Genomic DNA, 144,179 nt, shown 5'->3' with positions numbered 1-144,179 from the left:
ACTGTTAAACAATAATAGAATACTAATTTAAATTTATTAAAAATATTTTGGATGTTTTTCTACATTTTCAAATATAGTGATTTGAATTACAACACCGAATACAAAGTGTACAGTGCTCACTTCATATTATTATTTTTTATATTTGCACTGTAAAAAGATAAACAAAAGAAATAGTATATTTCAATTCACCTTACACAAGTCCACTCAGTCCTATTTCTTGTTCAGCCAATCACTAAGACAAATAAGTTTGTCTACATTTATGGGAGATAATGCTGCCCACTTCTTATTTATGTCACCTGAAACTGAAAAGAGGTGTTCTCATGGCACTGTTGTAACCGGCATAGTAAAGGATTTACTTGTCAGATATGCTAAACATTCTTATGCCCTTTCATGCTTTGACTTGTAGGCTCTAAAGTTTTACATTGTTTTGGTTTGGAGTGCAATTATGTAAAAAAAATACTAATTCTACATTTGTTAGTTGCACTTCCAGGATAAAGAGATTACATTACAGTATTGTATGATGTGAATTGAAAAATACTATTTCTTTTGTGTATCCTTTTTACAGTGCAAATATTTGTAATAAATATAATCATATAAAGTGAGCACTTTTCACTTTGTATACTGTGTTATAATTGAAATCAATATATTGAAAAGGTAGCAAAACATTCATAAATATTTATAATAAATTTAAATTGGTATTCTATTTTTGTTTAAACAGTGCGATTAAAACTGCTATTAATCACTTTTTTTACTCTCTCAATTAATTGCAATTATATTTTTAATTGTTTGACAGCCCTAATCAAAACCATTTGTTTCAAAAATGTCAAAATGAGACACTGCAACATTTTTGAAATGTGTTTTCCAATTTTTTTCTACACAAAATTTCACCAAAATCGATGTGACTTTTGTGAAAAAAGTTGGTTTTGTCAAAATGTTTGACAAAAGTTTTCCCCCTGGTTCTACCTGTTTTTTCTTTTTTTGCTAAAGGGAACATGCCATCCTGAACAACCATCAAAGTGAGGGAAAGTAGATAATGCAAATATCATCATAACAAACACAGTTTTAAATATCAGATTTAGCAAAAATCAGTACAAGTGCTGCACAAATACATTATTTATGCAACACTGCACACCATGGTGAGGTAAATGACGGATGAAAAATATTTTGATTTAATATGTTGGACTTTGTCTATCGGAAACTCTGTCGTAGGGAAGAGATATAAACAATTCTGGTAACTATGGACCCAATTCCTGTTCCCAGTGTTATCAGTGGCATAACTCCACTGGGAATTGGATCAGGCCCCATTTCATATAATGTTAAGAAGTATTTTTTATACCTCCAGGGTAATAACAGGGAAGAAAACACAGTAAATGTGAACATGACCTCCAGTCCATCAAAACATTTTCCCTCACAAATCATTATGTACCATTAGTCTTGACATTTAGAGCAAGACTGAGCATTTGATTACTCTCATGATTTCCATTTTCTTATTAACTTGTACACTCTAAGCCCTGAATAAAATAAAATAAAAAAGACAATAATTTGGAATACTTCTGTGCAAAGAATACAAAAAGTAATGAAAAAATCAGTTCAGTTTTCAATACCAAAATAGTACCCACTCAAGGATTCATTTAAAAGTAATATAGTAAGGGCATCATTAATCTGTTAAAAACATTTAACTCTGAAATCAATTAATAATCTACTGCTATTGATATTCTATCTATACATTAATTAGAGCAAACTTCATTAAGTAGCAAAGTGTAAGGCATGATAGAAATGAGTTCTAAATACACATTCTTAATGCGTAACTTTTATTTGAGCATAAGCTTTCGTGGGTAAAAACCCCACTTCTTCAGATACTTATGCTCAAATAAATCTGATAGTCTTTAAGGTGCCACCGGACTCCTTGTTGTTTTTGTGGATACAGACTAACACAGCTACCCCGTGATTCTTAATGTTGTGTAGAGAGCAAAAGACTCATGTTCATATCTGGCATCAATATACAGAGAAAGAGAATTGCTAATGGACAAATTTTCTTTTACTCTCTTTTTTAATAGATTATAAATGGGACTGAATTCACCAAAAGCTAGAATATGCTGTGGGAGGCTGCTTTGAAGTTCTGAATGGTCTAGCTTTAACTAAAGCAAAATAAATAGGTATGATGTAAAGGTCTGTTTTACATTTTGTTTTGAGATATTAACATGAACATTCTACAAAAAATTATTTAAACCAGTTTTTTATTAAGATAGTAAAAAACGTAATGCTTGAAATGTTTTACCTGCTCTTTTGCCAAACTCTATACTAAAAAATGACAATGTGGGAAAACAAAATATGGATCAAATGTTTTAAGGTAAAATTGCAAGTCCAGGTTGTATTTCATTAAGTATACCTAGGTTTTAGTATTATGAATGTAACAAAAGGATTTGTTTCAGAGTAACAGCCGTGTTAGTCTGTATTCGCAAAAAGAAAAGGAGTATTTGTGTTTGTAAAGAAGCAGATATTTATGTTTGTAAATTAAGAACATATGAATTGCCATAGTGGAATAGATTAATTGCCTAGCTAGACTGGAGTCCTGAATCCAATAGCAGCCAATATCAGACGCTTTAGAGAAAGTGGCCTGAATGTATGATATTATAACTTGGGGGCAAATTTCATAGGCCACCTAGGCAAGAGCAGGTTATTGTGGGATGTGTCGTTACATGACAATATTACAATTCTGTTTTCTGTGTATTGCACTTTTAAAAGAAAGATGTTCCCTTGACTGACTGGCTACCTGCTGGGGCAAGGCTGTGACTGAACTCTAGTGTAACAGAGTAGAGAACCAGGCCTCTAGTTTTATGCTAAAAGAAAGAGGAGTACTTGTGGCACTTTAGAGACTAACAAATTTATTTGGGCATAAGCTTTTGTGGGCTAAAACTCACTTCATCACATGCATGAAGTGGAAAATACAGTAGGAAGATATATATACACACACACACACACACACACACACACACTCAGAACATGAAAAGATGAGGGTTGCCATACCAACTCTAATGAGACAAACCAATTAAGGTGGGCTATTATCAGCTGGATTTCAATGGAGTTGCACTGGTATAAAACTGGTATAACTACTGTAATTGTCAATCAGACACCGGTTCAATTTCCAAATTCATATGGAGCCAAAGCCTGTTGCTTGATACTGTTAGCATTTCTGAGATTCCTCATCAACCAGGATTGAAGTTTTTCCCTCGGTGTAGTTTTGGAAAACAAGGCTGTTCTTTCTGCTCATGCTGGTTTGATGATTTTCAATAGCTCCATCATTGTGAAGCTAGTGACAGAGTACTTGGTTTCTACAGTTGTACAGGTTTGAAGCACAAACCTACTTTTGACTAAGAATACAGATGTAGCTTTCACAGAGTCTGGATTCTCTCACTGGAAAAAGAACAGGAGTACTTGTGGCACCTTAGAGGCTAACAAATTTATTAGAGCATAAGCTTTTGTGGGCTACAACCCACTTCATCGGATGCATAGAATGGAACATATAGTAAGAAGATATATCTATATACACACACACACATATACAGAGAAGGTGGAAGTTGCCATACAAACTGTAAGAGGCTAATTAATTAAGATGAGCTATTATCAGCAGGAGAAAAAAAAATACGTTTGTAGTGATAATCAAGATGGCCCATTTAGACAGTTGGCAAGAAGGTGTGAGGATACTTAACATAGGGAAATAGATTCAATGTGTAATGACCCAGACACTCCCAATCTCTATTCAAAGCCAAGTTAATGGTATCTAGTTTGCATATTAATTCAAGCTCAGCAGTTTCTCATTGGAGTCTGTTTTTGAAGCTTTTCTGTTGCAAGATAGCCACCCTTAAATCTTTTACTGAGTGGCCAGAGAGGTTGAAGTGTTCTCCTACCAGTTGTTCAATGTTATGATTCCTGATGTCAGATTTGTGTCCATTTAGTCTTTTGCGTAGAGACTGTGCAGATGTCCACATATTTATTCAAGTGAAACCATCGTAGGTCCAAATCACATTAGCCACACCATCAGGGGCTCGTTCACCTGCACATCTACCAATGTTATATGTGCCAGCAATGCCCCTCTGCCATGTACATTGTCCAAACCGGACAGTCTCTACACAAAAGAATAAATGTACACAAATCTGACATCAGGAATCATAACATTGAACAACCGGTAGGAGAACACTTCAACCTCTCTGGCCACTCAGTAAAAGATTAAAAGCCACGGCCAGGGTCAGGGGAGGCTTAGCCTGCCCTGGCCTTTAATATCCACCACCCATGGAGAGGAGAGGAGACTCTGCTTGCTGGGCCATTTCCTACCCAGGGAAGAAAGGAAACAGAGCCTGCTGCAGGACAAAACTTCAGCCCAGTCCTGGCAACCAAGATGCCAGCTAATGGGAAAAAGAGATGGGTTTAAAGCTGTCAATACCATCAGATGACTGTACCCCTCCTGGGGTGAAGAGAATAAACTGATAGTGTAAAAACTATATTCAACAGCTCTTTTATTATTATTTTTAAATCTAGTCCTCCTCCCGCGCCACCCGCCCCCAAATCAGTTAAAGTTGTCTACATCACTGTTGCTTCAATGCATGTTGAAACATAAGATCTGCATTGCAATTAGTCTTTTGGAACCATTCTGACATAAACCTTTTGACAAAATTTTGGACATTTAGAAGTATTTGCAAATACTCCAATTTATATCTTGAGGTTTTTGTATTATTATTATTTTATTTTGGCATGCTATCTGTGTTTATATGCATTAGTGTAATTTTGGGCATGGTCTTAAGATCTTTCCTTAGGCATAATTACCCACTGATTTTGCTATAACCATATTATAAATATATATTTGGAAATATTATATCATCTAGAAAAGGATGATGCTGAATATTCAACTCTGGGAAGGAAAATTATAAACTGAGATCCTAATCCTGAATTCTTTGGGTAGCCTAAACTCCTTTCAATATGTTTTGCCCAAGTAGGGGCTGCAGGATGGAACTCCAGATGTGCAAATGAGATAGTTATATGACTTGTAGCTAACTGAGGTCAGATAGGGATTAAGTGATGATGTGACTCATATATTGTAAATTGTAAAATGACACACTGAGGAAGTATTACAGTGTTGTTCTTGCATCTGTTCCATATTTGAGGAGAACAACATGTTAAAATAGCATAGAGACAGGTCTGCCTTTTCATTAGGTGGTGAAAATGAATGCTACCCAATGTCTTCTTTTGAAAAGTATAATGAAACATGTATCTTGGACTAAATTCCTCTTTGGGTAACCATGCATGGTAGCACCTCTCAGATACTGTAAAGGCCAGACATAAACCTTAGATTCACATAGCAAATGTATGGCTAAGTGTGGTGAAGATTAAAGCCATTATGTTTTGTAGGTGATAAGTTGATGGTAATATGTATTGACTCAGATGAAAAAAGATTTAGCATGATAGAGAATGCTGAAAAGCTTAGACAATTTTACTGGAAAAAAAATATTTAGACCGATACAAGATGTTGTCTTAATAACACTCAAGTTATCCCAAAAAAGAAAAAGTCACGCAGTAAGGGTGAAGTGACTCTGAATCATGAGGCTAATTTGTTTATGAAGTCATTGGAGCGCTTATGGCTCATCACAGTTATGCTCCTGGCAGATATAACCACAGTGTTGTGTCTTGTCATTACAAAGCTTCCATTTGTTTGATGGCTGCAAACCTTTGACAGTCATTAGAAAGTCACTAGATCCTTGTAGCAGACTATTAACACTGGCTTTCTCAGTAATTCAGCCTCCATTAGCAAAAGAATGGTTTCTTACAAGCTGCATCTGCCCTTAAGGGTGCTTTAAAATGAGCACAGTAGCTCTTTGTTGTTACTCTTTCACACGTTAACAAAGGTTTAATAGAGATAGGAGTGGCCCTTACATGCCTACTGCAATTTGTCTTTTGTCAGTTAATTCAGATCTTTATCATGTCCGACCAGAAGATGGATTAATCAAGATGCAAATATTGCTTCCCTATGAAATAGATAATGCACTCAGAACCAATACATCTCTACTACAGTAAACCTATTATGGATATTCATTGAACAACATTTTGATAAACCAAAATGCTGTTAAATGACTAAAAACAAACCCCAGAGATACTCCCCATCATACATTTTTATCCTGATAGTTTGATAATCATTATTTTTGCCAATTGATGAAGAGGTTTCGTGTAATCACTGTTTTTCCCCCACTGCAAGTCTGAGCAGTGATATTCTTCCTACTGTATTTCTTCATCTCTATCCTTGGCCCCATCTACTCAGCCACTTAAACCTAACTGTAACAGTGCTTTACAATTGTTGATTTTAATTTGAATTCTGTTCAGTCATCTAGCTATTGGGCCAGACCCTCAGCTGGCATAAATTGTCATAGGTCTATTGATATCAGTGAGGCTGATTTACACTAGCTGAGGATCTGTCTCACCAACACTATTTCTGGCATAACAGTATGCCGCCTGTGTCCCATATATATTATACATATATAGAAATTCTGGGTAGCAATTGAGCAGTGTCTCTGTTGTTCGTATTTGGGGCAGGGGATTGTGGATGTTTTGTGTGTGTGACTTAACATTCTGGGAAAATTAATGCTCATCTCAGAATCTGTCAAGTGATGATAACCATGGAAGGGAATTTCAACATGGAAGCCAATGTAGCAATCATGCTACTGTGCAAAACTTCCCAGAGACTTCTTGAACATACTGTTTAATTGCTTTGTAAGTTAACAATCCTAGGAATAATCATGACCAGCTAACAAGTTTGCAAAAGTGATAAATCCTCTCTTACATTAGGTGCCAACACATTTTTAAACACTACTTAATTAAAAAATGGTAGCTAACTCACATTTGTCCTAGTTTAGACAGGACCAAAAAGTGGAGAGTACACAGTTTTTTAATACAAAGGATTGGCTGGATCAGCAGTGTCAATAGGAGCATCCAGTTCATTATAAAATGAACGATGGTTCATTAATTACCAGGGTTTTGGTCATTGTCCAATGGTGAATGACTATTCACCCATCAGTGAATTTCTCTCCTTACAGATACAGTCCTTATAGAAACATTTTATTAGCCTGGAAGATCTTTTCACCCCAGACCCAATGAGAGGCCTCACACCAGCATGGACTGCATCATAGACATGTTCACAGAATGTTTCATGGATGAGAACTCTTACTAACACAACAGTTCAGCCAGAAGCGGCTGTTGGCAGTGAAGCACATAATAGGTATGTCTACACTGCATTCTAACCCCAGGTAGAACCCAGGCTTGTGGACTCCGCGTTTCCAAGCCCATGCTTGAGCATCCACATTGCCTTGTAAACCTGGGCTTACAATTGCTGGACGTCTCAGCCACATTAATGCATCCATACTGCCCTGCACAGACATTCTGACTTGAGTTTGCAGCTTGAGCTGCATCTACATTGTAAAACAACAGGGCTTAGACCCTTGACACATCAGGACTCGAGCACCGACCACCCCCTTAGTGGGGTCCTAGGACCCAGGTCCTGAGTGCTTGCTGATCCAAGTCAGACTGATTTGTGTGTGGAGAGAAGGGAGGCTTGGGGTCAAATTTCAGTCAGAGCCAGGGCTTAGCATGCAGGATATGCATACCCATAGCAGCTAGCTCTAGCTGCAACAAGGAATAGAAAATACAAATTGGCAAAGTCCTATTTGTTTATACAGGCAGAATTCCCTGTGGCATGGCTGACACAGGGGATCGAGTCCTGGGGGAGGACTTGTTTATCAAGCACTCTCCATAAGAAGCATTTCACTGTGCTATGGGATGACCTCTCCTAGAAAGAGAAGGCAATTAGAAAGACCATCTAGCCCTTTTACACAGAAATGGTGTTGCATTCCCATGTACATAGAAGTAATAGAGTACAATAGTAGCACAAAAACTATTGTACAGATCAGAGTTAAAATATTATTTTAATGCATGGAGTGTAACCATAGCAGAACCATGATGTCATAGATTCAACTTATGTTTGTCTGCAACTATGCTCTAACTTGGCTATACCATGGCTAAAGGCTTCTGTGTAGATAAGGCCTGTGATTCCCTTTCTCACATATCTCCAGTCCAATAACTTTTCCACAGCACAATGCCAGCATCTCAACAGTACAACTCCGTTTCTGGAAAACCCACAAATGCATTTTCTTGAATCGCTGACTAAAGTGCAAGTCTCATAAGAAGCAGATTATTTATGTTCAGAAAGTTGCTTTGTATCAACAATACTTTCTATGCTGGAAAAGTACACGCAGGTCAGATTACATCTTTATATTGAACAAAATAAAATGTAATTTTCAATAATCTGGGAAAATGTTGTAGAGTCAGCGAGTATCAACAATATTTTATTGTTACCAATGGTTACAGTTCACATGCAATCGATGTTCATGTGGCTCCCAAGGAGACTCGGATTAGCTGCCTGAGCTCTGGTGCAGAGCGCCACGTGAGCTTGAGAGCCCAAGCTGCTTCCTGAACTGTAACATCCACACTGCTATTGTTAGTGTGCTAGCTAACACCTCGCTACCCAGGCCGGGAGACTCACTCTCAGCTGCACTGTAGACATTCCCATCGAACGCAGCACTGACAATTTGTTAGATGGGGACACAAGTGATCTCAGTCAGCTTTCTCCAGCCAGGAAGCATATGTTTACAAGTTGCAGAGGATATAAGAGATTTATTTTTTTCAGAAACAAAAAAGTTATATTATTCTCCTCTAACTAAAATGAGTTATTTTTTTAAAAATGAAAATAACTGGTCATCTTGTATGCTAACCTCTGTTACCATTTATTTCTATCAACCACCAAACATATAATTACAAATACAGTGAGAGCAGTAAATTACATTGACTAGTCATAATAATCACTTTAAATACAGAAGAAACAACATTTTTTATACAATTGCCTTCTGATATGAACTAAACATATAGGGTCCAGTTTTGCCACCTTGACTCATGCTGAGCAATACCTTACTCCACATGGAGTCTCACTGAACTCCAGGGGATACTCCCTGGGTAAGGTACTATTCAATATGCATATGCGGGGGGGGGGGAGGGGGAGAAGAGACTCATTCCCACAGTGAAAAACAAAAACAAAACTGTGCAAACATGTGCAGTGTTTGTTATAAGACAGTACGTTGAAAAATAAAAACAGGCCTGCATACCAGGCACAGAATGTACAAACCCTGTAGAATATCTAGAGCACACATATGTGTAATAAGAGGATTTCTTAAAATAGGAGTTATTGAGTAAATATTGAGTACCATTTCTGCATCTTGACAATATTTCTGGGTTTTTACCCCCTACATTCAGAATTACACAGTTTCCACTTTTCTGCTCTTCACTTAGTAGCCCTTCTTGAACAGCTTACATAAAAGTTTGTATACACTATTTACATTAAATATATGTATATTTATTTATTTTATTACTACCCCTGCAAGAGTAAACATAATGCAAGCAGAAGTCCAGCAGTAGAGTGGGAGCTATCCAGTTTATTGCATTAAATGCAGCATAGGTATGTTTACCTCATCCGTGTGCATTCGGTGCTTACAACTTGTCAAGATTCCTTCTCCACTCTGAACTCTAGGGTACAGATGTGGGGACCTGCATGAAAACCCCCTAAGCTTATTTTTACCAGCTTAGGTTAAAACTTCCCCAAGGTGCAAACTATTTTACCTTTTACCCTTGGACTTTATTGCTGTCACCACCAAGCGTCTAACAAATATATAACAGGGAAAGAGCCCGCTTGGAAACATCTTTCCACCCAAAATCCTCCCAAACCTTACACCCCCTTTCCTGGGGAAGGCTTGATAAAAATCCTCACCGATTTGCATAGGTGAACACAGACCCAAACCCTTGGATCTTAAGAACAATGAAAAAGCATTCAGATTCTTAAAAGAAGAATTTTAATAGAAGAAAAAAAGTAAAAGAATCACCTCTGTAAAATCAGGATGTTAAATACCTTTCAGGGTAATCAGATTCAAAACATAGAGAATCCCTCTAGGCAAAACCTTAAGTTACAAAAAGACACAAAAACAGGAATATACATTCCATTCAGCACAGCTTATTTTATCAGCCATTTAAACAAAACAGAATCTAATGCATATCTAACTAGATTACTTACTAAGTTCTAAGACTCCATTCCTGTTCTGTTCCCAGCAAAAATATCACACAGACAGAGCTTTTGTTTCTCCCCCCCTCCAGCTTTGAAAGTATCTTGTCTCCTCATTGGTCATTTTGGTCAGGTGCCAGCAAGGTTATCCTAGCTTCTTAACCCTTTACATGTGAAAGGGTTTTTCCTCTGGCCAGGAGGAATTTTAAAGGTGTTTACCCTTCCCTTTATATTTACGACACAACTCATGGTCTTCAGAGACCAAGTAGCGCTCTTAAAACCAGAGTGACTGAACTGGAGAAGTTACAGGAGACAGAGACGGGAACATAGGCGAGACTTTCTGGGACACAGTAGAGGGATCCCACCCACAGTCTGACAGCCTCTGTGCTGTTGAGGAGGAGGAAAGTCTTGGGGAAGGAGAATATCAAGCTGAAGCAGACAGAAATGATCCCATAGTTGGGATCTTCCTTCCAGATGATGTCATGGTTTCCTCTCAAACTGAGGATACCCCTTCAAAAAAGACCCCAAATCCCAGTTATTAGGAAAAGTCAGGTAACAGTAATGGGGGATTCAATTATTAGGAAAATAAATAGTTGGGTTTGTGATGACAAGGAAAATCACATAGTGAATTGCCTGCCAGGTGTGGAGGTTGTGGACCAGTAGAGACATCGAGATAGATTTATGAGCAGTCCTGGGGAAGAGCTGGTGGTCATGGTACATGTAGGTATCAATGGCATACGGATAGGTAGGAGAGAAGTCCTGAAAGCCAAATTTAGGCTCCTAAAAAAGGAGAATAAAGTCCAGGATCTCCATGGCAGCATTCTCTGAAATGCTTCCAGTTCCACATGCAGAGCCAGTTAGACAGTGTCTCAATGAGTGGACGAGACTATGGTGTTTGGAGCAGGGACTTACGTTTACTAAGAACTGGAGAACCTTCTGGGAAAGTAGGAGCCTATAGAGGAAGGATGGGCTCCACTAAACCAAAATAGAACCAGATTGCTGGTATGTAACATTTAAAAGGTCAAAGAGGAGTTTTAAAACTAAGAACTGGGGGAAAGCTGACAGGTGTAGAGGAGCACATGATTTGGACAACATATCCTCTCGATTAAAGGGAATACTCTATATCCTAGAAAAGAGGAGACAATATAAGTTGATAGAGTACAGGTAGGAACTGAAGAGAAGCAGTCAAATGAAAAAGAGTCCTATTCAGTTATATCACTGAAAGGCAGACTAGTAAATATTCACAAATGTTATGAGAGCTTATATACAAATGCAAGAAGTCTAAATACCAAGATGGGTGAACATGAGTGCCTGATATTAAAAGAGGATACTGATGTAATTAGCATCACGGAAACTTGGTGGAATGATGATAATCAATGGGACACAGTGTGACATACCAGGGTACTATTCAGACTAACAAGCAGCTGTGTCACCCCTACCCTGCAACCTTGGGTGCCTTACAATGCCTTGCTGATGTAGCTTCCACTTGGGTTGCTCACAAACAACCTTCCAGCATGCAAGCCACACCCTGAGTGTGTGTGTGCAACTGCAGCCTGCCAGCCATAGTCATGTTAGACTCAGACTCTCTCCAGCTTCACTTATACTTCAACACACCCCCAGTTTTAGATTTCCCCCCAGAAATGTATGTCCTGTACTGCACAGCCTTCTCCAAGACAATACAAGTTATATTAGGCCCATTATTTCTTTAAAAGAAACAAAATGCACACAACTGGTCACCGCAAATGAAGTTTCCCAGTCAGTTACATTTAAATACAGTGGATTAGATAAAACAATACAACAAGTTTATTACTTACAAAGAGAGAGATTTTAAGTGAGCACAAGTAATGAGGCATAAAAGTCAGAAATGGTTACAAGACTGGTGCCTAACTTAAGAAACAAGGTTAAATTAAAAGCAAAGTTTTTTAACCACATGCTTTTAGCAGTCTTACTGAGAAAAATTCTTAGGTCAGGACCTCACCCCCAACCCAACCACTGCTTCCTTTGTCCCTTCAAGTACAGTGAATCGATGGGCAGAAAGAGAGAGAAAATGTCCCTTGGGGTATCTGCCCCTTCTTTTTGTAGTAATTCATAGAATCATAGAATATCAGGGTTGGAAGGGACCTCAGGAGGTCATCTAGTCCAACCCTCTGCTCAAAGCAGGACCGATCCCCAATTAAATCATCCCAGCCAGGGCTTTGTCAAGCCTGACCTTAAAAACTTCTAAGGAAGGAGATTCCACCACCTCCTTAGGTAACGCATTCCAGCATTTCACCACCCTCCTAGTGAAAAAGTTTTTCCTAATATCCAACCTAAACCTCCCCCACTGCAACTTGAGACCATTACTCCTTGTTCTGTCATCTGCTGCCACTGAGAACAGTCTAGATCCATCCTCTTGGGAACCCTCTTTCAGGTAGTTGAAAGCAGCTATCAAATCCCCCCTCATTCTTCTCTTCTGCAGACTAAACATCCCCAGTTCCCTCAGCCTCTTCTCAGAACTCAGTAATTATTATTGATACTGCTCATAATCAATATGAGTAATACAATAATAATCTAGAAACACAAATCCCTTATTACAAGTTAAAGAGCATTTTAAACCATAACAACATACAGCTCAAATGATTCTAAGCTGCACTCTGTCACAGATGGCCAGTCTGTTATAGATCGCTGACAACAATTCTTAAGTATACTTTAAATTTTACATGTATTTTACATTATTTCCCTTTTAACTCATACATCTTTATTAACGCATACATACAAATACTACACTACACTATACCATACTATGCTAGAATTAAAATGATGACTGGCAGGCTTACTCTATCAGCTGACTTCACGTCTATAGCAGGATTCCCTCCGCTGCAGTTCTAGTCTACTGCTGCTGCTTCTCCTCCATCAGCTTCTGTCAGCTCTCTGACCCGGACTCCAACTTCTCATGGTCAGCTCTGCTTCTCTCCCAATCTTTCTCCAGCTCCTCCTTGGCTTCCCCCCGCCCAGCTACCTCTCAACGTCTGCCCTCCTAACTCTATAGGCTGCCCACTGACTGTCTGCCTTTTACAGTGTACTGTCAGAACCTTCGAGACACCTATCTCTACTGCACATGCTACCAAACATTCCACTGGCTACCTATTTTTATCTTCCAATCATAATCCATTAACAATTATCTGTCAATCATTGTTGACCATTTTCATGACCTTTCCCCTACCTGTGATCTGTAGCTTCCAATCATGGTTTACTTCAGTGTTATGATCTGTTTACTGCAATGCCCTTTAGCCTACATTCAGTAACTATGTAACCTTTAGCCTATTTTTGACAGTGTAACCTGCAGCTTCCAATAGGGGTGTGACTCTTGCTTATTCAATACGAAGGTCAGGAATACAAAATGGAGGCTGGGGAATTTCTCTGGTATCAGTCCTGTCCCATCTTGAGAAGCATTTCCAGCTGGAAGCAAGGGGTCAGGCAGTTGGAGGCTTTGTCTACACTAGCACTTTTGTCTGCAAAACTTTTGTTGGTCATGGAATGTGAAAAAAACACCCCCCTGACCAACATAAGTTACACTGAGAGAAGCATGGGTATGGACAGCGCTGTATCACCAGAAGACACTCTTTCACCAACATAGCTACTGCCACTCATTTGGAGTGATTTAATTATACTGTCAGGAAAATGGCTACACAAGAGACCTGACAGGGGCACAGGTGCAGCGGTACAGCTTTGCCACTGTGACATCCATAGTGTAGACATAGCCTGTGTGGCAGGATGTTCCCTGCTGCTTTTTTCTCAACTGTTTGTGCTTTCTTTGTTTCCCATCCTGCTTGAGGACTCTGTTTACTGCTTAAATGCAAATTAAGCAGTGCATACATTCCTTTGTTTAGGACAGACCGGTTTGCGAACTTCTGTTTGGAACATGTGTTATCATCACCACACAGTGAAATCTGATTTCACATAAAATGTTGCCACACATATTTTAGAATGACCAGCAAATTACAAGTTTTAAAATCATACCACACAACACGTATTTTGTATAAAGATTATTACAATAGCGGTAGGGTGCGAATACAGAGATACATTCTGTCACACACAGTACAAAAATATACACAAATGACATAGTAGGTCATGCTGTGGGGACGGGGGGGAGTGGCACTATATCCAAAAGAAAGCACAGAATTATATACAGCAAAAATCTTAAAAGATCTCTATGGATAGAAATTCCATGCTTGAATAATAAGAGTATAGCAATAAGAACAAACTACCAACTACCTGAGCAGGATGGTGACAGTGATTATGAAATGCGCAGTGAGATTACAGAAGCTGTAAAAACAGAAAACCCTATAATAATGGGGGATTTCAACCATCCCAATATTGACTAGGTACATGCCACCTCAGGACAGAATGTAGAGATAAAATTTCTAGACACCATTAATGACAGCTTTTTGGAGCAGCTAGTCCTGGAACTCACAAGGGGAGAGGCAATTCTTGATTTAGACCTAAGTGGAGCACAGGATCTAGTCCTAGAAGTGAATATAGCTGCGCCACTTGATAACAGTGACCACAATGTAATTCAATTTAACATCTTTCTAGGGGGCAAAATACCAAAGAAATCCACCACAGTAATAATTACGTTCAAAAAGGGGAACTACACAAAAATGAGGATGCTAATTAAATGGGAGTTAAAAGGAACAGTCACAAGATTAAAGTGCCTGAAACCTGCATAGAAACTCGTTGATTTGAGCTATATCAGAGCTAGCCAAAAAAAAAAAAAAAGGACAAAACTCAGACGTCTGAATTCCCCAAAGCAGAATTTAAAGGTTTATTCTTTGATCTTCTAAAGCAGATTTAGTGCTTAGGAAAACTGCTGAAAAAATATTGAAAAATGGAATCTTATGTCCATAGAAGAGCTACAGCTACAGCATGCTCAGTGGCAGTGCAATCTCCCCCATGCCACTAATGGGTCTCATTTCTGAGGCGGAAGTACCGTTGGGTGTTGGATTGGTGGTTAGCTCATTCCTGTGTCCATTCAATGTATGTCCAATCTACACAGATTCTGTTTTAGAAGGATGCATTTTAATGCCATTGTTGATCAAGCACCAATCACCATCTCATGTCACATAGGTCACTGAAAGTCTACCAGATGTCTACCAAAATGCTTTTTGATTTCTTACCAGGCTGGGCCAAGCTTAACCAGAGACCAAGAGGTGAAAGCCACTATGTGCCGTTACTATTTCCCTAAATCCAATTCCTTCTACAAATAATGATTTTATATTATGTATTTACTCAGTAAAACAAAAGATAGTCTATTGTTTGTAGTGTTGCATTAGACAAACGTTGGAGTGAGAGAGAGAGGTCATCCACATGGCGGAATGCAGTACATCACTATGGAAATATAGGGCCAGACCCTCAGCTAATGTAAATCAACATAGCTTCATTGAAGTTAATAGAGCTATGCCAGTCTACAACCACTGAGGATCTGGCCCATACTGTTTAAGAGTTCACACATTTCAAGGATGGTTGTGGTTACGGCATGGGGCTGGGAAGTGGGAAATGTTCTGTAGGTTCTATTCCTGGCTCTACCACAGACTTCCTGTATAATAATGGACAAATCGTTATGGACTGCGCTATGTCTCAGTTTCTCCACCTTTAACGTAAGGATAGCAATCTCCTGCATTGCAGAGATGTTGTGAGCTCAGTTCATTAACATTGTGATCACTTTGAGATCCTGTGAGGGTAGGTGCTACATACATGCAAAATATTATTGTTAATGAGAACAGACAACCCTTTGTGGTTTCTCACAATGGTGACTCGTATATTGTTGAACTGGCTCATGTGTCCAGAAGTTTCCAGATGGACCTGTCTTCCTCATCTAACTCTCATTATAGTGTTTTATTATTACTTACTCTTATGTTTCATCATTGTGTTTCCCAGCATCTATTTCCCAAGTGAACTTCTTGCAATGCAATCCAGTCTGATGAGTACCACCTCTACGCAGATTTTTCCCTGCATTTATCATTGCTGATTATTTGGCACACCTCAGATACTACATAGCGAGAGATCTAATCTAATCTTTCTTGAACAAATTTAGTGGATGCGCCTTACTTTAAGTTTCCATTTAGACAGGAAACATGGTGAAATGTTAACAGTTTGTGCTTTTAGAAAACAACGTAAAAGAGCAAGGAAGGTAGAAAGTCAGTCATAAATTGGCAAAGACATATGTTATCCGAAAAGGTTTATATCTAAACCTGGTTGCTAAGTAGATACATAGGTAAAAGCAGATACATAGGTAGCCCAGCTGTCTGTAATAGGACAGCTCCATGACAGTTAAACAGATTGACATAAAAGATGTTTACCTCCTCATCGGCATCCAGGAGCAGCCCATGAGTGGAGTTCACTGTGTCAGCCGGACACACGTCAAATATCTGCTTTTTTTCTAGATTGCAACAAATGTGTGAGAAGAGAGAATATGAACGATATGATGCTACAAAAACATACAGTGTGGAAATATATTTGTAAACATATGGTTTATTTAGCAAAGTCATTTCAGGAGACTTCGAGACATCTGTAATTTCTAGTCTCATATTAAAGGCAAGGAAAATTGTGGGATAACTCAGTCAGTAGCATTTCAGAAAGAAAGCAAGGACCACACACAAACCCTGCCCCATATTCAGGGGGGGAAAAAAATCTCTCTCCCTTTCCTCAAAGTGTGGTGTTCACTACAAGAGGGGCACATGTAAACACAAGATGCTATTGTCCACAATGTCCCTCACAGCCAGTTCTCTGTCTGGAAGAGTTCTTTCACAAGATGCAATTCTATCACAGCATGCAGAAAAGAATCAAGGAAAAAAATGTAATCTATATTACTGCATGGTAATCTAGATACTACAGCAATGGATACTTTAAAGGCTTAAAGATAGCAGGATTCCATCTTTTCATTGTAGTTTACGTTTCTCACATGAGCTCATTTTATTTTCATGTCAGTTAATTTGACAAAGTTACTTTGGGGAACAATACAAAAATGAGTGTCTTCTTTGTATCATTCCCGCATCCTGAAATGAAATGGCTAATTAAACCTCAAATTACATTTGCAAATTACATTGTTCCCAATCTAGTGGGGAAATGGTTGCAATATTTCATTTCTCTCAGTGTTTGGAGATATTAAACACTGCATATATTAACATAAAAGATGTATTTGTTGACTTTCAACTATTTATTTGCCTGACTACATACAAAGATACAGAGAAATGTAGTTCAAAATCTAGGCAAAATTAATGTGTAATTGGTTTATATGTTTAAATGATGAATGAGCTGAGGGAATGTTGTTAATATTATTGGGAGTAATTCCAAAAGACAGTAGTTGAAAGAGTTGAATGTAAAATGAAAAATTCTTTGATTTAAGTAGATAAATTAACCCTTTGTTATTCATTAGGATCGGACAGTAAGCTCCCAGCTGCTGTTAGAGCTGATTGATGTGGGAACTCCAGCAACATGGACTGATGGTCATTCAAGGTTGAAATTAATCTCTTGAAATCAGGAATCAATGTTTTTCAGATAAGTAACATGCAGCTACTAAGACCATATTCCTGGCCTGTCACTCTGAGTTTGTCCCAAGCCCCCATTGATTAATCTACTCGGTTCCATTTTTCACAGTATCAAGCACAAGCTTCTCCCCACCTTCAAGACCTTCCACAACTCTGCCCCTACCTATTCCCCTTCTCTTGTCTCTTATCATTAATGCTATTTATTTATTTAGCTGCTCTCTACACTGGCTTCCCATAGAATTTCAAATCAAGTTCAAGAGCTCAGTCCTGATCTTCAAAGCACTCCATGGCCTGGGCCCAGGTCAGGATACCTAAAAGACAGTCTAAAACTACAGGATGAAGACTAAAAGAAAAGGAGTACTTGTGGCACCTTAGAGACTAACCAATTTATCTGAGCATAAGCTTTCGTGAACTACAGCTCACTTCTGCTCACGAAGGCTTATGCTCAAATAAATTGGTTAGTCTCTAAGGTGCCACAAGTACTCCTTTTCTTTTTGCGAATACAGACTAACACGGCTGTTACTCTGAAAACCTGTCAGGATGAAGACTGTGATCCACAACTCCCCTCCTCTGGCACAATGGAACTTTCAACAATAAGAGTTAAACTCATCTGTGCAGGAGGCAGAACTTGCTTTGGGAAAGGCTGTCATTAACTGTAGAATGACCCGGCCCCGCCCCCCCCCCAAAAAAAACCAACTAAGGCCCATCACTAATCTCACCATTTTCTACTCCAAGCGCAAGGTGCATTTCTTTGACCTTCCTTCTCTAACAAACAAATTCTAACAAAACCTTTCTTCTCTAGCAACAGAATACTTAAACAAAGAAAAACCCTACCAAAACAAGACACTCCACTTCACACACTTCTCCCCTTGGGGAGAAGATGAGAAAACAAACAATCCATAACAGATATGAAGTCACGTTGCTTATTGCACTACCAGAAGGTACTCAGATACTCTGATGATGAGCACAGTGTAACAAACTATATAGAACAGAACAGTGTCTACTATTTGCTAGGCACATTTCAAAACATTTAAGAAGGATGATGTCTGTCCAGAGGTGCTCACAACATTATTGTGTTGCCCCCTTTGCCACCAATGATATCAGCCTTGAATGCCCACTTGTCTAATTCTCCCACAAATATGTCTGCACTTGCTTCACTGCTGTTGAAAGGGTCACCAGAGAAGCACTCCCAACACAAAATCAGAACCCCTTGCTCCTCTCTTTTCTCTCTCTTCACTCATGCTTTGTCCAGGCATGGCTACCCAACTGTGCCCAACCACAGTCTCAGGATGACCCCTCATGCTGGGCATATTTGGTGCAGTTTTCTTGTCCTTTCATTTCCCAATAGGGACAACAGCATTTCATTGCACCCAGACTCACAACTTAACTGTAATTTAACCAAAATACCCAAATTGTCACATAACTGAAATGCGAATGAAGCCTGGCCCATTCAGTCATTTCCCATTGCTCGCCAGCCCCTTCTACTATAGAATCCCGGCCCAACTGGAATGCTCAAGAAACTCTGGGTCACACGTCTCCCATTTCACCAACAGGTGTCAGTAGTGAGCAGAAATCGCTACTCTCTAGGAGGGTTTCAGGTCACAAGATTTACCAAAGTCAATGGAAATCTTTCCATTAATTTCAGTAGGCTTTAAATCATGCCACAGGTATAGAAAAGACAAAAAGCACTCGACTATTACTGCTTTGCAGTCCTCCAGAAGCAGCTGAGATCCAGTAAAGCTCTTACATTATAGATCCAAGTAAAGCAAAAGGGTATCAAATCTGCTAGTCAAAGGCAATGGATATAACTTTCAATATTTCATCAGGTTGTTTTCCCCAGCCAACAAGCATAACCCCAGACTTATTATTTAGATTGATTTTCAGCCATTTTACCCTAATCCAAGCCCCAAACTCAGACAGAACAGGGTTTGAAAAGGATTTGTCTGAAAAGATATTCCCCTCCTTTAAGAAAATGTGATTGATTTCAGTAAGTGGATATGAAAGCATGCAGCTCACATTGGGCCAAATATAACCCTGCTGCATGCTTATTAAAGTTAATGGAATGACACCATGTCCTTTATGTCTAGAAAAGAACTTTTATTTGACATTATGAGTTTCACTAAAACAAAGAGGGGAGGGAATTTATAGTATAAGTATCAAGTTTGAAATATGCTGGCTTGTTGGAACTATAGGTTAAGATCCTGGCACTGCTAACTTGGCCCTTCATCTTTCTAAGATATACTATAAACTACATAGAACTTTCAGTGTATCTGTTTGAGAGAATGTGTGAGGTGTCTTGTGCACGAGACATTAAAAACAAGGTCCTGTCTATTCCAAGTGGACTGTAAAGATCCTGTGACACATTTCACAAAAGTAGAGCTTTGTTCTTTTAAACTTGGCTTGGTAAAATCCTCCCCTTACTGCTCTGCAGCATTGTATACATCAGCTTTGGGATCCTTCAGGATGAAAGTCACTATATAAATGTAAAAAGCATAATGAGGATGAAGAGATTTGGAAGTCTTGCATAAGTTCTCTGGTTTGTGTAAAAAGACAACCATAGCTCAAGTGTAAGCCTGGGAAGCAACTCTGTTTAGAGCAAATCAATTCTAATTAAGAAGCAATACCCAGCTGTTTATATTTTAAGACCATAACAACAAACCTTAGCAGCACAAATACAACAGTAGAAAATGAAGCACTGCAATATCAATGGGTCGTATTTTAGTGTGACAACTCCTGTTTATCTTAACTTTCAGCAGCTTTAAAAATGAAATCTAAAAGGGAGGAAGCAGAAAGACAATTTAGTCATCAAGAGTAACTGGTGTGAAAGGAAGGGAGGTTCCCCTTGCTCTGTGAAAAGATAACTTGCAGTCTTGTTCTCGCTCAAAATGCACTTTAAATCATTGGTGGTAACTTACTAAATACCCTGACCCTGATGTTTTTAAAAAATATATTTATACCAATAAAAAAGTTATGTACAATTTTTTAAGTACCACCACTTTGAATAGCACTGCTGTAGAAGACACTGTCTGTGGGGAGGGAGCTGGAGAATTCCTGGAAGCTGCAGTTCCTGGCACATCCTGGAGGAAGGAGGTGGTGGTGTGCAGGAAACTCCACACAAGCCTGGGACCCAGCATCAGGCTCTTTCTCCCTCTAGCTCCCTGGGGGGTGAGGGGTGCAAGTGTCTGGGCTGGGGGGCAGGCCCGTAGCTGGGCTCTGAGGGGTAGAGGGTGCGAGTGTTTGGGCTTGGGGGGGGGGCCCCGTAGCTGGGCTCTGTGGGGGGAGGAGGGCAGGTGTCTGCCCTCCTCCGCCAACTAGGCTCTGTCAGGGAGGGGGCAGAGAAACACGAACTGGGTTCTCGTAGGGGTTTCTTTAACTCTCTACTCTTGGGGGAATTTTTGTGTGTGCCTGTATTGTTACAGACATAATTTATTTCAAAATACTTGTCAGCAACTATCAAAATAATTGAAACTGGCATGATTATATAGTGTTATTTTGCCAAATAAAATATGCAGAATTTTAAAATATTGTGTGCAAAATTTTTAATTTTTTAGTGCAGAATTCACCAAGGAGTGAGTTCAATCCTTGAGGGGGCCATTTAGGGATCTGGGGCAAAAATTGGGGATTGGTCCTGCTTTGAGCAGGGGGTTGGACTAGATGACCTCCTGAGGTCCCTTCCAACCCTGATAGTCTATGATTCTATGATTCTTTTAAAGAAGGTGTCCCATGACAATGGGCAATGTTATTGTAGATGGTTCATACAAACATGGAGACATTTGATTGAGTCACATGCACATGAATTACTTGGTTGCTTTTCTGTCCATTTTATTCCATCATCTGTTTTGTGTGGAAATTTTCAAAAGCCATAGTTTCTATAAAAAGAAAAGGAGTACTTGTGGCACCTTAGAGACTAACCAATTTATGGTTAATGGTTAGTCTCTAAGGTGCCACAAGTACTCCTTTTCTTTTTGCGAATACAGACTAACACGGCTGTTACTCTGAAACCTGTCATAGTTTCTATAATGCATCATATTTTCAAACAAAGGAGACAGGCTTGTATTTCTACTTCAAGACTCTTGGATTTAAAGTTTATCATCAATATCTTAGGGAGCAGATTTTCAAACAGTGTAGAGAGACAATTCTGCATATGGCCAATTCTGGTTATTTCATGCATAATACCAGTAATTATGAGTGCATTTTAGGCATTCAGTTTACCAATCTCATCAACAATATCTAATTAACTAGTACGTAACAGACTCATACACACACAAGTCAAAAGAGTTATCCAAAGCATCTTTTCCTTCATTGTAGTAAAAAAAATTGGACATTTGTGCTACAGTTCAACTCAAACATTTATTCTCTTATCAGGTCAAAATTAAGCCAACACTTTCATCGCAAACTATTCCTGAAAGAAGATTTGAGGCAACTTTTTAATAGCTTTCCTACAACTTTTCTCAGAGGAGAAGAAACTATTTGGCTACATCAATACCATATTTGTGCCAGAGACACGTTAACATTTCCTGAGAACCTGGCTTTGATTCATGAACAGGAAAACAGGTAGATATTATGCATGCATTTGATCGCAACATATGGTGTGAATACAACTTTTGCAGGACGCAGAGTGCTCAGCACAGAGCTGGGAGTCATAAGACCAGCATTCTGTTCCTCCCTGTCACTGATTCACAGTATGATGCTGGACAAACCACCTCTGCCCCCTATCATAAAATAGTAATAATACCCACCTCTGTCACTCAAATGACTGTTGTACACCTTAATTCATTAATGCTTGTAAAGCATTGTGAGGTCCTTCAATGGCATCGGTAGTTCTTTCTTCGTGATAAAAAAACCTCACCAATCAAGTATCATAGAATCATAGAAATGTAGAACTAGAAGGGACCTCAATAGGTCACCTAGTCCAGTCCCCTGCACTGAAGCAGGTCTAAGTATTATCTAGGCCAGGGATAATCAATTATTTTTTGTCAAGGTCCAAATTTCTTGGTCAAGGTACAGTCACAGTCCAGTCTCCAGAGAAAATAATTTTAAAAAACAATAATAATAATAAGAGTGGTCTAAAACAATTAGCATCAGCACATTGTTCAAATTTCACCCAACAAAACTAGTGTAATATCATCTGTGCCATAAGTAGGCCTAAAAGCAGATTGAAGGATGTCAAGAAAATTTGAGGACTCCACTTATTGGCAGAGTTGCTTTGCCACAACCTTCTCCATAATAATAGCGCCAGTTGTGCTGTTGTTTTTTGTAATTTGGACACCTGCCCATGGAGAATTAGACTGAGCCCATTACATCAGTTCACAGAGTCCACAGAACAGCCATCAGATGGTAGTGGCTCTCAGGATTGTTACCAATGTAGGTAAATGCTCTGTAAATACTGAGTTGAATTCACCACATTCACCAAAATCAGGAATGAAGAACCATAAACAATATTTTAGGTCTCAAAAATTCATTCCCATGGAGCAGTAGAAACAGATTTTGTAGATGAAGAGGTATGTTCTTTAGCATGGTTTCCACTTGGATCATCCCATCTCTAGAGTCATGACAGGGTTGTGCAGCAGTGATAATGGTACCATCAAGAATTGATAGAGGACTTTGTGGAGTTCAGTTAAGGTTCAGGAAGTTGAAACATCAAAATCTGGGCAGAGACACAGACATAGCAAAGAAAATGAGAATTTGGGTTAGGCTAGGTGAGCTCTGAATGCTCAGAAACGAACCATGCCTGCCAATAGTGAGAGGGCAGAGTGAGGGCAGCCAGTTTCAGCAGGTTTATGGCTTCCGTCCATGTGAGCATGCTCAGTACAAGCCAAGCAGCAAAGTGGGGTGGTGGGGGGAAGGAGGAAGACACATGACCTCCCACGCATTGCCTCTGGCTCAGAGACAGGACAATTACATTAGGACTCATTATATTACAGCAGCCACCATTAATTCTTGCTGTGAGCTGAAAATCAGAATTTAGCATATCAATTGACAGTTGCCTGTTTGAATTAGCTAAATATTAACTGACAGTTTACTCATCTAAATTGCAGTTCAGTACCATAACAGCCACTGTGAGTTTTCAACTGAGAACATTTGTCCCCACCATAATTAGTGCTGAAGTCAGAAGACAGCAGTTGTCAGGACTCCTTTGTGCTATTTTTTAAGGCCCATTGAGAAGTGGTAGTGATATGTAGACAGGGCACACTGCTGAGGATAGAAGGCATTAGTGTCTTAGAAGGAAGAGAAAAGTAGAAGAAAGAGCCCTAAAAGGAGAAAAGAATAGCTGGTGGCAGAGACTTCAGAAAAGGGGAGGAGATTAGTAAAATATGAAAATGTGACAAGTGATATTGTGGATATTGAATACTGTGGATCATGAAAGCGAAAGAGAAACCTAAACAAAGGATGCTGACTATTTAGAATAGACAAAATTCCATTGAGAGAGAAAAGGTGGGTGAGGTAATATCTTTTACTGGACCAACTTCTGTTGGGGAAAGAGACAAGCTTTTGAGCTCCACAAAGCTGAGGAAGTGCTCAAAAGCTCCTCTCTTTCAGAAGTTGGGCCAGTAAAAGATATTACCTCACCCACCTTGTCCCTCTAATATCCTGTGACCAACACAGCTACAACAACTCTGCAAACAATAATGAATGTTCCATTGTCGTGCAATGACTAGAGATAGTGGATCTCCCCAGCTGGGATTCCCAAGACATGAGGGAGGCCCCAACTGGCTTCGTAGAATGGGCAACTAGATCACCCCATGTTTTCAGGAGCTTGTAAAGGGGACTCAAGAGAAGGGTTGTTGCTGGAGTACTGTTATGTTCTAGCAATCCTTGGCTGACTGATAGAACTGATAGGCACCCAGGCTACCAGGCCATAGTTTAACCAGGTGGTTAATTGCCCCTTCACTCACCCCAGAATAAGGAATCTGAATAAGGAAGCTTCTTTGCAGCTCCTAACCTGAGCTGTGCCCTGTGAATACTGGATGCAGCTCATGATTGAGCACAAGTCTTTTAAAAGTACTTTTTTTGAAAAGGCAAGGTTTTTCAGATGATTGTATTTGCATTTTTCTATAGCATTTCAATTGTTTACTATACAGTAGAAAGCAACACAGTCATTTGGCATGCAGATTTAAACATAGCAAAATCAGACCATTAATGCTGTTGTTTAAGACTGTTAATTTTTCCTTTTAAGCCCTATCAATCTTCCCCTCAATCACATGTTGGAAGAATAATTACCATTCCTGTAAAAGGATAAGCCATGTTCAGGACAAGAGACTGGACAGAAGCCACAGAGTCTGTCTCCTGGTGCTAGTTATTAACATCTCTGTAACCTTTCTGTCAGGTGGAGTTGGCAGCAACAAGGGCTGGGGTCAATATCTAGGGAAAGGGTGGGCAAACTTTTTGGCCTGAGGCCACATCTGGGTATGGAAATTGTATGGCAGGCCATGCATGCTCAGAAAATTGGGGGTTGGGGTGCAGGAGGGCGTGAGGGCTCTGGCTGGGGATGCAAGCTCTGGGGTGGGGCTGGCGATGAGGAGTTGGGGATGCAGGAGGGTGCTCCAGGCTGGGAGCAAAGGGTTCAGAGGGTGGGAAGGGCATCAGGGCTGGGGCAGAGGCACAGGAGAGGGTAAGGGGAGGAGGCTCCTGGTGGCACTTACCTCAACCAGTTCCCAGAAACAGCAGCATGTCCCTCTTCCAGCTCCTATGCAGAGGCACGGCCAGCCGACTCTGCGCACTGCCCTGTGCGCAGGCTGTGGTTCCTGGCCAATGAGAGCTGCAGGGGCGGCGCTTGGTTTGGGGGAAGTGTGCGGAGCCTCCTGGCTACCCCTACACATAGGAGCTGGAGTAGGGACGTGCTGCTGCTTCCGGGAGCCATGCAGAGTGGGGCAAGACCCTGACCCCACTTCCCAGCAGGAGCTTGAGGGCTGGATTAAAACATCTGGAGGGCTGGATGTGGCCCCTAGGCCATAGTTTGCCCACCTCTGATCTAGGGCTCCTCTTAACAATACATAAAAAAACAAACAGCTCACACCCCCACCTAGAAATCTGGGAAAAAATTAAACATCTCCCCTGGGAGCCTCTAAGAGGCAATGCTTCTACTCCTGGAAGCACTGAGTCTGTGTATCACAAAAGAAAAAAACAACTTTTATTAAAAGGGAAAGAGAACCCAGCCTTAATTTGGGAAAACATCACAACCACGATTCAAAAGCATCTAGCCATAAACAAACACCCACACCACAGTACATTGGGCAGTGTCCTTTGCCTCAGTTTCCCACCTTCCAGTGTGATAGTCCAGTGAACAGATATCCCTTTAACATACCACTCCCTTTTTCCTCCACTGCACCCTCACTCACAGTTGGTTGTCCTTAATCAGTAAAGACCCAGGGTTCAGAGGCGTATTCACATGGGTTCACCTCCTCCCCCAGAAAGCTGGGGGGCATTGAGCAATGCCTCCACTGCTGCCACTGCCTCTGCAACTGGCTCAGCGCTGCAGCCACTGTTATTTCTGCTGCTGCTGCTATTCGCTTGTTACTTCCACTGTTACATTTGCTGCTCACTGCCACCATTACCTCTGCTACTGCTTGCCACTCACTGCCCCTTCTGCGACGCTGTAGTCTGAGGTTCCCCCACTTAGCCCAGCGCTTAGTGATTTCAGCTTTCAGCAATTTCGCTAGGTTGAAGGGCACCTCTGGGCTACTGTCCCTCTTTGTTGTTTTTCACTGCACTACTCTCTCTACACCAGCTCCAAGGCTTAGCCCACTGCAGCTGCTCATGAGTGACTTCAGCTTTAGTAATCACTGAACAGGAATTCTCAACTGAGTCCAATCAGCTCTATCCTTAAACAGAGAATACGGTCAAATGGTACCTTGGGCTCAGGGGCAGCAGGTTTGTGTAATTTTTGGTGGTGCCCAGAATGGGTCCAAGTCATGCCCCCACCCCTTAATGGTCTGGGAGGAAGTTTGGGTGTGGGAAGGGGGAGGTGTCGGGCTCTGGGAGGATGTTTGGGTGCAGGCTCTAGGCTGGGACGGGGGTGGGCTCTGGGATAGAGTTTGGGTGAGGGATCTGGGCTGGGACAGGGGTCCAGGAGGGGGCTCAGGGCTAGGGTGCAGGGGGTGAGGGCTCTGGCTGGGGGCACAGGCTCTGGGGTGGGGCAGGGATGCAGACAGGCTGCTCAGGGCTAGGGCCAGAAAGGAGGACTCTCCCCAACCCTCTCCCCTACTGCTGCTGCCGCCCCTCACCATAGCCTAACTGGGGGTGGGGGATGGGGCTTCCCCTTGCCCAGCATAGGGCAGAAGCAGTGACTGTGGGTGGGGGTGCAGGGGGTCACTACACTCACCCAAGCCCCAGCTGCTCAGGTCTAGGAAGCCCCCTCACCTCCCCTGTGGTGGGTGGGTGCTGGAGGAGGAGGAGGAGGAGGGGGGCTGCCATCACATGTGGCTTCCTCCCCTGCTGCAGCCTGCTGCCCCACACCGTAGCCTCACGGGGAGGGGCTGTCCCTTGCCCCATGGCTGTGGGCTCAGGATTACAGGATCAGAGACACTCGAGGAAGCCCTAGCAGCTGCTCAGGTGAGTGAGGTCCAGAGGTGTCTTCCAGCGTCTCCTCCTGGTGGGTGCCAGGGAGGAGAGGGCTGCCAATCATATGTGCACTTCCTCCGGTGCAGCAGCAGCCAGCTGCCTCACCCTGCTCTCGTGCTGGAGCCGAGCCTTAGGCTGCAGCGCAGGCAAAGGAGAGCAGCATGGAGCTGCAGGGTAGCTGCCCGTGTTTAATCAGGCAGGGACGCTCCGGGTTTGGGAGGAGGCGCGCGGCAGGGGGAGCCAGGGCAGAGACCTGGCTCCAAACGTTGGTGGAGCTGGGCCTCCAGCCCTGAACATTGCTGGAGCTCAGGCACCACGGGCCCATGTAACTTGCCGCCCCTGCTTGGGCTATGGCTAAACAGCAATGTAAGCCAAGGGCTAGTGGGACTTGAGTCAGCTGACCCATGTCTGGGAGCCCTGGGCTTGAGTGTCTACATGGCATTTTAACCCTAGGTTAGGGCTTTTCTGACCCTTGCTCAAACCTAGGACTCTGGCATCCACGCTGCAGTGCGCAGACCTGAGTCAAAGTAATCCTGTCCCACATTGTCTAGTGCCCGCCCCCCACCTCAAATGTCGACACTCTAGTCCTAGAAATGTGGTGCACTATGGGCAAACTCTACGGCCCACCCTGTTTCCTAACTGTAGCAGTGCTATTGATGGGACTCGGGCGCCAGAAGGAGCCCACGAGTACACAAGCTGCATAGTTAGCTCCTTTAGTGGCTGTCTCAGTAGAATGAGTGCACTTTGAGATGGCTTTATTCTGCACTACCATCTAATCTGAGAGTTGGGCTCTCCACCTTGAGGCTGAGTCACATGGGCAGGAAAATGCCTCTGTGCACCTGTTCTGAGAATACTTAGGACATCAGTCTCCAGGGCTGTCGAACTACTAAAATGAAACTTTGCAATTCTTAATTTTTCAAAGGGGCTGTTCAATGAAGGTGTGTTTGGTTTTATCTGTTTGTTTTGAAGTTTGACATAAAATGAAGGTATCGGAGGGAAAAAACACACACATCCTAGCCTGGCTGCTGCTGACTGCAGAATAGTGGAGTGCATCCTCAGGGCTTTGGGTAAGGGTGCTCCAGCACCCGTCAGGGATCCCTTAGTCCTGCCTCTGCTGCACCCCAGGAGGCTGTGGGGGAAGTTCTGGGGCTAGCTCCCACTCACGGCCCTGACAGTGCATGCACATGCAGACCCAGGGCGGGCAGGGGAAGCTTGGGAGTAAGGGCCAGAGATGGGAGCAGGGACCAAGCACTGCCCTGCAGGAAGTGGGAGCAGCAGAGCTCTTAGCTCAGCCTTGCCCATGGAGAGATGATGCCCCAGCAGCCAGGAGTTGCCTCCTGTTTTGCAACTTTGGCAAGCTCCGTGCAGCAGCGAGGAGGAGCCAGAGCTGCTGCCATCACCTCAGGAGGAGCTGGAAGGGAGAGGACGCTCAGCCAGGCAGTAATGGCACTTCTAGCCTACTGCGCTGGCTGCCTGCAGCACTGCTACTCTGCCGCCAGGAATTGTGGGATTTGCTTGGAGGACTCCCAGGACCAGAGTCAATCTGGGGCCACGTGTACACAGGAAACCAATAGGACTTGGACCCTAGGTGTCGACTTAACATGGGCTTGCACCATCCAGGCCTAAAGGGTCCTGGGGCTCTGGGTCCAAGCTCTAGGTGAGCACAATTGCATTGTGGATGAAAGGGGGGTGATGCCCTCAGCCCAAGCTCAGATCTAGGTTTAAATTCCTATATGTAGACATACCCGAGGACTCCTTCAGCAGCTACACCCGAGTCCATTGCTGGCCCTTGCCTCGGGTACCATTTAGTCGAACGCACAAAAATCATGACATAACACAGAACAAAGCAGGTCCCTTGACTAAAGCAGGCTGCATTCCCCAGCGGCTTTCCACCTTGCCTCTTAGCCCTGGCTGTTTTACCCTGTCACATGTTCCCTAATCTCATTTCCGCAGGTGTAAATCTGAAATAAATCAGCTGAAGTCAGTGGAATTATGCCAGATTTACACCTGCATAACTAAAATCAGAATACGAATCAGTGTACTTTGAAGATCCAAGAGATTATTACAATAGCTAGAGCGTAAACAACTGCTAAATAATTACTACACAGTCCCTCTAGATGGTCCCCAAGTTATGATTTTGGCAGATTACCCTAGAGCTGTTTCGTGTGCGGAGACTACATTGATTTCAATCAGAGTTCTGTAGACAGGCTAGCTCCTATGTGCATAGTCAACAGTTTTAGTGCATTTGCACATGAAGAGAATCAAATTTAATGAGGGCCCATTGTGGGTCTTGAAAAGATAAAGGCCCAATTTTCAGAGGTGCTGAGCACTTACAGCTCCCATTGCATTCAGCTCAGCACCCGTGAAAATTGGAGCCTAACTACTTTTTCTTTTCATGCATTCTGTTACCAGACGTGTAGAGTAAGATCTCAACATGTATTTCACAGCATAATGTTCTGTCAGGGCTGTGACGAAGCAGGACTGTTCTTATTGTTTCCTCTGAATCCTGTAGGGGTGCCTCAGTTTCCCCAATGCATTTCTTTAGTCTCTATGTGGTGGGATCAGGGGGTGTAATTGTTGCAGAGCAAAGGGCCAGTGTACATAAATGGCCGACACTCTGTCTCCTGGCAACTGATGGCCTGGGCCCTTCCTCCCTGTAAGGTGAGAGCTAAAGGTGTTGGAGAACAAAGGAATCAGGTGACCTCCAGGCCTGGGAAAGGGACAAAGCCCAGAGGAGGAGGGGCCGGAGAGTGAGTCAGTTTTGGGCTGGCTGGAGCCATGGAGTGAAGTGAAGATGTGGTGGTCTGGCTCGCTGCCCCCCAAAATGGACCTGGCTGAAGGGTCCTGTTCTCTGTACCTACAAGCTCTGTTTTAGACCATGTTCCTGTCATCTAATAAACCACCTGTTTTATTGGCTGGCTGAGAGTTACATCTGACTGCAGAATTGGGGTGCAGGACCCTCTGGCTTCCCCAGGAGCCCCCCCTGTGCAGATTCACTGTGGGAAGCGCACGGTGTGAAAGGGGATGCTGAATGCTCTGAGGTCAGACCCAGGAAGGTGGAAGCTGTGTGAGCTGCTTGCCCTGGAGACAGTCTGCTCACAGAGAGGAGGCTCCCCCAGAATCCTGATTGGCTTCATAGGGAGCATCGCCCAGTGACTCCATGACAAGGGCTTTGAGTGAAATTATTAGAAACAGCATTCACCATGTGGATAAGGATATTCTTTCCTGAATCAGACTTTTTCTGGAATTCAAAATATTTGTAGTAAATATTCCAATGCAGTTATCCTTTCACATTTGGTTTATATTTTCAGTGACATCTTTTCCATGAATGTTAAGACGAATACTTGACTTTTTGACAAGCTATTTCAAGACAGCTAGTATGACAGGTTCCCCCAACACCCTACTGGTCAGAACAAAATTGAGTGTCAGTGCAAATATTCATAAAAGTCCCTGTTAACTATATAACACAATACCGTTTGCAGGTTGCAGTGGGGCTTACCCTGGTGGGCTGTGTGCCAAAGGTTGCCGATCCCACCAGGGTAAGCCCCACTGGCCGAGATTTGCCTCTCCAGGCCAATGGGGGCTGCGGGAAGTGGCGCGGGTAGTGAACCGCGGCCAGTGGGAGCTACGATCAGCCGAACCTGTGGACGCGGCCAGTAAACAAAATAGCACTGTAGATATTTGGACTCAGGTGGCCAGCACATCCCTCAGCCCGCAGCGCTTCCCGCAGCCCCCATTGGCCTAGAGCGGCAAACCGCGGCCAGTGGGAGCTACAATCAGCCAAACCTGTGGACGCAGCCAGTAAACAAACTGGCCCGTCCCGCCAGGGGGCTTATCCTGGTGGGCTGTGTGCCAGAGGTTGCCGATCCCTGCCCTAAAGTAACATTAGCAGCATTATATTAAGGAAAATTCATTGGTTTAATATTTTTGAGATTGGAGTACCTCAATCTTAAAATCAACAAAGCCTTATATAGAGATTAGTATTCACAAATGATTTTCCTAAAATGGAATTCCAATAATTTTTGTTAGCCCAGAAATATGAAAGTTCAAGTAGGAATAAGTACATCTCAGGAATAAATTGCCAAATGTATTTGAAAACAAAGTCCTTATAACATCCTCTAAGCAAGGCTAGACTAAACAGCGGAGAAAACACCAGGGTGCACTGTCTATACTACAACCTCAGCTACTACAGAAAAACGGTTCCAAACATTCCTATGGAGTAGACATCACAGCACGGATCCAGGTTCAGATCGGTCTTTGCCACTTGAATCTCTTCTCTACATCACGGACTGAATAATGCTAATGCTTTTCTATTTTGGGAAGTTCACTGAGCGTCCAGATCTCAGACTCCCAAGCTTGGGAATATTTGTGGAGCCTCTGACTGAAGTTTGGAGGTGGATCCAGAGTTCCACTCTGGGATTTTGCTTCAGGCCCATCTCTAAAACAAATCCAACAGGGCAGGTTATGAGGTGAAACAATATCACTTTATTTACATATGCCAATGAGAAAAGCTAATGATGAAGTGGGTGGGGAAAGTAAAAAACAGGAACATTATTAAAATAAATTTAAAAATCAAGACCATATGAACAGGAGAAAAAAACCCTTTAAATATGTAAACATGGAGAGTGATCTCTATGAAGTGGAAAGAACAAGTGATTGACGTTGCAGTATGTTATCCTTTGGCTATGACCATGGAAGAAAAACAATATGCTTGAGTTATCTTTATTTAGAAACTTGTTCTCTCTAGCCCCGTAATTAACCCTTTCCTAATTTTCACTTCAGTTTTTACATCATTATTGGGTCTGCTCCTGCAATTGGATCCATTAGAGAGAGACTGCACTAGTGTGGAGCTTAACTCTCTTTAGTGGAGCTCTCCACAGAACAGGGTCTGAGCTAGTGTATCCAAGTAACTGCTGGATCAGGATCATTATCATCACTTAGATGGTGCTAAGACCCAAAATACACCAAGTACTCGCCAAAGGCAGAGGAAGACACAGTATCGACTCTGAAGAACTTACGCTTTAAAAAGACAAAAACACCTGAAGGGTGTGGGAAAGGAATATAGCATAAAAGCAAAAGATATATAAGGGTACATCTACATATTAAAATAAACCAACCCTGCAACATCAAGTCTCAGGGCCTGGGGCTACTTACTGGGGCTCGCACTGCGGGGCTAAAAATAGCAGTGTAGATATTGGACTCAGGCTGGAGCCCAGGTTTCCGGAGCCCAGGTTTCCAGAGCTGGGTCTCAGAACTCGGTCTCCAGCCCAAGCCTGAACATCTACACTGCTATTTTTTGTCCCGCAGCATGAGCCCTGCAAGCCCAGTGCCATGAGTTGGGTCTGATACTCACTGCCGCAGGGTTGGTGGGTTTTTTGGCGCTTTGTAGATGTACCCAGAGTGAGAATGTATACACATATTGTTAGTTCCATGGATTTTTTTTTTTTAATTAAGGTTTTGTGGGTATTTGTTTCAAGTTGGCTTTGTAGAGACACAAGCTCCCTTCAATCCTTAAAACTGCTGGATGGGTTATCATCAGCAGGGATGGACATCTCATATCCTCCACATCTTAAGGTCATTTTACATTATGACACCATTTTCCGTCATTCACTTCCCAACCAGCTTGCAATCGTCTATGCAGCCCAGCCTCCTCCTGACAAAAAGTCATTTTTTAAAGACCTGCATCTACTTCTACTCCCACTTGGGAGCGTATAAAAATAGAACTACTCTCTAAGGGTCTAAAGTGTGGTTCCAGCTTGAGGAGACATACTCATGCTAGGTCTCAGGAAGCTGGCACCTCACAGAGCGTAGCCATGGCAGAGTGAGTGGCAGGACAGGCTAGCCACTCTGAGTGCATGCCCAGAATCTCAGATGGGCTTGCAGTGGGGGAGGCTTGCCTATCCTGCAACTGCAGTATTTTATTTTTAGCACTTTAGGTCGATGAGAGCTAGTGCGAGTACATCGACTCGAGCTGGGAGTCGCACTCTTCTCCCCCCCAGTTTGAAATGCAGACATAGCCTAAGATGCCAACTCCTCCAAACTGGCCTTAACTCTTATATTATACTCTAATCCAGGTACTGTGTAAACTAAAAGTTACTTATACATAAAACAAAATAAACTGAAAACTAGTTGGTTCTTTTATTTACCTGTCAAGATCTAAGTTCACATTTTATGCTACTTCTATTTACAAATCTTAGAAAAAATAAATCAGTAGCAGATTTTGTTCTTTTCACCTATTCAATCTGACAGGATTCACACTCACCACCCTCCTTAGCCCAGCTCCTTCTTCCAAGCCTGGGAGAACAATGAGGCCTGGCAGCCTGCCACAAAGGCCAGCTGACTCAGGCTTTTTCAGACCAAAGGAGAGTGAACATATCCAGCCACTGGCTTTGTTCCTTCTTGGGCTGCTCTGTCAAGGCTGCTGTAGCACACAAGGAGAGAACAATCTCTCAGGTAGCCAAGAGACACATTTAGGGCTTGATAGATCAAACCCAATACCTTGAATTGCACCCAGAAGCAATTGCCAGTCTGGTTATATCACAGAACACAAGTGTGTTCCAGATGATATCATCATCTCTGAACAGAGATCATAGTATGTAAAAATCTTTTCAAGTTCACTTTTAACTTTAGTTCTGCACAGATTAATTCAGTACAGCTCTAACTGCTTAATTTTTGAGGAAGCTGCAGTAAGTCCCATTGGCTATGGCACTGAGGGGCTCTCCTTTCTTACCAAGAATTTCCCACTACTACAGATATATTTCCCTGCCCTGCGATTAAATATAACAAAGATTTTTTTTAAAAAAAAAGAGCGTGCGCACTACCCTAATTTGCCTAATTGTACATAGAGGCAAGTGGGGGAGGTGATATCTATTATTGGACCAATGTCAGTCAGTGGGAGAGACAAGCTTTAGAACTTCACAGAGCTCTTCTTCAGGTCTGGGAAATTTAACCAGATTGTGACAGCTAAATAGAAGGTGGGACAGATTGTTAAGTGTAAGGGGTTAACATATGTTGCAAGAAACCACTTAAAATGAAATGGGCAATTAACACATAAACCACATAATTGTACACACACATCTATTCATATTAAAATGTAACATTCATCAATATTTACCATACAAAGATGCCAAACTATTTTCCCTTACCTGGAATAGGCAATAGCTGTGGTATCTTGGTAAATGTTGACTTTTTAAGATAGCAGGCACTGTACGGTCAAGCTGTTAGCGTTCTGCATTGCCTGGGGGGAGATTCTGACTCCTGCAAAATTAAGAGTGACAGAGGTGGTTTTAGAGTAACAGCCATGTTAGTCTGTCTTTGCAAAAAGAAAAGGAGTACTTGTGGCACCTTAGAGACTAACCAATTTATTTGAGCATGAGCTTTCGTGAGCTACAGCTCACTTCATCGGATGCATACCGTGGAAACTGCAGTAGACATTATATACACACAGAGACCATGAAACAATACCCCCTCCCACCCCACTGTCCTGCTGGTAATAGCTTATCTAAAGTGACCACTCTCCCTACAATGTGCATGATAATCAAGGTGGGCCATTTCCAGCACAAATCCAGGTTTTCTCACCCCCCCCCCCCACCCCCATACACACACAAACTCACTCTCCTGCTGGTAATAGCTTATCTAAAGTGATCATTAAGTTGGGCCATTTCCAGCACAAATCCAGGTTTTCTCACCCTCCGCCCCCCCCCCCCCACACACACAAACTCACTCTCCTGCTGGTAATAGCCCATCCAGAGTGACCACTCTCTTCACAATGTGTATGGTAATCAAGGTGGGCCATTTCCTGCACAAATCCAGGTTCTCTCACCCCCTCACCCCCCTCCAAAAACCACACACACAAACTCAATCTCCTGCTGGTAATAGCTTATCCAAAGTGACCAGTCTCCCTACAATGTGCATGATAATCAAGGTGGGCCATTTCCAGCATAAATCCAGGTTTTCTCACCCCCTCCCACCCCCATACACACACAAACTCACTCTCCTGCTGGTAATAGCTCATCCAAAGTGACCACTCTCCCTACAATGTGCATGGTAATCAAGGTGGGTCATTTCCAGCACAGATCCAGGCTTTCTCAGCCCCCCCCTCCGGGAACACACACACACACACACACACATACACATAAATTCACTCTCCTGCTGGCAATAGCTCATCCAAACTGACCACTCTCCAAGTTTAAATCCAAGTTTAACCAGAACGTCTGGGGGGTGGGGGGTAGGAAAAAGCAAGGGGAAATAGGCTACCTTGCATAATGACTTAGCCACTCCCAGTCTCTATTTAAGCCTAAATTAATAGTATCCAATTTGCAAATGAATTCCAATTCACCAGTTTCTCGCTGGAGTCTGGATTTGAAGTTTTTTTGTTGTAAGATAGTGACCTTCATGTCTGTGATTGTGTGACCAGAGAGATTGAAGTGTTCTCCGACTGGTTTATGAATGTTATAATTCTTGACATGTGATTTGTGTCCATTTATTCTTTTACGTAGAGACTGTCCAGTTTGACCAATGTAAATGGCAGAGGGGCATTGCTGGCACATGATGGCATATATCACATTGGTGGATGTGCAGGTGAACGAGCCTCTGATAGTGTGGCTGATGTTATTAGGCCCTGTGATGGTGTCCCCTGAATAGATATGTGGGCACAATTGGCAACGGGCTTTGTTGCAAGGATAGGTTCCTGGGCTAGTGGTTCTGTTGTGTGGTATGTGGTTGTTGGTGAGTATTTGCTTCAGGTTGGGGGCTGTCTGTAGGCAAGGACTGGCCTGTCTCCCAAGATTTGTGAGAGTGTTGGGTCATCCTTCAGGATAGGTTGTAGATCCTTAATAATGCGTTGGAGGGGTTTTAGTTGGGGGCTGAAGGTTTGTGTGTTGCAGATCTCATGCATTTAGCTTCCAGAGTGAAGTATCTGTCACACGTGTGCACTCTTCAATACCTGAAAAAAGAAAAGTAATACTTGTGGCACCATAGACACCAACAAATTTATTTGAGCATAAGCTTTCGTTAACTACAGCTCACTTCATGCATCCGATGAAGTGAGCTGTAGCTCATGAAAGCTTATGCTCAAATAAATTGGTTAGTCTCTAAGGTGCCACAAGTCCTCCTTTTTTTTTGCGAATACAGACTAACACGGCTGCTACTTTGAAACCTCTTCAATATCTGGTTAGTCATTACTAGTTCCACAGGAGATGCCAGCTACAGGGGGAGAACAGTAATGCTGGCTTCTGTGGACTGGAACAGGGTGAAGATTAGAACAGATCCAACTCTTTGTAACCTGGATTTCGTGGTGAGTATTATTTGGCAGTATCAGAAAAGACTTTGAAGGACTAACTATGACTAGGAGGCAATAGTTTTATAAGGGTAGAGAACCCTTACATGAACAAGGGATGCATTGCTAAACTGTGGGTGTTAAATAAACCTTGAGCAGTTCAAGAAATAATTGAAAAACAGTGCCCTATTCCATTTTTTAAAATTTCATAATTGTGGTGATGCTTGTTTCTTCAGTTCTCTACACATACTCTAATGTGATTTTTTAAATCCAAATCATAATCACCTGGGTAATTTGATAACATCATATACAACAGAAAGAAAAGGAGTACTTGTGGCACCTTAGAGACTAACCAATTTATTTGAGCACGAAAGCTCATGCTCAAATAAATTGGTTAGTCTCTAAGATGCCACAAGTACTCCTTTTCTTTTCGCGAATACAGACTAACACGGCTGTTACTCTGAAACCTGTCATCATATACAACAATCACTGGAAAAAATGCATAAAGTTTAAACCAAGAGTCTGGGGAACACACAAGGTTTACCTAATAAAAATAAAGTATTTTCAGAGTGCATACTGTCCTCTTGTGTACAACGGAAGTATTACCATTTGTAAAGCAATTTCTACTACTTTAAAAAAAAAAGAGAGATATTTTATTTGTCATCCACTACTTTAAAATAAACTCACAAAATGGTTTCCAAATGTTCAGTTGTCCAAAACATGTACCTTTGAAGCCCAAATTTTCCATGCTCCATCTTATCTTCTGTAGGATGACTTTAAAAAAAATTGAGTGAAACTCAATGAGTGAGTGAGTAAAAATTCTATGCTCATCCATTTGGGATTTGTAATAGATAAAACGCATTTTGCATGTCTGAGCTATTGTATTTGGCTGTGTGAAAATATGACTCCTTTATACAGCTTTATACACTCACTTCACATTTGGTATATTTTACTCACAAGTATAAATTTCTACCTTTTAAAAGCAAATTAAGGAAGCCAGATATTCGGATGCACATTTCTGAGACAAATTCCATAGTAGCAGAATCACACTGCATAGAATCATAGAATATCAGGGTTGGAAGGGACCTCAGGAAGTCATCTAGTCCAACCCCCTGCTCAAAGCAGGACCAATCCCCAACTAAATCATCCCAGCCAAGGATTTGTCAAGCCTGATCTTAAAAACTTCTAAGGAAGGATATTCCACCACCTCCCTAGGTAATGCATTCCAGAGCTTCACCACCCTCCTAGTAAAAAAGTTTTTCCTAATATCCTAAACCACCCCCACTGCAACTTGAGACCATTACTCCTCGTTCTGTCATCTGCTATCACTGAGAATAGTCTAGATCCACCCTCTTTGGAGTCCCCTTTCAGGTAGTTGAAAGCAGCTATCAAAACCCCCCTCATTCTTCTCTTCCGCAGACTAAACAATCCCAGTTCCCTCAGCCACTCCTCATAAGTCATGTGTTCCAGTCCCCTAATCATTTTTGTTGCCCTCCGCTGGACTCTTTCCAATTTTTCCACATCCTTCTTGTAGTGTGGGGCCCAAAACTGGACACACTACTCCAGATGAGGCCTGACCAATGTCGAATAGAGGGGAATGATCACGTCCCTAGATCCGCTGGCAATGCCCCTACTTATACATCCCAAAATGACATTGGCCTTCTTGGCAACAAGGGCACACTGTTGACTCATATCCAGCTTCTCGTCCACTGTAACCCCTAGCTCCTTTTCTGCAGAACTGCTGCCTAGCCATTTGGTCCCTAGTCTGTAGCGGTGCATGGGATTCTTCCGTCCTAAGTGCAGGACTCTGCACTTGTCCTTGTTGAACCTTATCAGATTTCTTTTGGCCCAATCCTCTAATTTATCTAGGTCCCTCTGTATCCTATCTACCTCTCTTCCCAATTTAGTGTCAATTGCAAACTTGCTGAGGGTGCAATCCACATCATTCTCCAGATCATACACATAGGACTCTGACTCTTATTATGACAACTATAATAGTGTACTTGCAGACCTTGCTTTGGCTCAAGAGGTTTTATATTTTCCAAAAGTAATTTTAAGGCAATAAGAAATGTGTATGTCTTCTAAGCAACATTTGGCTAAAAGAGATTCCATTTTTATTGTTCTTGGAGATTTGCACATTCTTGCAAAAAATTCAATGAGTTCTGAAGGCTGAATAGTAAAATCTTCAGTAGCTAAGTGTTGTAATAAAAAGTTATGCCATGGATAGGGGGGAAAAAAACCAGATACAAACACAATGTTTACATTGCACACTAAAGAACAGCATGATATTGCTGAAATAGATTCTTTATTTCTGAAACATCCAAAACAGCAGTATACACAGTTGTAATCAAATATTAAATCATATGCCATTATAAGAAAGCATTGATTAGTGCAATTGGATTTTGTAAAAGGTCTATCAAAAAGATTTATTTGCATTAAAACTCATTCATTTCCCATAAGCAACCATTATTAAAACATTACAATTTTATTTTTTGTAATAAAGTATTGAAAAACTAACTGTAGTTAGTGACCATTGCACCTTTTAAGTGAAATGTGGTTTATGCTGCCATTATAAATACAAAACACTATGATAATAAATTAACATTTGAACAAAATGACAAAATTATGTTGACCCAGCTGTATGGCAGTTTCCAGTGAATGCTACTCTTTTGTGCTTTGGAACATAAAAATTACTGCTTTCATATTGCCCATGGTTTGTTTTTGAAGGATATGTTCCTAGTGCTAAAAAATAGTACATGACCACAAAAATATTATTTATGGCACACATAAAAATTTAATCTTCTCTCTGTGGTTTAAGCAAGTGTGAAAGAAATTAAGTGCAAAAAATTAAATTCTTGGAAACACTAAAAAAAAAAAAATCCAAGCATATAACATAGGCCCCAAATTTGCAACAAAATGCATAATATCTTTACAGAGTACACTGAATAAATTATCCTACTATATGGCAAAGCTGTTTGAAAAAGTGGCATTTCTTAGCTCTCTCGAAGGAAGTATGTCCGATATTTTTCACATATATAAAAATTTCTTAAGTTCTAAATGACAGTACCGCAACTGTTAGTTTGATAACACTGCAGTTTTCCAGGCAAATGACTAAGTGCAAATGAACAATGGTCGTCTTTTTTTTTTTTTTGTTTTAAATGACAGGGTATAATGGATATTCTTACATATTAAAACTCAATGAAAATAGTGTGGTGGGACCTTCCCTTCCTGTAACATAGTTACCCAGCCAGCTGGGTAATAGAAACCACATTATTTTTTTTCCGTTGTTCAGGGGCATCCGACATCAATAGCAGCCGTCTCTCCAATTTCCATCTCGTAGAGTACTAAGAGAAGAAAGAGGCTTTGGAGGCTGAAGAAAACTGTTTTAAAAAATAAGACACATTTCAGGTAAGAGAACAATAAGACATGCATCAGTCACATATGTAATGAAGCTGGTCTTGTAGGTGTTCCCATATACACATGCATGTACACTCTTCCATGGCATATTTACAGCTCTATGCTAATATATTATAAATGGCATAATTAAGGACCTGGGGTGAAATCCTGACCATACTGAAATCAATGGGAGTTTTGCTATTGACTTCAATGGGCCAGGATTTCAATCCTAAACTGTAGGATGTGGTTCTGATCTGACGCAGGAACAATGTGGCCTGGCACAAAATGTAAAACTCCAATCCTTCTTTTCCTCCCTACCCCCACCAACTCTTCTCTTCACTCCAATGTTTTGCCCTGCTCATCCCATTCTTCTTCATACAAAGAAAAAAAGCTCATTTCTTGTTTTTCCCCTCTCCCCACTGTTCTGCCCGCCAGCCCACAAAAACTATTTCCTTCTCACATAACAGCAGTAATAGAAGTTCTGCAAAGGAGGCCCTCGGTGAGACCTGTGAAATCTCACCTCTTTCAATAGGTTCACACAGATGGCACAGGCGAGGGATTTAACAACAATTCTGTTGACGATGCACAAGATCAAACAGAACCTCCCTCCCTCTCCCTTAACTGTTTTGACTCTACAGGACTAATGGGATTATAAAGCAGTGCAAATACATTTCTGTCACTAAAAATAGTAGCTATGTCCCAATACAAATAGGCTGCAGAAAATAATTTCATCTTAAAAGGGGGGTGGGGGGAATGGACATTCCCGCACATGAACTGTTGCACCCAACATGCATTTGAAAAAAATAAATCAGTGCATTCTAAAAATAGCACCTTGTTTTTTTCTGCCAATGGCAGCATTAGTATTGTCCAGGAGAGAGAAAGCCTTCCTGAAATTGGCCTATTCCATGTTTTAAAAACATAAACTGGGAAACATTAGCACCATAATAGAACAGCCAGTTTAATTTTTATTATAAATTCCTTAGCAATTAACTATCCCCCAAACCTCCAAACGCTACTGAGGATAGCTGTTTCAAATGAGATTTAAAGAAAACCTGCCTTGGACAATTAGTTTGACACTGTATCCAACTCTGCTCCATCTGCTTCTTTAACAATTTCAGGAGGGCTACATACATTTTACAGCCACCATATTTTAACTACATCACTTTGCTTAAATAAAATGGAGGGCCAGAGTCAGGCTGGAAATGCTAGTGGATATGGTCATATGAAATCTGCGAAGAGAGCCACCAGCAGCCATCAACAGGCACTGGGGGAGCCATAGCCAGCTCCAGTTCCCTGCTACTGCTTCTTGTAAAGCCAGGTTTCATCATCTCAGGTCCTAGCTCTCTCCCTTCCCTGCTCCCCCTCTAGCCACAACTACTGCTGATTCTGCTGGCTCCTCTCCCATCAGGAATCCTGGGCTGGAGGAGGAGGCAGCCTGCTGGAAGATGGAACCAGTAAGTAAACAGCACCCACCAGTGCTGATTCTTGCATTTCTCTGCAGTCAGTGGCTCTAGTGGTTAAAAGTAGATTGAAACAGCACCAGCAGCTCTCCCTATACCATTACTAGGAAGTGGAACTGTACTTCCATCAGTTTCCTTTTCTTTCGTAACCCGGTTGGCTCCCCTCACATACTCTTCTCCTTCTCAGTGTCCAACCACCTAGGATTCCATGCTCCCTCCTTGTTCCCATGCTAGAGCCTTAGGGCACCAGACAGAAGATATGTCCCTTACACACAAGCAATGTCACCCGTGACTCTTCCTGGCAGCTTAAGCATTTCCAGCACCATAATTTCCAGTCCATGTTGCAACAAGGCAGCAAAGAGGGGATGGAATTTAGAGTGAATTATGTGAACTATTCTTTTTTAATGAACCATTGGGGTTAGGCAGAAGAGAGAGAAATAATTTATTTGGTGGGACTCAACCTTTAACTACTGATGTGTACAGTTTAGCAACACCACATTACTTAAGCTATCAGCACTATTAGAAAGCATGCAGAACTATTAAATGGCACTTTGTGTAATGAAACTAATCACTTAATCAGAATTCTCTCAAAGGAAAAATTACAGCCTACTAGCAGCTCTCAAACATTTTCATTTTTTGTAAGCAGAAAAGAGCTGCTTTCATTTTCTCAAAACTGCTGCATGTATTGATCTCGCTTATAACATCTGTACCCCAGGGCATAAAAGTTATATTGAGCGTTTGCACCGTAAACCTCTGTAACCGTGTAATTCACCAAATAGGAAAGAAGCATTAATTAATGTAAAGTGCAGGTCCTGTACACAACAAGGCCCACTGAAACCAAATGAGCCATTGTGAAATATCAAAGGACAAAGACTTTGTTGATTGCCTTCCCCCCACACCTGCCCATGAAGAACACAGGGGCACAAACACTTTTCCCATCAGTTTAAATTCAGGGCAAAGGGCATAACAATTTGTGACTAGAAGGAACTATATCCTATGCTGCTTGGAATTTGAAGAGGGCAATATTTCTTTGCGTAAGTAAGCGATCCCAAAGCTGCTTGGATTGGGTTAGCTCTAGAGACATAGAAAGCTTGCATATTGCAGCAGTTTCTATTACTTTTGCAATCTCAGATTAACTCATTTGTGTGAGTATGTTTACATGCTTTAACCTTGTAAATAACTCATTTCTTTTTCTTAATTAATAAATCTTTAGATAGTTTATTATCGGATTGGCTAAAGCATTGTCTTTGGTGTGAGGTCTAAAGTGCAATTGGTCCTTTGGGACTGAGAGTAACCTGAATATTGTTGTGATTTTTTGGTGTAAGGGACCATCTATTACAAAGGCAAGTTTGTCTGGGTGGCAACATAGACCAGAGCACCCAAGGAGACTGTCTGTGACTCCATGGATAGGCTGCTATAGTGCTTGAAGTATTCACACTTGTTACTTGCTTGGTGAAATCTAAAGTATAGAACTCTCAACTAATTTGGGGTTTGTGCCCTCCTTCTTGAGCTACTCCAGACAGCTTGACATGTGGCTTCTCTTACTTTTCTCTATAATAAGTTGTTTGAATATTTATCAAGAGACATGGAAGGAAAGTATGACCAACTATTCTAGAAAGGAGACAGAGACCGTGGGACAGGTTGTACTTGCCCCAGACGGGGGACAAAAGGGTTAACACAGCAGCTCTTGGTGGCAGAAGCCATACCCCCTCATCCCCAATGGGCATGCTCCAAGTCCTGCTGCAGTATAAAAGGGAGCAGCCTAGCTCAGTCTGTCCTGACCACTGAGGAGGAAGGATGCACCTTGCCGGCTCCAGCTGAGGAGCAGCCAGGATCCTGGACTGTGACAGCAGGAGACGCCAAGGCCCGGACAAGTGCTTAGATATCCGCAAAGCCCCACAGAGATTGCAGTCACTAACTGATAAGCCCGGAGACTCCGAAGACACCCCAACTTCAACTGTAGAAGTCACGGTAGGAATTAGCCCAGGGAGGGCTAATGTCCCTGCAGCAGGCGGTGTGTTATGTGCAGATTCCCTGTCGACTTAGTGGTGAACCCATTTGCCATTACCAGGGCCCTGGCTGGGACCCAGTGGACCTTGGTCCCCCTACCCAGCCACCCCCTTTGGGGAGCAGCCCAACAGACCTCCTCCTATTGACTTTGGCCATGAGGCCGCACTTCCCTGCAGCCAAGGGGAAATCCTATTGACTCTGGCCATGAGGCCACACTTCCCTGCAGCCAAGGGGTAGTCCTATTGATTCCAGCCACTGGGCCACACATCGCTGAGGGTAGCCATATTGATTTAACCATGGGGCTACCACGCCCTTGCCCAACCCCCCCAGGGTGATGGGGTATACTTGCCCTGTGACAGATCTCTACAATAAACAGTTTCTATTCCAGAAGAGCAAGAGTTCCATCGGGGAACAAAAACTAAACAAAACAAAAAAGTTAGATTTCCAATATAAGATTACACACTTCACTAAAGAGGAAACGGGCAGTTGTTTTTTGAAGTCCCCTTTGTACCAACACACTGGGCCAAACTGTTTTAATTTACACAGGTGTAAAACCAGAGTAACTCCACTGAACCAAAACTGTGAATCAAAAGTGTTTTTCTGGATCTAGCCAATATCTAGTTGAGATTTGGGCCTGGATCAGTTAGGTGGCCAAAGCTCAACCCAGACAAGACCAAGGTGATATAAAGTGAGTTGGAGGAAGCAGCTGGAAGTATTTTTGAGGGAATCCATCCCCCATCAGTCAAAAGAGTTCATAACTTATGGTTATTTTAGACCCCCAGCTGCCGTTATAGATCATCACATCACAGTCTTTATCACCTCAAGCTTGCTCTAAATGGGCTATACCTTTAAACCATTTGGAAACTAAAGTTAGCGCAAAACGTAGCAGCTCACTTGCTAAACAGGACATTTCTCTGGGAACAGATGACATCAGGGCTCTGGATCTGCACTAGTTGCTTATTGGTCTCCGGATGGAATTTAAAAGGTATTGGTCATGACCTACATAGTCCTACATGGTGTGGGAGCTGCCTACCTGACACACTTCCTCTCTCATTGGGCCATTCTGCCACAGCTGTAGTCAGAGGTGCAACCCTCTTGTTTTAAAAAGGAGGGGGCTCTCAGCAAGCCATTCTCTGCGTGGAACTGGGACATTTGAATTTGCTACACCATTTATTCAAAATAACTGGAACTGGATTACCTTTGGGGCACACTGCACAAACTATTATTTGACAGGGTTTGTGGGGAAGGTTGAGATTGTTCTTGGGGAGGGGAGGTAAAATGGGAGTTGTTAATTTACTGTTGGCTCACTGAATTACATTGTTACCTGTATGTGATTATTTAACATTGCTGGGTGGTTATCATTAATTATTAAGGTTCACTGGGGTTTATGAATGGGCAGTTTTCATGTCTTAGAGAGAAGGACATGTATAGAGAGGACAGAATTCAGCCCAGCATCAGTAGCCTGTAAAAGTGTTTCTGTTTAAAAGCCTTAATTCAGACTCTTCTAAAAAAGAAAGAAAAAAGAGTTCTCAAACCCAACGCTATCCATATGTAAAGGAGGTGCATTTAACTCTTTTCATTAATAAGAACGTTCTCTTACCTTCGAACTGGCTGTGCAATTTTACTCCTGGGTATACTACTCCCACTTAGGGCCAATGATGGTCTTGGAAGAGCACTACGTCCTACAGTCCCAGGATTTGCAGTCTTGTTTGGCATGGGGATTCCACTGTTAGAATATAATTGTAAGGTGCTGGATAAGGGAATACTATTGCTGCCTTGTACAGTTGGGCTTACATATGCTGTAGCTTTGAGAGGCTGTCTGACAGACACAGGAAAATGTCCCACACTATGAACTCTGTGCTGAAGTTGTCCTGGAGATGGAACTGTAAAAGGATGGTAACAAAAGAAGTATACAACATCAGCACACAACACATAGTACCAGGTATTAGCACTTATTTCTAAGTAGGTCTGTACAGTGCTGAATGCACTTGTCATTAGAGGAGCTGACCTTTTGTTTCAATCAAACCAGCTGTAAAACAGGTTAAATATTTAGATCCAGTACGAATACAGACTGCATCTGTTAGTCCAGTTTAAGTAAAAATTTTAAAACATCACTACCAAACAAAAATAAGATCATCAGACAAAAATCCCACCCCTACTTCTCACTCCTCTTTTGCTCTGCAATGATTCAATATTTATCCTAGGTAACTATAAGCCAAATTCCTCTAATGTAATTATAGTTTTAACATGACAGACTTGCTGAAATTATAACTTATTCTTTTTCCCAGATCACTAAAAAGTCAGTCATTATAAACCACATGATACTTTTTCCGTAGTAAGACAATTATTTTGGCATTACAAAAAAATGTCATACAGGTCTATGCTTTATGTATAAAAACAGCCAAAAGCTATAAAAAGTCTCCTGAGTATAACAACCCATTCTACATACAATGTTACACAAACTATCATTTCAAATCAGTGCTGGAACATCCAACAGCTTTACAGAGCGATTCTCTACACTACCCTGTCCTCTGGTGTGCATCAACTGCATGCATTTTATGATCCACAAGATAGAAACTAAACACCCAAAGGGCCTCATGTATTCAAAACATCTAAGGCAGTGGTTCTCAACCGGGGGTATGCATACCCTTGGGGGTCCAAAGAGGTCTTCTAGGGGGTACATCAACTCATCTAGATATTTGCCTAGTTTTACAACAGGCTACATAAAAAACACTCGCAAAGTCAGTACAAACTATAATTATATTCAATGACTTGTTTACGTTGCTCTATATAATATACACTGAAATGTAAGTATAATATTTATATTCCAATTGATTTATTTTATAATTATAAGGTAAAAATAAGAAAAAGCAATTTGTCAGTAACAGTGCTGTGACACTTTTTTTTGTCTCATTTTGCAAGCAAGAAGTTTTTAAGTGGGGTGAAACTTGGCATATGCAAGACAAATCAGATTCCTGAAAGGAGTACAGTAGTCTGGAAAGATTGAGAGCCACTGATCTAAGGTATGTCTATACTTCATATGGGTACAAGCCTCCCAGCCTGGGTCCACAAACTCATGCTAACAGGGCTCCTTCTAGGGCACCAAAAATTATTTTCTAATAGACAACCTACCCTAAATTTTCAATTACTGAGGGACAATCTTCACTCATTGGTATATCTGCTCTCCACAACCAACTCTCTGTAACTTTTCATGAGAGATGTACCTGAATACTTGCATGCTAGTATCTAAACTGTATTGTTAAATTTGGGTTGTTGCTGATTATGTATTATATGCATCTTACTACTTCTAAAACAAACTTTGTACTTGAGGATAATCTAAGCACTATACTCATATGTACATACACTCTTTTCTTAACCTATGTACTATATAATTTTTTAACATTAGCTTTAATAAAATCTTTAAATCTGCAGCTCACCCTCTGAAGCCTGAGAGTGTAACATCAAAGCACTACCCACAAAGCTTTGGGTAAAATATTTCACAATTGCATAAGGCAGTGAGTTTCAGCACAACAATGAGCAGTAAAAGATGTATACTTACTACAAGATTGTATTCTTGAAATCCCATTACCGGCTCCGTGTAAACTGGAATCAAAGCTTTGACTGTTCCTCACAGAGACTGGTGAGCTAGCATTGTTATTAATGGTAGGAGTACTTGGCATCCGAGCTAGGTTAGGCATGCTTCTTCTGAGTTTATCTGAAGCAAAAGCAAACCACTTCCATAGTCACATCAAGATTTCCATCACAAACATCTGACTGACTTCTGCAGACCATTAAAATTAGCAAAATTATTTCAACAATGAGAAATGTGTTGTCTCCATGGGAGAAAATAAAAATTAAATATTATTTGTTTACTGCTTGAACCCTTCTGACTAATATATTAACATAGCAAGCCATTCACATATCATGCCAAATCAGCTTAAAGAGATTCCCAGATAAAGAATTTTAGGATTTACAGTCAAGCCCAGGTCAGAGTCACAGTGAATTGAGTTACTTTGTCATAGTTCAGTCTCCACTGATCACTTCACTTAAATACAGATCCAATTTAGCTCAAGCATGAGCACTTCTAATCCTCGAAGCTGCTAACTGGAGACAAACAGTGACAATGGAGTTCTGTCTAACCACTTTATTAATAGTCACTAACTGTAATATTATTGCCTTTATAACTACAGTACACAGACCTATAACAGGTGCTATAGTATCAACTATTAATTTACCAATTATAACAACTTCAAAAACAGGGCTCCTTTACTCCTCCATGTCTCCCAATTCCTAGGTCTTTAAATGATATATTAGCAGATCAAAATGTACTAATTATAAAGAGGAAGGGGTAGTTCCACTGAAAAACAAAAATGTCTCAAGAAAGTTACATTAAACACAACTGATTTGAAAGAAACTAGTTTAGTTTCATAATAAAACATTCCCAGGTAGAAATTTGTGTCACAAATGGAAGCATTTCCCCCCAAAAAACTATGTGGTTTGCTCTGAAAGTTTGTTCCAGAAGTCACAACAGATCCTCTAGCTCCCCAGCTGTCTGAACCCACCCCATAGGATCAGATATACCAAGGCCACACCTGAGGATGGGTTCTCACATTAAGCAGAATTCTAATTCAATTTTCCATAAGTACAATCCTTCCACAGAGTAGAAGATTTATGTTTGCACACAGAGCATCCTCATGTTTGTGCAAGTAAAGAGGGCAGGAGGCAGTGAAGGTGGAGGTTCCTGTGTTTCTTTTTGTGCTGTTGGCAAAAATTCCAACACTAATTCATTGATTTTTGCAAAAGTAAAGATCTAAAGTTAGACCAGGTATTTCAGTCTGGATACTAAAATCCAATCTTTAGGTAGGGCAGCATCATCTCTGCTTGTCACCACCATCAGTCATGCTGCAGATCCAGCCAACTCCTGGTGAAACACTGGATTGAAGGCTAAATGCCATCAGTCACCCCACAGCTCTCTTGTCAAGGGGAGGGAAGGCAACTTCGCCGACCTGCCGCAACATGGCAAACTGCTTATTTAGTTTTGATAAATTATGCATAGCACTGGATCTGCCACATTCCCAAGTGACATGTAGCTGGTTTACCAGCTCCTGCCTCCCTTACATCGCACTCTCCCAATGTTCCTGGCATCCAGTAACAGCACCAACATGCCACATACTGAGTTTGATACTGGTTTGACCCTGACAAACACTTATTTGGCCCACTACTTGAATTTTGAAGACTTGGAGTTCTGGTAAGAGAATGAAATCATGGCCAGGATTTTGAGAAATGCTGACAGAAATCTGTGGCCACAACACTACTACTAAACTCTTATATATTGCTTTTCAGCTATGTATTTCAAATCAAATTACAAAGGAAGGCAAGTAACATTATCCCTTACTTCTTAACAGAAAACAACCAAAAGGTAAGAGCCTCTCAGTACAGCTATTTACTCAATTTATCTGGACTATAATTGCCTAAGAGTCATAGGCTGAAGGATATACCAGTTGAAACAGGAGTTAGAGTTCCACACTATACAGGCTGCAACAGATCTACAGCTCTATGAGACAGTAAAGCATTCTACAGCTGATTGAAGCTGTATCTTATCTACAGGATGACATCTGGTAGATCTTGCAGCATGTCAACACTCTTGGACAGGAAGGACATCCAAGTGGTAGTCCTGGCATCTGCCAAGTGAGTTTTCACATATTAGCTAGAAGGCATAGAGGAGAGGAGCCTTTGCTATAGTGTCTCAAGAGTAAGTGGTTTATGAGAGGTCCTTAACCTTGGCATGGAACATGAAACAGACATTGCCAAGGGATCTGGGGAGCATACATATTCAATATGCATAGCACTACATCCCATGCACATTCATCATCGATTCCAAACACTCCTCCTCTCCATCTCTGTCACCCTTTTCTGTTAGCCTTTCAATGCTGACTCCTACTCCTGCAAGTCCTTAACTGTCAAAAATAATAAAATTGAAATTAACAAGATGTGTTATGTTGCACAAACACACCATTTAATAGTGTTGTAATCCTTCCCTTATACTCTCCACACTTACCTGTTATCCTTCCTGTGCCATGTCCAACTTAAATGTAAAGTGCTTTTGGCAGAGACCTGTCATGTATTATTTGTCAGTAAAGTAAAATGTGTACCTGTGGCACTCTATAAATAACTAACTGTTTTGGATACAATGTCTGTTTTCTTACCCAAGGGAGGGAAATAATCTGGGATGTTACAAATAAGATCCTGACTAGAAACTGGACACGAATTATCTTGAAGCGGGGTGAAGGGGACACAACAGCATCATGATAATGATGGAAATTTTAGGGGGGAGGGATAGCTCAGTGGTTTGAGCATTGGCCTGCTAAACCCAGGGTTGTGAGTTCAATCCTTGAGGAGGCCATTTAGGGATCTGGGTCAAAAATTGGGGATTGGTCCTGCTTTGAGCAGGGGGTTGGACTAGATGACCTCCTGTGGTCCCTTCCAACTCTGAGATTCTGTGTGAAAGAAAGAGGAGAAGGAACAACAGGGAGTTTCAATACTTAATACTGCAGTAGCACCAGAAAAGTCTCTTTCAGAGATTCTGGAGGACATCAGCCTTAGGCATGGTGCAAAAACAGTGATGGCTGCTGGCAATTTGGGAGTAATGAACACCACTTACCTATCCATTTTATCAATGCTCCCCGGCATGCCTGAAACTCAGAGTGAAGAGCAGAGGGCTGAACAGAGAGGTCTTACGATAACACTACGCAATTCTGAATGACAGCAATAATAGTGTTCCTCATTTTAGGCAGAGTCAGGAGGTAAGGAAAGTGAGTAATAGAACTAGAGGAAGAAACCGAATCAAAGGGGAACATAAAAATCTCTCCCAGCCTCTTCCCTGGTGCCTATACGTCCAGCATTTTAAAACTGTTTTAGACAACAACCACTTTCACAACCTGTTCAGGAACTAGACTCTACATGAAGTTATTTAACAATAATCTACCTGAAATGATTCAAGGTCACAATGATTTTAAAAGATTTAAATTTCTGTCCAGAGAGATCAAATATCATATCACAATAATTCACTGACATATATCACTGCTGCAATTCGGTCACATTTCACTGATTTATTTAATCTGACCTTTAAAAAAGTATTGATAATTGTGTAAAGTACAGAGGGACAAAGAAAAAAACACTAGTCAGAAAGGCATGTAACCTACCTCCATTAATCCTGTTTGGTTGCTGCTCTGGAGTTTGGGCTTGAGGAGAGTAATACTGCTGCTGATAATTATTTGGAGGGAAATATTGTGAAGTGGGGCTTCTCCTGCACTCCCGAATACTGGAAAAAGTTTGAGAGTGTGGAATTCCTCTTTGGAATGGTGAACAGCGAGTAAGTCGGGGCTGTGGAGGTGGCAGGTGATCAAACTCTTCTTCATCCTCAAGACTATAGCGATCATATTCCTGATCACTGCATGTCCCTTTCTTTCCTGAATGTAGAGATATAGTTGAGCTGTGTCTTGATACAGATGCTGAAGTAGAAGCATAATCTTGTCTGAGACCTGTAAATTTTAAGCAAATGATATTTGTTTTTTAACTAGACGATCAACACTTGTAACTGAACTATACTTAGGACCAGAGCCTCAGCTAGTGTAAACTGGCACCACTTCATTCCAGTTAATGGGGCTATCACTTTCCACTAGCTGAAGAGCTGGTCCTTAATGTTTTAAATGGTTATCATTGAGCTGTATAATTAAGATAGTGTAGCCACATTGTTAACAGAACAATAATATTTCCTAAATCTGTAACCAAATGAGTACTCTGGAGCAGTGGTTCTTGAACTTTTCCATACCATGATTCATGCCAGGAAGCTGTACACATTATGGGTAGGACAAAGTAGTTGTGAGCCCTTGACACTTTTTTGCAAGTGTCAGGTTGAGAACCCCAGCTGTGGAAAACATACCATAATACAGTTTTGGAAGTCAAGAAGTTCTGAGAATGGTTGGATGTAAATGCTCCTTAGATTATTAGGAATTGAAAAGTACTTTTTCCTAGACTTATGAAGAGCTCTCAGATTTGACATCTGACTTTGATATCACAACAACTCGAGCATTCTTCCTCAAATGGGAGCTCTGTAAATGAATGTGAAAGAGAGTGGGAGAAAGTGAGTGAGTGTGTTTGTGAATGCGCATGACATCTCCTGTCTCCAAAGGATTAAAGGAACAGCCATCAATATAAAAATCCTCTGTGTCTGAAAATTTTGTACCTACTATTGTTACAACTAACACTTAAGATAATTATAATTGAAGTAGAGGGAAAATATATTCTTCCCTTTTCCAGTATGTTTACCTGTGGCCTGATTTTGGAGGGGTGACTGCGTTCTCCTATTTTCACCACTCTGATTATTCTTGCCTGTTTAGTCTCATTGCTCCAGACAGATTTAATTGAGTATTGTCATCTGTGTTACATGAGTGTTCTCATTTAGCCTTTCTTTACTCCCATCTGGCTTTCAACACACTTCTTCCCTATATTACGGTCTCCTTTTCTTCTCTCATTACCTTTTACTGTTTCTATCTCCCCTTTTCTCATCTACCCAGCTTGACTGACACAAAAAAGGGGGTGTTGCAAGGCTATGTTTATTATCTCTCAATGATTTTCATGAAAATTTATTATTATTTGTGACTAAAAATATACATATTTTCCAAACTGCTAGTTATTCAACCTGTGGCCTAAAACTACCAGGCTGTTCTCTGGGGCTTATGCATAAATCACCACAGTGCACTCAACCCAAAACTTCATCTCTGAATACCCCAAACATTAAGGTCAGGGGAGAATCTATTTCAGAAGCTCACAAGGTAACCAAAAATCCGTGAAGTATATTTTCCCCCTTTCCACAGATTTTGTGCATGAGGGGGATGATTTAGTCCTCCCTCAACTCCCCCCGTCATAAAAACCCCAACACTGTGCTGCATTAACAGAAAGAGAAGGTAAAACATCTACATTCAAGTTTCTTCCAATGAGACAGAGGTGCCAGCCTCCACTCAACACATACAGATCAAATTTGAAGTTCTAAAAGATTCATTTCCAGTTATCCAAGCACAACAAAAAATTCAAACCATTTTCTTACTGGTGAAAAACACTTCTCCTCCTGCCATTCAAATAAGACACTTTTTATTAAATTTACACTTGGATGTTTTTTAAGTACATCAGAAGCAGGAAGCCTGCCAAACAACCAGTGGGGCCCCTGGAGGATGGAGATACAAAAGGAGCACTTAAAAATGACAAAGTCATTGTGGAGAAACTAAGTGAATTATTTGCTTCAGTCTTCATGGCTGAGGATGTTAAGGAGCTTCCCAAACCTGAGCCGTTCTGTACAGATGACAAATCTGCGGAATTGTCACAGTTTGAAGTGTCACTAGAGGAGGTTTTGGAATTAATTGAGAAACTTAACAGTAACAAGTCACCAGGACCAGATGGCATTCACCCAAGAGTTCTGAAAGAACTCAAATGTGAAATTGTGGAACTATGGTTTGAAACCCGTCCTTTAAATCAGCTACTGTACCCAATGACTGGAAGATAGCTAATGTAACGCCAATATTTAAGAAGGTCTCTAGAGGTGATCCTGGCAATTATAGACCGGTAAGTCTAACGTCAGTACCGGGCAAATTAGTTGAAACAAAAGTAAAGAATAAAATTGTCAGACACATAGAAGAACATTAATTGTTGGACAAAAGTCAACATGGTTTCTGTAAAGGGAAATCATGTCTTACTAATCTATTTGAGTTCTTTGAAGGAGTCAGCAAACATGTGGGCAAGGGGGATCCAGTGGACATAGTGTACTTAGATTTCCAGAAAGCCTTTGACAAGGTCCCTCACCAAAGGCAAATTAAGTTGTCATGGGATAAGAGGGAAGATCCTTTCATGGACTGAGAACTGGTTAAAAGACAGGGGACAAAGGGCAGGAATAAATCGTAAATTTTCAAAATGAAGAGGGGTAACTAGTGGTGTTCCCCAAGGGTAAGTCCTAGGACCAATCCTGTTCAACTTATTCATAAATGATCTGGAGAAAGGGGTAAACAGTGAGGTGGCAAAGTTTGCAGACAATCCTGAACTGCTCAAGATAGTTAAGACCAAAGCAGACTGTGAAGAACTTCAAAAAGATCTCACAAAACTCAGTGACTGGGCAACAAAACGGCAAATGAAACTTAATGTGGATAAATGTAAAGTAATGCACATTGGAAAAAATAACCCCAACTATATATACAATATGATGGGGGCTAATTTAGCTACAACTAATCAGGAGAAAGATCTTGGAGTCATCGTGGATAGTTCTCTGAAGACGTCCACGCAATGTGCAGCAGCAGTCAAAAAAGCAAACGGGATGTTAGGAATCATTAAAAAAGGGATAGAGAAAAAGATGGAGAATATCTTATTGCCCTTATATAAATCCATGGTATGCCCACATCTTGAATACTGCGTACAGATGTGGTCTCATCTCAAAAAAGATATGCTGGCATTAGAAAAGGTTCAAAAAAGGGCAATTAAAATGACTGGGGGTTTGGAACAGGTCCCATGTCAGGAGAGATTAAAGAGACTAGGTCTTTTCAGCTTGGAAAAGAGGAGACTAAAGGAGGATATGATAGAGCAGTGGTTCCCAAACTTGTTCTGCCGCTTGTGCAGGGAAAGCCCCTGGTGGGCTGGCTGGTTTTTTTACCTGCCGCATCTGCAGGTTCGGCCGATCGTGGTTCCAGGCCAATGGGAGCTGCTGGAAGCGGTGCAGGCCGAGGGACATACTGGCCGCCACTTCCAGCAGCTCCCATTGGCCTGGAGCAGCAAACTGCGGTCACTGGGAGCCGCAATCGGCCGAACCTGCGGATGCGGCAGGTAAACAAACCGGCCGGCCCGCTAGGGGCTTTCCCTGCACAAGCAGCGGAACGAGTTTGGGAGCCACTGTAATAGAGGTATATAAAATCATGAGTGCTGTGGAGAAAGCGAATAAGGAAAAGTTATTTACTTGTTCCCATCATATAAGAACTAGGGGCCACCAAATGAAATTAATGGACAGCAGGTTTAAAACAAATAAAAGGAAGTTCTTCTTCACATAGCGCAAAGTCAACCTGTGGAACTCCTTGCCTGAGGAGGTTGTGAAGGCTAGGACTATAACAGGGTTTAAAAGAGAACTGGATAAATTCATGGAGGTTAAGTCCATTAATGGCTATTAGCCAGGATGGGTAAGGAATGGTGTCCCTAGCCTCTGTTTGTCAGATGGTGGAGATGGATGGTAGGAGAGAGATCGCTTGATCATTACCTGTTAGGTTCACTCCCTCTGGGGCACCTGGCATTGGCCACTGTCAGTAGACAGGATACTGGGCTGGAGGGACTTTGGTCTGACCTAGTATGACCATTCTTATGTTCTTAGACCAAGCATGAAAAGTTTCAACTCAAATGATAAGTTCTCTTGAGAAAGTTATGTAACTGAAATTTTAAAAAATAATTTAAGAAAAAAAGCCACATACTCTCTTCCTGCAGTCGAGCCATGATCTGAACATCAGTGAGGTCCTGTAGTTTATATCCCATGGAGATGGAATCATCCTCCAGTTCGGAGGCGCTCAGTTCACTGTCTATTGATGACTGGGGGCTGAGAGGAGAACTTCTGGAAATGTAACCTATGCAATAAAATAGATTCTTTAGTCAGTAAATATGTACATTAGCTATGTCACAAAGGGTCTGCATTCCAAATATTTTTGTACAGATTGAAACCTTTTGGAAATTTACTACAAAAAGCTTTCTACTAACATTTTGCTAGTTAATTTAGTGCTCTTGAAAAGGTGAAGATACAATCCTGGAGTGCAAATCCCTGTTTGTTCCCAAATTAGGTACAGCAAAGACGACAAACAATTAACACAGCACAGTTTGATTGACTGGGCTAGCTTTCATCCCCAAACATTTCGAACATTTGAGCCCTTCTTATTGAAAGTGTAGTTCTACCCTGAAACGTAACCGTGTAAATACATCACCAGTTTCAACAGATCGGCTCCTTGTATGGATTCCAAGTCACATTCATGTACTTAAATTTTATTGTTCTTTAAATTATTTATAATTACAGTAGCACCAAAAGACAATAAGAACTGGGAACCCATAGTGCACTGTACAAACACATAGGACAACACTCCCTTCCACAAACACTGTACAATGGGAGAGGAAGCTGCATTCTATTTCTTCTGGATTCTATGGGGTGGCTGGGGTATACTCAATGCTTCTACGTGCAGTCTGGCTGGAGTTTGTGAGGGGGTCTATTAATCTCTCTGTAGTCACAGCTTACACATCATAATGAACTTTGTGGGGGAAAGCTAGTTTATTTGCCACTGTGTAACAACAATAGTCAACCATCACCACTATGTTCTCAGCCTCAAACTAGCTTCTCTTGTTCCAGCTTCCCAAAATTAGAATTTGAACTTACACATTTTCTTGACTAGTTTCCTCAGAGGAAACTATTACATGGACTATGAAGATCAGAGGAGAAAAAAAACCCGCAAAAGATCTTACAGTAGCAGATCTAGATGGTAGTAGGGCCAGAGGGGAGCCTACTACAGCTGAAGCAGCAAAGGAGGTGCCTGAATCAATTCTCTCTGCTTGAACGCATGCCTTAGCCATCCACAGGACATCTGCCTACAACTGCACAGCAACAGAATGGGCTACTGTCTGTCCCTGTGTAACCATAGGTGTCAGTTATCTTTCTAGGGCCCACTCATGGTTCTCCAGCACCCAGTCATGAAGAGCAAGAGTACAAGGTCACTCTCTGGAATGCATCATGTTTCCATTCAGTGTAAAGAACTACTGCTCCCAGTCCCCTTCTGACAATGACCAAGTTTGGCTCTCTGCACTAGCTGGATCCTGATTTGGGGGATCTTAGGGAAGAGGAACCAGTGCAGATCAACATACCCTTCTGGTGCTAATACCCTTGGACTGCAGCTATCACCACCTACCAGTAACATGTGAAATTTCTCATTCCAAGGGGATTATCTCCTCCACCCACCCTGCAGTTTTGCAGAGGAAGAACTCCTGATCCCTGCACCGAAAAAGGAACAACACTATCATTTTGCCACTTGCTCCTTTGGCTACTTGGAAATGCAATTATGTCCTTCCCAAGCTCCTCTTCCCCAGCCACCCACAATTACCCATGCCCCTTTCAAGGGGGCGACAAGCAGGGACAAATTTTTTGGTCAGGTAAATCTTCACTAGTTATAGTGACACTCTGCTTATGATGAGGAAAGCTACCTCATTGTATAAAATAGAGGATGAACTCCACTACACGATCATTTTATAATTAAATTAAACGTTAGGCCTAAAATCCTTGAAATCTCACCAGTAAGCTAATAGTTTATACATCCTAAGCAGGTACAATGTATTGCAGTTAAAGTACAGCAAGATAAGATTTAGTAAAGCAATTTTGTAAGCATCATACATCACTAAAAAGTTAAGGATTACCTGGTCTTTCAGGTGTTAGTATTGCTTTATTGGAGGTTTTAGAGAAGCTGGGAGTATTAAAGCCATTGCTATATGGAGTGAGTCTTGCAACAGGACTATAGGGAAAGGCCAAGGAAACAGGTGTAGAGAAGAGGCTCCGCCATCGGCTAGCTGTTACAGATGTGGAAAAGAACAATTTTAGGTTATAAATAGAATATTGTTTTCGGGAGAGAAAATTGTCAAACCATAATCTGTTCACTCTCTTTTCTTGGTTCAGGGTACGAGGAGAAAATGGTCTGAAGTTCAGTAGCAAAACAGAGAATTAGCAAAAGCCTTCAACATCTAATAATAGGATTGTGACTTCTGAAGAGTTTTTTTAACAAACGTATCACAAATTAAAATTTTCTAATATACCATTTTTAGTAGATATTTAGCCGACTGTATGTCAACACACTAACAGCATGAGAAAATCAAATCCACTGCAATTAATAAAGCAACTGAAATTTACTGAAGAGATTTGTGGAGTTTCTGCAAGAGATTGCTTCTGGTAATTGCCATGCAACTAAGCTATTAGCTATGAGACTTCAGATACAGAATACTAAACCACACTTACCCATCAAGTGTTAAAAACAACTGTAATCCCTTTCCAAGCTTTTAAGCTTCTTGTCATACATTTTTCTTCCGTTTACTGTATTACATTCCTGGTTACATAAGCATGACTTTTTTTTTTGGAGGATCAAGCAAATTACAAAACAGGCCACCTATTTTTCAACAGATTTCTTAACAAAGATGGCAAGGTACTGTATCTGGTCTGCTCAGCAACAAAAGAGAGAGCCCACAATAGGCAAAGGCAAAAAAGGCTTATTCTGTACACTTGAAAAACAACAACAAAAAAACGTAATCAGGAAAATTGAATTAAATTGGTTTGGGGGCAGGGTTGTTGGAAACTGAAGGGAGGCTCAGTGGGACCGAGAAGGAGAAAAGAGAGTACGAGGGGCAGGTCTGGAGTGAAGCTGAGGTGAAGAGACTGTGAAGGAGCGGTGGGGGAAGGAGAGGGCTGGAGCAAACAGCCAATCAGCCCCGGGCAGAGAAAATCCAGTCAAAACTGCAGAAAAGTTTCTGAATGGCCAGAGGTCCCTGCCTCGGCTGTTTCTGCTCCTACCAGCTGGAGTCTCTGGCTGGCTTCTCTCTGCAGTTTTCTCCCATGGCCACATGGCAGGGATAGGGGAAGCACTACCATGATCATATGCCTTTTAAGTTTTCACAGGCCTCTGCCTATTGTGACTCTACCAGACCCACTGAGGAAAAAGGGCCTTTTGACACTCAGAAGGTCTGAGATATATCTATGCTCTATATTGTGTAATGTCTTTACACACTATTCAGCCCATCCACCCATTATCCTTGATAGATCCATGCAGCTGGAAACTATTTCGCAGGGTAGATAAGTAGTATGATGAAACACCAGGTCCCCCTTCTCAGCATAACCATTGTGGATGGTTCATTGGGCGGGAAGAAAGTGTACCAAGTCCCCCTGCTCAACTCTACAGGTTCTAGTGGCTTGTCAGCTGTCCAAAAGGATTCCCCTCCCTCTTCCTCCTCACCCCCGGTTTCCCTTCTCTCATCAAAGGGTATTCTTGGGCCATGTAGGGAATTTTGGTCCTTTTGCACCACCCACTGGGGCCAGTACTGAACCGCTCTCTCTTGGGCTGCTATTGCACAGAACAGCGGCAGCATTGCTACAGAGAAAAAAGAAACAGCTCATTATTACCAAATGAGGAACAAAGCAGTCAGGCATGGAAGTGAAGGATTTGCAATGCCCAAGAGTCCCTCTCTCAGTAAGCGAAAGCTAGACTGGAGAATGATCAGGGCATAATAATACAAAGTGAAATCCTGCCCCCCTCTCCCCTAGGAATTATCGCTACTCTCTCCATTTTGCAAGATTATACACTTCCTCCACCCCTCAAAAATAAAAAAATAAAAATAAAGTTCTGAGGTCATAGGTGCACTGGCAGTGTCGTATACAGACCACTGAAAAATGCCTAGCAACATCATTCCTAGCTCTAGATAGGTCAGTGCTATCAGTCCTTAGCATTAGTTACTGAACCCCACCAATTTCACCCAAAAGGAGTTAAACTATGCAGTACATCTTTTAAAAAGGCACAAGGCAGCTGTATGTGTAATTTTTTAACTCTAACATTTAGCACCTCTAGTTAAAAGCAACTAAAAGTTAGTCAATAGCAAAGGACTATAGTAACAATTCTTGTGATTTTATTCTCTTGCCTAACAAAAGATACTGTTTTGTAAGAGTTTGATCATTGGCCAGGCCAATTTGCTGCCTGCATGTTCTCACCCACAGATGCGGTCAACAATACAGTACAAACAAACAGCATTCATTACTTTGTACAATAACTACTGTGAACAGGCCCACCAAGGACAAAGCTACAGTTTTTGTAACTCTGAGAGTAGAGCTCACATTAAGAACACAATTAGTATTTATGGCAAACAAGATGATTCCACATTACTCTTTCAGTATGTGATCTCAGGAAAAGCTGGGCGGGGTAACAAATATATTTTAGATGGAAATGGGTCAAAAACTTATGTTGCTTGTTTTGAAAGGTTTAAGCACCATATGCTAAAAAATCATTTTATAGCCTTTAAACTTCACTAGGGTTATATTTATTTAGTAAGCACCACTGTTTAGAATCAAATTTACAAAAAGTTTTCATTACACTTGAATTTAAAAACAAATCAAAACAAAGCACACAAAATAAATATTTCTACAGTACTCACAAAGACAACAGAGCAAGGTTCAGAGAACTCACATACCAAGCTGAAGTCATAAACAGATGGATTGGAGGAAGGGAGTATGTATGTGTGAGAAAATGTGAAATTAATGTAAAAATTTATAAACTCACCAAAAACCTGGAATAGGTAATGATTTTACCCTAGACTGATTCTGAGGCTGCACTGATTAACATAATAAAAAGCTACTACAGCATGCAAGGATTTGCACGTCATTAACTGTTGCCAATAGACAGTCTTCCACCCCAGAATATAAGATAAAATGTTAAATAAGGAAACGAAGAATGCTTAGGCCTGATCCTGCATTGACACAGTGTGGCCAACACATTATTTTATCATGAGTCTTACACTATATTTGGTATTTTTCTTAAAGCCCCAGATCCCAGAGTAAAGTAAATTATGTGAGAAGTGCAGCTTCCATTTTAAAAAATGAAAGCAAGTGTCCAGCCCTCATAGCTATGGAGAAAAGCTTGAAAAAAAATGACCTGAGTATACTCTATAAAGATTCAGAAGATGTGCTGACAGATTAAGCTGTTTGCATGGCACACAGAAAAAGGAGTTAAAGTACTGTAACTAGATAACCTCAGATGGCCTCAAACAACAAAGTTCAAATCAAATTCGAATTTACAAATTTTTGGGATTTGAGGTTTTGGTCTTGGGCTATATTTAGTAAATGGACAACTTGTGGTATGCTACGTCTATACCAGGGATCAGCAACCTTTGGCACGCGGCCCATCAGGGAAATCCGCTGGCGAGTCGGGCCGGTTTGTTTACCTGCAGCATCCGCAGGTTTGGCCAATCACAGCTCCCACTGGCCGTGGTTCACCGTTCCAGGGCAATGGGGGCTGCAGGAAGCGGCGGCCAGCACATCCCTCAGCCCGCACCGCTTCCCGCAGCCCCCGTTGGCCTGAAACAGCGAACCGCTGCCCACATCTTATTTGCAATGTCATTTGAGCCAAAAATTGAAGGTACATTTACAGTATTGGCAGCCCCAAGAATTCACGTCATGAGTCAAGCCCCCCAAAATCATAAGTTTACCTTATATCATGAGATTTAAAAATAAAATAAAATAATAATAAGATAAACAAATATTTGCCTTCTATGATAGTTTGGGGCTATGTCTGTGTCCCAAATTTGATTCTGTGAAAACCATGTCGTATTTCAGGCTCCATTTTGGATATAACTTTGATTCGTCCTTCACTGTACACTGTGTAACCATCCTCTTGGATTGCATCATCTCTCTTCTGTTGGGGGGTGGAAGAGGCTGGTGCCTAGCTGTCACTGACCCTGAATGAGAGAGTCATCCAAGGGCTATCAACAATTGACTAGCCTTGCCCTGGTGGGACAATGGGGGCAGAGCCACTGACTGTTAACAACCCTCTATGCCAGCAGCCCACAGTGGAGAGGGGGTGGGGATGGAAAAACCCCAGCAGAAGGATAGAAAAAGAAACGGTGTCTCAGACTAGTTTTAAAAAAAAGAGACAGGCTCTCTAGCAAGAGAAGCAGAACAGGCAGGAGTTTCATCAGAAAATTCCAATTCATCAAACCCAAAAAGTTTTGTGGAAACATACCAGGTTCTATGACCTTATGACACATCACAAGCAGGATTCCATCAGAACCGTCCGGTTTTGGTCAGATTGTCTGGTGGACTGCTAGGGACTCCAGGCTTCCAAGGTCTGTGGCTCTGAGCAGCCCAGCTATCCTAACTGCCCCAAGGCCAGAGTCCTCAGTGCTTGCAGACTCCCAGGCCAGTACTTTCCTGCTCTACTTGACTCCCACAGCCTGATGAGCCAGCTGCCACGAGAGCCACGCAGCCCAGGAAATTCTGAATTTCAGTCAGCTCTAGGCAAGGGGGACTGGGCCCTGCTGAAGGACACCAACCAAATCTCCCAAGATTTCAGGGAGCGGTTAGAAGTCCAGAGGAAGGGTCGTAGTCAGGTGATTGTTTTTTCATAGATCTAGAAATATGTTGTGCTGTCTGACTAAAGTGTATATATTGTGACAGGGTCGGGCCAGATGGCTATAGGAGAGTAATAGAAGGCAGATATATAAGCCCCAAGCTAAGTAGGTCCCTTTTCCCTGGGTAAGGTAACAGGGAAGGTTCCAGAACAATCAGGAACCTTCTGGAGACAATTAAGACAGGCTGATTAGAATACCTGCAGCCAATCAAGAAGCTGCTAGAATCAATTAAGGCAGGCTAATCAGGGCACCTGGGTTTTAAAAAGGAGCTCAATTCAGTTTGTGGGATGCATGTGAGGAGCTGGGAGCAAGAGGCACTAGGAGCTGAGAGTGAGAACTGAGGTGTACAAGCATTATCAGACACCAGGAGGAAGATCCTGTGGTGTGGATAAAGAAGGTGTTGGGAGGAGGCCATGGGGAAGTAGCCCAGGGAGCTGTAGCTGTCGCACAGCTGTTCCAGGAGGCACTCTAGACAGCTGCATTCCACAGGGCCCTGGTTCCCCCTAAATCCTGGTCAGACACAGGAGTCGTTGACCTGGACTGTGAATTCAGAAAAACTGCCCAGCTGAGGGCTGCCGTGAAGCTCCAAGGCGAGCAAATCCGCCAATAAGCACAAGACCCACCAAGGTAGAGCAGGCACTTTGTCACAATATGTTTAAGAAGTTCGTCTGCAAAGCATGTGTGTTCCTTACAGTATCTCTGCCACTTTATCTCCAAAGAGCTAACCTACACACCAGAGGTCACGGAGGGTGGAACTCTGGGAAAACATGCATAAACTATTTGGAGGGGGGGGGGAGGAGGAGAGCTTGGGAGGGCTGAGCACTAGTTCCAGGGTCAAGGCAATTGGGTTATGTTGTTTTGCAACCAAGAGAGGTGTCAAGACATGGGGTCTGCACCTGGGAAGCACACCTGAGAGAGGTAGAGCTAGGAGCCATAAACATCATTATTAATTATTATTATTATTTGTATTGCCAGAATGCCTAGGAGTAAGACCCAGGGAGTGTGAAATCACATGGAATTCAAAGGTTGGGTCCAATATAGCAATCTGTTCACCGTCCACAAGGGGGACAGCCAGGACTGTAACACCTTCTGGGTTTTTTTTGTTTGTTGTTTTTTAAATTTTGGGGTACACTCAAGCCATGTTTTCAAGCTTTTCTCTGGAACCATGAGTGCTAGAAACTTTTTTTAAATGGAAGTTTAGATTCTCGCTAATTAAATGCCTCCATGGGCTGGGGCTTTAAAGAAAAAAAAAAAGCATTGTGAAACTCATGCTAAAAATTACTAGAGTTGCTGTTTGCAGACACTAAATTGTACCTGCAAAATTGGAAGTTGGGCAGAGGCACTTACATATACTAAATTCATCAGGTGTAATATGTTTACACAATCAGTAATATGTAATATGTTTACACAATCTTGACTTTCTAGCTAGTGCAGTCGTGTTTCCAGATTAATAATCTCAACTATCATCAGATGAGGTAGCCTCTATGCTTTGTTTTAGAAGTTTATTCAGTACTTTTATAACCATAGCAACAATTTCTTCAGCCATCTAGTTAGCGGTAGGAACTTTGCCATCAGCAGAGAGCCACATTTCAACTGCTTCATGCACATTTGCAGTCACTTTGAATCTATCATTGTCTCCAACTCTCTCTCCACCCCACACAACCCTCTTGCAGCTTCCTTGATGTTCCTGTCTTTTCACTTTTTTGTTCAGAAGATGCAAAGTGCCTTTTTTTTCCCTGAGTGCAAAGCTAACAACTAAAATAACCCCAGCATAAATCTCAGCTGCTCTATCTGATAGTCTGATGTGGGTCTCCCTCCATCCCTCTTGGTGAAGCTGTTCTGCTCTGTATTAAATAACTGAATGTTAATTGGGTCAGCAGAGACTGCGAATGACTTTATAGCCCAGTGATTATGCACTCACTTGAGAAGTGAGAACTGCCTGTTCAAATCCCTTCTCCTCATCAGGCAGCGGAGGAGAGAACTGGGGTCTCCCACATCCCAGGTGAGTGCCCAGGGGTTAAAGGTTATAAGGGAGGCAGCCTCCTTCACCCATGTTGTGTGGAGTTAGGTGGCCCCTCAGCACACCTACTGAATCAGGCTCTGCCAGAGAGCTAGGCAGAGAAATGTGCATCTTCATCCGGTTTAAGGATCACACAGGGCCTTACCTGTGAGACAGGCATCCATGTCCCTGCCTGAGGCAGCAGTGCATTTCCCTGAGGCAGAAACTTTGGTGCCTCAGGAACTTTTACAGCAAAAACTGAGGTGCCACATGAGTTTAGGCAACAGTCAAGTAGTGAGTTTTGTGGATCTCAGTGCCCCCTAAATCTGCGGCCATGTCTATATTACAAGCTTCAGTCAATGCAAGTTACATCAGCATAAAGCCACCACAGTCAGTATATCACTCATGCAGGTACATACTTGCCTCTTTGCACAAGCATTGCACCTGCTTGCCAGGAGTGCTGGTGTCAATGCACAGTGCGGTGCACCATGGGTCGGTATCCCAGTGGGCCACTCGCCATAATCCAGCACACGGTCTTTTGGGAAATACAGGCAATACATAGTGGGGCAGAAACAAGTGTGCAGGGGTGACTGGGAGGGAGAAGTCAAATCTGCATCATGCAACCATCTCATAATGCCATCCCAATCCCATAATTTTCGCTCTTCTTTGTAAAATCCCACAAAGCACTTGTCGCTGTCTGCCATGCTGGACAGAAGCATGGATCGCACAAAGCTCTGCATCTTTTCATGAGTGTTTCAAACAAAGGAGGCATGATCCTTCAGTATTTGCAGAGCCACAAGAACCGCCACAGCAGTGAGGAACATGACAATTTCTCGGAGGAGAGAGCACTGTGGGATACAGCAAAAACCACTTCCAGGTTGTTGGTGGCATTAATGGAGCAGCTGCAGACAGTGGAGTGCCACTTCTGGGCCTGAGAAACGAGCACTGACTGGTGGGACTGCATCGTAATGAAGGTTTGGGACAAGAAGCAGCAGCTGCAGAACTTTTGGATGTGAAAGGCCACATTCCTGGATCTACGGGCTAAGGTCGCCCCAGACCTCCAGCACAGGGACACCAGAATGAGGGCTGTACTGACCATTGAGAATTGAGTGGCCATTACACTCTGGAAGCTTGCAACACCAAATTGCAACTAGTTAGAGGGAAATCGTTTTGGAGTTGGAAAATCCACAGCAAGGGCCATTGTTCATGCAAATGTCCAGCACCTCCTGCGATGCAGGATATTGACTATCAGCCATGTGCAGGACATAGTCAATAGATTAGCAGCAATGGGGTTCCAGAACTGCGGTGAGGCTATAAGAACAGTCATACTGGGTCAGACCAAAGGTCCATCTAGCCCAGTATTCTGTCTTCCGACAGTAGCCAATGCCAGGTGCCCCAGAAGGAATGAACCTAACAGGTAATGATCAAGCGATCTCTCTCCTGCCATCCATCTCCACCCTCTGACAAACAGAGGCTAGGGACACCATTCCTTACCCATTCTGGCTAATAGCCATTAATGGACTTAACCTCCATGAATTTATCCAGTTCTCTTTTAAACCCTGTTATAATCCTAGCCTTCACAACCTTCTCAGGGCAAGGAGTTCCACAGGTTGACTGTGCGCTGAGTGAAGAACTTCCTTTTATTTGTTTTAAACCTGCTGTCCATTAATTTCATTTGGTGGCCCCTAGTTCTTATATGATGGGAACAAGTAAATAATTTTTCCTTATTCACTTTCTCCACACCACTCATGATTTCATAGACCTCTATCATATTCCTCTTTAGTCTCCTCTTTTCCAAGCTGAAAAGTCCTAGCCTCTTTAATCTCTCCTCACATGGGACCTGTTCCAAACCCCCAATCATTTTAATTGCCCTTTTCTGAACCTTTTCTAATGCCAGTATATCTTTTTTGAGATGAGGGGACCACATCTGTACGCAGTATTCAAGATGTGGGTGTACCATGGATTTATATAAGGGCCATCTACCTATTAATTTTGCAGTGCTTCCTGTACCTTTAGAATTATTAGTCTGTGTGTGTCACTAATCCCATGAGTTCTGTTGACCTGTACAATATCAAGTAGTGGGTTATTTCAGTAGCGCTAGGCATTCTGTATCATATGTTGTGAAATAAAGATAAATTACATTCCCAAAAATAGATTTTTTTTAATTGCGTACCAAAACCAGTGCATAGAAACTATGTATGATTAAAAAAAAACAAATACGATCAAAACTTCAGAAATAAATTAAAGGAACAGAACTAAACAAGACAAAAGAATATTCATGTCCACTTCAATCCATTTTCGCTATACATATACCAATCTTCACGCTCAGTGGTCAGGTTATGTGAAACTGTGATTGTCCTTTCTGTCCACTGGTGTGGAGTAGTAGAGTTAGAGATGTGATCCCTGATGCCACATCAAATGATGGGGATTGGGTGGAGTGTAAGGAGGCGCTAAAATGGAGTTCTCCAGTGACTACAAAGGGAATCAAACCTGTGCTTGTTGAACCCGTAGATGCACAAGAGTCTACAGCATCTGTTTGCTGCTGAAGAAGCCCCATTACATCCTGGGGCATCTCCCTCTCTTTTTCCTGTGTCTGAAATATTCTCCATAGCGTCTGAAATATTCACCCTCCAGGCCTTCTGTTCAGCAGTGGTGTTCAGTATCTCACTGAACAAGTCATCCTGAGTCCGCTTCTTTCTCCTCCTAATCTAGCACAGGCATTCGACGAGTATGGGGGGGGACCCCTCAAGGCCACAACAACATCAGCTATAGACAAAACAAACAAACAGAGGTATCATTTTAAGTATAGTCATAACAGAAAGTGAAAGTTAACATTGCAGAATTCTGTTCCCTTGATCCTGTAAGTTTTAAACAAGAGATGCTTATTCAGGGCTGTCCCTAGACATTGTGGTGCCTTACGCTGGCCCCAGGCCCCTGCAGAGGGGCGTACCCAGGCCTCTGCGGGGGGGCAGGAGTAGGCTTGGGGGGCAGGGGGAAACTGCCCCCAGCACAAGACGGCGGAGCGGTTTGGGGCCAGGTCTCTCCACTTCCCGCCGCTCAGTGAGTGCAGGGCGTGCCCGACCCCTGCTGCAGTCCCCCGGGACGCAGCCCAGGGGAAGGGCTAGAGTGGGGGCAGAGGCTATGAAGAAGGGGTGGAGTGGGCACGGGGCGGAAGCAGCTTTCCTGGACGGCTCAGCCGGCCAGGGGGATTGGGCTGGCCACTGAAGCAGTAGGGCACCAGGAAATTTGGTGCCCCAAATGTCCTGGTGCCCTACGCAGCTACATAGTTTCTGTATGGATAAGGACGGCCCTGTGCTTATTGACAGTTCAGCTATGGAGCGCTTGCATACCACACAACTCACAGTACCAGCCATAAGTATGGCCCACAAAAGGGGAGGAATTGGAGGAAAAATGAGGAGGGAATTCTTCAGTTGCATGAAACAATACAAGTATAGGGCAATGGTTCTGAATACTGGCACTGTTTTCCATAGGCAGTGATGATTTTAGCAGATCTCTCACTCTGGAGGGTGACAAAGGCACAGAAAGCACAGCTGCTGCTGGTGTCCTGAAGCCACTTGAGACCGTATGCCACTAGCCTGTTTACTGCAATGGTGCCTGCCGAAGTTATCATGTTGTGTTGTGGAAAAGTGTCCTACCACGGAGGAAGTAGTAAGACTTCCATCCCCAGAAACCTTCAGGAAAGGACTGCAGAGTACCTCCATGAAAGTTTCATTGAGTTCCCTCAGGATGATTCAACGGACATTCCTGTATACATAAACAACCTTCCCTGTATCCCCCACCCTGCCTAACTCTACAGGGGAATGAAAAGCAGATAACAGCTCTACCTTTCTTTGTTGTACCACTACATCTTCTAGTACAAGTAAATTAATGAAGAAAAAAAATCAATAAGTATGTCATGCTATGTGCCCCATCATTACATTTAAACATTGTAATGGGAAATGCATACACATACTTACCCAAGGTTCCTTCCCCTGCATCAGGCTTGCCCGTGTTAAACTGCCAGGACTAAGGTCCCAAACAGGTCCTGGCTTGCGGCATAGCTGGACCCTTTCAGTGGCATGTACCCCCATCCTCCTCCACCTTGCTATTCATGGCAGTGGGGGGGTGGTTGCATTGTGTCTCGGGTTCCTCTGAGGTATCCACAGTGCTCTGAGACGTGCTGAAAGAGTCTCCACCAAGTAAAGCATGCAGCTCATTGTAAAAGCACCAGGTCTGCATCTTGGCACTGGATTCTGGTATGCCTGCCACAGTTCCTTTGCTTTCACACAGCACTGCTGCTGATCCCTGTTGTATGTCTTTGCCTGCAACTCCTGGGCAATCTGCTCATAGATGTCCATGTTTCTACCACTGCTTTGTAACAGCACCTGCACAGCACTTTCCCTCCACAAGCCCAGGAAATCCAATACCTCTTGTATACTCCAGGCATGATCATATCTGGACTGTGTAGCTGGCATGGTCGATTGGGCAGCTGCACACAACAATGGAGAGCTTCTAGGTTTGCTTGCCAAGCCAGGCAATCAGGAAAAGGCATTTCAAAAATTCATGGGGTTGTTAAAGGAGGTGGCGGGCATCTTCTGGTCTCTGGGACCCCTGGGCAGAGTGGAGTTCACGATGGAGGAGCAGCCTGGCCAAACCTGAGTGGCATTGCGACGCTGCACACCAGGTCACAACACCCAGAGTGTGGAGCCTGGTCCAGCCCTGTAAGACAGAAGCCAAGCTGCCACTGCCAGGTCAGTGTGGGTTGAGCTCACTCTCCAATCCACCCACTCCCCTCACCTCCCTTCAATAGTGGGGGCGGGGGCAGTTTCATACTTTGTCCCAGGCCCCCATAAATGTCTGTATGGCCCTGAATAGTGTTCTAATTACTGGACCATCCTTCCTCTTCTATGCCTTAATATTTTTTTTTTAAAGAGAGAACCACCTAGCAATTGCATACCACCTATAAAATCCAACGTGACCATAAACATTGTCAAAGAAACAGCCTGTAAAACACAGTGAGAAAATATTTGACACATTTGCATTTTATTTTAAACAGACAGCGTAATTCCCATTAGATTTAACTGCAACAATCTTTAGTCAGTGCAACTTACACTGAAGAGTACTTTCTATATTAAAAGGCCTGGTCTAAAATAGTTGCCCAGTCAAAAGTTGTTTTGTTACGCACAACAGGTTAAGTATGCCTACATTTAAAGCCTGCTTTTGTTGTGTTTTTTTCCCAGAACTGTACTGCAGTTGAATACACAAATACATAGTTATCAATGGTCATAATGACATAATGGAAAGCAAAGTGTTACAGAACATTTTCTCAAATATCAAACAAAATTCTTGGCAGTAATTATCAAAATAATTGTATTCCCAACGCACTTTTTGTATACTCAGATGAAAATAATATTATCGTAGCCTAAACCCCAAACTGAAAGCAGTTAAAAATGAAACTATTAAGAATAAACTCTCTCCAACTTTTATATTGCATCGATCCCTGTGGTACCCAAGTACTGTGACTTCCCAGGCTCTCAGACCGTCTGATTACTGAGGAACCATACAATAATCCCTGTACTTGTTTCTCTCATTTGCAACAACATAAAATTTACCTCCAAAATTCTACCCAGGGTAGTTTCTATCAAAGCAAAGTTAAAGGTTGCTGGGGGAGGTGGAGTGGGGGGGAGTTAAATCCTCTTCCCGCATTAGTTTAATATAATCAAGAACAGTCAAATACAACTTCAAATACAGTAGAACATGTTTGATTAAATGACTTTTCAACTTTAGTTTAGCTAAAGAATATTTGTTAGAAGATACCCGAGAAAAAAGTTTTCAAAAGAACAGTTCAGTTCTAACTCTACAAAGTCATTTTTTGAAAAACAAAACTGCCTGTCCTAGAGCAAATAAGAGAAGGGAGTACCTGAAGAAGTTTGTTATTTCATATATTACACACCAGTCAACTTCTTTATAAAATTGTTGTATAAGGCCTCAGAATTAACTGAGTCTCAGCTGGTGTACCTCCATTTAAGTCCCTGGATATACCCGCTGAGGATCTGATCCAATATGCATAATATAGCATTTCTGGAAAGGCATAATCAGAATGTCTGACTAAATTGTTATATTTGTGCACCTTTATTTAGTATTGCATAGCAATACATTCAGTGGTGTTTCTGGAACCGTTCTGTTATTACAAAATTCAAACATAATGAGATCCAGTCTATCACTTCCCAATTAACTACCAGCAGTCAGTTACATGCCCAGCTTAAGGTTCTGTCCTCCCTCTGATCCTTTATGACATCTGTCTCTCTGGTCAGAATGTCCCCCTCCTGTAGGAGGGTTAACAGGGCCTTGTAATTAAGACGTCCTTCTGGTGGAGTTTCCTTGTGGCTGGATCCCCCTTCTTCAGAGTCCAGTTCTCACCTACGCCAGCCAATGTCATCAGCTGTGGGCTCCCATCTCCCCAGGTCTCCTCGACTACTTCCTCTGGGGTCTTAGGAGATGGTCAATACTTCAGAGAAATACTCCCAATCCTGACACAAGATATTGGCGTAGGCTAGTGTTGAGGCCAGCCTCACCACAAGGGACTTAGTGTTCTTCCCAATAGTCAACAGCACTCATGTACTGGGATAGGATTTAACGTCCTCATGAATACATTGCAGGAAGATGGTTCCAGACCCTGAAGGCCCCTGGAAGACTAAGTTGTCACAGACTAGGGCATGCCCACATCTAGAATCCACAAGTCCAATAACCTCAGATCCATTTATCTGCACAGGGACAGTTACTTTCGCTGGGGTGGGCTTATGAGCATGGCTTTCTGCCATCCACACCTGTCCACAGTCACACTCCCTATAGAAGCATTTGTGATACTGGTGACCCAGGCACCCATGTGAAAAGCATACCCCTGCAGTTGGATGAGAAGCCACTGGCCAGGGGCCTGATATCTGGGGGCACCCTTCCGTAGCTGCCTTGTCTAGCTCTCCCTCCTGGCCTTCATGCAGGGGAGTCCACAATGGTCCCAAGGTCCTTTGTCCGGGCCTGGGTCAGAGAGGCTGGGGTTTCCTATGGGTGGCAGGCTTGGTAGCCAGCTGGGCTCCTTAAGAGACTGGTCCTTCAGGCACCACCCTGTCTGCTCACCAGTTCCCAAGGTTGGACTCTCCCTTGAGTCAAGGGAATCCCATGGCCTCCAGCAGCTGCTCGGGCAAGGCAGTTAGCGCTGTCTCTGCTGATAAGTAATTCTTCATTAGTCATACCATGTTGGCTAGGGACTCTGGCTGGTGTTTAAGCACCCAGCCCCTACCCACAGACAGGTAAACTGCTTCACCAGAATGAGCTTGGCCACCTTGAGTCCAGTCTGCATCTCTCACTTCAACCACCACCAGCACAGGTCCCTCAGTTTCTAGGCACCCATGCAGGGTCTGGCTCCCCTGGGGTATTTCTCCCTCAGAACTTCTTTCAGGTGGTCTCCTCCATGATGTCGAGGTAGTCCAATATAGCTGCTTTCACCCAGGGACAGATGCTGCAAGTGGACTGGTCCCTTTAGGTACAGTGCCAACACGTGGCCAAGCTGGCTAGGTGTCCATTGGGCTGCCATTGCCACCTATTCAACTGTTACTAAGAAGGCCTCTGGGTCTTCTTCAGGGCCCCTCTTTGTGAGTTTCATGGTTATGGGAGGGGGTCCCCTGGCTCTGGCTTATAGCCCCTGCGGAGGGGAAGCCCCGGCAGGACCTTGGGGCTGCATTAAGGCCAAGACTTGTTGTGCAATTGTTGCTGCTGCTCCTGCTGTTGTGCCCCTAAATCTCAGACCAGCTGTTGCTGCTGGGCAGCCATTTACTGCAGGAGCTGTTGCTGCTGCTGGGCTACCTGTTCCTGCTGCTGGTTCTCAGTTATCCACTTAAACAGACGCTCTAGGTCATTTCAACTGATCTCCCAAACCCAGGTCTTCTGATCTGGGATTATCTGACCGTTTGGATCCGTCAGTCCACCCTCTCTCCAGGGGTGGGAAAGTTGCCCACATTCTCCACCAAGTTGTGATAGTCTTTGCTCATGGGGGGCATAGGCCCTTTGACCTGCAGAGGTGTTTGTGGTATGGGAGCCAGGATCCTTCCATTCCACTAGGCTCCAGCCCAGGGTCTAGTAAGGGTGACAAAAGGGTCTGACACCCAATTTGAATTTTAGCTACATGAGGCCCAGTTATGCAAAGTGCAGGATACCCTCCAACTTCTGTTCAACTTGAGGGCACTAAGCTGCTCTCATAACCTGTGGGTCAACCAAGAAAGCATGAAGGGATTGTTCTCTGCATTCCTATTTATGTGCTTTTGTCTTCAAGCCAGGAGAGGTCTTCATTTTATCATCAGTTTGCTTTTTATATCTAAGAATCAAGTGTCCCACATTTCATTAGCCGTAGTTTGAGAAGTATGTGGCCTCTTTTCCTTATCTATACTAGGGGTTTTTTGTTCATTTGCTCTTTCCAGACAGAAGCCTCATTAATCTCTTGTGTCTGTTTATTGGATGGGTTTAGTTTAGTCGGCCAAAGAAACAGTTTTTAGACCTACAATGATGGCACTTTGTCTGTAATGGCCTTTTCCATAGTTTTGGCAACATTATTTATCATCCCCTGAGAAACTGTTCCTTCATGATCCCCAGAGTATTAATATTTTTCCCAGAGTGCTAGTTCTAGAGTTATCAGGGCCACCATTACTTATTTTCCTATTAATTTTCTATATAGTACATATTATTCCTTTTGCATTGTAATGCAACCATGAGTAGCCACAATACCATTGATTTGGGGAAGTCCTTTTTGCAGCAGCTTTAATCATGGGCATTGAATAGAGAGCAGGAGAAGTCAGGAGTAGCATAACTAGCAGTCTCAACATGTCTGTTACTGGGAGTACTAGTAGGGTTGCCGACTTTCCAGTTTTTCAAAACCGGACACTACATAGCCCCCCCATCACTCGCTTCCACCCATTCCCATCACTCACGCCCCTCAAAGTCGTTTGCTCTTCTGGGACTCACGTGCTGCCTGCAAAGCTGGGCTCAGAGGAGCTGATGGGGAGAGCAGGGGTCAGGTCTCTGGAGCAAGGGGCTGGAGAGAGCCGGGGTTCCAGGAGGCTGAGAAGGCGGGACAAGCTGTCACAGGCAGTGAACCCAGCTACCAGCCCTGCTCCTCAAATGCCATGTACTGTCAGGATCCCTCCTCCTTCAGCAGCAGCAGCAGCTCTTCCCACCCTCCCAGCAGCAGAGGCCAATTGCAGTTACTGCAGTAACCGTACTTTTGCTGTCTGGTCAGCTGCGCTGACCATACACTGCACAGGTCCTGTCAAGGTTCTTTCCCCACTCTGAACTCTAGGGTACAGATGCGGGGACCTGCATGAAAAAACCCCTAAGCTTATTTTTACCAGCTTAGGTTAAAACTTTCCCAAGGTACAAACTATTTTACCTTTTGCCCTTGGACTTTATTGCTGCCACCACCAAGCGTCTAACAATTATAACAGGGAAAGAGCCCGCTTGGAAACGTCTTTCCCCCCAAAATCCTCCCAAACCCCACAGCCCCTTTCCTGGGGAAGGCTTGATAAAAATCCTCACCAATTTGCATAGGTGAACACAAACCCAAACCCTTGGATCTTAAGAACAATGAAAAAGCAATCAGGTTCTTAAAAGAAGAATTTTAATTGAAGAAAAAAGTAAAAGAACCATCTCTGTAAAATCAGGATGGTAGCTACCTTACAGGGTAATCAGATTCAAAACAGAGAATCCCTCTAGGCAAAACCTTAAGTTACAAAAAGACACAAAAACAGGAATATCCATTCCATTCAGCACAACTTATTTTATCAGCCATTTAAACAAAACAGAATCTAACGCATATCTAGCTAGATTACTTACTAAGTTCTAAGACTCCATTCCTATTCTGTCCCTGGCAAAAGCATCACACAGACAGATCCTTTGTTTCTCCCTCCCTTCAACTTTTGAAAGTATCTTGTCTCCTCACTGGTCATTTTGGTCAGGTGCCAGCAAGGTCATCCTAGGTCATTCTTAAGCGAGGTCATTCTTAACCCTTTACAGGTGAAAGAGTTTTTCCTCTGGCCAGGAGGGATTTTAAAAAGGTGTTTACCCTTCCCTTTATATTTATGACAGGTCCCCTTTTGACTGGACTTTCCAGTCAAAAACCAGATACCTGGCAACCCTAAGTATCCGGTGAATTTCTAGTACTTAAGTTCTAACCACCATTTAAGCCATGGAAAAAAAAGCAAATCTTTTTTTCCCCAAAACCTTTGTCAGAAAGAAAATTTGTAAGGAGACTTGTTCAGATTCAAAAAGTTATGACTGTCTGTTGTATAACAAGAGTACATAGACTGGAGCACAGTGTTGGGTATACTACAGAAAGCATTAGTCTACTGTAGCCTCTTTTCCAGGCAAACAATTTTCACATATTCCATAGGACAGAAACAGCCCCCACTTTACATTGTAAATGAAATGTGTATTAGAGCCCTTTTCTAATACTTTCCCCAGGAATTTTGGCAACTGTTTTCCCCCTGAGAAAATTAATCTTCTCTTTTTTAATCTTTTTGATTTTGTAATTAGCAAAAGCCCGGGGATTTTATTTTCAGTACTCACCATCCCTTCCCACCCCTGAACACCCCACCTAGATTTTGTTTTGTTTAAAACCATGTGAATTAATTCTATGTCTCTCTCTCCTTCCCGCTCCCCTTTTTTTGGGCAAACTTAGGTTATTATATTGATTTTAGGATTATAAATGTGTCCTGCCAATGATCTAGGAACATGCACATCAAAAATCTCACTGTTATGATTGTGTGAGTGCTTGATAATTAACACTGATCTGTACCTCAATATGTTCATGTATCTAACTTCTGAGATTGTCTGTTCCACTCTCAAAGACCAAACACAAACACACTCTCCCACATGTAAATACTGTCACAAGGCCACTGATCACAAGCCATTAAGGCTGAATGAGTCTAACTGTCTCACGGGGCAAGGTCCCAGATGGCCTGCCTGGCTGATTAGGAAAAAATAGTCTGATACAAAAGGAAGACATTACACCTGGGCCTTATAACGAAATCTATTAGGTGATATATGGTAATTGGGTCCAGACATGCACTGGGTGAGGGTGAGGACTCAGAGGAAACAGACTGGGAATAGAGTATCTGGGAGTTAAACTGAGACCACGCTGGCTCTGAAGAGCTCCTTGGCTTCCTAAAAGAATGTAAGATAATGTAAGATACAAGGTAGGGGAGATAATATTTTTTATTGGACCAACTTGGCTCTGCAAAGCTCGAAGGCTTGTACCTTCCACCAACAGATGTTGGTCCAATAAAAGACATTACCTCACCCACCTCGTGTCTCTCATATCCTGGGACCAATACAGCTACAACACTGCAAATAAAAGTTGGTTCTGTTCTGCACTTCTTGTAACTTAAGAGGGCAGCCCATCTAACTTAGCTTGTAGTGAAGCATAAGTTTAGATGAGACTAAATGTGTGTCTGTTTGTTGTTTTAAAATCCTTTGTTCAACTGCTAAATAAAAAATTATTTGTTTTAATTAAGAAGGCTGTTGTTCACTATATCACTAGTCATAGGCTACTGAAGGGAAGAAACACAGGTGCCTGAAATCCAGTTGGACCTGGAGGGTGATAACAGGCTGGTATACACCAGGTGCTATACCCAAGTCCCAGTCTAAGAGCAAAAGAATTGCATGATTCCACCCAGAGACAGGAAAGAGAAGAGGCCCTAGACCTGAACTGGGAGAAGTTTTTCAGGTAGGCAGGGCTTAGGCTACTACCAACTCAGACCGAAGTTAAAAGTGAATAACGTAGCTGGAGTCGACATAGCTTAAGTTGACTTACCCCGGTGTCTTCACTGCGCTGTGTTGACGGGAGACGCTTTCCGGTCGACTTACCTTACTCTGGTCAGGGAGCTGGAGTATCAGGGTCTCAAGGGCAGAGCGCTCTGCCCTTGATTTAGTGGGTCTTCACCAGATCTGCTAAATCGACACCAGCTGCATCGATTGCAGCAGCATCCATCTCCCCATAGTGAAGACAAGCCCTCAGCCTCACCCCTTGCCCTGCACATCCAGAGAAAACTGTGCCACAAGGAAGGGTGACAGTGAAGATATGCACATGATCACATACATATCTCAGCCAAGAGGTGGCTCTCCTCATCTCTATTAGCACTACAACAACATTAGCACTAGTAGCTTTAACAGTGCTAATAGAATTACTTCTTCTGCTAATTTTAATAGCATTGTTACCGTTAGTATTGCTATGGGCAGCCAGACCTGCTTGCCCCAAAAACACAGGAGCGAGATGGGAGACAGTACAGGATCTGGAGCCCAAGGTAAAATTCCTGCATTATAGAATGAACCCCAATATAATACTGTAAACAGATGGAATTCCCATCCTTCTCTTAATATTTTCACATACTGCATCTAATCCAAACTCACCCCTTCGCTGGGGTTTAGCTTTCTTGGTAATTCCAATAGTAAAGTATCATATCTCAGCATAAGCTTTCTCCCTTAGCATAGCTGTTCCTAGAACTTCTGTGCAGGTCAGTCCCAAGATCCCTCCACCTTCAAGAGACACACTCCAACCACAAGATCCAGCTGCCCTTATGGCTTAACAATGAACCCTGCATAAAGATGCTGGGTAATTAAGTCCCTGACAGCAAGAGAGTCCTGAATACTCTATGCAGGATTTTCGAGTCTGCCACCCTATTTCTCACATAATTTGTTTTTCTACACAACACTTGATGTCTCTGCTGAACCAAAGTGCAAGATTTAGAAGTTAAACTCAAATCCAGGTTAACATACAGCAGTGCCCTATGGTACCCTCAGGGCTCCTAGGCTAAATATAACTGGTGTCCCAATGAAGCACTTAAAAAAAATCTCAACACTTTCTCAAAAGACTCAAACCGGGCAGCATGCATAAAATGCACATCCGCTCTAGAAATGTCAGAAATAAAGTCTGTAAAATCTGATTTTCATACTTCTAAACACCAAACAGTGAAAAATCATGAAAGTCTAGGATAAAGAAAAGCCTTGATGGCTAAAATGACTACTAAAGTTAGTGAGAATGTATTTGAAATACCAGTGGGTACAATCAGGTTTCAATCTCTCTCTCTCTCTCCCACACGCACACACACGTCTCTGAAAGGCACCATTTTCAAGTCTTAAGTATGGATCTGTTGGCATTTATGGAAAGAAAGACAACAGTAGATCAGAGAGATGAGATATGGCATCATCATGATTTGTATTGTAGCAATGCCCAAAATGCCCATCATACCAGGCACTGCATAAAACATATAACAAAGACACAGTCCCCACCCCAAAAAGCATGCAGTCTAATCATAGGACAGCCAAGAGGTGGATAAAACAAATAGCTGGGGAGCACAGCATAATCACCAGACCATTAGAGCGTCACAATAAGCAGTGGTAACAGCACACTAGCTACTGAACGTTGTCAACTCTTTTGTACGCATTTGATAAAGTTACATTTGCATATTACTGTTTCTGCTGTCCAACTCCTGAAGTATATCAATATAGTTAATGCACTGCTGCTAAATCCTCTTACTCCAGTGACATTTGCTGAGATAAAAGCCACTCTGCAGTTTATTTCAAGGTAACTTTTAAAAGTTACCACCACCACAGTCTTTCTAGACATTTCCAATATTACTAGAGATGGGCCTAAGCTAAAAACTTTATAGATTCATAGATTCCAAGGCCAGAAGGAACCATTGTGATCATCTAGTCTAACCCCTGTATAACACAGGCCATGGAAATTCCCCAGAAATAATTCCTAGAGCAGATCTTTTAGAAAAGCATCCAATCTTGATTTAAAAGTTGCCAATGATGGAGAATCCACTATGAGCCTTGGTAAGTTGTTCAGTAGTTTTCTACCTTTTTTCATTTGCGGATCTCTCAAAAAATCTTAATAGAGGTGTGGACCCTGATAGAAATCTAAGGTATAGTCTGCAGACCACCAGTGGTCCACCATTGTTTGCTTGTATACAGGCTATCAGTGGTCTACTTCATTATTAACCACTCCCCCAGTTTTGGGGTCATCTGTAATCTTTATCAGTGATGATTTTATATTTTCTTCCAGGTCATTGATAAAAATGTTAAATAGCATAGGGCCAAGAAAAGGTCCCTGTGGGACACCACTAGAAAAACACCCCCTTGAGGAGGATGATTCCCCACTTACAATTACATTTTGGGACCAACTAAATAAGCCATCTTTTAATCCATTTAATATATGCCATGTTCTTTTTATATCATTATGGAATGTTTGTTCAAATTCATCTCTACAAAAGTATCAAGCGATATTTACATTAAATCACACAACCATCTAACTTCCTCACATACACAGGTCTTAAATAAAAGGAGTACTTGTGGCACCTTAGAGACTAACAAATTTATTAGAGCATAAGCTTTCATCGGCTACAGCCCACTTCATCAGATGCATAGAATGGAACATATAGTAAGAAGATTTTTACAGGGAGAGAGAGAAAGTTTCCATACAAACTGTAAGAGGCTAATTAATTAAGATGAGCTATTATCAGCAGGAGAAAAAAAAATGTTTGTAGTGATAATCAAGATGGCCCATTTAGACAGTTGACAAGAAGGTGTGAGGATACTTAACATGGAGAAATAGATTCAATATGTGTAATGACTCAGACACTCCCAGTCTCTATTCAAACCCGAGTTAATGGTATCTAGTTTGCATAATTAATTCAAGCTCAACAGTTTCTCGCTGGAACTACTGTGCTAATAAGCGATGGTCACATAACCACCACCCTATACTGGAAACCTACTGACTGCTATACTTACCTACATGCCTCCAGCTTCCATCCAGGACACACCACACGATCCATTGTCTACAGCCAAGCCCTAAGATACAACCGCATTTGCTCCAACCTCTCAGACAGGGACAAACACCTACAAGATCTCTATCAAGTATTCTTAAAACTAAAATACCCACCTGCTGAAGTGAAAAAACAGATTAACAGCACCAGAAGAGTACCCAGAAGTCACATACTACAGGACAGGCCCAACAAAGAAAATAACAGAATGCCACTAGCCATCACCTTCAGCCCCCAACTAAACCTCTCCTGTGCATCATCAAAGATCTACAACCTATCCTGAAAAACGATCACTCACTCTCACAGATCTTGGGGGACAGGCCAGTTCTTGCTTACAGACAGCTGCCCAACCTGAAGCAAATACTCTCCAGCAACCACACACCACACAACAAAAACAGGAACCTATCCCTGCAACAAAGTCCGATGCCAGCTCTGTCCACATATTCATTCAAGTGACACCACCACAGGACCTAATCACATTAACCACGCCATCAGGGGCTCATTCACTTGCACACCTACCAATGTGATATATGCCATCATGTGCCAGCAATGCCCCTCTGCCATGTACATTGGCCAAACCGGACAGTCTCTACACAAAAGAATAAATGGACACAAATCTGACATCAGGAATCATAACATTCATAAACCGGTAGGAGAACACTTCAACCTCTCTGGCCACTCAGTAAAAGATTTTAAGGGTGGCAATCTTGCAACAGAAAAGCTTCAGAAACAGACTCCAATGAGAAACTGCTGAGCTTGAATTAATATGCAAACTAGATACCATTAACTTGGGTTTGAATAGAGACTGGGAGTGGCTGGGTCATTACACAAATTAAATCTATTTCCCCATGTTAAGTACTCTCACACCTTCTTGTCAACTGTCTAAATGGGCCATCTTGATTATCACTACAAACGTTTTTTTTTTCTCCTGCTGATAATAGCTCATCTTAATTAATTAGCCTCTTACAGTTTGTATGGCAACTTCCACTGTGTGTGTGTGTGTGTGTGTGTGTGTGTGTGTGTGTGTGTGTGTGTGTGTGTGTGTGTGTGTGTGTGTGTGTGTGTGTGTGTGGTCTTACTATATGTTCCATTCTGTGCATCCAATGAAGTGGACTGTAGCCCACGAAAGCTTATGCTCTAAGAGACGAACAAATTTATAAGGTGCCAGAAGTACTCCTGTTCTTTTTGCGCATAAAGACTAACATGGCTGCTACTTTGAAACAGGTCTTAAATAAAAAACTCTTAACTAAATCCAGCACAGTGGATATATGTTTATCCAATTACAAACAGAAAACCAGGTCTTCAAAATATATATTTAATTTAAAGACCGACTTTCAAGTACAATAAAGTATAACATGCCCATTGCTGAAAAAGAAATAAAAACAAACAACTATGAAACCAGATTTAAATGTTGGATGTGCTAAATTCTAGAACAACCTAGGGCTGAAGTGACAAATGAGACAACACAAGCTGTCTAGGAACAGATCAAAGCAGACTCTCAAAAAGATTCTCTTCCTGTCTCTTTTCATGTCCTTTTATCTTATGTGCTTAATTATAACTAATACTTATATTTCCCAATTCTCTTTTTCTAGTGAAGCAGGAGAGGGTTTTCCCCCCCTGGAGTTTACACTTAGAGTCTGCTGCTACCTCTTTTACGACATCCAGTGCCCACATACCTTAACCCTCATCCCTGGACAAATTAATATATATCTGGCTGGCTCGAACAAAACACACATGTAAAGCAATGCTGGCTATAACAAAACATACATATCTACAATTGCTGCATAAAAATTAAATACCCAATTTAGATCATTAACACCACAGATCATCCATTCACAGAACTTCCTAAATAGTACAGAAAACCATCTCACCACTGCTATTTTCAACATTACACCTCATTTACTTACACACCTCAATATAAATCCATGTAAGAATCATGTGCACTGTAATTTCTGAAAGCTGCGTTAACCCTGTATTAATCCCCCAAATACATGAACATATAACTAAACTAAGGTTGAAATCGGGGATGTGTGTTAGCTATTGAGAAGGAGTATTGAGATATGGGCTGACGGTGGTGGAAAGGAGATAGCTGAGGCCGAGAATGGGAACCGATGAGTGGAGATGAGAGGATCCTCAGTAACACAACTCTTTATTTCCTTGCTTTTGACCCTGTTGGTGGGAAACAGAGTCCAGCAAGCCTAATTCAAAGTAATTGCAGTTCTTTTGGGAGACTATATAAAAGGAGTACTGCCAATCCCAAGCATTCAAAAGTCATATGTTAGCCCCCCCAGTCCCACCCCAACACAAGAGTCACTTGATCTTTTTTAAGCCAAAATTTCTAAAATAATTTACTTGGGACTCATTTTATTTGCCTTTCATGTGCTGTCAGGTCACAATTTCAAGCTTCTCTCTCCAACCATGAGGGCTAGAACTTAGCTTTCATTAAAAAGTGAGTTTCTCAGGTAATCAACTGTATGTAGGACACTTTAGGATAAAAGCCAAATATCACAAGACTCATGATAAAAATCAAAGTTTTACAATACTGTATAAAAAATAGTTTGAAGCATTCTGAAATGAAAAAAAATGTTTGTTGTACTTTCCTCACTTTATTTTGCCTTGTCTTGGGAACTGAGGTGCTTAGCATCTTTTGGGAGGATTCAGGATCTGACCCCTAGTGCTTTATAGCAATACATTTTTGCTTCACAGAAAATAGCTGTGCTTTTAATTTTCCACTATGACAAAAGAAGTGTAAGTCCACGTCCAACTAGGGAAAACGATCAATCACTTTGCTGGGAAGTGGATTTAAGTGGGTGAAGAATAGGTGTGTGCAGAGAGGATTCACTAGTATTCCCACAAAAGGCTGAGTTGGCTGATGGAAATAGTAGGAAATCTTAGGTCAAACTCACAAATATACACATACATACACAAATTCCAACTACTTCTAAAAATTAAATGATAGCTTATGTTGCAATCATGCACCAAAGATTTGCGTAGAAGTTTTATATTATTTCAGACACATTTAACATTTATATTGTAGTAGCAACCTACAGGCCAACAAAACTAAAGGTCCTATTATGACAAATAATAATATAATATTAAAGTTTTAAGTAAGCAACCAAGATCTTCCCTTTATGTAGGCTTAAAAAAACAAACAAACAAACACACACACACATAGCCTTATGTCAAATTCTGGTACACAAAAATCTTGACAACCATATGCCAATGTACTAATAATTAAAGAGCTTTTAACCAAATCCAGGACTGAATAATTAGAAAAAATTACAACTTTCCCTTCAAAAACTCTTAAAATGCTTTCCCTTAAACTCACACAAATAGAAGAGGCATTCAACAGCTACATGCAGTGTAAGTGCAATTAAATTCCAGAGACATATTCATTCAACATTTGATTGTAAATTCAAATGCTTATTAAAAAATTAAATACAGACATTTGCTTTTCACAGAGACAAGAAAAATTATTTTCCAGTCAGAGAAATTACAGCAGGTTTCTCCATCAATATACTAACTCCCTCAAGTGAAGGCACCCTATAGCATGCAATAGTAAACACATACAGACTCCTGTGAATTTGCATAAACACACACATGACATCCAAAGACAAGGAGCTTCCAGCCAGACATGGAGTAAATTGCTCAACAGCACTATTTGGTTCTGATAAATGGACATTTAGATCTGGGTGCCATCCACACACTGAAGGTGCCACAGCTCACCCAGCCCTACCAATTTTATTGCCAACAGCCATAAAACACACTGATCAAGAGAAGTTATAGCACAGAACCAAAAAAAATCCTCTCTCAGTCTTCTCTTCTCCAAACTAAACATACCCAATTTTTTCCTATCTTCCAACATAGGTCATGTTTTCTAGACCTTTAATTGTTTTTGTTGCTCTTCTCTGGACTTGCTCCAATTTGTCCATGTCTTTACCGAAATGTGCATCCAGATGTAAGGGGACTGTTGCCCCCTTACTAACATTCCGTAGGGGTGTTTTAGTTGCTAGCTCCCAGTACTAAAAAGGGGGAAGGGTCGATGGGGAATCAGGACCCTGAGACTGACAGCCCCCAGGAACAATGGGGAGAGGCCAATGCTCCAGGTCAGCCTGAATGACAGGGTGGGCAGGCTAATCAGAGAGTCAGGAGGCCAGGGAGGTCCCGTCCTCCATGGGAGCTGGATTTGCCTGGGTCAGACAGAGTGGGGCCGAGCTAAGGAGAAAGCAGGGGCCCAAGCTAAGCTGGGGAGCAGAGCTGTGCCAGATCCAGAGGGACTAGAAAAGCAGCCCAGAGAGAGCAGACCCTGTCCTGGGAGCAGAGCTGCAGCCCCAAAGCCAGAGGCACAGCCCAGAGAGAGCAGACTTGCCCTGGGAGCAGAGCTGCAGCAACCAGAGCCAGAGGGGCCAGAAAAGCAGCCCACGAAGCAGGTCAGTGCTGGGAGCAGAGTCACAGAAGCAGCCTGCAGACCAGACCTGTCCTGGAAGCAGAGCTGTAGCAACAAGAGCCAGAGGGGCCAAAGAAGCAGCCCAGGGAGCTGGAGGCAGAGCAGCAGCAGCGCTGCGACAGAGTGGTGGAGCTGGGGCTGGAGCAGTCCGGAGCTGGGTGCGGTGAGCAGCTGGGGAGAGCGAGGGGGACCCTGGGCAGTGGGCCCAGCACAGGGAGACGCCTCAGCCAAGGCTCTGCAGGCCAGGCTTGGATCCTAACCCCGACAGGGCAGGGGTGACACTGAGAAGAAGGGTCCTACCGCTTAAAGCCTGAGAGCGTGTGGCCACCACCAGAGCAAGTGTCCAACCCACAGCATCCCTGCAGCACAGCCAGGGCCTGAGAAGGCGGCCTGGGACTTACAAGGAACAGATTGTGAACTGCCCTGACATTCCAGAGACACTGTTTGTGATGTTCCCTGCCACAGAGCGGGTTGATGTGTTTCCTTTAACCTTTCCCATTTTTCCTTATTCTTTTTAAAATTAATTGTTGATTAAATAACTTGTATTTGCTTTAACTTGTATGTAATGGTCAGTGGGTCAGAGAAGTGCCCAGTGCAGAGAGAGTATCCCTGAGTGGGGACATCCTAGCCCCTGTCCTAGGTGACCAAAGCAGGGTTGGGAGTCGAGCCCCCCCAGGAATCTGGGCCCAGCCTTGTTGAGGTTACAAGGACTCTGCGAGACAGGCGAGTGGAAGGGGAGTCCTCAAGGGCAGGGAGGCCACTGGGTAAAGGAAGTGGGAGCGAGGACTCAGATCCTTTCGCTAGCCCACTTCACCGGGGTAGTACAGAAGCCAGGAAAGTTCCCCACAAGAGCGGGACTATTCCCCACTTACACGGAACTGGACACAATACTCCAGTTGAGGCATAATCAGACTGGAGTAGAGTGGAAGAATTACTTCTCATGTCTTACTTACAACACTGCTGCTAATACATCCCTGAATGTTATTCCTGTTTGTGATGGGGCATCTGTCCCACACTGGCCCATAAGGAGTTAATAGAGCCCTAGGGAGCTTGCGCAGGAGGCAGCCAATTAGAGAGGGGCTGCAAAGAGCAGCCAATCAGGTCCGGACTTGCCCATATAAGAAGGGCTGGGGAGCAGAGCACCTTCAGTCACTCCCTGGAGCTTGAGGAGGAGGACTGGCTGCCTTGCAGTTGGAGGGTAGCAAGCACCCTGGACATAGCAGTGCTGCAGGCAAAGACCCAGGGAGCTAAAGGCTGCTCCTGGCAGGCTTTAGGAATCTGAAAGCTGAGGCCCTGAGGCAAGGGCAAACATGGTGCTGGGGGGGCCGCAGGGAATTGGCCCAGGGAGGTCTAGAGAGGAGTCAGAAGGGACGCAGCAAGTGGCAGCCATCAACAGGGTCCCTGGGCCAGGAACTGGAGTGTGGGCAGGCCTGGGTCCCCACCCCCACTCACCACTGAGGGACTGCAAATGGACTGAGAGGGAAGCACAGAGTGTGGCACTGCCGGAGGTCTGTGTCACTAAGAGGAAACTGTAGTCCTGGGAGTGATGTGGGTTCCTGGAGCAGAAGTGACAGCAGTAAGATGCACCACCAGAGGAGGGCGCACTGGCATACAGAGCTGATCTCCAGGACAGCCAGCAGGCGGTGCTGGAGCGGTGAGTCGTACTCCATCAGTGTTCTTTGCAACAGTGTTGCATTGTTGACTCATGATCCACTATGCCCCTGAGATCCCTTTCCGCAGTACTCCTTCTTAGCCAGTCATTTCCCATTTTGTATGTGTGCAACTGATTGTTCCTTCCTAAATGAAATACTTTGCATTTGTCCTTATTGATTTTCCTCCTATTTACTTTAGACCATTTCTCCAGATCATGTTGAATTTAATCCTGTCCTCCAAAGGACTTGCAACCCCTCCCCAGCTTGGTATCATCCGCAAACTTTATAAGTGTACTCTCTGTGGCATTATCTAAATCACTGAGGAAGATATTGAACAGAACTGGACCCAGAACCAATTCCTGTGGGATCCCATGTTATAAGTCCTTCCAACTTTACTGTAAGCCACTGGTAACTACTCTCTGGAAATGGTTTTCCACCCACCTTACAGTAGCTCCATCTTGGTTATATTTCCCTAGGTTGTTTACAAGAAGGTCATGCATAATGTGACACAGCATCAAAAGCCTTAATAAAGTCAAGATATACCACATCTACCACTTCCCCCCACACCACTACTAGCTTGTTACCCTATCAAAGAAAGCTATTGGGTTGGTTTGACATGATTTGTTCTTAAGAAACCTATGCTAACTTATCACCTTTATTATCTTCTAGGTGTTTGCAAACTGAATGCTTAATTATTTGCTCCATTATCTTTCTGGGTATTGAAGTTAAGCTGACTGGGTTGTTGTCATTCCCTTTTTATAGGTGGGCATTTTATTTGCCCTTTTCAAGTCCTCTGGAATATCTCCTGTCTTCCATGACTTTTCGAAAATAAGCACTAATGGCTCAGATACATCCTAGAATACTCAAGGAGCTGATTGAGGAGATATTTCATCAGGCCCTGGTCACTTGAAGATCTCTAACTTGTCTAAGTGATTTTTAACTTGTTCTTTCCTTATTTTAGCCTCTGATCCTACCTCATTTTCACTGGCATTCACTATGTTGGATGTCCAATTGCTACTACTACTAAACTTTTGGTTGAAAACTGAAACAAAAATCATTTAGATCATTCATGGGACACAGGCTAGCTTGTGCCAAGGTGAAGTCGTCACATTGATAGTACAAAAATCTGAAGAGAATTTTCTAGTGGTCAAACCCAATATGACATTTAAAATGCTCAGTGTCGTAGAGCGTGGTGCCCTTTGGCACCTTCTCCTGACCTAGTGTGGTGCTGCAGTCACTCCCTGCCTTGGCTTCTCTTCTCCTGTGGCTCTTTAAGAACTCAACATAGTCCAAAAGGACATAAGACAAAATTCCCCTGTGTGGGAGATTCTATTTTTATCAAATCCAAAATAAACTTGAAGTCTCTTCCCTTCGGCTTAGAGGTTGCACAGTCTCAAGAGAATCCTGGATTCTGATTTTTTTTTTAAATCCATCATTTGATATTTTAGAATTTTCACATCATTGGATGAATGATCACTGCCAAAACACTTCACGTCACATCAGAACTCAGAGTACTGACAAGTTAAATCCTAGGTTGCATGCAAGACTAATAGAAAGCAGGAAATCAACACTGCCAATACACAAAAGGACTGGTCAAATGAACCCTAGGAAAACTCTAATTCCTCTAGAGATGGTAAAATCTCTCATTCATCCTGAGTTAGATTGCACTTACAAAAGCTAACTTCTATGTTCAAGTCTCTTCACTTATCACAATACGTGTCCTTTTTGCCAACTATATGCCATGACTTTTTTTTTTTAAATGAATGATAAAACAGCCATCAATCAACTTCTAAATCTGCCTAGAAATACTTTTGTGCTTTTTATAGCAAGGCCTTTAAATATATTTTTATTTCTTTATCTCAAGTGTTTTCAAATACAGTTTCTAAACTGCAATAGCATCTCTGTTCTGCATAGAGTTATGCTATAGTATTATTGTTAACACTCTCTAAAAGTTCTATAGTACTCTAATAATTCAGTCATAGTCCCAAGGTAGCACTATTTTACACCCCACTACAGAATACCAAGGTTCTATCAAGGACTGGAGAAACATGTGGCGTACTAATGAAGGCCTAGCAGAAAGGCAAAGAGAAGTGGATTAGGAAGAAACCAGTAGCAGACAAAGATACTGAGAAAGAGGACAAATAGTTAAATCATCAACCCAACACCCTACTTCCATGGCTGTACAGAGGAGAACATAACTTCAGACAAAAGCAGAGCTAGTTATGCAAGGTAAGGAAGGTGGAATCTTCTGCAGCTACAAAAGGTGATTAAAACCTCCCGCTGTCACAAGAACTAGAATTAATGGATAAGATTCATCAGTGTACTCTGCCTGCTTTGAACTAAACTGGTGTTGCAAGCCAGACACAACATCTTAACCAGCCAGATAAACTAGGTTTACAGGTGCTTAACTTTCCTGGAGAGGTCAAGTGGCCAGAGTGTACCAGTAAATCTAACCCACTGTCTTGACTGACATGGCTTTGCACAACCTTTCATCATGGAAACACAAAATAAAATAAGATCTAAACTATCAGCTTTGTATCAATGTAAGACAGTCATATTAGATTTCTGCGGCCTCCCACAGCAAAATGCCCAAATAGCAATTCCAAAAAGGCTTTTAAACTTGAACTTTTGATTTCTTATTAGGGGTGCCAGGTATCTGGTTTTTGACCAGAACATCCGGTCAACAAGGGACCCCGGTGGCTCCAGTGAGCACCGCTGACTGGGCCATTAGAAGTCTGGTTGGTCGCCCTCAGCAGAGCAGGCAGGGTTCCTGCCCAGCTCCGCATGGCTCCTCGGAAGCTGCCAGCATCTTTCTCTAGCCCCTAGGCAGAGGGGCAGCCATGGGCGCTCTGTGCGCTGCCCCTACCTGAGTGCTGGCTCTGCAGCTCCCATTGGCCGAGAGCTGCAACCAGCGGGAGCTGTGGGGGCAGCACCTGCAGGCAGGGGCAGTGCATGGAGCCTCCTGGCCGCGCATCAGCCTAGCAGGCAGAGGGATGTCGCCACTTCCAGGAGCCACCTGAGGTGAGCCGTCCAGAGCCTGCACACCAAATCCCCCCCTCTTTCCTGAGCCCCCAGCCCTCACCCCCTCCTGCACCCTACTCCCTCCGGGAGCCCGCACTCTCTCCTGTGCCCTTGCCCCAGCCCTGAGCCCCTTCCCACACCAAACTCACTCCTGGAGCCTGCACCCTGACCCCCCAGCCCCGAGTCCCCTCCTGCACCCCAAACCCCTCATTTGTGGCCCTTCTCTGGAGCCCACACCCCCAGCCCAGAGCCTGGAGCCCCCTCCCACACCGCAACCTCCTGCCCCAGCCCGGAGCCCCCTCCTGCACTCCAAACCCCTCATCCTCAACCCCCAACTTCCTGCCCCAGCCCGGTGAAAATGAGTGAGTGAGGATGGTGGACAGGGAGCGACGGAGGAACGGGGGGATGGAATGAGTGGGAGCAGGGCCTTGAGGAAGGGCAGGAGCGAAGCAAACATGTTTGGTTTTCTGAAAGTTGGCAACCCTATTTCTTATGGATGTTTATTTTAAATATCAATTTAATCCTTAAAATTGCCTCCAACTGTCTTTTCATAGCAGGAATCATGTGGGTTTCTCTTCTAAAAAGCAATTTTTGTATCACAGGTGTATTTACATTAACTCCTCCCCCTCAGTCATCTCCAAAAGTGTCAAGTTTTTAATTCAGGCATTCAATGATGTTGGAGAGCCACATTTTCAACAGACAACGTCATCAACGAAGAGAAAGTTTAAAGTAAATACTTGCATTGTAAAATGTGTTTTATAAATTGAAATGTTTATAACTGCTTTCCATTCTAAAGTAAAATTAAGAAAATTACCTTTGAGAGATGCATGGAAAAACAAGAAGCTTGATTTTAATAATTTCCTACATCTTACTCAGCTGCACTCATTCACCCTACTTGTTTTGCTTGCTATGCAAGCCAGCCTCAGTATACTCCCATCAAAAAATATTCAGGATGAGAAGTTACTGACCAGACAAATAAATAAACTTAACATTGTATTAAAGTAGTTTCATTTGGAATATCAGGCACAGGAAACTTTCACACAAAATAACATTTAAAGAAGTTGCTATAACCTGTGAAAGAAAGAATCCCATTGCTTTCAGGGCTCAATTTAACAACGTCAGTACAGATGCCACGGTTAACCCAAATTCCTTATGGAAACTAATGTTTCCATGCGCTCTAGCAGCAGGAAAATGACAGATGTTCCGGATCTCGATCACTTGGAAAATTGGATGCAAGCAAACATTGATTTAATATGGCCAAATTCAATGTCTCACATCTAGCAACAAATGCAAGTCTCACAAGATGGTGAACCATATCCTGGAAAGCAATAACGCTGACAAGAATTCGTGGTCATAGTGGACAACTAACTGAACATGAGCTCCCAGTGTATGAAGCTCAGTTTTGGAAGGAACCATACCAGCTGAATGGCTTCTCTTGCAAAGGGATGAGCCACCAAATGCATCTGTCTCCCAATACAAATCCATTTTATTTGTATTCTCTCTCTCTCTCTCCATAAAAGCTATTTGTAGATTTTGGAAACAAAAGTCATAGTTTGTGCTACACTGTATAATATCATATTCCTAGACAGGATGATTGATAGGCTTGATCCTATTACCATTGCTTTCCATTGTCTGCCCTATTATACATTTTGAAAATACACAGCATGCGTACATTCTTATTTCAAAGAAAGCGTGCAACAGTCCTCAAACTAAATGAGGTGAACAAAACAGTGACTGCATAACCCAATGATAATACCAAAGATCTTTTCAATTTCTGGCTGTCCTATGACCTACTCATGGTAAGATGGTAGTCTCAGCTCAGTTGGCAGTGGACACTATATAAACACCTTCACTCAAGGATTGGATGGTCATGGTGTGAGGTAATTTATAATGCTGCTTGTATAACACGCAGTAAATATAAGACTTTAGTCTGCAAATCCAACACCTTTTTTAAACACAAATTCAGTTGGAAAAATGTAGGGTTAAGAAAACATTTTCATACAAATTACCTACCTGTCAATCTCCAAAACAAGAAATAATTTGTTTGTGTATTGTATTTATAATTTTCATGAAAAAGTAGGTGTGATATGCAAGAACGATTGTAAGATCAGAAGAAAAGGTATCTGCGAATAAAGTAGGGCTGTCAATTAATTGCAGTTAATGCATGTGATTAATGCAAAACAAATTAACTAGATTAAAAAACTGTCATGATTGATTGCAGTTTTAATCTCACTGTTAAACAAAATACCAATTTACATTTATTAATGTGTGTTTTTCTACATTTTCAAATATATTGATTTCAATTACAACACAGAATACAAAGTGTACCGTACTCGCTTTATATAACTTTTGATTACAAATATTTGCACAGTAAGGAAGATAAACAAAAGAAACAGTATTTTTCCAATTCACCTCATACATGTCTACGAAGTCCTACTTCTTGTTCAGCCAATTGCTAAGAAACAAGTTGCCTGCTTCTTATTTACAAGATATCTTGAAAATGAGAACAAGCACCCGCATCGCATTGCTGTAGCTGGTGTTGCAAGGTATCCACATGCCAGATATGCTTTAAAAAAAAAAAAAAAATTGTATGCCCCTTCATGCTTCAATTTGTAGGCTCTAAAGCTTTAAATTGTTTGAGTGCAGTTACGGAAAAAATAATTGTACATTTGTAAGCTGCACTTTCCTAAAAGAGATTGCACTACACTACCCATATGAGGTGAATTGAAAAATACTAATTTTTATAGTGCAAATATTTGTAATAATATGAAGTGAGCAATGTACACTTTGTATTCTGTGTTGTAACTGAAATCAATATTTGAAAAGGGAGAAACACATCCAAAATATTTATAGTCAATTTCAATTTGTTATTTTACCGTGTGATTAATGACTTTTTTTAAATCTCGTGATTAATTGCAATTTTTTAAAATCATTTCACAGCCCTAGAAGAAAGATTTAAGGTCAGTATCTCTCATTTTATACACTAACTGCTGTAAGGTTTTGTAATAGAATGTTTCGATCTTGCAGCATGTTTGCAAAGTAGAAATGTTTTACTGCTGGAGAAAAAATTTCTATTTTAAATACTGGAAAAAACACACGTCTAAGTAGAAATCAAAGGATAGAGTTTTTTTCATATAAATAAAATAAGCAAAACAGCTTCAACAGTTGCTTTTAAAAATCCAGTAATATAGCATTTTGTGAAAACTCCAATTATGCACACGCAGTAAATGGGTCTCCCAAATTAATGAAGTCTAAACAGAGAACTTAGATGTTTGAAAATATACTGTGTGCCTGGAGAACAAGACCTTGCATTTACACAGGAGACTACTACAGGCCCAGTTCTGGAAGATGTGGAGTGCCTCTGCAAGACTCTGAACACCGATCCTGATACTGATAGGAGTTCAGGGCACTCAGTATCTCTCAGTATCAGAGCCATAGAAATAAAGTAACTGCATCAGTCTTGCAGCTTCTTCAATTGCTTCTAGAGCTTTACAAATGATATTCTCTGTATTCTTTATGATGGAACAACCATTTTGACAACTGCATACTTCAGCACACTACTCTTCATAATCTGAAAACATTTTACGCAGGATTCCAAACCCCATCTCATAAGAAAAATATGTATGATAAAATGGCATTAAATCTCAATCAACTCCTGAGTTCCATAAAATTTTACACCCCTGATGTCTCAAAACATCAGTTAAATCTATACCAAAATGGTTTGCAATTCAAAACACCATTGCTTCAGTTCAAGCATATAAAACAACTCTCGCGCTCCCTTCCAATATTTTCTGCTCTATTCTGCTCTCAAAGAGCAACTATATCATTAAACTGTTTAATACAGTGGTTCCCAAACTAGGGGTGCCGCTTGTTCAGGGAAAGCCCCTGGCAGGCCGGACTGGCTTGTTTACCTGTCGCGTCCACAGGCTCAGCCGATCGCGATTCCCACTGGCTGCGGTTCGCCGTTCTTGACCAACGGGGGCTGCAGGAAGCGGCGCGGGCCAAGAGATGTGCTGGCTGCCCTTCCCACAGCCCCCATTGTCCTGGAGCAGCAAACCGTGGCCAGTGGGAGCCACGATCGGCCAAACCTGTGGATGCAGCAGGTAAACAAACCAGCCTGGCCCACCAGGGGCTTTCCCTGAACAAGCGGCATCCCTAGTTTGGGAACCACTGGCTTAATAGCTCACAAATACTGCCTTTTTTTTTTAAAGAGTCAAAATTATATGAAGTGCAGTGTGATTACCCGAGTGTGGTTTCCCAAAACTGAAAAGAAGAGATAATGGTGAGAGGAGGGGCAGAATCTGTTTCTGTGGTGTTAGGAAGTTTGATGAATTTGATGAAAGGTTGGCATTCCAACTAAATTATGGTTGTGGTACATTATGGTTGTGCTAGTCATGGTACATTGTCTGGTCAGGTGTATATTTGTCGCTGGATGGAGGAGTAGACGTTACATATTCTTAGACAGCTTAGTTTTTCATTTCTTTGCTTTTGAAGTCTTGTGCTAGGTATGTTATGCTCAAGCCAACCTCAACTGATACACAACATAGTGTTTAACTATATTTATGCACGTAAAGTCTAATTTAATTGAGAGGTTCTGGCAGGCTCCTGAATAGTTGTTTCAGGGTCATAATATGCCTTCTCTTCAAAAGATCACATACAGGCAGTATTTTTTTAGTTTGGAGGCACATTATTCATTATAGTACACTAAGTACTGTTTCTATCATTTTTAAAAAAAGTAAAACAAAAAACCAGAGACTATAAAAGACGACTGTGGGCAATGGCAAACCTTCCACAACAGACTTCAGTAGAACCAAGATTGGACCCTATTATTTTTAAACAGCTGAAACAACATTTCTTAAAAAGAAAACAAATCTAGGATGAACTGTGTACTTTAAACAGTATTTTATATTTTGACAAAGTGGGAATTTTCTATAATTTTATTCTTATGTGTGCCTCAGTTTCCCTCTGTACTTGGCACTGTTCCCCTTTGGATGCAGTGGGTTAAAAAGCTGCACTTGGAGCACAGAAGGAGACAGGAGATGTTGTGCCACAACTCTCTGGGATAGAATGAATGGGTCATTAAAGGACTGGCTGAAACTGACCCATATCAATGGAGGATCCAAAAGGCAAGGACAATGAGAACCCCAAAGACTGAACAATTAACACCTAACAACAAGGAAACTTCAGCAAGTGGAACATGTGAACTCTGTACAGACCTACAGGAGTTGAACAATGGACTGAAAGCTGTCAAGTGTCTGGAATACAGCTAACTTTTGGAAAGACGAGCTCTCACATGGGACTGACAGAGGGCCAAAAATGGATTCCACAGCAGCTTGGCTGGGTGGAATGGTGGCTTGGCTGGGTGGAATACTGCCTTGGCCACAATGGACTATGTCTTAACCTTTAAGAACATAAGAACAGCCATACTGGGTCAGACCAAAGGTCCATCTCGCCCAGTGTCCTGTCTTCCAACAGTGTCCAATGCCAGGTGGCCCAAACCTTTATTTCTCTATGCTAACCTAAGGACTTCCTGATGCTGTGTTCCAGTTCACTAATAAAACCTACTCTATTTTGAAAAGCCTCCTGATGTCACTACAAACAACTGCAGAGGTGCACCGGTCCCTGAAGTATATAAGACTCCTGGTCAGAGACTTTGTCAGCTGGACTCACGTTGTGAAACAGGTGTTCTGGAGTCTAGAGGCTGAGTCTCAGAGGCACTGAGGCTGTCTGGCCTACCCTTAAGGAAGAGTGAGACCCCCTTGGAGGTCTGGCACACTGAAGGGGTTCCTCCAAGTGTAAAGATCTTGAGGTTAATCAATAAACCAGTGAAGGAGAAAGGAACAACACTTTTTTAATAAAAACCAAACTAAGAGCATTTCTGTGGTGAATTGCTGTGCACAGCTACACTGTGTTCTCAACCCCAGCTTCCAGGGCACATCTCTAAACTCCTATATTAATAATACTGTCCCTTATCATAGAATATCAGGGTTGGAAGGGACTTCAGGAGGTCATCAAGTCCAACCCCCTGCTCAATGAGGGAGCATCTCCAAAATATAATCTTCCACAAACATATCACTATACCAAAGGACTGTTAAAAACTGGGGCATGAGACAGATCCTGTGGGCTCTGCTGTCTGGAAGGCTGAGTTTCAAGCCCTGCACAAAAATTAACTGAACTCCTGTAGATGGACTCCTTGCTATGGCTCTTAGTTCCTCAAATTATCTACTTGGCTCTTCAATGGCATGCTACTGCAGTATAGCTACATGCAAAATCCTCAGCTGGTGTAAATCAAGATAGGGAATGGGAAATTTGCCCATCAGATCTCTCTCCTTAGAGGATTTGGTACTAAACAGCAGTTTTCCAAACCTCCCATCATTACTAACAGAATGTAAAACAGACTCCATCACACTATTAAGGCTAATATGTGGTCCTGCTGACTTGACAGTGTTGGATCATATCAAAGAAGTTCTGTATTAAAATCACAAATGAGTTTGATTCCCCATAGTTTAAATTCCAGGGTATTACTAATTAAGAGGTCTCTTAGTTTTTTGGTACTGTTTCTCTCCCTCTATGTGTGAAACTTGCAAGCTGCTAATTGCGTTGGTACATTCTAAGAGTCTGTTCTCAAAGCAATTCACAGACAGAGAGAGAGAGAGAGAGACTCAAAGCAATACTCTGTAACAACAGAAACCGCACCCAGAGACTCCCCGCCCTTTTGTTGTATTCATCTCGCTTTGTTAACAATTGTGATTAAAATAGAGATAGAGGATGTATGTGGATGGATGCTTGGTGTGGATAATAACTGAATGATCAGGGAGGTGCCAGCCTAAGAATCCAGTGTCCATTGGCTGAAGAAGGCATCAAGTGGAAATAACCAGAGGACCTCCCCCCCCCCCGGGAGGGCAGACTGGAATCCACCCAGCAGCCTCAAGGATGGGAGAACCAAAGAACAAGATAACATCTAGCAGCACGGAGCCGTCAGGAATGTGCAATCTGCAGATTGATTCAGCAACAGCATGATGAAGCAATTCCCATAGACTGGCATAGGAAGAAATTCCTATAAAAATGGACTCTACAAAGTGAGAACTTTAGGGTCTGATTCTGCAAACCAACTTCCAGGAGCATCAGATGAGCATCTGACAAGGCCCTGCTCCCGCCTCATGTCCAGGCCCACCTGGCCAGTGGCTTGGCATGAGCAACTCTAAGGTTGGTAAATATGATAACAACCTTGCAGAACCTGTATATGTGTGTGTGTATGAATGAATGTGTGAATAAATGTGAGATTGAATGGAATGTTATAGCTAACTGCTTACTATGATTCTTTCTGTATTCACAGTAAATGTGGTATTTTACCTTTTTCCCTTTAAGATCCTGCTGGTTTTTATTTTATTGGTACAACAACAGAATGAAAAAGGTGGAGAGCAGTGTTAAAAATGCGGGTACAAATTTAGGAGTAGATAACAAATTGCTGCAGACCAGCGAAAAGGAAACCCTCAGACAAGCAAAGGATCAAAGAGGAATAGTTTTCTTGCAAAAGCATGACACTCACCCTACCTCTTCCTAGTTTCTCTGAATGTCTCTTCCTTGCTTATCTATCCTTTCCACCCACTGCAGCAAATGGACAGTCAAACTCTGCTTCACTAGCACCATGCAATTCACTAGAATTGTTCAATCCTAATTTGTTTCATGTTATTGCTCTTTCTGTGCACTGCACTGTATGTGTTGTATGCCACTATCTAGGTTAGAACACTTCAGGATTCTCCCAATTAGGAAACACACACACATACAAAATAGAAAAAGCAAGGTGAATGGGAAAATACAGGATTCTTATAATTCTGCTCCACATGTAAACTTCCACTAGAAATCTGGCCCCAAATTCTAACAGTCTTTGGTTGGAAGTCTTCCATTGCTAAGCATATCTCAGACAAATAGAGCATAAACATTTGATGACATGAGTGAGGCTCAGCAGTCTTATCTGCATAGCTTGAAAATTATCTTTGATCTACTGCCAATTCTTAAGTTTAGGCCTCCAAAAGATTGTGCAGTTTGAGGGCTTAAAAAAAAAAAAAATCAATCAGGGAAGATATGAAACATCAGCAAATACTCTAGAATACATCCTATGTCATGACTGCACTACTGGCCTTAGTGTCTTCCGAACCGTACATCTCTCTCACTCTTACACACTACAGAATTGGGGCATTTGTTTTTTAGTTGTACTTTGGCTACAGCATCGCAGTGGCAAATCTCACCTGGAAAGGTATTGTTCGACCCACTCCACCCACGTGGTACAATTTTCTGGCTGATAAATCAAATTTATGAAATGTGAAAAGGTAGCAAGGCTTGGAAGCACAAAAGGAGTTAGGTGCCTAAAACAGAGGCTTAGGAACCTAAGAATCAGTTTTGGGACCACTGTGATGCACAAAACTCCCACTGATCCCTGGAGCTGCCTAAACTCACTCAGAGCCTAAATCTTTGCAGTAAAAGTTCCCTAGCTGCCTAACTTTTGCCTCTGGGCATGCCAACTGCTATCTCACTGTAGGCGTCCAACCACCTACCCTCTCAGAAGCCCCAGAGCAATTCACAAACCAGGGGAATACAGACATTCTTCTATCTAAATCACATTTAGGGCCCAATCCAGTAGGCATGCTCAGAGGGCATCAAACAGAGTAGGCCCCAAAGGTGAGTTCACACAAAATAGCTGGAGTGGGGAAGAGGACTTTCCTCTTACCCTAACCACTGTGCTATAAATTATTCACGTGGAATATGGGTTCAAGTTCCCCCCAGGGGAAGAAGGGATTTAAACAGGGATCTGCCACCTCTCCAGAGAGTGCTCTAACCACTGGGCTATGCGCCATTCTGATATGCTGCTCCCTCAATCTCCCCTGTTGAAGCTGATGCATTCTGGATAAATAGAGAGTTACTGTCAAAGGGAAAATGGATCTGGTCTTTCACCTCCCAAGTGAGCACTCTAACCCCCAGATTATTGAGAGTCTCTCTCTCTCTCTCTCTCTCCCCCAAATGGCTTCTTAAGAGTCTTCCTCCTCTCCTTTCCTCTCCCCTAGCTTCTTGCTAACAACATAGGTGCTTACCGCCAAGAGAGCGTTTGCAGCCGAGAATCCCAGGAAGAGATAAGCATCTTTCTGCAGCCCAGACTTAGGTACCTGTTGTGGGCAGGAGGGTTTAGCATGCATCCCTCCCATTGGCATCTCCCATTGGCTAGTGTAGGCAGCTCCCTTCCTAGCATGCTGGCGTTTGTGAATCACAATCTCCCCATTCATTGTATGGGAGCCTAGACACCTAACTCAGGCTTTGTGAATCACAGTGATATTCTAGGTGCCTGAAAGTTAGACATTAGGACACTCAGCATCACCAGTCCTAACTCCTTTTGTGCATTCAAGCCCAAGTGCCTATAAAACATCATGAGCACTATTTCCCCTCAATATAAAGTTATAAGGAGGAGCTGCAACCACTGCACCCAGAATAGAAGAGAGACTGCTACCAAGCCTGAGTGAGATGCAAACTCAGGAAGAGAAGCTAGGAGCTGCAGTTGGATCTTGTGCATTGTATTCACCAAGGTACACCAGTCTGGGTAGTTTTTGCTTCAGTGAAACTACTCATGCATTTAAAATTGGGCATGTCCTTAAGTAACTTGCTGTACTGGGACCTGTATGAAGAGCAGAAGGAACAACTGAGGCAAGGCAAAAATAAGTTTTTGCTGCTTTGCATTCCTGTTACCACTATAATGCTAAGATAGCTAGGAGTAGCTAAGATAGCTACACTGGATTCCTTTCTAGCTCATGGATCAACAACAAAATTATTAAGTAAACTCCAACAGCAAACTTTATCTCAGAGTACAGATTTGTACATTGTTACTGCACATGGAGTACACAATAATATTCATCAGCTGAATCAGGGTTACTGGTGGTGACGCACAAGCTAGAAAGAGCACAACTAGATTTTCTGGTACCCGGTGAATTTGAAGGGCTGGTAGCTGAGGGGGAAAGACTTTTTACCTTTAAACTGAGTAAACTGTATATGTTATCACTTGAAATACAACTATTATGGAAATCCATAATGCCATTTTTATAGTCACTTTTTAAGGAAGAATCAAATTGTAATATATAAATAAAAGGGATCATCAATACACGAGGATACAAAATAAAATGAGAAAGGACACATTACAGAAAGTTAGTTTTACTTTATAAAATAGATTTACTAAATTGTTCCAATTGTCCCATCCTGCTCCAAAACAGGGGGAAAGACTCCTATAAAACCTAATCCAACCTTATTACAATTAGAAATGAATGTTAATATTTAATACCTGACATCTGTTGATTAACTATTACATATAGGGGAATGGCCCAATTAAAAAAATTCATATCTGAGCAAAGGTAGTTAATTAGTAACAACAAAACAATTCTATTATAAAAACTGTTGCAATAAAAACATTTGAGACAATTCTCTCCTTTAACACATAGCTCCCAAGATGAGATTTACACGTGGCCTTTGAAGAGAATATAAATCTTCAAATTATTTTTAAAATAATGGAACTTCATGGAGCAATAACCATAATTAGATTATGTAGTAAAAATCACTGTCACAGGTAGCCTTGACTAAAATATTACATTATACATTAAAATTTTCTATGATCTCTCAGATGTTGAAAAATGTACAAACTAAAACCAAAGAGATAGCAATACACTTAAATTTTAAATATACAGGAAAATGTGAAAGCAAATTGCTTTCCTAGTAAATGTAAACAATACCTTGGAAGAAAAAAATAAATAAATTACCCATCTCTGACAGGTTTTAAACACATTTAGTGAATGACATTTTTATAAATTTGCAATCTTGCCTTTGAGCACCGCCTCTGTTGCACATTATTATTTAAAATTGAGAATGGCAGCAGAAGACAATTTGTATTGCATCTGTATTTTTAATTTAAAAAAAAAAAAAACGATTACTAAAATCTGCTCTGTTATGCTTTTTTCCAAAACTGGAGTCTAATTGGATTCCTTTCCAGCTCATACATCATCAGTAGAATTGTTAAGTAAACTGTTGGGCAGGGTACAAACTTCCTGAACTAATCCATTAGAACACTACCCTCTCCTATTTCAAACACTTCCCCAAGACTTATTACTGCTTTCGTACGCACGTGTGTGCACACACACATTCAATCAGCAACTAAGTATGGCTAGGTTGAAGGATAGTCAGGAATAGCCAATATTTAATTTTAAGAATTTTATATATTTTCAAACAAACTGGAAAACGCCAAGATGTAAATATGAGTCCCTATCCTGTTCCCACTGAAGTGAATAAATAAAACTCAATGGACTTCAGTAGTACAGGATCAGACTCACAGACTCCAGTTCAGCAAAGCACATAAGTACATGCTTAATCTTAAGCATGTGCTTAAGTGCTTTATAAGTGCGTGGCCATAGCTTGTTTACACAACTATATGGCTATATTAACATTAAACTGGTCTTACTTCTCCTCTCCTCTCTGCTTCCCCCCAATTGTTTTCTGAAGTCTCATGTCAAGTCTTGCTTGAAACTGGATTATTGACTCTTTGGGGCAGGAACCACACAACTGTACAGCATCTAACACACTGGAATCTTAACTGGGGCCTGGGGGTGATACAACAAATGAATAAAATAATTAAATAATAATGTAGCTGATTTCTATTTAGAACTGCAATATACCCAGGGAGCTAGACTCACCACAAATAGACATAAAAAGAAAAGGAGTACTTGTGGCACCTTAGAGATGAACCAATTTATTTGAGCATAAGCTTTCGTGAGCTACAGCTCACTTCATCGGATGCTCACAAAAACTTATGCTCAAATAAATTGGTTAGACTCTAAGGTACCACAAGTACTCCTTTTCTTTTTGCGAATACAGACTAACACGGCTGTTACTCTGAAACCTGTCACTGTTAGACATAACTCCATACAAAGTTAATTGGAATTGAACAACCTTATGCCAGCAATGAACTCGGCGCCCCAATATTCGAGCAATAGAAAGTCCTACACAGTATTATCCGTGATCAAGTTAGATTTCTTGTTGTATTTCCTATAAATAATAAAGCCCTGAACCTACAATGAGATGTGTGCAGTTAGAACCCATCCCCTGTGTAGAGTCCCACTGCAATGTATGAGGCTCTGTGCAATTACAGAGGTGCTTTGTGCACATCTCATTGGAGGATTGATACTCTAAGTTAGGGCCCAAGATTTCTCCCATTAAAGTCTATGGGCCCTTATTTAGAGGAAATGGGGACATCTGAAAATTAATAAGATAGTTAAAAATTAGGGTTTGGAGAGTGGAGGAAAAAGAAGAGGAGAAGGAAACGGAGATTGCTTAAAAATGCACGCTAAGCAAAACCTAAAAATATAGCTGCCACTCATATAACAGAGGGAGTTGTATATACTTATATTACAAAACTATGAATCTACCATTTGCTAAACACAGAAAGCTGCTGAAACCGATCAGCATATAGAACTTCAAACTTGAATGCCAAGCACAGATGCTAACTGATTAGTTATGAAATTCAAAGAAATATAACAAGTAAAAAGATCATAGGATTACCTTGTTCCAGTCTAAAGCATAGGGAACGTTTTGCAGCTTCTATCTCAGGAGTTGGATGATCCAGAATATGTCTACACCATTGCAGAGGACTCAGTGATTTCTCTTGCAGTGTGAGGGTCTTAGTAGGCGAGACATACAACCTCAATTAAAATATGCAGAAATATTAGCATGTACACAGTACATAAGCTTTATATTTTTGGATACTTGATTGACTGCATATTAAGAATTTGTTTCTAACACTAAAGTAATGTAATACTACAGTTTTCATAGACAGTACACATACCCCAGAGACAAATATTAACAGAAAATATTATAAAATCTAATACTCACTGTAGATTAAATCATTGCAGTGCTTAACTTTGTATTTAAGAACCTCATAGTAACATCTTTTACATTCTTACCTTCTATGATTTACCCAATCATGTCAGAATTGATATAATATTACAGTTTTCACAGGCAGTATCTTTCCCACATGATACAAAGACTTTATATATTATACTGTACATTATGTACAGATTTTGGAAATTTAAAAAGTTTGCTGGATGATGATGATGATTTTTACACTCCTGGTTCTAGCCAAATGAACCAACGTGCAGAAAAAGAAGTGTAGGAGAAGCTATTCTATTTTGTCTGGGCTTGGAATACAATAAGCAGCTAACCACAGAGACAAGAATATTTGAGTATCTGGTCATCTCCTGTGCCCCTGGGGTAGAGTTTACTTTTCCACGGGTGTTTAAACCACCTCATGGTAGGGGGCTTGATGGCTTTCACAGCTAAATTCTCTAAGCCAGTGTCCACTGTTATTGGAGTCCTCACAGATTTTGACATGCATGTAGACATAGGTTCACCTGGGAAAGCACACATCTTCCTGGATGAACTATCATTAGCTCTCAGCTTCCTCACTGAACATCATACCCTGTTTGTTTCTAAAGCACAGTGTGGTTAAACAAACTCTTAAGTAGGATATCAGAAGTTGGGCAAAAAGGCACACTGGCCAGGAAGCGGAATGCTAATAGCAGATACAAAAAGCTAAAGTAAAGACAAAGGGACTAAGTCTCAGATGATTACTAATTAGAGACAGAGCTCTTCACATTTAGGTTATTGTGCAAAACCTGCTCTGCTCAATAGCGAGCTATTGCTACGTAATGCCTGCTTAGTAGTCTATTGTTTGGGAGATAAATTGGTACTTGCGATCCAGCTCCGAATGGACAAGTGTCCTCATCAAAATTGGTACCCTTGTTTGCAATCCCAGCAGAGTTCCAGGACTGAATTTGTCTGACAATAGGGCTGACCTCCTCTCACTTAATAGAATGGTTGGCTACACAATTAATGCTCAGAATTAAAAACCACGATGAGCCGCATATGTACTGAAAATAACGTCTCAGATCCACTGTTAACTTTCAGCAGTATTTTGAAAGTAAAATATGTGACTGATGAGTTCTAAATAATTTGATGTTTATGCAGAAAGATGACAACCAAGGGAAAGTTTTTACTTTTTTTTTGTAACATGGTTTTTTTTTTCCTTTTTTGAACTGCAATTTTTTAGAACAATATTACAAAAGCAGTTAGGGCCCCAATATTAAAAAGTCAACAATTAGGACTGCATTGGCCTTTGGCTTTCTAGATTTGACACATTATTTAAAAAAAGATTTAACAAATCATCAAAAGCATCATAACAATAACCCCACAGCAGCTAACAGACAAACTACCACTGACCAACAATGCAGTTCATTAGAGATTCATCCCTGAAGGAAATATGTAACGCATCTTAGTTTTATTAATTTTAAGAAAGTAACTGTCCTTCAGATGAACACCAAGGGCCAAATTCCGCACCTCTATACATACGTTCAGTCCCCAGTGATACCATACATAGGTGGAATTTGCCCCCAAATAGCAAGATTCTTCCCAAAGAGCAAACCAAACCTGATAAATACTCACGACTGACATTTGTACTGCAAGACTTGCAATAATACTGATCCAATACAGCCCTAAAATGTAAGCATGTACAAAACATTATTAAATGCAACTGACCAAGCAAAGTGGTCACCCCAATCAACTAAATAAGACCAGAGAAACAACACCTTACCACATTATTTGTCATGAGCAATGAAGAAAGTTTGAAATTATAAAACTGATTCATCCCAGTCATGTTCCCAAAACAGTCCAGCACAATCTAGTCATCTGCAGAATCACCTGGTACTGATAAGTCAAGTATGATAATCACTAATAAACTATCTATCTACAATTGTTAGTGATTTCCAAAAGAAGAGTTTCAAAACTTAGGCCAGTTATCTAAAAAATCTTTATAGAGAGAATCACATTTTGATGAGTCTTAAGACCCTACCTATACTACCACAATAACCATGTTTAAACATGGTTCTGGCTCAACTGCATTATATTATGATATGCTCTTATCAGCATGGATTTTAAAACTATATTAGAACATGTTAAGGAAACATCATCACCTGGATAGACACCCAGGCTAAAATATGGCTCTTTAGCATAATTGTAACATTCTTTTTCTCACTGACATATTTTAATACAGTTGAGCTACAACCACATTTAAATGTGGTTAGTTCTGTAGTATAGATCAGGCCTTCTGGGTCATTTTCCGTAGTATTTATTAGCACACTTGAGGATTATTATACAAGCTGTTGAGATATACAAGTTACAAGACACTAGACAATTCTCAATATGTTTGGTCTGACAAAGTGGGTAAGGTAATATCTTTTTCCAGACCAACTTATGCTGGTGAGAGAGAGAGAGCGCGAGCGCGCGCATCTTTGGAGCTTACACTGGGCTCTTCTTTGATATTATCTCACCCACACTGTCTCTCTAAGATACCGGGACCAACACAGCTACAACAACACTGCATATCTTTGTCTATAATTTTCCTTTCCTGGGCATAAAGAAACAGCCACAAGTATTCCCCTATTATTTCGTGAGCTGTAGCTCACGAAAGCTCATGCTCAAATAAATTGGTTAGTCTCTAAGGTGCCACAAGTACTCCTTTTCTTTTTGCAAATATTCCCCTAGTTCAATTTTATTTTCTGCTTCTTCCAGTTTATGACACATGTTCATACATTACTCTGGAACCATGTACGTATTTGAACAATATAACTGCACAACAACAATGCTCAAAAGTCCAAAGCCCTCCTATACTGCTGAGGGCTGAAATTCAACTTGAGAGAGGGTAGCATTTTAAGGAGAGTATAGCCAGTACAAGGAGAACTGAAAGCATTCCTTATTTTTTAAAGAAGGCTGTAATCTCTTTGTTAGTCCTTCCTAAAAATGACTGTAGTAAATCTATTCTAAAGGAAGCAACAAAAGCCTCAGTATCAAGACTAAAAGCCAATATACTTATCAGTCATGTTGCTCTTCAGTAACATCTTTTCATTATTCTTTACCCAATTATGTTTTAACCTAAACCAGATTTTTCACCTTAAATCTTCCTTCCTGACATCTACCACTTCATAATTGCCACATTTATGACAGTGTTAATTTAACATCCTGAATGAATGGCTAGTGAGGTCACCAAATCTTAGAAGCTCAGTCAAGCCTGAGAGATGAGCACGAAGATAAATGTGCTTAGTAGGAACAATAAAATTCAGTGCAAAATATTGCTCCCTGTTTTTTGGATCATTACTGAGTAGATACAGTAGCAAAGACAGCCTGTAGTCCTGCTCTTCCCAAGGGATATAGAAAGGCTTGAAATTAGGCATGCAGAGGACATGGAGCATAAAGGGGCGATTACGGGATAAACTCTGGATTTAAGAAGCAGGAGACAACAGAGGTCTCAGAAATGGCCCTTTTTCATTGAGAAAGTTAATCACACAAACCAGATGACACGTTTAAAAAAAGCAGATTTAAGATTCAGCAAAACAAGATCAAGTGGATTTTAGGGTTAATGCTAATCAGTGACTTGAAAGGACCAGCTGTGTAAGAATTAGGGAAAACGGGGGGGGGGGGGGGGGAATTAGCCAGGCTGCATTACTACAGCCGGGTTCTCCATGCCTAACGGGGGGGGAGGATCCCGTTGCCGTCCCGTCCCTCCCAAGGCCCCTGGTGCTTCCGGCTAGGGGGATTTGCCCTGGGGCACAGGGGCGGTCAGCTCCGAGGCTGGGGCGCTCAGACAATACGGGGGTTACGTACCATGTGTCTTCGTCCTGGCTGCAGTCACCGTCCTCCAGGTTCAGCACCTCCACCTCGTCCAGCACCGTGGCTGTCCCGGCCGCGGGGATGCTCCCGGCCTCATGCCCGCCTCCTGCTGCCGCGGCCAGACTAGCCAGGGCGGGCTTGAAATAGACGAAGGGCTCCGGCGGGCCCAGGCTAGCGGTGCACAGGAGAGTGGGCGCCGGGCTGGGCATGCACAGGGCCCCGGGGCTGCCGCTCGGGGCCAGCCCGGCCGCTGCGGGGGAGCCGAAGGCCGGGGCTGGCGGCGGCAGCAACAGCAGGTGTGGGCTGGCCGGGGCCGGGGCCGGGGGGACGGCGGCCGCCGCCGCCGCGCGGCTCCGCAGCTGCTCGTTCTGCTTCTCCAGCTTCCTCACCAGCTCCTGCAGCTTCTTCACCTCCAGCTCGGCGCTCACCACCGAGCCCGCCCCGGGCCCGGCCGCCTGCACCTCCGCCATCGCCGGCGGCTGCAGCCAGGCAGCCTCCATCCGCCCCGCCCCGCCGCGCCGGCACCTGCTCGCCGCAAGGCCGCCGGGCCGCGGCCAGCCGGGCTCCCTCGGCCGCTCGCCTCCTGCCCTGGTCCCGCTCCTGGCGGCGGCGGCTTTGGCGTGTCCCCCTTGCAGCTCGCGTTCAGCCTGCTCGGCGGTAGCCGCCTCAGCTGCTCCTGCGCCTCCTGTCAGCCGCGACAACACAGCCCGGGGGCTCCCCTCCCACTCTGGCACGGGAGAGGCACCCGCACAATGGGAACAAAGAGCGGCCCGGCTCCACAGCCATGAGCCGGGGAGGGGGATGATACAAAGCGAGCGCCTGAGGGGGAGCGGGGCTAGCGAGAGGCGCGCCCCCCCTCGCCGCGCAGGGGAGCGGGAGCCACGCCCGGCAGCATCCTCGCCCTCAAGGCGCCGGCTGCAGCCCCATTAAAGCCTAGGTGGGTGCCTCGGAGGAGGGGGCTCCTATATCCCCACCCCCTCCCTAGTCAGACACCAGACACTGACATCAGCTGTTGACTCCTGGGCACAAAACAATATCGTGAGGAGAAGGGGAGATTTGTCTGTGACCCAGCTTCTGACCCGCCACGCCCCCGTTCCCTCGTATCTCGCCCCTCAACCTTCCACCTTCAATGGACCTGCGAAGGAGGACACCACTTTTTTAAAATGATTATTTATTTTAACACGCTGAGCCTGCAGCCTTCATTCGGGCCAAACTACCTGGTAGTTTAAAATACAATTAATCCCCGTGGCCACAGGGGACGTATTAAAACCCGAGTCTTTCAAAAAATAGCCTGTCTACCCAGCTGTGATAGCTGCTGCCCGAGTCTGATTCTGAATTAATTGGCTATGTATCAGTACTGTTACATAGGGTGGCTCCTATGCTGGCATTTCCTTTTTTATAAACTATATAATTAGAGTCTGGTAGCGTGGGGGGTTATAATTATGCAGATTTAGCTTGGTAGGGATGAAAAAATCACACATAGAAGCCTTTGTTCTGAAATAAATGCGTTAACCAGATGTTCATTTGTCACACTATAGCCATGTATATGTGTGTGGGTGAGTGGGAGAATATATGTATTTGGGCGCCTGTAGTGCGTTGGGGTCTTTGAGTTGCTAATAAGGAATGTGCAAATATGTGGTCGAGAAAATACAGTAGCCATAGATAAAGCTGGAAAGAAATTTAATCGAAACTGAGTGAACTACTAGATAATCAAACAACTGTTTATACATTTCAGAGTCACTGATTTTAACTCCCCTCCCCGTGAGATAGATTTCCTTTCTTTGCTCAAAACATTTCGATTATCTTGTACTACAGTTTGAGTCTTAGTTTAATAATGGAATGATTAATAATTTTTATAGAGCTGAATTTGTTCAGTGTTTAAACAACACTATTGTTGTTTTACTCACTTCCGACTGGCAGTGAGACTGAAAGCTTATGTCTGTTCCACATGGTAGTTTACATCTGAAGAAGTGGGGGGTTACCCAGGAAAACTTATGCTCAAAAAAATCTGTTAGTCTTTAAGGTGCCACCGGACTCCTTGTTGTTTTTACTTGAATGCTGGCGCTCATAAAATGTAGTGTGTCTGTTTGCATGTTGCCCTTCCAAGATGGAAGGTAGGGATCATATAGTGAGTCTAATAACAGAAATTTAAAGAGCACACAGATACAACAGTAAACTAACTCCAAGTTATTCACTCTTAACAGTGAAGATAACAGTACTGGTGCATAGCCAATTAAGCAGTAGTTAAATGAATAACACTTTGCACTTAAATGGCACTTGACCCATTCAAATCACTGAACAAACATTGAACTAATTAATCAGCATAACATCCCTCTTAGGTAAATTAGGACTACTATCCCCATTTTATAGAATGAGAAAGCAAGAATAGTGATGTTATATGACCAAGGTCTCTTAAGGAGTTAATTATAGAGCCAAATATGTCCAAAACCATGCTTTATGTACACCAGTTTACACCAGATACACTACTATGATATTTTTATTTTAATCTGCATATTCACAGTGCCAACTCCCTACCTGGGATTTGACCTGAAGAGAAGATTAACCCTAATTTCCCTGTCCAGAATCCAAGTAGACATTGGACTCATTCAGTCCAGCACCATTTTGTCTTGTCTATTTAGATTCTTTGGAGCCAGACTGCCTTAATTTATGCTTGTACAGCGCCTAGCACAATTGGCCTCAGATCTTGTTTTGGGCTCCTAGGCACAATTGTTATTTGCATCACAATAACAGTAACTGTAATTGGGTGGAAGGGAAGATATGACAGGTTCTGAACGTTTTTGACTTCCAGATACTGTAAGTTTTCTCATTGTAGGATTAATACAATACCCAATGTAGGGGACAGTACCAAGATCCCCTTTAAAACAAGCAAATGAAAAGGGTTTTTTTTTTCCTGTACTCTCTACCCATTACATAAAGGACATTTCAAAATATTAATAGAATAAAAAATTACTGAGGCCCCAATTCTGCCATCTTTACTTACAGTGAATAATACATTCCAGTTTTCTCAGCTACTGATAGGTACAATCATTATTCCAGTTAGGTGAAGAAGAATAAGCTCCTACATATCTGCCTATGCATAGATGCAAGCCCCAGGCAAATTGCTGATCTCTCATTATACTGCAATAGATTTTATCATTGATTTTCTCATTTATCTTCAAGTAATCTATCCAGCGGTTGCTATCTAATTCTAAAAGGCAAATTGTATATTGTTTCTGTTTTTTCTGAAATCTCACATATGACGGTCTTTCTTTCTCATCCACTTTATACTGTCATGAACTTTGCTCCTAACTTTTAGATACTTTTGAACTGGTCTGACAGTTAACAAATTTCATCATCTTAAAGCTTGAGGTTGAAGAGGTAGTGAGTTTAAACCAATTCTTCAAAGACTGAATTGCTTTAATAAAATCCCTGCAGTATTTAGGGTCCAAATCATAAAATCAACATCAGTGAAAACACAATCTTATCTGGAAAAGCAGGTGTTAATATTACTAAGGCCAGAATGTCAAAGTAATTTACTAAATTTACTAAGAAATTATCAACACATTTTCATAAATTTGCTAAAAGTGTTAACTAGCCATTTTTAGTATGAGAACCAAAGCAAGCACCTCTTTGTTTATAATACTTGCTATTATTCTTTGTTCTACACTAACTCAAAAAGTAACATTAAAATTGTTTAGTTATGCATGCACTTCTATGAGAAGCAGAAATAGAAATATATTCAAGGACAAAGGAACGCACCAATTGCCATTAGGTATTTAACCACTAACAAAAGCAGTAAGCACTAACATTCAGAAGTATGCATGTGTTAACCCAGTAGGATTTATCACAAGACAACCAGAAGTGTATGTGAGTCAATGGCGAACACTAAATGTCAGTGTTAACATCAGCGGTGCACACACAGGAAGATGTGTGTGTGTGGATAGAGATACAGAAATAGAAAATGAACTTTGCTCCTTGAACCAGACAACCAAAGCAATTTAGTCAATTAGTGAGAATAGGTTATTGAATACCTGACAACCTTAGCTCTTTTCTGCACTAGACATTTTCTAAATTTTCCAACCGTTTTTACCACTAGTTCAGCTACAAGGAGAGGTACTAGTATGGACATGACACCAATTGTCCCCCTTGAACTGGACTAATGCTGTCACCATTGCAGACAGAGCCTCGGAGATGCCTTCTCATGTGACACCACAGCGAGAGGCAATGGAGGTAAAAGCCCCCAAGTTTAAACAGAAGGAGCGTTGTGGCAGGTTCTTTTCCAGGAAGGGTCCTCAAGTTTGGAATTCATTGTCCTGTCCTTTCCCTTTTCTTGGACGGAGCTTGAATTTGTTGACCATTAGGAATATTACAGAGCCAGCCTATTTATTTTCCCAGGCATTCCTTAAAGGGGTGCATTGAGTAAGGAAGAGGTTCTTCTCTTTTGTGACCATTCTTTTAAATTTGCATGTATTTTTAATAATATTGTGCATGCACTCAGAGCTCTGGATGGGCATATTTTTATTAACAAAAATAAATGCATGTGTTAGAGCAAGGGTTATGGTGGCTTCAGTGCTTGTCTACGCATGTCCTTGTCTACACTCATGACAAAATCATATTTACCGTCATGTTCTTTAACAGTGCAGTTAACACATTTTCTACCCTGGCACATTTTTTCAGTGTTCACGTGACTAATGTCTCAACAGGGATCAACAGCTTTGGTCATCGACTCAATATTTGCCAACAAGGTTCGGCAAAAGAAAAAACGTTACCAGCTAGTTACATACCACAATGAAGTCCTTGTCATTTCATATTTCCTCCCTTTTTATTTATTGATCAATCTGTCTGATTCAAACTTATAATATTGTAACATGTGCCTGCCACCTGCTACTCCCAATCCTGAAAGAGTAAGCTAGCCCAAAGGGTGTCAAAACATTGGTCGAGTTAAACTACTTAGGTCTTCATGTAGTATTGTACAAATCTTTAAATCAAAACACATGCCAATAGACACCCACTGCAGAGAACAAAGCAGCAGGGGGACTGAGTCCCATCTGCCCATCCCTGATAATAAGCATGTTGCTCTCTTCCGTAATAGCTACAGGCTAAAGCTGCTTCTTAGGCAACCCAAGATAGAAGGCACAGCAGTAATCCAGTCTTAATTACACAAAGGGATGTGTTGCATTAAAGACAGAACATAGAAGGTAAGACCAAGGTCTGCTGATATTCTTAAAGTACAGTTCCACTGTGAAAAGTTATTGCAATAATGGATTATCGAGGGTTCTAGTTTGTCTCATCAATTCCATATCAAATTTTAAAATAATTTCTTTAGCCTCCCACCCGCCCCCTAAATGCTACAACTGAAAACCAAAATTCTAAAATTCACAGAGGGTTGTTTCCTTCTCATGCATCATCATCATCACCAATAATAAAGACTGTACAAGCCAAATTACGCTCTCAGGGCCACTTGTGCAGCTGCATTTTCCTTCATGTACACCTGTAAATGAGGGTATAATTTGACCCACAGAGCCTGTATCACATATGCATGAAAAGTAAAGAACACAATCAGCCAGGTGTGCGTTCTGGGGACAGATGGGGTTACAGCTTATCATTAATGACCTGATACTGTTAGAGTATCCATGTTTAAGATTATGCATGATCTGTCATGACAATGAACCAACCCATACAGCCTACCTCTGGAGAGAGAGACTTAAAGAGAGAGATTTAAAGCCCATGCATTTTGCCTTTAAACCAGATTTCAGCCTGACTTAACCCTACACCACAGCCTCTGCTTAACCAAAAGACATGCTCCCTGCTTCATCATGATGTAAAATATCACTACATACAACTCACAGTGATAGTTTTTCTTCCCTGTTTTCTCCTTTTCTGTCTTCCTTTTTATTTCTTTGTCTGTGTTTGGTTAGGGAAGCTGATTTAATAAAATCAACATATTTGTTATTAAGCTGAGAACAATTTTGATAGCAACTATGTCAGCACCTCCTCCATTCAGATAAATATACCTAGTTTTATAATTTGCAGTTTTCCTGTGAATTTAGGGTAATAGAATTGAATGCTAACTAACCTTCATGTATTTAGAAATTAAAACTTAGACTGTGAAAAAGAACCCTGTATTTAGCATTGGCCACATGATGCATCAAGATGTGACGAGTTCCTTCTGGGGTGCCATCTGGAACTGGGTTACCACTGAGCCTCCCCACCCCAACCCACCAGGTTGGGCTCCCTTTACACTCTATTGCTGTGACAAACTCTCTCCAGGTTCCAGCCTGCATTTTCACCATCACACATACAGGCAGGGATACACCCAGCTGCAGTTACATGCAGACACTGTGATCAGCCCTGCATGGGAAGGCTCCAGCTAGGGAACTTCCCAGCTACTCAGGCACGCACCCTCTCTGGAAGGTAAACCCAAAATTATACCGTCTTGTGATGCACAGGGAACTGCACAGCGTAATGAAATGTGCCTCCTCCCTCAATGTGAAGAGGAATATACAACAGCTTTTTATCCCAAGTTATGACTCCCACACACTGGTTTTAGACAAAACAAAAACAAATTTCTTAACCACAAAAGATAGATTTTAAGTGATTATAAGGAATAGCAAACAGATCAAAGCAGATTACCTAGCAAATAAACAAAACACAGAGACTAAGCTTAATATACTGTATAGATCAGATATGAATAGCAAAGTCTCACCCTAAGTGATGATACAAGCAGGCTGCAGATTCTTAAGGGGCAAGCTGCACTTGCTTACAGCTTGGAATCCCCAGGTGTTCCATTCACAGGCTCAAAATACCTTTAGCCTGGGTCTAGCATTTCCCCCAATTCTGTCTTTGTTCCACAGGTGCTTCCAGGAGTCTCTTTGGGTGGGGAGTCAGTGAAGAACCAAGATGATGTCACTCTCCTGCCTTATATAGCTTTTGCATATGGCAGGAACCCTTTGTTTCAAAGCTTGGTTCCCATGCCAGTCAGTGGAAAAATATTGATATCCCAAGATGGAGTCCAGCACCAGGTGACCTGGTCACATGTCTCTGTAGTGTCACAGCAGCCATTACTCAGAGGCTGTTTGTAGCCTCCTCAGAAAGGCCCCCAGGTAGGAGATAAGCTTCTTCTAAGGTCTATTGTTTTCTCTAATGGCCCTTCCCCACCCAGATTTTCAGAATGAAAGCATCTTGTTTGGTGGTCGTGCCCCATGTATAAACACATTTGTAATACAGATACATAGTCAATATTCCTAACTTCAGATACAAAAATGATATATGCATACAAATAGGATATCATATTCAGTAAATCATAATCTTTTCAATATCATCTCACATGACCTATCTTGCATAAAATACATCATAACTATGTCATAATCATATCATGATATCACTGTGAAGAATATGGGGTGCAGTGTCACACAAGGAACATCTGAATAATTCACACACCACATCAGTCCCTATAGTAGATTTGTTTCCTGAGAAGGAAAAGATTGAAGGACAAGGTGAAAAAACAGGATACTGTGATTGAATAAAACCCCAAAGAACATCGTATGTTAGGTTGGATGTCCTTTTCTTGCTGTAAAACTGTATAAGCATATTATTGGGAATTGTTTAAGACTACTTTACTAGGCGCCCCAAAAGCCACAATTCTACAGTCAAGGAAGAAGGCCATACTGGTTTAAAAATGACGTGATTTAAAAGGGGAGTGAAGGTAGCTATAAAAATATATATATAACAAGTGGAAGAAAGTAGAAGTTAATAGTAATTAATATAAATCAGAATCTAGCAATGGTAGAAAATAGATAAGAGAAGCAAAGGGGCACAAGGAGAAATCTATGGCCAGCACAGTTAAGAGCAATAAGAAGGCATTTTCAAGTATATTAGGAACAAAAAGAATCCTAACAATGGTATTGGTCCATTACTAGATGGAAATGGTGGAATTATCCATAATAGTGCAGAAAAGGCAGAAGTGTTCAATAAATCTGTTCTGTATTTGTGAAAGAACAGATGATGTAGTCATTCATATGATGGTGACAATGCTCTTTCCACTCCACTAGTATCTCTGGAGGATGTTAATCAGAAGCTACTAAAGTTAGACATTTTAAAATCAGCAGGTCCAGTTAACTTGCATCCAAGAGTTTTAAAAGAGATGGCTGAGAGTTCACTGGACCATTAATGTTGAATGTCAGTAAGTCTTGGAACACTAAGGAAGTTCCAGAAGACTGGAAGAAAGTTAATTTGTGCCAATAGTGTAAAAAGAATGAACCAGGTAATTATAGTCAGTCTTATATTGAGCCTGGACAAGGTAATGGAATGGCTGATATGGGACTTGATTAATAAAGAACTAAAGGAGAGTAATATAGAATGCCAATCAACATGGGTTTATGGCAAATAGAACCTGTCAAACTAATTTAATTTTTTTTAATGAGATTACAAGTTTGGTTGATAAAAGCAATCGCGTAGCTAAAATACAGTTAGACTTCAGTATGGCATTTAAATTGACACCACAGATATATAATTAACATGGCACACATGAAATGGCTTAAAAACTGCCTACCTGATAGGTCCCATAATACAATTGTAAACAAGGAATCAACCATACAAGGCCTAAGGCCTTTGTCTGCAACCATATTAGGAGAGCAGCAGCCATTAGCCAAGAAGCAGAAAGTCACAACCTCACATTCCATTTAAATTACATTAAAACAATGTAATATCAGGCTGTTAAGAAGATGATCCTGTCCTAATAGCATCCATCATCACCAGATAAAGAAACAGATCTTAAGATGATTAAAGAAAACTTAGTCTGATAGCATTCTGTCTGGCAAGAAATCACTTATCAATAGTTGTGTTGTGAAATCCTCATTTCTTTATTGTTTTGTCTTTATGGTCCCTACTTCTCTATTGTTTATCTGTATGGTCTCTGTCTGGTTCTTGATTCTTTCTGTCTGTTACATAATTAATTTTGCTGGTGTAAATCAATTAAGGTGATGGGGTATAATTGGTTAAAGGATTGTTTTGCAGTCTGTTAGGATTGGTTAGAAAATTGTTTAGTAATATTTTAGTAAAATGATTTGTTAAGGTACAGCTAAGGAAGACTTAAGTTTCACTATATAAACTAGGGTCCAAAAGGAAGTGCTTGGGAACCAACTCCAGGACACAGCCTCAAGATCAGAGCTGCCAGATCTCAACATCCTACCAACCACACTGTGAAGAAGTGCCTGGGATCTGCCTGAGAGGAGGGCTGCATTAGGGAGGCTGTGTTGGTAAGTATCTGAGTGTCTGTTGTGGGGACAGTTTGACCGTGTGCTTGACTGGTTGTTTGAAAAGTGTGAATTGGGAGTGCTTTGTTCCAGGTGAGCCTTGAGTGGGCCTGACTGTTATAAAAAGCCAGTCAGCTGCGAACCAGCTGAGCAGCGAACAGCAGAGAGGCTAACAGAGGGAGTTTGCCTGGGGAGAGCCCACTGAGGCTTACATCTTGCCAGCTTCTCTGAGTAGTCACTACAACTCCTGAGGAAGCTCATAGTAGGATGGTAATATGGATGGGGAGTGTTCAGCTGTTGTGACCTGTACTGGATGTGCCATGTTTGTCTTTCTTCCACAGGACAGAAGCGACTTTGTCTGTACAAAGTGCAAGCTGGTCTCCATATTGGACGAGAAGCTTCAAGGTCTGGAGAAACAAGTATCGACCCTGCATTGCATAAGAGAAACTGAAGATTTCCTGGACAGACGTCAGGATATGCTTCAACGGACACAATGTTCTGAAGATTCAGAGCAGGCTGCACTGCGGGGACAGGAGGACAGTGAAGAAATTTGGCAGCATGTGACCTCCAGAAGAAGAAAGGGGAGCGTCCATGTACCAGCAATGCAGATACAGTTAAGCAACCATTTTCATGGTCTCTCTACAGGTACTAATGCGGAGAGTGGACTAGATGATACATCTGAGGGAAGGGAACAGAAGGAGACTCCACCGATTGGAAGGCATGAAATGCACTGTCCTAGGGATGGGGGTTCCACGACCACCGCTCCCAAGAGAAGGAGGCGGGTGGTGTTGGTCGGGGACTCTCTCCTCAGGGGGACTGAGTCATCTATCTGCCGCCCCGACCGGGAAAACCGAGAAGTCTCCTGCTTGCCAGGAGCTAGGATACACGATGTGACGGAGAGACTGCCAAGACTCATCAAGCCCTCAGATCGCTACCCCTTCCTGCTTCTCCACATGGGCACCAATGATACTGCCAAGAATGACCTTGAGGGGATCACTGCAGACTACGTGGCTCTGGGAAGAAGGATAAAGGAGTTTGAGGTGCAAGTGGTGTTCTCGTTCATCCTCCCCGTGGAAGGAAAAGGCCTGGGTAGAGACCATCGAATCGTGGAAGTCAACAAACGGCTATGCAGGTGGTGTTGGAGAGAAGGCTTTGGATTCTTTGACCATGGGATGGTGTTCCAAGAAGGAGGAGTGCTAGGCAGAGTCAGGCTCCACCTAACGAAGAGAGGGAAGAGCATCTTCGCAAGCAGGCTGGCTAACCTAATGAGGAGGGCTTTAAACTAGGTTCACCGGGGGAAGGAGACCAAAGCCCTGAGGTAAGTGGGGAAGTGGGATACCAGGAGGAAGCACGAGCAGGAGAGCGCAAGAGGGGATAGCTCCTGCCTCATACTGAGAAAGCAAGACGATCAGCAAGTTATCTCAAGTGCCTATACACAAATGCACGAAGCCTGGGAAACAAGCAGGGAGAACTGGAAGTCTTGGCACAGTCAAGGAATTATGATGTGATTGGAATAACAGAGACTTGGTGGGATAACTCACATGACTGGAGTACTGTCATGGATGGATATAAACTGTTCAGGAAGGACAGGCAGGGCAGAAAAGGTGGGGGAGTTGCCCTGTATGTAAGAGAGCAGTATGACTGCTCAGAGCTCCGGTATGAAACTGCAGAAAAACCTGAGAGTCTCTGGATTAAGTTTAGAAGTGTGAGCAACAAGGGTGATGTTGTGGTGGGAGTCTGCTATAGACCACCAGACCAGGGGAATGAGGTGGATGAGGCTTTCTTCCGGCAACTAATGGAAGTTACTAGATCGCAGGCCCTAATTCTCATGGGAGACTTCAATCCCCTGATATCTGCTGGGAGAGCAATACAGAGGTGCACAGACAATCCAGGAAGTTTTTGGAAAATGTAGGGGACAATTTCCTGGTGCAAGTGCTGGAGGAACCAACTAGGGGCAGAGCTCTTCTTGACCTGCTGATCACAAATCAGGAAGAATTCGTAGGGGAAGCAAAAGTGGATGGGAACCTGGGAGGCAGTGACCATGAGATGGTTGAGTTCAGGATCCTGACACAAGGAAGAAAGGAGAGCAGCAGAATACGGACCCTGGACTTCAGAAAAGCAGACTTTGACACCCTCAGGGAACTAATGGGCAGGATGCCCTGGGAGAATAACATGAGGCGGAAGAGAGTCCAGGAGAGCTGGCTGTATTTTAAAGAATCCTTATTGAGGTTACAGGGTCAAAACATCCTGATGTGTAGAAAGAATAGAAAATATGGCAGGCGACCAGCTTGGCTTAACAGTGAAATCCTTGCTGATCTTAAACACAAAAAAGAAGCTTACAAGAAGAGGAAGATTGGACAAATGACCAGGGATGAGTATAAAAATATTGCTCCGGCATGCAGGAGTGAAATCAGGATGGCCAAATCACACTTGGAGTTGCAGCTAGCAAGAGATGTTAAGAGTAACAAGAAGGGTTTCTTCAGGTATGTCAGCAACAAGAAGAAAGTCAAGGAAAGTGTGGGCCCCTTACTGAATGAGGGAGGCAACCTAGTGACAGAGGATGTGGAAATAGCTAATGTACTCAATGCTTTTTTTACCTCTGTCTTCACCAACAAGGTCAGCTCCCAAACTATTGCACTGGGCAGCACAGCCTGGGGCGGAGGTGACTTGCCCTCTGTGGAGAAAGAAGTGGTTTGGGACTATTTAGAAAAGCTGGACGAGCACAAGTCCATGGGGCTGGATGCGCTGCATCCGAGAGTGCTAAAGGAGTTGGCAGTTGTGATTGCAAAGCCATTGGCCATTATCTTTGAAAACTCATGGCGATTGGGGGAGGTCCCAGATGAGTGGAAAAAGGCTAATGTAATGCCCATCTTTAAAAAAGGGAAGAAGGAGGATCCTGGTAACTACAGGCCAGTCAGCCTCACCTCAGTCCCTGGAAAAATCATGGAGCAGGTCCTCAAGGAATCAATTCTGAAGCACTTAGAGGAGAGGAAAGTGATCAGGAACAGTCAGCATGGATTCACCAAGGGCAAGTCATGCCTGACTAATCTAATTGCCTTCTATGACGAGATAACTGGCTTTGTGGATGAGGGGAAAGCAGTGGACGTGTTGTTCCTTGACTTTAGCAAAGCTTTTGACACAGTATTCTTGCCAGCAAGTTAAAGAAGTATGGGCTGGATGAATGGACTATAAGGTGGATAGAAAGCTGGCTAAATTGTCGGGCTCAACGGGTAGTGATCAATGACTCCATATCTAGTTGGCAGCCGGTATCAAGTGGAGTGCCCCAAAGGTCAGTCCTCAGGCCGGTTTTGTTCAATATCTTCGTTAATGATCTGGAGGATGGCGTGGATTGCACCCTCAGCAAGTTTGCAGATGACACTAAACTGGGAGGAGAGGTAGATACGCTGGAGGGTAGAGATAGGATACAGAGGGCCCTAGACAAATTAGAGGATTGGGCCAAAAGAAATCTGATGAGGTTCAACAAGGACAAGTGCAGAGTCTTGCGCTTAGGATGGAAGAATCCCATGCACCGCTACACACTAGAGACCGAATGGCTCGGCAGCAGTTCTGCAGAAAGGGACCTAGGGGTTACAGTGGACGAGAAGCTGGATATGAGTCAACAGTGTGCCCTTGTTGCCAAGAAGGCCAATGGCATTTTGGGATGTATAAGTAGGGGCATTGCCAGCAGATCGAGGGACGTGATCATTCCCCTCTATTCGACATTGGTGAGGCCTCATCTGGAGTACTGTGTCCAGTTTTGGGCCCCACGCTACAAGGAGGATGTGGAAAAATTGGAAAACGTCCAGCGGAGGGCAATAAAAATGATTTGGGGACTGGAACACATGACTTATGAGAAGAGACTGAGGGAACTGGGATTGTTTAGTCTGCAGAAGAGAAGAATGAGGGGGGATTTGATAGCTGCTTTCAACTACCTGAAAGGGGGTTCCAAAGAGGATGGATCTAGACTGTTCTCAGTGGTAGCAGATGACAGAACAAGAAGTAATGGTCTCAAGTTGCAGTGGGGGAGGTTTAGGTTGGATATTAGGAAAAAAATTTTCACTAGGAGGGTGGTGAAGCACTGGAATGCGTTACCTAGGGAGGTGGTGGAATCTCCTTCCTTAGAAGTTTTTAAGGTCAGGCTTGACAAAGCCCTGGCTGGGGTGATTTAGTTGGGGATTGGTCCTGCTTTGAGCAGGGGGTTGGACTAGGTGACCTCCTGAGGTCCCTTCCAACCCTGATATTCTATGATTCTATGAAGCTGGAGTCCCCCAGATGACCTGATCCTGATTGGCCATCAAGAAAAGTTCATCTGCCTTACTGCAGTGAGCATTGTATGTTTAGCATGTGCATTCTGTTTTGCTAATTGTTAATAAATAGAGGTTAGGTCGGATATTACTGTGTAAGGCTCTTTCACTGGTAAAAGACCCTGCAAACTCACAGAGCGTAAGGTCATGCCTGAGCCTGAGGAATGGGGTAAGGGTGGGTGCCCCTAGAGTGTGTGAATGAAATATAATTTTGTGCGGGTAACTGCAGGTGTATTTCCGGCAGCAACGGGCAGGGATTGGTTCTTCCGTCTTATGCTATTTATCATCTTTATCAATAACATGGAAGAAAACATCACTGATAAAGTTTGCAGAGAACATAAGTATTGGGGGAGTGATAAATAATGTAAAGGATAAATCAATGATACAGAGCGATCTGAATCACTTGGTATGATGGACAAAAGCAAATTATATGAGTTTCAGTATGGCTATATTTAAATGAATACATCTAGCAACAAAGAATGTACGCCATACTTACAGGATGGGGACTCTATCCTGTGAAGCAGTGACTCTGAAAAACATGTGGGAATAGATTATCACTGAACAAGAGCTCCCAGTCCAATGCTGAGGCCAAAAGGGGCTAACACAATCCTGCGATGCATAAACGAGAATCTCGAGTAGGTTATTTTATCTCTGTATTTGGCACTGGTATGACTGTTGCTGGAATATTGCATCCAGTTCTGGTGTCCAAAAATTAGAAAGGATGTTGATAAATCGAAGAGGATTCAAAGAAGAGCCACAAGAATTGGATTAAGAAACATGCCTTATAGTAATAGACTAAAGGAGCTCAATGTATTTAGCTTAACAAAAATGAGGTTACAAGGTGACTTGACTAGTTGACTACCTATATGAGGAACAAATATTAGATAACGGGCTTTTCAGTCTAGCAGAGAAAGGTATAACATAATCCAATGGGTGGCATAAATGGGAATAAACATAAACGAATATATAAATTCAGACTGGACATAAGATATACATTTTTAACAGTGAAGGTAGTTAACCACTGGAACAATTGACCAAGGGTTGTGGTGGCAATTTTTAAATCAAAATTGTATGTTTTTCTAGAAGGAATTATTTTGGGAAAGTTATATGGTCTGAGTTATACAGGAGATCAGACTAGATGATCACAATGGTCTCTTCTGGCCTTCGAATCTACGAGTCTATATTAAGGGACCGATGGTTAAAAAATAAACCACCTAAACTTTCTTTCAAATTCAAATTGGACCAGGCACAAAAATTTTCTGAATTTCCAGAAATGTTCGTGTAATGTATGTTTATGAAGCACTACACTTCCTGAATCTAGATGGGATTAGAACAGGAACTACCACACAAATCACTCTTCCTGCACCATTTCCGACCCATCTTTGTGAGAATTCCCATACACTTTCTCAACAGAGATTTGGATAAGGATGCAACAATTTGAATTCTTATGTAAACCAAGCATCTCACCTTTAAAGTTTTTTGCTCATCACTAGATGTATTTTAATCAAAGACTGAATTACCAACAAAAAGAAAAAAAAAAGTGACAGTCAGTCTATGGAAACTCAAAAAGATAGGGTGTCACAACCATCATTCCAGTGCTGCTCTCTCAAGGGACACCAGACTGTTGTGATGGGCTCCAACTTCTGAATTCCACATTCTGCTAAGCCCCCTAGGTCTGGGTTGTGACTGATCACTGAGCCTCGCTCAGGGTCTCTCAGGTGCACAACTCGGGTGCAGACCCTCTGTCTGACACCACTCTTGAGCAGTAGAATCACACAGTCTGGCCACCTAGACCCCAGAACCAGTACCTCAGACCATCCAAGCCCCCAGTTTGTTCAGACACCTTCCTCCCAGAGATCACCTAGCTATGGGGAGTGCTGTTTTCTAGTTAACACCTTCAGGCACAACATAACAGTACAGCAAGGAACACTGTCTTATCAAAGGAACTTCTTAAACAAACACACTTTGCTCCTAAAAAGCACAGGATTGTTACAGATCTATGGAAAACAACAAACTCCTGAACGTAACCTCCTTAGTCTGACCTTACACCCTTTTGTGAGTGCTGAGTTTGATCCAAGTCCTTTAGGGGAGGCAAAAATCTCTCCTGCTTCCACTCCCTCCAGTTGTGTCTACTGTTCTTGGCTATGAAAGGGATTCCCTGGCTTAGAAAGCAGCTACCTTTTGAAATGGTCCCTTGCCATCTTTGGATAGGTGGTCAAGCAGAGAAACTGTCAGTGTCCCAGCCATGTATTTAAACCTGGGAGAAGCAGGGGCAAATGCAGCTGTCTGCAACTCCCTTCTACCCTAACAGGCTACAGTGAAGAGTCCATTCAAAGGCCAAGGCTCTGCCAACAGAAACTCCATTGTTCAAGCAAAGGAGAGTGGTTCAATGTTGTTCACCTGTGATTGCTCTATAACAGCTTTCCGGATATAGTCTCCTCACTCCACATTAAATCACTGTTATAAAATGGATGGTGTAATCCATAATGATGCAATTATGGCTGCAATTACAAATTACATTAATAAAACCAAATGAAATGCATTACTGGGCACAGACATGTTCCCCAAACTATCACAGTGGGGGTAAGAGGCTTGACTGAATGAGAAGTGTAAACTAAGGCTGTCAAGTGATTAAAAAAAGTAATCGCGATAAAAAAATTAATCACGATTAATCACACTGTTAAACAATAATAGAATACCATTTATTTAAATATTTTTAAACATATTGATTTCAACTGCAACACAGAATACAAAATACAACACAGAATACACAGTGCTCGCTTTATATTATTATTTTTGATTACCAGTATTTGCTCTGTAAAAAAACAACAGAGATAGTATTCTTCAATTCACTTAATACAAGTACTGTAGTGCAATCTCTTTATCGTGAAAGTTGAACTTACAAATGTAGAATTATGTACAAAAATAACTGCATTCAAAAATAAAACAACATAAAACTTTAGAGCCTACAAGTCCATTCAGTCCTACTTCTTGTTCAGCCAATCACTCAGACAAACAAGTTTGTTTACATTTGCAGGAGATAATGCTGCCTGTTTCTTGTTTACAATAGTACCTGAAAGTGAGAACAGGCGTTCGCATGGCACTGTTGTAGCCATTGTCGCAAGATATTTATGTGCCAGATGCACTAAAGATTCATATGTCCCTTCATGCTTCAACCACCATTCCAGGGGACGTGCGTCCATGCTGATAACTGGTTCTGCTCGATAACCATCCAAAGCAGTGCAGACTGAAGCGAGTTCATTTTCATTATCTGAGTCAGAAGCCACCAGCAGAAGGTTGATTTTCTTTTTTGGTGTTTCGGGTTCTGTAGTTTTCGCATCAGATTGTTGCTCTTTTAAGACTTCTGAAAGCATGCTCCACACCTTATCCCCCTCAGATTTTGGAAGGCACTTCAGATTCTTAAACCTTGAGTTGAGTGATGTAGCTATCTTTAGAAATCTCACATTGGTACCTTCTTTGTTTTTTTGTGAAATCTGCAGTGAAAGTGTTCTTAGAATGAACAACATGTGTTGGGTCATCATCTGAGACTGTTATAACGAAATATATGGCAGAATGTGGGTAAAATAAAGTAGGAGACATATAATTCTCCCCCTAGAAGTTAAGTCACAATTTTATTTATGCATTATTTTTTTTAACAAGCATCATCAGCCTGGAAGCATGTCCTCTGGAATGGTGGCCAAAGCATGAAGGGACATACAAATGTTTAGCATAGCTGGTACATAAATACCTTGCAATGCTGGCTACAAAAGTGCCATGCAAATGCCAGTTCTCACTTTCAGGTGACATTGTAAATAAGCGAGCAGCATTATCTCCCGGAAATGTAAACAAACTTGTTTGTCTTAGCGATTGGCTGAACAAGAAGTAGGACTGAGTGGACTTGTAGGCTCTAAAGTTTTACATTGTTTGTTTTTGAGTGCAGATATGTAAGAAAAAAATCTATGATAAAGAGATTGCACTACAGCACTTCTATGAGTGAATTGAAAAATACTATTTCTTTTGTTTGCCATTTTTACAGTGCAAATATTTGTAATAAAAATAATAATATAAAGTGAGCACTGTCCACTTTGTATACTGTGTTGTAATTGAAATCAATATATTTTAAAATGTAGAAAAACAGCCAAAATATTTAATAAATTTCAATTGGTTTTCTATTGTTTAACAGTGCAATTAAAACGGTGACTAATTGTGATTAATTTTTTTAATCGCAATTAATTTTTTAAAGTTAAACGCGAGTTAACTTTTTTAATCGTGATTAATCGACAGCCCTAGTGTAAACTGCTATAACTACACCAATGTAAACACATGGGCACAAAACCCTAATCTAGACACACTTGCCAATGCAGAATAGGGCTTGAACCTGTAAGCACCATGTAATATGGGAATATACACATTGCTAACATAGGAGTATGAATACACACCACCTTCACTTGTAAATAGCTTTATCTCCTAACTCCCTGCAGTAAAGTAAAATGCAAGCACCAATTACACTACTTTGTACACCTTCAAAACACTTTATAATTCAAAATATTTGATGGTTTTAAATCATAATAATAGAACTTCAGGGGGTTGCAGGTGCGGGTGGGGGGAATGAGGGCTCCGGCTCGGGGTACAGGCTCTGGGGTGCAGGAGGGTGGGACTGAGGGGTTCAGAGGGCAGGAGGGGGATCAGGGCTGGGGAAAAGGAGGGGGTCAAGGGTGCAGCCTCTGGGCAGCATTTACCTCAAGCATCTCCCAGAAGCAGCAGCATGTCCCCCCTCTGGCTCCTACATGGAGGTGTGGCCAGGCAGCTCTGCGCACTGCCCTGTCTGCAAGCGCCACCCCTGCACTTCCCATTGGCCCCTTTTGCTGGCCAATGGGAGCTACGGGGGCAGCGCTTGGGGCGGGGCAGCATACAGAGCCCCCTGGCTGCCCCTACATGTAGGAGCCAGAGGGGGGATGTGCCACTGCTTTTGGAAGCCGTGCAGAGCAAGCCCTTGACCCCACTCCCTGGCAGGACCTTGAGGGCCAGATTAAAACGTCTGAAGGACCAGATGTGGCCCCCGGGCTGTACTTTGCCCACAAGGATAAAACAAATGTTTGCAAGGACCCCAGTTTTAAACACAAAAGGTTGGAGCCTGCTTCTGTTGAAATCACTGGAAGTTTTACCATTAACTTCAGTGGCAACAGAATATATGCCAACACTCCATGAATGGACATGTCCTGAGATTGTATGCTTATTATTGCTTTCCAAATTCTCATCTTCCACTTTTACAAGCTCTGCGTCTACTTGTCCTTAACTTTTTTCTTTAAAGTTCTGCCTCTAATCTGTCTCCTCCTCCTGTCTCTTTTATGCTTCTTTTGAATATTTTGGTATAAAAGTACTCTCATGAACATCAGTTGCAGATTAGCAAAAATTCCTTGTTCCACATTAGGAGATATATTGGCTTGAACTTTTTCTCAGAAACAATTCAGATCTTGTGTTGTTGTCTTGGTAGGTGATTTTAAGTTCTGGATGCCCTTTTTTTAAACTCACTAACTGGCTGATTACTTTGAAAATAGGTGTCCGTTGAATGCATAATAGTGTCATGACTGACCCATGGGTTGTCTGCATGATTTAAACTCTGATATTGACTTTTATAGGACAAAACCAAGTAATTGCAAGTCTTGGTGTAGAGAATGAGAATGTAGCTGTTAATGTATAATTGTGATACGGCACTGAAGCTCCTAGCCAGTTATTAAAACTACAAGGTAGTTAGTTTGAGGAAGATGTTCTGCTTTTGGCATGATCCATACACATAGTTATTAATTATGTTTTGATATGGTAGTAGTGCAGAGAGGCCCCAATCAGAATTGGGCCCCATTGTGCTAGGCACTGCACCAACATATACAAGATAAAGTCCCTGCCCTAAATAGCTCACAGTCTAGGAAGACAAGTGCATATTAAGGTTGAGAAAAGAGAGATTCAGTCAAATTAGTACAATGGTTACATATATTTGTATTTCAATAGTTGTAAATATTTATTATATTGTTAATAATGATGAATTATCTATAAATAAATTGCTAACTAAACTGCCTATGCCCTGAAAACCATCACTGGCTGAGTTCTTAAAAGCACCACAACAGACGTGGGTCTTAAAGAGAGATCTTAAGAACAACACAGTGGCCTGACAAATCACGTAAGAGTTAGCATTAAAAGAGGCATGCTAAAAGAGGTGATTGTTGGAGAAACAGATGATTGGGTTAGCAGGGCTGGCACTGCTGGCAAGAGGGAGGGAGGCAGCAGGGATGATGAGGCAAGAAATAAGAGCAGACCAGTAAGGAGAGGGGTTGTAAAGAGTCTCGAAGGTTAGAATGAGAAGTGGGATCTCAATGTGGTGCCATTGCTATTAATCTTTGGTTTTGTTACAAAAAAGTCAACAAAAACCTCCGTTTTAGTCCTGAGCCACTTGTCACTGTCCTTTTAGCAGTAGAGATAAAAGGAGAGAGGGGGAATTTACACAGAAAAGAACCACAAGGCCAAGAACTGACCCTGGGGGAGGCCCACAGAAAAGAGGGCTCAGATACCACATTGATGTCCAGGAGAATGAGGAGGGAGGAGCCTGTGCCTGGTGCAGCTGAGGAGTGGGCAACATGGTGCTACCTTTCCATTCTCCTGACCTTGCACGAAAACAACCCCTGGTGTAACTTACAGCAGCTTTAAGATTTCTCTAAATGATGCTGCCTGCAGACAGTGCCTGAGGCAGCAGTATCAGAGTATCACTCTATCCCACCCACCCTGCTTCTGGCACATATCATAAGGCACATGCTAGGGATGAGTGGTGAGACAGGTAACATAGGAGGCTTTGCATATATTGATATAGGAATGATTATTCACGGCTCTGCACCTTGTGTAGTCATTGACATCTATGCAGATTGGGGTAAAATGCAACCGTTCCAATTTGGTATGTTCCATACCCACTTTGCATTCAGCTTTGAATCGCTGTAAATGATTTCACAAGGTGCAGGGAAATGGGGAATCCGCTTTCTTCTCCACTCACTCACACCTGTATAAATCAGGAGTCACTTCACGGATGTCAATAGATTTACACAGATTTTACATCACGGTAAGTAAGAGCAAAATCAGACCTGTGGTGGGGGGTATATAGAGATTTAATAAGTAAGCAGAAAAATGATATATATTAGAGAGTTAGAAAAGTTAGCCTCTGGTGCCTCCCCTTGTGCCCAGTCCTGCCCCCTCCCATCTGCCCCCCCCACGCCTGCAGGAACCAAGGTCACCCCCGCCCTGGCCCCCAGCCTCAGCGCTGGGCAGCCAGGGGGTGAGGCCTCAGCCCTGATGTGCCAGGCAGCAGTGCTCCTGGCCCCGGTGCTCCAGGAGGCGTGGCCAGCCCCCATGCTCCAGGCGGCACGGCCCCAGCACCAGCCGCCCTGACCTCCTGTAGGAAGCAGGCCAGCCAGCCCTAGCCAGCCTGGGCCAGCCAAGCAGTGTGCTTTGGAAACTGCAGGAGGGGGCCTGGCCTGGGGGCGGAGCATGGGCAGGGCCATGCTAGGTTGTTTGGGAAGGTACAGCCTACTCTTGCCTTTGATACCTGCCACCCAAGCACACAACATAGGGAGCCAAGAACAAATCACTGGGGAGGGAAGAGGCCTAAGAAGCAGGTAAAGTGACCAGATTATGTTAGAAGTGTCAGGAGAGCAAGGATGAGGGAGCAGAGACTAAAGAACCAGATCCAGATATCTATATAGAGTCCAAGTAAATGGGCTGCGCACAAGGGAACTACCCAGCCTATGAAAGGTGTAATAAAGTGGCCATGACATTTTGCTATGGCTCAGAGGTCTGACTACAAGCATAAGGTTTCACCCTGGCTTTCTTCAGCCAAGTTACTCCTTGCAGAGTGCCCTCAACAACACCTTCTGGTCCCAAGTCTCCACAAATCTGTTTCCCAGAATTCTTAACTACCAGACACTTGGGCTTTTCCCCTCTGGTTCATCACAGAATGGCATGAAACCTGCCCCAAATATCAGTTCACTTTGGCACACACACAGTCTGCACACTAGAGACCTGCTTGGGGTAAAAATAAACAAAAAGTTTATTTAATGGAAAAATCACAGATTCAAAGATGGAAATAGTAAGGAAAAGCGAAAACATACAAGTTACTCAGAAAATAACCATAAAGACGCATCATCAGGCATTGTAGGTCTATATTAGCTAAATTCCCTTTTCTAATACAAATTAACCACTGCCTCTGAACAGTTTCCCAGCATGCCCTCTGTCTGAAAGGGGATCCAGTGTTTCACAGACAGCATCCCACTTAGATGTTGGCCCTCTGTTTCGATAGACGTCACTTCAAAATCCTCCTTTCCTTTGTAACAGGGTTTGCAGGTTTTTTTCCCTCTTTCTTTCAGACAATAGTAATGCAGAGCAGGGGAAACTTCCTCCTCCTTAGTCTTCTAAGGCCAGGTCTAGACTACAAATTCAACCTTATGTCGACTTAGCCCTGTGTCTACACTACAGCACAATGCAGCCACTATAAGTCCTCCACTACACTGACCTAATAACTCTACCTCCACAAGAGGAGTAGGGCTTAGGTTGATGTAGTTAGGACAATGCAGTGTCTGTGTAGACCCTGCATTATTTACATTGCCTGTCAGTGCCATGCAGGCTGTCAGCACTGGTCAGCGGGGCTCCGCACAGAGCCAACAGCCCAAGCTGTCAGCATCAGGCAGTGGGGCTCTGCACAGAGCCGACAGCCCGGGCTATCAGCATCCAACAGTGGAACTCCCAGCTGAAGGATTCATGCAGAGTCTACAGAACTGGGCTGTCAGCGCCTCACACTGCCACACTTAAGTCGGTGCAAGCGCTTGTGGTGAGGATTAGCACCACTGGCAGGGGAACTGTAGCGTGGACATGAAAAACCAAAGTAATTAGTGCGATGGCTGTACGTCTGTTACGTCAACTTAACTGTGTAGTGTAGACAAGGCCTAAGAATGGTGTTTCCTTTTCAGTGTCAATGTCTTTCCATTAACATTAATGGTCCATCATTGATTTTTTCTGGGTTGTAAAATGCTAGGTGCTGGGAGTTTTGTGTAAACAACTAGCCTGGAAGGTCCCCCAATTACAATTGCCATTTTCTACACGCATATACATGCATACATTCATAAACATAACCTGCATACATATCTCCTAATGACTCTTAAGTTCAGAACATTACAAGCTTTCAGCAGAGATTTTACGAGACATATTTATACATAACATTATATACAAGCTGTTGATTCAGTTGCTTGTTCTTTGGGGTTTCAGACACCCTTTTCTCCATTTAGGGTATCTGGACCCTAATTGTCACACCTGTGTTATTCAATAAGTGAGTAATCCTCAAGTAAACTACATCTTTGAAACATATTAATATCTACTTTCCCATTCTATAAAGATTATTTCTTTCTCCATGCTCGTATTATTTTTTCCTTATTGCTTGATTCCTCCCCTTCTTTGGAGCTGTGCCCCTGCTTTGTAAAATGAAGTATCCATTACATGTCGAGAAAATGGTCTTGATGAATCACAAAAACCCACATAATTTACTATAGCATCCCTCAATGCAGCTTTTCAGTATAATTTAAGGCATTATTGAAGATAAAGGATTCATTAAAACAGCTGCCTGCAAAACTGTTCCTTTGGATGTTTCCATGAAGCACCAGTCAAAGAAAAATTAAACATTATACGCTAATGATATGCAAAAAGGATGCAAAAGCGATTTAGTTTTGCTACATGAGCATTGAGATGTTAATATGATATTTTTAAATAGATACTACTCTCCAGTCCTTTTATGTGCTAAACTTCAAGCGCCAAAAAACTGTTATTACTTTTCAGCACATATATACATATAATAAAAACAACAATAAAACATATGGCACAATTACCATGGCTGCTTATCAAGTATGAATTCATGAGCACAGAATTATGTATTATTATTTTTATATTGCTGCTTCCCAGCCACTAAACATTTTTATTATGGATGGGCCTGAATCAAATCCCCAGATCTAAATGCCCCCACATTTGTTTAGATTTTCTACTGGCCCCTAACCTTTGCAATGGACTGAAACAAAATATCAGATGTGGACAACACTGGCCTCTAGATCCCAGTGCTGTTTCTAATTCATAACTTCTTCTGTAACCACACACGGCCAATCTCAGTTGGTCCAGGTGCAGGCTTCCACCAGGACTGAATATGTATCCTCTAGTGTTAAATATTTTGGACCAACTCTCTCCACGTCATTGTGGGCATTGTTCCCTTATGAAGCAGAGAAGTCCCAGCACTCTTTAACTGGAAAGTATTTGTCAGCAGTTGGCTCAAACCAGGATTCATATTTACAGTAACATGTTTATTAAAGTTGCTTTAATTAATTCACAAGAAGGTTTCATAAAAACCAGTAGGCCAAATAATCTTTTATGTAAGCGCTGCCTTGCCCTACACAATCTGCCTGTGAAGCCATCTTAACTAGGCCCTGAAAGAGGGTACAGCTGAGGGACTTTCATGCCTATTACCCCTACTGCTACAGATTTGACAGGAAAGACAGGGGCGGGCATGTCTGGACGAAGGAAGTATGGACAGGACACCCTGCACTATGCTAATCTTCACCTGTTTTTAGCCCCTTGTGACCATTGCAACTCTGCTTAAATTGCAGCAGCCCTCACACTGCAGGGGGACTGAACTACACAGAATAGTAGCAAAATAATAGGACTGCAAAGGTGAACTTTAAGCCACACCCTTGCACAGACTATACATGACGTGCACTCCATGCTGCTTGACCACATTGCAAGATCTAGCCCATTAAGTTTAACTTTTCCTCAAATAAATTGTTTTGATCTGCATTACCCAGTTGTCTAAGTAACAGCAGAGAAGGAATAAGAAATACCCAGGTAGTTCTTTCAACTAAATGCTCCTTTCACCAGTAGGTTTTTGTCTGTGAATCAGTTGATTTCCACATGCATTTTTATTTTTTTTTACCCCTTTGAAAAAAAAAGTATTCTTTCATAGTCACACTTGATCAATGATTTTTTGCTGAGATACAAAGGAGAAAAAATTAATGTTAATAATGTCAAATAATGTTAATGATGTAAAAGATCAAGCAAAGATCCCAAGACAGAATGCAGGAGCCAAAACCTATCACTGTAGCTCAATAAATCACTGAACTACTTTATGACTCTCAGTGAATAATGCAGAATATTGCTGACTCTTTGTGAACAGATGTATTGTGACAAATAATGAACAGTTCTTTTCATTTCTTTAATATATTTTCTATGCCAAGAAAAGTGCTTTTTATGTTCTTTATAATTAGCAGTCACAAGGTGTTTGCATCCACCACCTTGCAAAAGTGTATACTGTATATAAGAAAGTAATGTCATGTAGAGTATACATTTTATAACTGTACTGGATAACCATAAGACCACTGGTTTTCAAAAACACATTGATTACAAATGTATCAATGTTAAAAACATAGCATATAAAGATAACAATTCTTTATTTGTTACCAGGCATATTTTGGATAAACAGAAAACAGGTCCTTCAAAACTCACAGGCAGAGATATGTCCTTCCATATGATACATTTCTACTTTTGCTAAATCACATGTAGAAATAACTTTCATTCATCTCATGGACATACTGAACCATACATTCTGTTGCTTTCTGGAAGTATTTATAGTCATTTTAAGTCTCATAGACTATGTTCCTATAGTGACTATTTAGTAATATTATATTTAGAATATGTCAGTCTTAACAAAAAAAATTAAACATTTTACATAGGTTTAATTATTAGGAAGATGTATTTAACTAAATACTGGTGTATCTTTATCCTAGTTTCTGGAAGCCAAAACTAGTAGATCCATTTTTCTGCAAGACAAAGAAAAGACTGAGTAGAAGCATCACAGCAAATAGACAATCAACACTTTCTAAACACACAAAAATGAAGGCAATTGAATTGTTGTAAAGAGATATTGGGGCCAGATACTTAGTGGTCGGATACTATGGGTAGGCATCACCGTGCTAGGGTTGGGCTTCCTATGAGTAGGCATCCCCACCCCAGCATTACAGTTCTTATGGGTAGGCATCTCCTCCCTAGCATTAGGGTTTCTATGGGTAGGGGACTTTGGGCTAGGCTTACCGTTCCTATGGGTAGCAGTTTTAGGCCCAAGTTTTAGGGTAACGTAAGATCGAAACAATGTTAAGTGAGAGGACGTTAAGTGGAGAGTTACTGTATCACTAAGTTCAGCTTGCGTGGGTGGCAAGTTAGACTGGACTGCCCAATAGGACTGTCTGTGACTCCATAGTAAGATTGTTATAATGCTTAGAAATTCACACTTGTTATTGGGTTGGTGCAATCTAATTATAGAACATACAACTAGTTTGGGGTCTCTGCCCTGCTTCTTGACAGTCTGCCCTGATGTTGGCACTCACGGCTGTGAGCCACTCTAGACAGTGTGACAGATGTCACCAGAAACCGTCACTGAAACAAAAATGGTATTGCATTTTGTGAAAGATACTTTGGAAATTTGAGAGAGAAAACAGAGCATTTAATCCAATCTGCTACAGTGTAATCTTCCTATAACTTACCTTTAATTTTGAAATAGCAGGGTTCACAATGTACAGTATTTCTGTAAATCCAAATGCTGTCTCCTGCTTTCAGATCTTCCAGAGGTCTTTTGCACACTTCACACTTTAACACATAATTATATGCACAGTCTTATGTAAAAAACACATCCAAAAATCTGTCTAATATTTATTTAAGTTCCAGCATGTAAGCATCCAAGGACAGAATTGTGGCCAATAGTATTTCAGTGTCACTGAACACAATCTCTCCAAGGAATAGCAATCCTAATCAGCATAGTCAAATTATTATTTTCATGCGGTGCCCAAGGTTCAGTACCTTCTGCCTTGCAAACTGTAGATTTTCCTCCCCAGTATTCTTAATTCCCTTTTCCACTAAGGTGGTTCAGATAAGTGTGCTGTTTAACAATCTTGACCTTTATGAAATAGATAGCTGAAACAACACGATTCACTTCCCAAAACACAGGCCATGCAAGACTGGTACAGAAACTGAGCTCTGAGTGCAAGAGCGAGGTGCATTCAGAAACACCACAAAAGGAGACCAAAAAAGGCAGCAAAGAAGAACCAGACACAGAAGCACTGATAGTTTGCCACTGAGAAAAAAATAAAAGCGTTGACTAGAAAAGAGCTTGGAACTGTGAGCAGTGAAATTGTCTCTTGCTTGATTCTTACTGTGTTCAGGGAAATGGGACTTTACATACATTCTAAATAAACATGATTACGTGAAAGAAATATCTGATTCCATCATCAATTTCTCTCCTAATAGAGACAACCCACAAGATTCCACATTTTGGCTAACTGTTCACATCAAAAGGGATAACTTTACCTATGCTGTACTGCCCAGCCTCACTAACTCCTACTAGTCCCTGGAAAATACAGCTCCTTCATAAGATTTCCAGAGCATCCTAACAATTAATGTCCCCTGAACTCCTCCTAGAAAGGAGTGGTAAGAGGGTTCTGTGACATGTAGGGGATAAGACTGCAAGTCAATACAACTGAAGGCTTCTCTTGCAGGATTAGTGGGTGGGAAAATCTGAAGCAGCCCTGCTGGTTCCCTCACCACCCATAGGACCGGAAGAGGGGAAAAAGAGGTGCATGTTACCAAGGCAAAAACTTCCGTCTCCCAGTGCAGGCTCTGTTCTGCTCCTGGAGGGAGAGGTGCTCAGGCCTACACATTGTTTTATGATATATGTAATATAATTCATGTTGTTCAGGATATATTTTTATTTATATTTCATGGCAGGAAGTGAAACCCCTTCTTACCTTGAAGCAAGTTGAGTGACAGCAAATCTGTAAGGCATCTAAGATCATTTTGGAATCTATGCCCAATGGCTTCCGGCAGTATGTACACATATCTTTTTCAATTATACTCCTGTGTGTACATAATATAACACCAACTGTGAGAAAAGCAGCCCCCATTGAAATCAAGAGGGAGAACTGATTAATTTAGTATATTACTGTGGAAGGCCATTAGTATACAGCACATCAGTCAGGAATGTAATAATGATGCATCGATATTCCATGTTCTAATTAATGGTAGTGATGTATGCACTGCAGGGATGGGCAACCTGATTAATACATTTACCAGGTAGCAAGAATACTGGCCTTATTTGGTGAGCTGAATGATTCTAAATAGCAGTCAGAATGTATTAAGTTGCTGGCTACCTGGGAGCGTACACAGTAAGGTACCTGTGTACCCAGTAGCTGGGAGGGTGTTGCTCAGCACAAGTAGACAGTATCTCTGCTCCAGATAGCACACTAAATTAGCAGTGTGGCTGCAACAGCATGGGTGGTGGGTCAGGCTAGCTGACTGAATATGTACCTGGAGGGGCCACACAAACGAGATTGTACTCGGATAGCTGGCCTGAGCCACCATCCATGCCACTACAGCCACACTGCTATTTTTAGCACACTGGCTCAAGAAGTTGCTGTACAGACATACCTTAAGTGGAGGGAGCAGGGATGGAAGCTAGTGATTAGGAGAACTTAATATCTCAGAGAAGCATTCCCAGCAACTTGATGGTTGGATTTAGACTCTCAGTCGAGTGCCCAATCTTGCACTGAGTTTTGGTGCAGAAGCAGCTGGAAGCAGTTTCCTGCTCTCATTGCCGTCAAATTAACATGTGTACTGTTTGGATCATAGATATTAAGGTCAGAAGGGACCATTATGATCATCTAGTCTGACCTCCTGCACAATGCAGGCCACAGAATCTCACCCACCCACTCCTGCGATAAACCTCTCACCTATGTCTGAGCTATCGAAGTCCTCAAATTGTGGTTTAAAGACTTCAAGGAGCAGAGAATCCTCCAGCAAGTGACCCGTGCCCCATGCTACAGAGGAAGGCAAAAAACCTCCAGGGCCTCTTCCAATCTCCCCTGGGGGGAAATTCCTTCCCGACCCCAAATATGGCGATCAGCTGAACCCTGAGCATATGGGCAAGATTCACCAGCCAGATACCCAGGAAAGAATTTTCTGTAGTAACTCATCCTCTCAGTTCTCTTTACCTTTTTTTGTCATATTGTCCCCGATCTTTTCTCTAGACATCCTCATCTGCTGTTGCTGTGCTGGCTGCATAAATTGAACTAATTTTGCTCACATCCACACACTGTTATGCTCCTGTATCCATTCCCATTTACTGCTGCTGTTTGCTCTATAAGACTATCCATACCTACACCCCTAAACATTCACATTTTAGCCCTATTTTCATTATGAGTTTTTCTGAATGTGATTATTCCCAAATAATGGGAATGTGAATATTATCTGAATTTAAAATAGTGGGCATAGTTAAAAACTTATTTTTATTGATAGGTGAGGTATTACTGATTTGAGCAGGTATTCCCTCTGTACTTGGAAATATCTTACCTACTGTTACAAATAAAACTTTTAAGTGCAAACCACCTCCCACTCCCCATATCAGTCTATTTATCCATCTCTGTGGTCTAAACATTTGTTCATTACAGACTGTCTCCACTGTAGCAAAGAGAATTGTCCAAAACCAACATCTGCCAAAAGTAGATATATACAGAAGCTCAGAGCCAACTCTATCACCTAAAGCACTGGCCATTGTTTTATTAAAGATTGTAAATGTCAGCACTGGCAAGACTAAGGGCATGGCTATATGAACAGTTAGTGCATGGCGGGCTGGGGTATAAATCTACTTCGTGTTAGTCTGCCGTGCACTAACTGTCTGTGTGGATCTGTTGATCAAAGGGCACTAGGGAACATTTAGTGCATGGCAGGAGGATCTACACAAACAGTTAGTGTGCAGCAGGCTAGTTTGAGGTAGATTTGCACCCCAGCTTGTCGCAAACTGACTGTTTGTATAGACAAGCCCTAACGTAATGTAACTTATAATGCAGAGCACAAGGCCATGGAAATGGCAAGGTTCCATTGAAAGGCAGGCCTGTCTGAGTAGACAGTCTGATCATGATTGTGGTGGCTTCCACTCTGCTTGTTTGTCTGTAGATATGGGTGCTATTTTAAAATGTCAGTGTTCCTCGATAGCACACTGCACTATTCATAGATACTTACCGATCAGAAGTAGAGTAAACAGTTTTGATAGACTTTCCAGCGACATTTTCTTCATATGCATCATTGGGTGATTTGCTGTAATGTAGTGAATGATTTGTAGTTAGCAAGCAATACTTTTGGCTTTTCAAGGCTTTCCTGAAATAAGAAAAATGTGCACTTCATAAATGCTAACATGTACCCGAACCAGTGGTCACGTGGTAAAAATAAATTGAGAGATGAGTTTTGTCATTTTTTGTTTTAACACTCAATTGAGAAAATAAATCTCAGTTTAATGTAAATTAAAACTAAATGCCAAGTTTTATGCTGTGCTGTTTTATAATTCCTTAGCATTTCAAACTGAAATCACAAACCCATCAAGGAAAATCTGAAAAATGATATTTTTACTGCATGTGATCTAAATGTTATAGATTGATCAGTTATAAGGTCAGAAGAGATCACTATGATCATCTAGTCTGACCTCCTGTATTACCCAGGCCAGAGGACTCCCCTGAATTAATTTCTGTTTGAACTGAAGCATATCTGTTAGAAAAAGCATCAGGAGCCAGAGAAATGCCATGTTTTTCTACCAGTGCAAGAAGAGCTGCCCTTTTAGTACTGGCCAATCATTTTTTGCTAAAATTGTGATGTATCCCTAGAAGTACAGTGAGCACCATTAAAATATAAAGTTGTTTGTTACAGAATGGTATGTCTAGTTACCACAGTAATTGTGAAGCTCCTTATACTGAGAACAGGAAATACTGTAGTAAATTTAACTATTTGGGGAGCTAAATGTTCAGTTTTTTAACAGAGCTTGTTCTGGCTACTTTATTGTCAAGAATAAATGTCATTGAGCACACCAATAACCATCAGTTGGGAGGCAGATAAGAAAGTCAACCTGCCAAGCAAATTCACAGCTTTTGAACTTTTCTGAACTTATTTAATAACCCTATTTCCTTAGGACTACACTGGTATTACCATAAAGTAATAAGAAAAGGAGTATTTGTGGCACCTTAGAGACTAACCAATTTATTTGAGCATAAGCTTTCGTGAGCTACAGCTCACTTCATCGGATGCATACTGTGGAAAGTGTAGAAGATCTTTTATACACACAAAGCATGAAAAAATACCTCCCCGCACCCCACTCTCCTGCTGGCAATAGCTTATCTAAAGTGATCACTCTCCTTACAATGTGTATGATAATCAACCATTTCCAGCACAAATCCAGGGTTTAAAAAGAACGTCTGCAGGAGTGGGGGAAATTAGGAAAAAACAAGGGGAAATAGGTTACCTTGCATAATGACTTAGCCACTCCCAGTCTCTATTCAAGCCTAAGTTAATTGTATCCAATTTGCAAATTAATTCCAATTCAACAGTTTCTCGCTGGAGTCTGGATTTTAAGTTTTTTTGTTGAAGAATTGCAACTTTCATGTCTGTAATCGCGTGACCAGAGAGACTGAAGTGTTCTCCGACTGGTTTATGAATGTTAAAATTCTTGACGTCTGATTTGTGTCCATTTATTCTTTTACGTAGAGACTGTCCAGTTTGACCAATGTACATGGCAGAGGGGCATTGCTGACACATGATGGCATATATCACATTGGTGGATATGCAGGTGAACGAGCCTCTGATAGTGTGGCTGATGTTATTAGGCCCTGTGATGGTGTCCCCTGAATAGATATGTGGGCACAGTTGGCAACGGGCTTTGTTGCAAGGATAGGTTCCTGGGTTAGTGGTTCTGTTGTGTGGTATGTGGTTGCTGGTGAGTATTTGCTTCAGGTTGGGGGCTGTCTGTAGGCAAGGACTGGCCTGTCTCCCAGGATTTGTGAGAGTGTTGGGTCATCCTTCAGGATAGGTTGTAGATCCTTAATAATGCGTTGGAGGGGTTTTAGTTGGGGGCTGAAGGTGACGGCTAGTGGCATTCTGTTATTTTCTTTGTTAGGCCTGTCCTGTAGTAGGTGGCCAGAAGTCACCAATTCTTCAACAAAAAAAACTTCAAATCCAGACTCCAGCGAGAAACTGTTGAATTGGAATTCATTTGCAAATTGAATACAATTAACTTAGGCTTGAATAGAGACTGGGAGTGGCTAAGTCATTATGCAAGGTAACCTATTTCCCCTTGTTTTTTCCTAAGGCCCTCCCCCCCCCCCCCCCCCAGATGTTCTTGTTAAACCCTGGATTTGTGCTGGAAATGGCCCACCTTGATTATCATACACATTGTAAGGAGAGTGATCACTTTAGATAAGCTATTGCCAGCAGGAGAGTGGGGTTGGGGGAGGTATTTTTTCATGCTTTGTGTGTATAAAAGATCTTCTACACTTTCCACAGTATGCATCCGATGAAGTGAGCTGTAGCTCACGAAAGCTTATGCTCAAATACATTGGTTAGTCTCTAAGGTGCCACAAGTACTCCTTTTCTTTTTGCAAATACAGACTAACATGGCTGTTACTCTGAAACCTGTCATGAAGTAATAATTACATAGTTTGTATCACCATTTTATAAATACAGTTAAAAATAAGTTTACAGTAGTGGTTACTTGTCTTAGATGCCTTCTTTCAGAGAGTGTAAGGGCGGTTTTGGGATTAAGGCACTAATTGGGACTCAGGAAATCCTGGTTCCATGCCTAGTTGTGCCACAGACTTCCAGACTCTCATGGGAGGTCCACCATGGCAGGACATCTCTAATTTTCACTAGAAAACTCCACAGTAGCCCAGGTGGCAGAGGCTGCCCCAAAGGGATACAATGAACTGCATCCCACAGTCTGCATGACCATAACACTTCACGCATCTAGTGCTACCTACTTTTCAGGCTGTGTTGGCTTTTGAGGGGAGGCTGTAGTCGCATTACATCATTGCAACCTCTTTCCAGTGAGCGTCCCTCTGCTGAGAAACCTGTACCCTGGCTTTACACCAAGCCACCAAAAACCAGATCTGAATTTAGTTTGCCATGGTCTTTACTTTAATCACAAGTGGCCAAGTCAGAGAGGTTGCTATGCATGTGTAAACATCCATATAAGTCAGAGTCTCCTGTTCATCTCTGCATTTTTATATCTGTATTTTTCAGTTGTACCTGGCCTCTCTGAACTTCTCTTTGCTGTTCCAATTGTTTCTCTCCAATCTGCTCTCCAACTACCTTACATTAAGCTGCCCTATCTGATATTGGGATGTTATGATAGTTCAAACTTTAAAAGTAAATCAGGGATGGAGACGTCATTATATGTACTATGCATCCAGCACTCAACATAATTTTCATATTGGGTGCACTATGCCTGAAAATAACATTGTTCGTGCTTAAACTGATATTTTCAGAACTATTGCATAAATAAAAACTATAGAGAAAAATACCTGGACGAATCTTTCCCGTACCTAGTCTCCTCGTATGTCCTTGTGTACACAACTTTATTCTTTGGACTTGAGTAACTGGTTGAAGTATTATTTCTGAAATACACAAACACATGTATAACTACATCTTTAAAAAAAGATTAATTATACTATATGCAAAACAATTATGAGAGGCTGTAAATAATAACAAGGATAATTCCTAAACCTGAATTTCACTGATTATTTTAGGCTCCAATCTTGCCCTCATAAAGTTCCGGGGAGCCTGGGCCCTCAGTCAGCAACTGAGTGCATGTTGTTTCATATGATAGCAGGAAACTATTCACTACATAGAATAGAGATGTACAAAAATAATTAACATTGGGATGAAATCTAATCCTCCTTCCCCTGGAAATTCCATATTCTGAAGAATTGTTTTTAGTTTCAACCCTGCCACTCTCCCCTTAATTTGCCATGTTGCTACCTGGTCTAGTACCTATAGCAAAGTACTTAGCACTCTTCTGAAGAATTAACTATGTAAAAATAGATAGAACAACATATGAGGACATTTCATTTCATTTAAATACTTTTAATGAATTAATCTGGTTTTCTAGTCCCAGTAAAGGGTACATATTCTGTCAAGTTTAAAGGGAACACTACATGCTGCAGCTCACTCTTTGCCTACTATTATGGTTTTATTTCCATTACACTACTCAAAGCTAGTCACAAGGTTACAAAAGCCATGACAACTGAGAAATTGTATGCCAGCTGCAAAATGTTGATGAATGTGTGTGTTGAATATTTATTCTGAGTCCTGAAGTTATGTTTCCTTTCATTCTTGGCCAAATTGTCGCCCAGGCCTATGTGGCAATGCACAAGTGTAAGAGTAAGCAAGAACCCTCAGCATCCTGTTGCAGATGTAGGAAGAAGAGCAAGGATTGTACACCTGGTTCTTTCTTCCCCTCTAAGCAAGAGGTAGGGAGTGGGTGGAGAGGGCAGGGATGGGTGGAGCCTTGGCTCCAGCTGACACAATGCACGTCCCATTCCTCAGGACTGAATGGCATCTTGAACTGCTTTGGATAAAGGTCAGTAGCAGAATTCTTCCACGCTCCTCCCTGACAAGGAGCAAGTGAGGAGGAGTGAAGGAATTATGGTTCAAAGTCACAGTTCCTTCCCTTTACTCCTCCTAGGTACGTGAAGTTATGGACTGCCACTTACACAGGACTGTGCTTAAAGGCACAGTCTAGCCCTGTGTTAGTAATATGGTTGTGTTGTTTGCTCTTGAAGAGTGACTATACTCATTTTCATGTTTAAACAGAAATGTCACTGAGGCTTTCAATTCCTCATCCAGAATGTTCTTTCATTCAGGCAGAATGATATACCGTTTATTTGTTGTCAAAAGGTTTTTAATCATTTGATAATCCTGTTATGACTTTGTGCAGAAAAACATGTTATTTCTTATTTTCACCTGCTTTCCTGCTACCCTTCAATAAGTGGCAAGTTGGTACTTTTTCCAGGCATCCAGCATATAAATTTGGTCAATTTTCACTGAGATTTACAATATAAGTGTCTGTAGTTACAGATTCTAGCTAAAGGAAGAGACTCCAGCACTGAAAGGGAAGCATCTTTTAAAAAAATCTATTTTGCTTCAGTCTGTGCATGGCCTGTAAGGCAGAAAACTCAGTACAGTTCTGCTGAGAAAGGTGAGAGATGACACACGGTGTCTCTGCCCACCATATGCCTTGGAGCAGTGTGACCTGGAGGTTCTGTCCATAGCAGCATGGAAGGAGGTTTCTGGGTGGGGCAGAGAGTGTAAGGGCACAACCCCAGTAAATATATCCTTTGTTTTCCTTGCCACTCCACAGGCTGGTGGGAGGATTCCAGTCTCTATGAAACTTCTGCACATAAAGCCTGTTCACCTGGATTTTGTGTAAGGAAGAGTGCTTGAGGCATTATTTATTTATTTAAACTTTGTAACTCATTGACTACAGCACCTGGATCCTCTGTTGTCATAAAAGTAGTTTGTGTCAGATTGGTTATTTGGAGCATTAGCAGAATCAGAGGGTTGCTCAGTTGTCCTGAAATAAACCAAGGACAAGACAAAGATTTATGACACAAAGTATATTTTTAAATCATGCACAGTCAGACCACTTTCAGTGACGCCTGAATGTGGCCCTGTGTTACTAACATTAGAAAGTGAACAGGAGACGTTTTTTCTTTCCTTTTTTTAAAAAAAGGGTGTGAATTTAGAAGCCATGAAATATGGCAGACCAGCAGACTAAATCCTTCTGCGTGCCCCCAGACATCTCAAGCTGTGGGGGCAGCAACCATGCAAGTTTTCTCATATAGCTTCTATGGTGACCTGGAGGAACCATCTCTAGGTTGTGAGCCAATTGTTCAGTGTCCATCCGCAAACAGTCCCTGGCAACTCTAATGAGAGTGGTGACAAGGTTGCCAATTAGTGCCTTGTGGTGGTGGTTTTGTGATGTGGACATTTACCAGTTGGCAACTGGACCAAGACCTCCAAATAAAGGATGGTCAAAACAAGAACCATTTTATTCACCCCCCGAACTCCTAAACTTTGGAAAGAGTTATTCAGCTGAAGACGACCCACATCCAAACTGATCTTAGTAGTTTGGGTCTATTTTCTGTCTGGAGCTAGTACTGGCTCTAGTTTGGTCATCACACACCTCCATCCTTTTGTCCAAGCCCATTCCCTGGCACATCCACTCTCGCCACCTGTCCAACGCCCAGTGATGTCACTTACCCGGGGAAGGAGCTTGGTGGCTTTTACTAACTGCTCCTCCTTGATAACTTCAGGGAGTCCTTATCAGCCATTTCAGGTGGCTCACTGAATGCTCCCTAATCCTTGAAGAAGCTAATAAGGAGCTACTACCTAGCCCTCTTGCCCTGAAGACATCAGGAGGGTGAAAGCTATAAAGACCACTACCCACACGAAAACAAGACATCTGCAGGTATGCAGTCAGCAAGGATAGGGGCAAGAAGAATCCCTTGTGGGTCTGTGAAAGAGGGAGAGAGCTGGGGAGGGTGGGGGGATAAAGAGGCTGTGCTTCCACCAGACAGGGTGCACAAATACACACATAGAATCTGAAAATGAGGCACTAAAGACACCAAAAGGCCATAGAACCTCATGTCAAGATGACAACAGCAGCTAGTTTGGTATGGAGATGTTGGTATGATCACAAGACCTGTTCTGGCAAGGGGATTGTGTGGGGTACAAGGCTCTGGGTTTTGTTGGGGACCTCTGTAGACTTGGATACATGTCCAAACTTTTAAATGTTTTTCTCATTAATTGAATGCCAAACTCTGTAAGGTTCCCATTAATAGTTTTCATTTCTACTGTCAAATTGCTGTGTTGATTGTGGGGTTTTTATATGTTATCTGTATTTCTGCAATGTTGGCAATGGATTTTTGGATACATATTACATTTTAAATGGGGACTTTAAAAATACCAGCACAGAACAGATACACAGATTTTTAACAACAAAAAATAAGGAATCAATATTGGGGTTAATTTTTTTTAAAACTAGAGTTTTATTTCAGTTCAGGAACAAGCCACATGGAAAACAGGGTCCAAAGAACATGTTTTGGTGCAATACGGTGATGTGTGCATTAGAAATAACTAGCTAGCTGCTAGATAGACAAACAAAGCAGCACCAGGATTCCTGTATACATATCCCAGTTTCCTAGAGTTTTCATGGCTCTAAACAGGACATTCTACAGAGCATAAACTTAACCTCATCAACCTAATGCAGTGATTTAAATAGGAAATACTAACAATATTTGTGATTTTTTTTAAACAGTAAAAAGAAAAGGAGTACTTGTGGCACCTTAGAGACTAACCAATTTATTTGAGCATGAGCTTTCGTGAGCTACAGCTCACTTCATCAGATACATACCGTGGAAACTGCAGCAGACGGTATGTATCTGATGAAGTGAGCTGTAGCTCACGAAAGCTCATGCTCAAATAAATTGGTTAGTCTCTAAGGTGCCACAAGTACTCCTTTTCTTTTTGCGAATACAGACTAACACGGCTGTTACTCTGAAACCTTTTTAAACAGTGAAGCTCAAACAAAAGGCGACTATCACCGTATGTCAAAAGCTACAACTCTGCCAAAAGTTAAATTCAGAGAGAAAGTGATAACCAGGAGCCTGAACACTGGTTATTTTGCCTGCTGTTTGATTTGCTGCAGTGAGATTGCCAAGGTCTGGATTCTCCACTAAATGAATCTTCCTCCATTTCAGTGTTTTACATGCACAGCATGTAGCATGAAGCGGTACCCTCCCTTGTGCCTCAACCTTGATGTGGCAGAACTAGTTTAAGAGCTGAGAGAGAAGTTGATTCTCTATATACTTTCAGTCTTTGCCTCTCTGATGAGACTGCTAGCCAGGGTAGTATCTTGATAGGGACTTTTGTGATGTGAACACCTCTATTTTAAGAAAAGGATTGAAATTATTAATTTACTGAAATGACTAATTCTTCTTAAATATTTAGAGTGGGAGGGGGTTCCATTCAAATATAAAGTTTAATGAAGGATTCTCTCTAAATGAAGACAAAATACCATGAATGTTTTCCCTGAAAGACTGACTGCTAAATTTAGTTACATTAAATGAATCAAGCATCAGAGGGATCGCCGTGTTAGTCTGGATCTGTAAAAGTGGCAAAGAGTCCTGTGGCACCTTATAGACTAACAGACGTATTGGAACATAAGCTTTCGTGGGTGAATACCCACTTCGTTGGATGCACACCCACGAAAGCTTATGCTCCAATATGACTGTTAGTCTATAAGGTGCCACAGGACACTTTGCCGCTTTTAAATGAATCAAGACTTCAACAGCTCAAGTGACCAGGAACCCTAGAAGCACTGATGTACGCTTTAAACTATCAAACACCTTAATACACCTACAAGTGCTTCTTTGTGACACCAAGACATTTGCATGCACTAAGGGAGTAATGTGTTCTGACTTTTTAAAAAAATAAATAAATACAGCTATATATTTATTATATTAGGCAAATTTATAAATACATTCATATGTCTTTCTAAAGATCTGAAACTTTGACATGCTTACATTGGTAAGGAACATTCCCATGCACAGTACTGCACAGGAAAATGCTCCACCACTACAAACCATTTTAATTTTCAATGACTGTAAGACCGTGCTATGAATTAAGTCTTACCGATTTTTATTTTGCTCCACAGGAGCCTTTACTTCAATGCGATCGTCAAGATCTTGGCCTCTGTGAAAATGAAATATACCTCAGTGTTGGTCAAAATGTTCAATTCAACTATAAATTAGCTATAAGGATGGGCTTGCATTTTAAAAAGGAAAAAGCATAGAATTTTTCCACAAGTAAGAGATTGCTGACTACACTGCACCATTGTCCTGGTTGCTGACAAACACTACTTTCCAGGAGAGAGTCCCCCATCTTTATTATTTATTAAAGCAGATGTATGCTGAGCATTTTGAGTTTCAATAATAGAAAATAAAATCCTCTGTAATATCTACATTGAATTATTTCCATTTACTATCTTGTATTTATTTGCAAGTTAAAAAGAAATTAACATGGGTTTTACTTTAATAACCTAGACCAAGACAATTAATTGTTGTTAGTTTTGACGCCTGTAACCACATTTACTGAAATAAACCCTCAGTAACAAGACTCACACTTAAGCAGCTACCCAACTACAAACCCTTCTACAATACGCGAGAAACCTCACTACAGGCCTTGCCTCTTATTTTTCTGTGCAGCAGTATTTACAACAGTGAGATCATCAAGGTCTTTTCCTCTGTGAAACAACAAAAATAGAGTGATGTTAAAATATTCTGCTTGATTATAAAATTGGATATAAGTAGGATTTCTGTTTAAAAAAATGAAGAAAAACATGCACATTCCCCAGGAAATAATGCATACTGAATAAGTTTGTTAATAGTTCACAAATAGTTATGCCAAATTGTTATTGATAGTCACAAAAATATGCTTAATTTTCCATTTGCAAGAGGAAAAATTCTGATGCTTCCCACAGAAGTATTCCCTTTTGTGGATCTAAATATATGAAAACTATCAAATGATTTAGATTCCTACTCTACATTATATGTGCCAGTGAAAAAAGAAATGAAGTTTCTGAAGAATTCTGACATTAATTCACAGTCTTCTAGGGCATAGATTTCTGTTTCTAGCATTAGTTCACAAAGATAAGAAATATTGTGAACACTAAAACTAAAGAAGCTTGCATTCTGCTAAGGAACTTCTGAATAAATATACATTTGTCCAGTTAGTGTGTTTTTTGGAATGACAGAAGTGATCTACTGTCATATATGATTACTGAGGCTTTATTTAAATTTCCGTCCTTGGACTAAAAATGTAAGCATTTAAAAACTAACAAAAATAGAATTAAAAACATTAATTTTTTCCACTTATTCTATTAAATTATTATACCAATAAATTATGGTAGATTTAAAGCTGTGCTAATCATCTTATGTTGTGAAGTATTTTAATACCACCTTCCTTAAATTAATATGAAGAATTAAACCATAACACATGACTGTATTACAAATACAACACAATTACAGTTTAAATATAGAGAAACACTTTCACTTTTACAAGTAAGATTAAACAAGTAGCTGAATTTTAATACAGAACTTTATTTTGACTTTAAATAACTCTCTCTTTCTCTACTGACTTGAAAAAAATGGAACAATGTGTAACCAGTTGTAACCAGTACAACAAAAGGATAGATCCTTTCTAGGGCTGCAGGTGGGGAGTAAAACCATAAAGTTAACTTCACTCCAACTAGTCAGTTAGCTCTGACTACAAACTTCTTTTTTAGCTTGTTTTTTAAAGTTGTTCTTTGTGGACCAAGAAGATG

At 41.9% G+C, this 144,179-nt stretch overlaps 1 protein-coding gene across 3 annotated transcripts; it reads right to left on the bottom strand.

Annotated features, from left to right (window-relative positions):
- Window positions 1–39,812: 39,812 nt before the first annotated feature.
- On the bottom strand, window positions 39,813–104,810 carry SLAIN1 (SLAIN motif family member 1). 3 transcript variants are annotated; one of them, XM_077806937.1, is made up of 8 exons: window positions 104,305–104,810; window positions 100,153–100,292; window positions 56,842–56,991; window positions 54,870–55,019; window positions 50,577–50,915; window positions 46,934–47,089; window positions 44,975–45,257; window positions 39,813–39,888 (listed from the first exon to the last, which is right to left on the bottom strand). In XM_077806937.1, the coding sequence occupies exons 1-8, from the start codon at window positions 104,808–104,810 to the stop codon at window positions 39,813–39,815; spliced, it is 1,800 nt and encodes a 599-aa protein (XP_077663063.1). The 3 variants fall into 3 exon arrangements, with proteins under 3 accessions (XP_077663063.1, XP_077663064.1, XP_077663070.1); XM_077806938.1 differs by lacking the exon at window positions 56,842–56,991; XM_077806944.1 differs by lacking the exons at window positions 50,577–50,915; window positions 56,842–56,991; window positions 100,153–100,292; window positions 104,305–104,810 and having other exon boundaries at window positions 54,870–54,930.
- Window positions 104,811–144,179: the final 39,369 nt, after the last annotated feature.

This window comes from Eretmochelys imbricata, chromosome 1 (assembly GCF_965152235.1).
Source record: "Eretmochelys imbricata isolate rEreImb1 chromosome 1, rEreImb1.hap1, whole genome shotgun sequence".
NCBI lineage: Eukaryota > Metazoa > Chordata > Testudines > Cheloniidae > Eretmochelys > Eretmochelys imbricata.
Note: the sequence above shows the minus strand (reverse complement) of the source record. Positions and strands in the feature narration are given on the sequence as shown.

Bases quoted from the DNA above. Each gene is read 5' to 3' on its own strand.
- SLAIN1 (XM_077806937.1), bottom strand. From the start codon at position 104,810: ATGGAGGCTGCCTGGCTGCAGCCGCCGGCGATGGCGGAGGTGCAGGCG. The intron at 47,090-50,576 runs GTAGGTTACATG...CTTTTGCTTCAG, and splicing joins ACCAAACAGGATTAATGGAG to ATAAACTCAGAAGAAGCATG. The intron at 39,889-44,974 runs GTAAGAGAACGT...TTTTTAAAACAG, and splicing joins ATTGCACAGCCAGTTCGAAG to TTTTCTTCAGCCTCCAAAGC.